The sequence below is a fragment of the Chroicocephalus ridibundus genome, chromosome 10, assembly GCF_963924245.1.
Source record: "Chroicocephalus ridibundus chromosome 10, bChrRid1.1, whole genome shotgun sequence".
Classification (NCBI taxonomy): Eukaryota; Metazoa; Chordata; class Aves; order Charadriiformes; family Laridae; genus Chroicocephalus; species Chroicocephalus ridibundus.
Window position 1 is genome coordinate 4468216 of NC_086293.1, and position 144179 is coordinate 4612394.

Consider the following 144179-nt stretch of genomic DNA (forward strand, 5'->3'; position numbering starts at 1 on the left):
CATGCAGCCTCATGCACAGACTAACCAGAGTAATTTCAGGTCTACAAAAATAAAATGCTGTCTTTGCTAACTTTGTCTTAAAGCCTATTTATTGCCTTTCCATAGGTCTTGAAGAACTAAGAGACACATACAGAATTGTCAGCAATATTTTTCCTTCACCCCTTTCCTGCGAGTAAATAATTTAAATCCTTTACCTCTGACTGTAAGTTTTATCAGCATGCCCTTGTCTGTTTTAACAGCGCATCACAGCCAGTGCTGCTCTTCATCTTCGCAGAGAAAGCTCATGTATAAAGTCAAGGGATGGCCAGTTTTCATTTTCAGTATAAAACAGTCATTTACTTAAAGAAAATCCAGGAAACCCAATTCAAATATGCCTCATGTGAAGTATGAGGTTATTGGACTAAGGTCACAAGAAGTATTGTCTTAAGGGCAGATTATTTTTTACATTAAGCAGCTGTAAATGTATTTGAGAAGAAAAATGGTTCTGTTGAAAATTATCTTTTTCTGTTTGTAACTCAGTGAATTCATAAATCTTGGCTGGGCTTTCAATTCACTAGAAAGCGCATATATACAGATATATATGTCTGTGTGTATATACACATATATATATATAAAAAATCTAATCCAGTCTTTACACGGAACTTGGCCAGCCAACACCTTTAGAAATAAAAAAAAAAACCCCACATATGCAAAATGCTAAATCCCAAATAACTCTTTAAAAATGCAAGTAATGTTGTCCCCTTAGATTGTCTCCCTAAGAATGAGGCTAGATTGCAATCATTTGCCATCTTCATTTATTCTCCATAAATAATAATGCAAAGTTATTCAACTTAAGAACAGGAGTCTTACCTTTGCAGAAGACATAACCTGGACATTTTTAATGTGGAAAAAAAAAAAGGCAAATTTTATTTCCATGTCAGTATGTCAATAAAAAGATAAGCAAGCTGGCTTACAGGGAAAGGTAGAGGGCGACATCCAATATTCATTAAACTGGACGGGCCAGTGATTCCGTAGGTTCAGGCACTAACATTTTTAAATACTGATAAAAATATTTTTATGTAAGCTGAATGCCAGAGACTTGATTTACTTCAAACGAGTACTTACAGTTTTGGTATGGCCCACTAGAGCACAGTAGTTACACAGAACATTTATTTATAGTTATTCCCACTAACAGTGTTATCACAAAAAAAGCTTTGGTTTATATTCATAGTGTAAAGATGAAAAGCATAGAGCAATGGAAAAACATGCTAAGCAAGACTTTGTTATTCTTACAAAATGTCTCTCTCTCGGTACTGGTGTTCGCAGTGTACGTCATCTTGTTCTCAGGAAGCTCATAAAGGGCCAGGAGCGAAGGCAGCTGCATGCACGTACGCCTCCTCAAGGTCAGTATGCTGCACGATAGCACGGTCCAACACTGATTAACAACGCTACTGAAACGCGGGGAAACTTAACTACGCTTAAGTTCCTACTTTCAGGTGACTAGTCAAAAAACATCCTCAAACTGAAAAAAGGTTGTCTCGTTATTTCACTTGCTTACAGATACACAAGCTAACACCAAAACATGTGGCAAGTTATATTGATTATTATAAAAACTAAAAACCCAACACTAATTTCAATCTAAAACTGCTTTGAAATCTGAAACTGAAGTGAACAGCCCTCCCCAAAAACCCTAACTAAACGATATCCCCCAAATTGTCAAGAATCACAATCCAAACAGTCACTGGCATTCAGTATGGATGTGTTCCGATTTCAAGTTTCTCTAGTTTTTCCTGATCCATACGGTGTGCTGAGCATTATCTTCTCTAGAAAATGTAAGGAAGCAAAGTAGTTTGAACTCAGGGAAACAAGAGTTTGGAGATGAAGCAAATTTATTGTTCCAAATGTTGAAATTAGGGAGTATTTTAAAATCAACAGCCACACACTTCATGAAAATCCAGCTAGTAACCCTTAAATAAGCGCCAAAGCTATCGTAACATGGAATATAGATCATACAGCCTTGTAGGAAAGCCATGGTTTAGAAAATCAAAGACGCCCTCTGCGTAAAGGACAGGCGGAGAGCAGCATCACTGAGGTACTAGTCCCATTTCTTTCAGGCAAATTTCTGCATAGATATCTAAGGTTAAGGAGTTCTGACATTTTTCTGACCAGCTTTTACGGTATCATAAGATAACATAATGAAAATACATTGTATTTGAACCAAAGAGCAGCATATTAGACATGCACTGGTAGAAAACATCCTGTGTGCAGTTTGGGATGTTAAAAGTACCGCGCACAACTTGGATGTTAATCTAAAAGCATACTAATTTAATTTGACTTCGTTTTTTGTGGAAAAAAGTCTGCATGGTCGTATTCATAAAAATGGAATTCTCAACATTCAGCTGTGGTGGGTATAACACGAACGTAGACAGTCTTCATGTTCAAGTTCTTCATGGAGATGTCCTTTGTGATCTCTGAACCAAGAAAACAAGAGAGAAACAGGACACAGTTAGTGCTCTTGCCCACAGGTAAAACCATGAGCACTTTCGTTACTCAGACAGCGCTGCTGGTGCTGTCAAAGTGGGACTAGGACAGAAACTGCTGCGCTCCACGTTCTCTCCCGTTAACGCAGGCTGCATTAAAGGAAGGGTCACCACCCGTCAGGATTGCCACTGCGGGAGTTGAAGATACTGTTCTAGGTTGCAAAGCAGGACTTTTTGAAAGCCTATGTCGGCCCACAGCTCCCAGCTTCACATCCACACATATCTCGTTCAGAAAGTTATTTTATAATGCAATGATATGAAGTCGATATTAAGAATACAACACAATGCACTGAAACCCAGAGTCCCTTGAATATGTCACCTAAGACTGGCCACCCTGGACATGTCAGAGCGCCCCCTCCTCTCGTCTCCCATCTCGGACAGAAGACAAAACGTGTGTGAAGCAGTATAAGAACATGCATACATTACATAGAGTTTTACACGTAAAGCAAGGATTGTAGTACCAGTAGCTGCTGAAAAACTAATGTTGCAATCTTGTCAAATATGCCTAAAGAATTTCATCCCATAAGACCCCTTAAGTCTTTTGATAGCTATATGCACGTGGTTTGGAACAGTAATAGGATAAAGTCTCACCAACAAACCTCTTTTAAGGATATAGCATGCTTCCGACAGGCTGATTCAGGGTTTATAATTCTTTATGAAACACACAGCACAGAGTAATCGCACTTTGTGGCTACAGAAAGTCACCTGCAAAATTGGCAGGAACTGGAAATCTCTTTCCCTATTCTTGCCATCTCACAGAGCATTTTTGCCCAGAAGTTCGATGCTTGCTAGCTCAACGCTTCCCAGCACCCGTCAGCTGTAGCAAACCACCCCAATAACAGAGCCGACTGTTTTGAATACTGGGAGGTACAGCTTTGGAACAAAGTAATCTGAATAACAAATATACCAGAGGTCTCTCTGCTAAGAAACTTCAAAGCGGTAACCACAAATACATCCACTGAAACCAAAGCAAAAGCATATCGGGGGTGACGGTGTTACTCTGCGCGCTAGAATCCCCATAGACAACACAAGCAAATAAAGGATAATTTTAAATTTTGGCACCAGTGTTAGCACAAATGACAGATTACTAACATTCCGAATGGCTGGGTGCTTTTTCAGTAGAAACAATTTTGTAGTGTACTGCACTGTATCACAGACCTGACGTCTGATATTCACGCTGCTCTAACTTGGGCTCGACTCCAGCCGAGAGCGCGCCCGGGGGCAAGGCTGAAGTGCACCCATGGAGAGAAGAGACAAGCAGTTTGGTTTTCAGTAACATGATGTCCAAGTGAAAACTGATTCTAGGAATGGCAGCAAGGAGTTTTGTTCCCATGTAACAGTATGCATGCTCCTGCCATTAAAGCCCCCGTCTTTCCTTGAAAAATATTTCATTTTTAGACTGAGCAGATATAGTCTTCATCGAAGTTTAAAAAGCCATCTATTAATTAAAGAATTAAGAAGCCCTTATGGATCATGATGGCACTGCTTTTAAGGAGTTCTCCAGTGTAGTGCTCGGCTGTAAGCAGCTGAATGCCCATCTAGCAGAGCTAAGAGAGTGGAGGTATAATCCAATTCAGCAATTAGGGCTTTAGTCCCTCATTAACCTTCCTTCCCCCCCCCCCCCCGAAAATGTTACATCAGTATGTAAAAAAGTTATTTTGGTCTGCAGAAGCAGGCAAACAAGTTATGAACTTGGTCTCAAAGTCTTTTTTTAATTATTTATTTTTTAAAATCCTGACATATTAGAAACTACATGAAGCTACTGTTTTCAACAGTACTTAAGACAATAGTTACTATTAGAAATTGGAAACTTGATTTATCAACAAAATGGAAGGACATCCTCCTTTCCGCGCCAGTTCCTCCAAAGGAAGGCTTTGAAGTCAGCACATTAAAACGTGTTGCCTTCGTCCCGAATGTGTCTCTGACTCAGCCACCTGTAACCTGTTCCAGTCACACGAAGACGCAATGCTCATCATTTGGGCATTTATTTATAGAACGTTTTCCCAATATTCCAAAGGGGAGTGAAACACACATTTGTTTCTGAAAAGCTGGCAAGCCTTTGTGCGATAGAGAGCAGATCCCAACTGCCTGGACCTGACATTTATAAAAATGATATTTTCAACACTAATAACTTATTTTCCTACAAGCGATTTTTTTTCCCTTTTCTTTTTATAAAAACAGGAATCAACCTTCCAATTCATGGGTTATTTTCAAACATTTCAAATGGTTAACAGCAAATAACTTAATTTTTAGAACAAATGATAAAAAAACCACTACTCAAGAAGAGACTAAACTTTTTGTTTTGAAGGTTGTCCTGGTTTGAGGTAAAACAGAACCAACTTTTTCTGTTCAGTAATTTTATTTCTTAGCTAGGCCTCTTCTAACTCTCTGAAATTAACAGCATGTTGTGTCTAAAACGGTTCGTTCAGAGCGATAAGACAGTTTGTGCCAAAGAATGGTATGCAGAAAGGCTCCTGCTTATACTTATTGCTATAACAACCAAGGTCAGCTAATTTCGTTGTTCGTTGCCCCATTGGAGGGTTGGAAGTGGAAAAACTGTATCTATTTCATTATTTTCCTTTTTATTTTATTACTAATATTTCATTAAAGTAGTTTAGTTTCTTCTAAACCTGTCAATCTCTTCATCTCTCCTCCTCTCCTCCGTGTACGAGAGGCTGGGGCGGAGCATCTGTCACCGGCCACTGGCCAATATGGCCAAAACCATGACAAAGGTAGAACCTTGAAATACGTTGGTAAAAAGAGTAGTAGGAGATTACAAAGTTGCAACAATACACATAAACATTAACTGAACTAATGTTTTCCAGAGGCATCAAGATATTTGTTTTATATCCTGCACTTATTTATCATATGAAGAAGATCTGAAGATAAAGTACGACCATTTCAGCGTTTATACCATTAAAAAATGTTATTAGAAGAGCTGCACGGTGAGAACTAAACCTGAGCTAGCAGAAGCACGGCTATACGGCATAACCATTTATTAGCTACGTTCATTTATAAACCTCCAGGACCAAGTTCTCTACATTCTGAGTCTAAAAAAGACCAACCCAGTTGTTTTAGCCTTTGAAGAGTCATCAAATCAGATCTTGCACATCATCATGAATTGTCACTTTATACACTTTATTTAAAGTTTAACTAGTTCTGGAGAATTCACACGACAAATATGTTATAGCAATTTCCCTTTTAGGTAAAGGCATTTTAAAAATCCGTACTGAAACGGAGACTTCAAGGCTATAAGTGTTCCTGTTTTATCAGTTACTTCCCCCTTTCAAAGCTCAAAAGTCTTCGCCAATAATTCCTTTAGTATCGTAACTAAGTCGTCTGCTGCTGTGAACGCCGCTTGCCCTGTAACAATGATAGAAACCGAGAAAGAAATAGGTACAACATCAGCTGCTCCTGAATGGCTGGATTCCTCGTCAGCAAGGTTTCGCACGGGAATACGTTTTTGTTTATGCCCACGAAGGGTGGTTGATATACTTGGTTCTTGCACCTTGTGCTGTTTCTAAACACTACGGTCTCCAGCTCTCTGTGTTCGTTAACACCACTCAGCACCTTATTTTTAGCATTAGCTCAAACTATCACTAGAAGGTCTTGTCAACATTTGAGATGCATTTTACTTACAGAAATGGCTCTGTGAATAAACAGAGTTCAGGTCACACAAAAAAAACCCCCAAACCACCACAAATCCACAACAAAAGACCCCCCACCCACTTGCTCTGGTCCTCATCTGTCCTACTTGAATCCCTTGAGCCCAGGTGGAGCGAAGTCACCCCGGTTTTAGGCGGCTCCACTCGAGCACTACACTCTCCTCCCGCGTGATCTGACAGGCACCCCCGAGGAAACTGATCCCAGCCTAGGACTAGACAACTCATTTAAACCAGACGTCGAACTTCTGCACAGGTAACCGAACCTGTGACAAGTCAAGGTGAAGTGTCATGTATCCCTCCCAAACCGCTTGTCAGTCTTGCCGCGGTGATAAACTGGAGACAGAACCCTTTCCATCGTTTCATTTGAAGAGCTGAATTTTCCTGAATACACAGAAATACCAGCGGGGTTTTTTTTTTTTTTTACCATGTAGTTTCCAATCCGTTCCTCCTGTCAAATGAAGCCCCAAATCTTTCTCAGGTCCAACTTTTTAGCACCACAGGTGGCTCCCTCTTTAGTCTTCTCTTTCTCATGAATCAGAGATTTCTGTTTCTAAGCTTCACCATCTCTCTGTGGTTTTGGAAGATTCTTTAACATTTCAGATCTGTGACTATGTGATAAAGCTTCCTACTTCCAGGTATTCTGAATGAACTGCAGCTGCCGTACCCAACCAAGTCTGACCTACTCACACAACTCTAAAATAGATCCAATACTCTTTTTCACCCACTCCCATTCTCCAAAAGGAAGGAAAAAAAAAAAAAATCTGCAACAATATGAATGTTACAGGAACAATTTGAACGGGTTCTTAAAATAGTCACGCTTAAGACTCACTTCTAGGAGGAGATTCACTCTCTGCTCAGTCCCAGCAGCACGCAATTACCATTTACATTGCTTGACTGACCTTTCTATTTCAAAAGCAGGAAAACTTTTACAGAACTCGTCTTGGCCATTTCATGAAAGGAATGCATTAGAGCTTTGAATTTCTAAAGGCATGTGTGTGCTTAAAGGATTTTATTAAATAAATATTGAATTAGTGGGCAAAATTAGAAACCAATGTGTAAATAGCGTGCATTTAGTGATTAACTTCAATCTCAGCCCACATTAGTTGCTCCTCAACAAAAACTTTCAAGTATCCTTGGACAAGCAAACCAAAAGTTTGTGCTTACCCTGAGTTTGCGCTTCATCCAGGAACAATTTTAGCCTCCTGCTTCTGAGCCCAAAGACTTTTGCTGTTTCATGTAGAAGACCTTGGTATGTTAATCCGTTCTGCCCAACGGGGTTTTCCATTAGAAGGGTTCCCACTGTTCCTTTCTGACATTCTGAACAAGACAAACAGGTGGATCACTACTGGTGAGGAATGATATTATTTCATTTATCGTAGTAAATTGAAATTTAGGATTTCTTCTTCCATTTCATCTCTATTTCTTCATAATGCTGAGTAATTACCAAAGCCAACCGACTTACAGATATTCACTAAGTTCATTAATTATGGAATCAGAAGTATAAGTGATCGTTAACAGCGTGACAAACAAAACTTTGCAGAATTCTTTACAAGGGTCAACAGGATAACCTAGAGCCTGGGAAACGTGAAATATTTCAACAGGACACACAAACCACTACGAACTACAAAAGCTCACAAAGCACCTTCTGATGATCTAATCCCCAGTTAAAAACACATTTTTGGCCCAAGCAGGTTCCCAGTAGCATCAGTAAGATTCCACATGGACAGTCCAGAAAGGACTTACACCGGGGCAGAGATTAAGGGCAATGACTAACAACAGAGCTGTGCCACCGTGAGGTTTCAGAGGAGAAGTTACAAGATTAGAGGCTGTGAAAGAGAATTACATGCACGCATCAGTCCTCCAGATCAGGTTAATAATACAATTCATTTGGCTTTTTAATAGCACTAAGAAACGTTTCACAGGCTGTTTACAATGTCTCAGTAAAGAGCTGGCTCCTCCTTCATTTCTGGTCAGTTTTAGACTCAGCCTTTTAAAATAAGCTGCACAGGTGAGCTGATGGTCAGAAATAGGAAAACAATGTCGAAGGGCTCATGTTTAAATGCCTTCCCTCATCTCAAACTGGCTCTCCTTTTGCTTTTATGAAAAGAGAGGGAAAAGCTAAATATAAACATTGTGTGTATTAGGAAGCAAATATTTGGAAAAAATAAACAAAATCTCCATCTACCACTGAAACCACGCGTGCTTATCTTCACCAGTAAGCGATGGCATCCAAAACTCATAGCACAAAAAGCTCAGGCTGTAAACGAGGAGAGATCAGTATCACACATACCTTGTGGCTTTGCGTTCATTAGCTGCAAGTTGATATACTGGCAGAGCAGCGCATCAGGAGAGGTGATCAGCGCAGGTGCTGACCCCGTTGTCACATGTAGAGTCTTTCCGCTGAGACTCAGCAAGTCAGTTTTGTTTATCAGTTCTGAAAAAGAAAATGAGACCAGTCAGGCCATTACAGGGAAGCGGAGGTGCAGTTCTCACTCGATTAGCTGACAATGAGGCTTTCTAACTACTGATCCCGCTGTGGACGCCTTTCCCTCTTCCCAGTTCCTTCCTCGAGAAAGAGCATTTCTCCATTCTGAAAAACAGAATTTGTACAGAAATATTTTGCTTTCTTAACACAAGAGTACTTCATCTGCTGTGGAAATTAGCTCCTATATACCCTTTCTTATGCACATAAATATAGGACTTGATTACTTATGCAATAAAAATAGTTAAATAACTTAAAACAAGCAAAAAAATCATTCACTTAAGCCAGCTATTTCTATCTCATTAAATTAAGACCGATGATCTTTGCCTCTAGCCCGACGCCCCTAGCTGAAGCAGCACTGGCTATGTGTCACTATGCAACATCAGGACATTTCCCTCATTAAACTCCAGATGACAATAAATGTAAAATCAGAAGCTGGCAAGCTGTCGAATAATGCCCTCTGCGTTAATATTTATGTTCAATGTCAACAAGAGGTGATGATTCAGCAGATGGCTCCGGCCACGCATATTTGCAAAACGGTGGAAGATCAGACCCAAAATAGGACCCATGTCTCAAAGGATGGTAGAAGTAATCCCAGCAGCCTGAAAGCACTCAGATGAGAAGCTAGCGAGGTTTCTGGAATACAACAGGAATACGCAGGGCAGCATTCTGCGCTGCCTCCATGAGCAGCTGCCTGTCTATCACAGAGGTAAAAAAAGCTGCTGAGAGCCACAACATTAAAGATACAGAGAAACAACATCACCCTCTGCTACAAAGCTGCTGCAGCTACAGAAGAACTCCAAAGACCAAATCCAGGAAGAATTAATAAATTTAATTTCTTTTAAGAATCGTGCCTTGCCTCTACGTCTGGAACAGGCACATCTGTCATCTCTCTCCAACAGGCTTTTGTTCCATGTCAGCCCTACTCGCGTGTCACGAAGCCTCAGCCTTACAAAGCTTGTTTGCCATCAGTTCATCTGAATGAATTTTGAAGAGGTAGAAGTGGCACTCCTTAGAATCATAGAATCGTAGAATCTTCATGGTTGGAAATGACCTTTGAGATCATCGAGTCCAACCATACACACACCAAAAAAGCCCCAAAAACCAAAAAACAACAAAACAACCACAAACAAACAACCTACAGTCTCTGCCACTAGAGCATGCCCTGAAGTGCCAAATCTAGACGTTTCTTAAATACCTCTAGGGACGGTGACTCAACCACCTCCCTGGGCAGGCTGTTCCAGTGCCTGGCCACTCTTTCAGTAAAGTAATTCTTCCTAATATCTAATCTAAGCCTCCCCTGCCACAACTTCAGACCACTTCCTCTGGTCCTGTCGTTATTCACCTGGGAGAAGAGGCCAACACCCACCTCTCTCCAACCTCCTTTCAGGTAACTGTAGACGGCAGTGAGGTCTCCCCTCAGCCTCCTCTTCTCCAAGCTAAACATGCCCAACTCCCTCAGCCTCTCCTTATATGCCCTGGTCTCCAGACCCCTCACCAGCCTGGTAGCTCTCCTCTGGACACGCTCCAGCACTTCAATGTCCCTCTTGTACAGAGGGGCCCAGACCTCAACACGGCCCTCGAGGTGAGGCCTCACCAGTGCCCAGTACAGAGGCACCATCACTTCCCTACTCCTGCTGGCCACTCTATTCCTGATACAAGCCAGAATGCTGTTGGCCTTCTTGGCCACCTGGGCACACTGCTGGCTCATGTTAAGCCGGCCGTCCACCAGCACCCCCAGGTCCTTTTCTGCCAGGCAGCTTTCCAGCCACTCTGCCCCAAGCCCGTAGCGCTGCTTGGGGTTGTTGTGACCGAAATGCAGGACCCGGCACTTGGCCTTATTAAACCTCATACAGTTGGCCTTGGCCCATCGATCTGGCCTGTCCAGGTGCCTCCTTAGAGCTTTCCTGCCCTCAAGCAGATTAACACTCCTTTTTTCCAGGGATGTTTATAAACTTAAAAATAATAATAATAATAAAAATATAAAAAACACCCAAGCAAAACAAACAAGCAAACAAAAACCCAAAAAAACCACCAAAACCCACCAAAAACCAAAATCTCCAAAATGGTAAAAAGTAATCACAGGCTACAAGCTCTCCAAATTCTGCCGCCACAGAACACCAAGGCGCGATGCGCTGTGGAAGGCTTATGAGGCCCTAAGGAGGGATGAAGACCTCAGGCTGCACCCAGGATTCTACAATGCTACTTTAAAGAAAAAGGCAAAACTTCATCACTGCTTCTAAAATTCAGTTTTCGAGGCTGAAGCGTTTACAATGATGGTGGCCGTCCGCCAGCTCCCCAAACACTTCTTTGGTATGTCTGAGGTGCTCCAGCACAGGAGGGGGCTTTGCTTTTGGTTCTACTTACAGGAAAGGAAGAAAATAACCACACTATTAACAAGAGGAATTAACAAGATTTTCATCATATGGAAAGGGAGTCGGCAGCAAGTTTTTCCTAGTGTGACCCTAAAGCAGCTTTGCTTCCATAGACACACAGCTGATGGGCAGGGACAGTGCTGGCGAGCAGGTGCTGCCCAGAGCTAGAAACGCAGGGCTCAAGGAACGTGGAGTCTGGCATTAGGCAGTTGCCGGGGTCTGTGCAGATCTGCGCAGGGCTACAGGCCATCACCCACAGAAACGGTGACCTGCGCATTTAACAAATCTAGCATTTTGCCTTACAGGACTGCTGGCATTTTCAGAAGGAAGAGCTCGTGCACAGTGCCGTCAATGGAGTCATTTCATATAACCCTCTAATAAGAGCAAGAGAAAGAAAAAAGTGGATCATTTTTTCATACATCACACTACACTTGAATACAAGCAGATATTACAAGTGCTCATCAATATTAAAATCACTTTTAAAGTCTGTTCTCCCTGCAGCTGAGATTTAAGTGGTAATGCTCTGCTAAGGTGCCTTACAGCCTCATGACCTTTTAAAAATTTAAGATTTATATATATATATATATATATCTTTTTGTACTCTTCTTCAGAAAACAGTGCTGAGAATAGAATTTTTAAGAAAATTGCCATCTGAAAATCATAACGATGAAATAAGACATGGGCTAAGAAGTTTGTAGGGTGAGTTTTGCCTCACCTTCCTTCTCCCCTACTTTAAGCCCTATATTATTTACACCTTCATTTATTCCCATAAAGATAAACAAACTGAATTTTTCTTAAATAGGTCTTGCCTCAAATACATTAGGCCGAGTGCAAGTCAAAAAGCACTCCCAATAGGAATTTTACAAAGTTTTGCGCTATATTGCTGAAAAAGAAAGTCACAGACAACTGGTTTTATTATCTGACTTGAGCCCAGCCTCTTTCCTTTCAATGATTTATATTTTTTTTTAATGAAAAAAAAAAGACATTCTATTCTCAGTTTCTGAAGGCTAGTACAACTCCCAGAGCCTGGCTCAGTGCTTTTGCAGTTACTGAAAATACATCGATACACTGTCAGGGAGGAAACATTTATCCCATTATTTCAATGTTGCACTGAGAAACAGGGACATGACGTATTTTAGCCTGCCTTAATACAGAACTGCCTGATTTTGTGCCATTACACAACCCTAAGTAAATCTTCATTACAATTAGAAAACAAGATAATAAATTACTGCAAGTAAAGCGGACAGCCCTAAAAACCACAGGAAGGAAAACAGGGAGCCAGAAATATGGTTTTACTGGGTCACAATGTTATTAACACACGTGGGAACGATGCAGCAACGATTCAGCTGGAGCGCGCGGCCTTTCCTTGGAGTACCTCTGGGTCAGAGTGGCTGATACCAAGCCCCCTGAAGAGACCCTGGAATCACCACCAGGCCTCACCTGACATTCCCCATGCGCACGTTGGGCAGATGAAGCAAAGGGATTGTGTCCAAACCAAACATCGGGAATGTCGGTTCTATTCTCTAACATCTTTAAGGGCTATTTTCTTTGTACACGTCTTCAACCCGGGCTCCTCAGGGAGCCGTATCTTCTCCTGATCAATACTTATTTGAGATTTCTGCCAAATTGCAACAAAAGTGAATTTGATAAACTAATCTTTTCAAGGGAATTTTCATGTTGTTAATAAATGGGCAGGGAAAAAAACCTGCTCTGCCCAGACCACTTACAAGGAGGGAAACGTGCCAGGATGGAAAGTCCCAAAGTGATGCCTACACAGCGAAAGCAACATGGAAAGGAAAGAAATAAAGCCTTTGTTACTACAGCAGAAAAGAATCCTTGAGGAAGAGGGAAGGTTAAACAAACCAAATAAGGAATCAAACTGCTTATAATCTTGGTGAGATGAGAGTTTCCCCAACTCTTCTCGGCCTTTTGCAGGTCATCTCTCAGTCTCTGTGCCGGTAACGAATTGCACTAGCGCATAGCCACCTCTGCAGCCACACACCACACTGCTCTGAAGTGTGCCAAGGAAAACTATTTCCTCCTTTAAAAACATAACTGAAACTTGAGGAAGATACTGAGGGCTCCAAAACTTCCTATAAATCACCTATAACTGAAAGCAAAGAATAATCCTTTTGTATGATAGAACTATTCGGTCCAGCTGAGCACAACTTGGAAAGAGCTTTTATCACAGTAAGGTAACGGATTACATCAGATGTGAAACCCCCCAAAACATTCTTCTAGAAACACTCACAGGAAAAGACAAGTAAGAAAACTAAAGCTAAAGACGGTAACAGCGACATTACAGACACCAGTAAAACTGTTCCCCCGCTGATGTTGAGGGCAGACACAGAACGGTGACCCTTGGCAGTCCTGCGGCTCCCAACACTAGTATTTCCATGAAAGTACTATTTCTGTGAAATAGAATACTGAAATATTTCAGTAATATTTCTATGGAAACACACGAGCAAAAGTTTCTGTACCATCCGATTACCACTTTTGCAGTATTTTGTCACTCCTTTTAGACTTCATATGAACAGTGTGGAAACAGAGTTTGAACTTCAGGATGTGCCCGTAAATCACACCGAGAACATACACAGAGTTTACTCTTACTGGTGAAACGTGTCTAAAGACATACCACGGCACAGCCACTGTTAAGGACTCTACTTTCTGTATTTCTTCACTAAATGTTCGGGTATTAGCGTAATCTTGTTCTCAGTGTGCTGATATTTAAGTTGTAAATTTTTGTGATGTATTGAAATATTATACATGATGTAATAATAAAACAGCATCTTAATCTCAGAGGAGAGAATGCCAGTTTGCTGCTAGGGTCTCAGAGTCACTAATTGCAACATCTTTCATAGCACTTTTCTTCTCTGCTTCAGCGATATTATCTTTGTAACAACCAAAACTGTGATATAGCCTGTAATTCTATATATAACTCATAGATGATATTTTACATTCTCATGCCTCCACAGAGGCAAAGTTCAAGCTGCAAAAATATTCCACAGATTTTTCTAAAAGGAAGAAATGCAGAGATCCTCAAGTTTCTCTAGAGTGAAAAAGCAACATTTTTTTCCTATAGAGACAGCAGTTTGCATTCAATTTAAGTTCTCACCCTGCCTACTGAGGCATTAGGGAAAAAAAAGCACACAAAAGCTGATGGCAGCTCGCCATCGATATACGGCATTGCCTGGACCCGATGGAAACACTTTCTGAAATAAATCAGATTTTGTCCTGATGAGAACTGCAATGGAAATAAGATCACAGGAGAGACAAGCATCATTTAGCAGCAGCTTTTGGAAACATTTTGATGTGACTATAAACACAGTCTCATAAGCTAAGTACTACAAAATAGAATCTTTCCTTACACATTTTCTTGTCAATTTTGTATATATATAGAAAAATTATACAGTAAGTAACTCCTAGCGGCTGCTAGAAAGACTTTCAATTTTCCTTGTCATACTCCATTTACCTGTTTTTCCACTAAAAACTGACAGTTTTGAATTTTTAAGACCAAAAATGCAGGAGACAGCATCGACAAGTCCAGCGAAGTTCAAGGTATTATCTCCTTTTGGATTCTCCAGCAGCAACACACCATCTAAAACCAACATTGAGAAATGAAAATGCAGTTTGGAAGCAACGTTTAAGTTCCAATGATTTTCTAATGATTTTTTCTAATTACTTCCAGTGGGTTTCTAAGCTAACTTAAAACTGGCAACATGGCATCCTCCAGAAATTTTTGTAGTAAGAAAGGGAGAGGGAAGAGAACAGGGAAACCAACCCAAGTGTACGTCAGGTTTTGAGTACGGAAGTTATATTTGGTTTTTTTAACAAAAGCAGTCAATTTTTTTTGTCACTGAATTATAATCGAGTATTGTATTGGTTACAAACTGCCCTCTGAGATGTTCACCAGCTTATACAGTTGCAGTCATTACTCTTCAGGAAGCAGCTTTGTAACCCAGTTAAACGAGGCACGCTTACTTTGACACAGCAACTGTAAACACACGTAGGGAAAAAAATTCCAGAGTGCATTTAATTTTCTTCCCTTTTAATCTATAACTCAACCTTCTAATACTTTTGACAGCATCACCGCACTCATCTTTTGATTATCCAGGACATAGTCATTATATTCTCTAGTTTTAAATATTCTTTTAAGCTCTATATTTAATATCTTAAGTTTTTCAAAACCAGTATCTCCTCCGCAGAAAGGCATGGCCTCCATTTACAGAACTACATCAAGAATTAAAAATTCTCAGGGCACAGACTCTGAGCGTGGGTGAATGTACACACACAAATACAGAGTTATATGGATAACTCTACCTATAGATATATATAATCATATACATATTCACATACAAACCCTTCTGCAGAATATAAATAATTCTCGTGCAGACCCAAGTATCCGAGGTCCACATCAGAAGCCATCATGGACAACACGTGGTTTTGCTTTTAATAAACTTATTTTCAAGAATTGTTTAAAGCTACTATTGGAAGGGAGTTTGCACCATCTTTCAAACAAATCTGTGGCTCCAACATTCCTCACACCATTTTCCAAGCAACGTTTTAACACCCCTGCTGACAGAGCAAAGCCGGTACATTCCTACCTTGCTCTGTGCCATTAACGCAAACTTTGAGGTTGACGTAGGCACAGGCTGGACCAACGCACGGACACAAACCGCCTCTGACGAGCGTGATTTCTAGCTCTGATCCCTTCAGCTGAAGAAAGAGGAATAGTATCATTATCTGAATATTGTTTTATCCAACAAACACAACAAAATATTTTCCTTAAATAAACAACATTAAGACTTGCCGTCTTATACTAAACATGACTTACAATAAAATAGCAACTTTTGCCACATCTTCCCTCAGAGACAGGACGCTCCAAATATTAATTTGTCTTTAATGTATGTTAAAGATATAGCAGTATTTGACACATAAGAAAAAACAGAGTGGAATAAACAGCCTGATTTTCACCACTGATGAGCAGTGATGACAATCTCCCCAAATTTAATCCAAAAGTGAATCCACTTAAGAGAGGAAGCCTCTTGCCGAGGTAACTCGGAGTGTCTGCAGCCGGGCCCTGCAGAACCTCCAGCTGCTCCAGGGGCAGCGCCTGCCTTGGGGAACATCTGCCCCGGAGCTATTAGAGAACCAACTAAAACTTCAAACACCCCAACAAGAAATGGAACAAGTACCTTTCAGCACCACCTGGAATTAATGACTCCTGCCTTTAGACCAATTTTCATGAGAATCACACTCTAAAAGATCCCTTAATTACAATTTGTAATTCAACAAATATCATAGAGAAATCACTTAGATGAACAACTGACACTAAGTGGCCGTTTCAGAGACGGTCTTTGTTAACAGTCACAGGCCAAAGGGTGACGGGCTCACACTTGGAAGTGCCACTCTTTGCTGAGCTTCTCCTACAAAGGAGGGAAAGACCCTTATGGAGCAGCAAATCTCATTTTGCGTTTACCCAATTCTACCTGCAATTGAAAATCCATTTTTCAAGTAGCTGCTTTTCCTTCCCAGTACTTTCTGGGGAACTAGTGATTTTTTTTTATTTTTATTTTTTGTTTTCTCTCAGACCGTGTCTTTGGGATGAGAGTGCCTAATTAGAGCCTTGTATCAAAAATTGATCCAGGGTAATTTCACAGAAATACCGACGCTGAATGTAAACAAGATACTCGTAGAAAAGACAGACTGTGTTTCATTTTTGTCACGGCCTTTACATGTATCAACGTCATGCAGACCTGTTATTCCTTCGAGTATCTTCCAGAAATCTGCTGCAATGGTCCTGTCACAGTTGACTTAAGTTATGAACCCACGTCTGCAATTACACGCTTCATTCTTTTAACTTGCACCTGCTTTTATATTTGAAAAAATCTCTATAATCATCTATATAATCATCACTGTAAAGCATTTTCCGTGTCAATGCTACTTATCAGCCCTCACCAACAGAAGATAGTTAATACATAATTCAATTTGAATTCACATCTACACAGTCTTTATGCCCGAAAAGGCTGGTAACAAAACACAATGCAGTGGTGGCTAATAAAGACAACTAACCACAGCCATGTCTGCTGCACCAAACCGCAATCTCAGTGCACACAGCTGCAGCTATCCTCAACCCTCCACAAAGGGCCAAACTTCAACACCAAAAGGATTTCTAAAGAAGGGCTTTTTAGTTTCAGCTATTTTTATTCACAGCTCTTAATGTGCCAAGCTCGTTGCAACAGAACACCGAGTACAGCGTCAGCCATCTGCCCCAAGCAATCCATCTCCCCACTCCCAGGAAGCCCAAGTTCCAAGGAAGATGTTAAGTTGCACTAAGATCTGACTTGTCTGTTTCTCTCCGCAACCTCTGTTTTGAAGCCTAAGTCTGTGACTAACAATCCGAGGCACAGCATGGCCGTGAGCACAGGAACATCCCGACGTGCAGAAGGCACCGCACACAGCAAAGACCACGGACCGACTCCACAGGGAGGTGCTTTGTAGTGACTGAGACTCCTTAAAGTAAAATAATAACAAACCGCGCTGCATTTACTTACACGGCTTTTCTTTGCCTCCATTTACCATACATAAACTGGATAGCTTTGGGACGCAGAGCTTGCAGTCTCCCTGCTAAGGGTTTAGTTTGAAGAAGCCTCCGCACCCAAGGCACGAGGCTGACGGGGAGGCGCTCTCAGCTCCGTGGCCATGACGAGATCCTTGCATTTCTGTAAACTTACCAGTGGCAATAGCCACATGCAACTGTCTGACCTAGACAGTCTTATTTCAGCTATCGTTTTTTAGGTTTTCCCAGTCTGAAATCCAACAGTTGTGCAAATGGAAATTTTTCGGGTTCACATACTGCCCCATCGTTTCAGAACCTGAACGCGTGTCTGTGACACCCGGACAACAGTTATCAATTACATCCACCTTCCGTAAGGGCAGGATTTCATCTTTACACAGAAGGCATTATTTAAAACTAATCCAACAGAATCACGTTTTAGCTTTCCACAATGGTTTTCTTGACTAGAATCTGCTAAGTTAAGATTTAGAAAACAGAAAAATAACAGTGTGGGGACCCACACTGGCACAGGCTTGGAAGCTTTCACGAAAAGTCCCAGTGACCAACATTAAAGCTCAAGTTCCAGGCAATTTCAGCCTCGGGCATCCAGACAAGTGTTTCCTAGCACTATATATTTTTTTCCCCTGCCGCTTTTACATTCTAATTCAGATTTGATGTTGACTTAACATCAAACCGTCCACCAGAAGTACCCCAAGCAGGTCAGTACCTGGAAGAAATAGCAAAATATTTTCCACCGATTTCTCAATCGCAATATTCTCTACTTTTACATAGTGTTTTTCTCTATGTTTGTCACTAGATGAAACCAGTAGTTTTGAAAAAGGCCAAACATAGCTTTGTTTCAAATCTGTACAACTTTAGAAGTTTAGTTAATAAGTGTAAGACATTTCCTTACACGTACTATTAGGAAGATGGATGAAATACGTGCTTTCCTTTCAGCTATTCTCAGACCCCCAAGCCATTCTGTAAATCAAATTTTAAGTCTGATATATCCTAAATTCGTATCTTTCTGGTCTAGCATGACATTTAGATTGAAGAATATTTCATCCCCAATCCTGCTAGGAATGCCTTCTGATTATAATAAGTTTGAGTAAAAACATGGCAAAAGTATTCTCAAAACAGTCAAAGAAAAAAAAAAAGGAACAGTTCAAACCTGCTGCTGAAAGAATAAATCAGTTTGTGAAACTGCATTGTTACAAGAGACTGAACTTCAGCAACACGGGGGAGAAAAGGCAAGTATGCTCAAACGGTAATAACTGAAGGTGGTCTTAAGCCAAAAGGCAAAATTTGGCCTTGAAGGAGAACACTTCTAATACAAAAGCAGATTAACTTAAAGAAATCAGAGTAATGGTATTTTTGCTGTCCAAACAATGCACTAATCCAAGTACAAAGAACTATCTGTACTAAGCTTACACAAACAACTACCTAAGGTATTTATTTTGGTACTGAAGTGGCTTCGTTTTCATAAATACTACACATACAGAGCCCAACTATTTTCTTTTTTAAACAAAAAGACCAATACGGAAATCTATAAATATGACACAAAATCCACTATATCCCCCAAATAAATATTTACATACATTTTTTCTGTAAATGAAGCAATTTGTTCAGTTAGAAGCAGGTAACAAAATGAGCTATGCAGTCAAGGCTTTTTCCTTCTTACTTGGGTTGTCTCCTGGATGAGAACTTCTTTTGAGGTAGGCACCGGGTAGGGCTTCAGGGCAGCCTTTATCGTTGCAAAAATGAAATCCGTATGTTCCTTAATGACAGTATCCAGGTAGTCACCTTCTGGGTGCGCTCTGTAGTACACTGTAATCTCATCCGTAGGAACCAGATTTCGCTGGAGGATACACCAAACACACTATTAATGACAGTAAGATGACTTTCACGTATGCAAACTGAAAGAAGGATACCCGTTAAAGAAAAAAAATCTTAGATATTTACCAGACATTTGTTAAAAGTTTCCACAAATGATCTAGAATAAAACAATTCTTTTGTCAGAAGGGCAAGAAAGAGGCTTGAAACATGGTGAGTTTTCCTCCAACAGATAATGGCCAAATAACGTACCTTACCCAAAATGTCTCCCTTCCAAACTCTTGTACCAACTCACTCCCTTAGCCAGCTGAAAGCCAACCAAATTATTAAAAAGCTTTTCTTGGTGCACGAGAATTTTACTAGCATTTATACATCCCGATAGCCTGAAATTAAACCCTCGGCTCTTTATTGAACAATGGCTCAATCAGCGACATTTTCTTAACACCCAACAGCCTCGGAGACGTGTTAGTATCGTTTTGGAAGGTGGTGACCAGACTTTCAAGTTTGCACACTAGTTCTGTCACATCTCCCATACTAACATACTCTTCAGGAAAAGAGCAATTTATGAGTGGTACGCTTATTAAGGCTGAATTAGAGCAAAATTCTGCTTCTGCAAGAAAATGGTTTCAAGGAAAAAACCAGCAGCACCAAGAAAACTTAATTTCTGAAATCTGCTACAAGTAACAACTGCCCTAACGCCAGGAATAGTTACTGTGGATCTGGAATCTGTGGTTTTATTATGTGTCTGCTTTTATAACGGGAGTGGGAACGAAAAGATGACAGAATAAATGCACATTAGCATCATGTTAATTATTAGGCAAGATTAAGTATTTTAATATTCATTTAAATAAGAATAAATTATGGCCTTTTGTCGTTACAGAAGTAAATTTAAGTCATCCAGTAACTTATGAGACAGTTTTCTTTTCATGGCCACATTCCTTCCTGGTTTTATTTTATACAGAAATAAATCTACATAGTTTTTTTAAAATATATATATTTTATAGATATAACTATTTTGCCACAAATTTGTCATTTTTCAGTCTTATACTGAAGGTTCATGCAGTCTTCCCCGTACAGGTATCTTTTCCCAAAAAACCCGTCCCATAAAAATATTCTCTACGTGTCGTTTAGAGCTCTTGCAAGTTTCCTTCAGGCGTAAGTCTGAAAAAACCCACAAATTCTCGCACATTGCCACCAAGTTAGTTGAGCAGGAAACCCCTAATAAATATATCATAGAATACCACGTTCCACGTTTGCAATGTGTATGTGCATGAGGGGACAGGGGACTGTTTTGTTTTGTGGGGTTTGTTTGTTGTTTTGTTTTTTAACTTGGAGGTTTTGAAACCTTCAGAATTCTTTGTACCAGGTTAAATATTACTTATTGTCCTGTCCAGATTAAAGGCTTTTTAGACTTGCCACCACCTCCACGGTGACCACGCTTTCTTGGCACAAAACAGAGATAGTGAGCGCAGCTCCTTCAGGGTTTGTATTGCAGAAAGAAGGACGTGACAGTGGTTTGAAGTGCTTTAACGTAAAGGTCAGACAACATCATTTGTATGTAGGATGAGAACAATTTGGAGTGGAATCATTAAAGTAGGTATACAAATGGGTGCCTGAAATGCCTCCTGCAATTTGCTAAGAGATGAGTTTCTGCACGCCATCCTGGGCTCGGCTGCCTCAGCTCTTGGCGGCCCAGTGGTCGCGAGAGGTAGCAGCGGGTCCCTCCGGGCAGGGGTGGCAGCCCCGAATGCTGCTGCTGCACTGGGACTGAGCCCCTGCCACCAGGCTGGAGACAGAAAACAAGAGGGGCTCCAAAAAATAAACACATTAGTTAATTCACTATGGATGATGTGTAGCAAGCTCATTGATCAACTCGAGCTACTTAGCAATGTGGGACTTCAAAATTAAAATAATGATTTGTAATCATTTATGTCCAACCAAAAAGCTATATATGAGGAGTAAATGGTACAGGGCTTCGTGTTTAATTAAAAAGGTCAGTTTCTGATGCGTATTGCCCAAATATTGCTTAAAAATAAACTAAAATGTCTTGTTACAAACCATTGCTTCCTAACCTTTTTGCGGAGTTTCTGGATGCGATTAATCACTTCCCGGGCAACTCCTTCATCCACCATGGACTGGTCTGGGGTAACATCCAGCAGAACTAAAACCTGAGGTAATGCAGACAAGAGAGCTGAATAGGTGACAAACTTGAAAAAACCTAGTATTAGCTCATTCAGAAGCTCAGGTACATTTTTAGAGAGCTCCTCTCTTACAAAATACCACATTGAAGAGAGTACTTGAACACCTGCAAAATTCAGAACACAGGCTCCCAGAATTTGTTGAACTATCTGAATAAAAAAAACCACCCCAGCTTTCACCTCACCATCTTCATACTACTCCTAGAGGAAGCCTTCCCTTAATCGAAAAAAGTAGAAATAACCCATAAAATACCTGAGCATCAGAATGTGCCTCAAACTGGGCAGAGCCTCCTGCAACCTGATCAAAGGTGTACATGAGACGAAGATCTTCCCCATGGAGCTCATGTCCTTCTACAACAATGGTGCCTGCAGAATTGGCAGATGAAGAGCATCTCTTACAATCAGAGTAAAAACAAAAATTTTTTTTTAATTCAAAAAGCTTTAAGCAAGTATCAGACTTCAAATACATGAAATGCAGTATACTCGCAATGCCGTTAAACAGCAGTTAGGCACTGGTAAGAAACACGGAACTATCCCACGTTTGGATTTTTCACACAAGCGCTTCTACAGGCAGCAGAACTCAAATGCAGACACTTCAGCAACTGTGTGTGTACCACACAGAATCAAACTTAAAAATAACCTGTATACTCAACTAAGTCAAAATTTACATTTAAGCAGTTAACTAAACAGATGCAGCTGGAAAATTGACAGCCGCTTGTAAATCTGGAATTGAAGCAGTGCTTTTAGAATAAAACTACTGCACATATATTCGGTTCAAATCTGATTCAGTCTTATTCTCTACTTCATTTTGGCCTTACGATAGCATTTACACAGGAGAACACTGTAAGATTAGTACACATGTCCACTGATAATCTACTGTCAGCAAAATAATAAAACCAACTTTTCTTCTACTCTCATTAACATAAAATTGAATAGGGATAATAGAAGGAAGTAGGCCTTAGGCTTCCCCAGGCCCACAGAAGGATACTTTTACATCTGTTCTTGCAAACACACAATTAATATACACAAATCAAGTGCAATTGCTTGAGTTTTTTCTGATGAGCCAAAGGGGTTTGAATCTTTTTTTTGGTTTAGTGGTTTGTATCACTACATACCTGTCTCCTGGAATTTCTCCAGCTGCTCGCTCTTCAGCTCTTTGATTGCAGCTGCGACAACCTTAAATGCCCCTTTCAAACGCTTCCCGAGCACCATGTGGTCTGGCTCTGCTCTCAGCCGGACTCCGTATTTATCTTTATTAGTAGATAGTGTCACCTGACGCACATTAAGTTCCTATATACATATACCAAGAGGAAAAAAAAAAGAAGCTGAAGAAGAGCCATCTCTGACAGCCATGGAGAGGGTACAAAATCCGAAGTTGTAATTCTCAAACCGCAATTTTTTTAGTATGCCTGTCTCCATGAACTAAGTCATTTGCCAACGCTGCGAAAGCAAATAAACCCAACTGATACTGAAACTCTCCTTCAGCAGAAGAGCCTTTCCTCCTTTTCAGCCTGTAGGTAGACATTTCTCTGTTATTAATAGACAGCAGCCAGTGCTCAACTCGAATCAGATCCCCAGTCAACAGCCTTTTTTTATTTTACCATCACAAGTGCCTGAAGAGATAAATCTATTACCTTTGTGTGCGATGGCATTAGAAAATGGCCTGGCAAAACTCATGAAGAAAAATTTTGCTGTAATAGTCCTTTCAGTATGCATTTAGCCAGAAAACTCTGACAATTTTATTTTTTATGTTGTACAAATGTTACTGCCTCATTTTGCCTCTTTCCTTATCTGTTTATTCTAGGTCCTTACCATACAGAAAACCCCCTTGCTCAGAAAACCACCCCTCTCTGCCCTGCAGCACAAGATCAGCGTGCTGGAGCAGCCAACAAAGCTTAGAAAACTTGCATGGACTTCAGGAGGCAGCCCAGACCAAGGATTTTGTTTTGCCACTACAGAAACTTGAGTGTTTTATAAGTCACGTGTGGAGGTTTTCCCCCCATATGTGAAGGGAAATATAGCGGTGTTGTGGAAAGTCCTACAGAAGAATGGATGAAGAGGACAGCGTTGCTACCACATGAGAAAAGACCAAGGCTAGAACTCTTTGGAGAGAAGAAAGCTGAAGGGGGATACAATTGAGGTTTAAAGAGTTATGGAAGAGGTGGCTAAGGAACGTAAAACCGTTATTCACCAAATCCCCAAACCATCCCTTATGTAAGGGAGCACGCAGTAGAAATACCAGGATATTGGTTTAAAAGAGATCCAAGGAGTTAACCCTTGGAACTTAATGCCACAAAAGAAGGTAAAGCAGGAGCGTGCCATCAAGTTCAGAAAGGAATTCAGCTCGTAACAGTAGGCACATGACAAGACGCTGAAGGAACAGGCAGGCACGTGTATCGTTAATACAACAGCTGCAGCCAGTGGGTACGGCAGGACTCCGCTGCAAGAGGTGTCCAGATGCTTGTGCTTTCTCTGAACGGACTCTAGCATTGCAGGAGGCAGCACGATGTGCTCGAGGAGCCGCAAGTCTAAATCACTAGGTCATTTCTTACGTTCTGAATTACAAACATTTTGCTCATCACATTAAAAACCACCATTAAAAAACCTCCACAAACCTCATTACACAGCCTGAGCATCATACAATGCCAGACTGGAAAATACACAGCAAACCTCTCTGCTCTACACTTAATTCTGTCCAATGAACAAATGCACTACACATGTTAATTAATAATAACAAGAAATAACGCCTTGGTACACCTCCTGTAAATAACAGTGTTGTATCCTGGTATTGTTTTGTATCTTCAAGAGAGTCTGTTTTTTCCTGGCTTTGTAAAGCTAAGTAAGAAACACACGCAAGGCAGGACTCGATACCTATATTTCCAGTTGCACCCAATCTCACTCTATTCTTGGTGTAACGTACCAGGGTCAGATATTGGAAAGTTTTAATTGCCAACATGTAACTCTTCTACAGGTACAAACCTGCACAGATCTGGCGCACATTTCACTGTAATTAAATTCAAGTATTGGCTGCCCCAGTACTTGAAGCGCTTTGGGTTTAAATCTCCGCTAGAAGGTTGTTAGAGTTCACATCAACACGACACCAAATCACCAAATGCATTTGGCAAGCAAGCTCCTGCGACTCATGTAGGAAGCAGAAATAAGTGGTAGCATCAGCAGGACAGGACTAGCAAGTAGCCAAACATTTCTACTGAGAAGTAATTCTTAAACACAACCTCTGAGCTACAGTCTAATTCCCTAGGAAGTGCTACTGACATCAGGAGCCAAGAATACAACTGAAACTAATTTTATTTAATACATCTTTTAGGAAACCTAATAAAATTTACCTATTTCAGAAATTCAGTTTTAATGGGATGATGTTGGAAATAAGCCCACAAGTGATAAATGACGACCTTGTGGGGAAAAAGAAATCGTAATCCAAAAAACAGCAAAATTGAAAGATGACTTTGGGCTTGATTAGATAAATTACATACAAGCCAACTCCATCGGGACAAGTTTTCTATGCTAATTAGATTAGGAAACCATTGTTCTGTATACATTATCAATTTAAAAAACCAGAACGACTCTTCAAAAAAAGCCAGTCTGTATCTTGGGTCTGTTTATATCTGCCTCCATATAGTGCTTTGACTTAAAATATTCCTTAATTTTATCTTCCCGCTAAATCAAAAGTAGCTCCTGACACATCCTTCAAGTCCCACGCACACAAAATGAGGAACCATTCCTTCCCATCGCCAGTTGAAAAAAACATCTATTCTGGCATTCCTATGGAAAAGGGCCTTTTGTTGGTGCCGTGTGCCCGACACGATCGGATTGACCCGTAACCCAACTGCGCCGAGTTCTCAGAACAGAGAAAGTGAGTATCCTAAAAAGGAAAATAGATATTGGTTATGTAGTACTGTAAGAAAGAAAATGCTGAAGGACCACCCACTGCCACAGCTGATGCGTCGGTTAATTCAGCCCATTCATGGGCTCCCTCCGCTACACCACTGTAACACCATTAATGTTATCAAATGCTGGTAGAGCTTGGATTTGATGGAGAAGTCCATTTTCCCTGTGTTATTATAGCCAAGGCAGGGGTTGAAGAGTAGACAAAGGGTGGATGCAAACAAGATTCTGGTTGTGCACAGAGTAAAATTTCCTCAGATAAAACCTTTCACGGGAAGTAGTTCGAAAGAAAAGCCCTGAACAAGGCTTGTAAAAGGCTTCAAATACTAATGAATAAATGCAACTGTGTTCAGCTGCTAAAAGCCTTCTGGATTTATTTCATTTTGTGAGCATGGCCATTTTCGCATGACAACTCTACACTCTGGACAGTTCTAATATTAAAATCCATTTATTTAAATCATTTGCTATGTTCTGATGATGAAAGAGTATGACTGCAGATCAAAGACTACAGCTACTTCCGAAAAAAAGATGAATGAAATTTTCAAACAACTGAAAAACATATTTTTCAAAATCCTTTGTCAGCAACTGCATGAAATTAAAAAGTGTAATTTTTCTTACAGATTACCTCTGGCACCTGCAAATTTACTAGAAATGCACTTCTGGCAATAACTAAAGGTTCTAAAGCTCTGAATACGTAGGAGGTTGATGAACAAAGCTGCAACTACAGTAATACTGCCCAGTCTGCCTGATTCATTGACCTCTGCAGCTCTGCACCATCCCAGTAAACAACTAGATTGATTGCCATGCAATACGATAAAATACACACTCAGCTTCAGCATCGGCTCGTTGAATTTTAAGATACATAATAAAAATAGGACAATAGACAGTATTCTGTATTTGTGCTTCCATAAAGCTATTTCAGTTTGTTGTAACTCGTCTCCCCACATGACATACCTTAACTTTGTTTGCAATAGCAAATGAATATAAATTAAAGCACACATTTGTACAATCCAATTATGTAATAATTTATCAAATTGATAGGTTTCTTTGTTATCTTTTACTAGCTGTAGAAGCTGACAGCAAACTTTGTCAGCTACCTTTTTGGAAGTAATTTGAGTAAGCAAACCTCAGCTCCCTTAAAACAGGATTCTGTAACATCCACAAATCCATTTTTCAGATCCAAAAATATGACAGACGCTAACCTAAATTTCACAAAATTCTGCTATTGAACAGATCCAGGCATTGAAATGATTAATAATAATAGCACTTCTGAAGTGAAGCATAACAACTGCCAAGTCTAAGAGAAACAATCAATAAGCTAACACGACAGAAAAGCCTTACAGTCCCGCTTGCAAATCAATTAAGATTTTTTTAATTAAAATTCCTTTAGGGCACAATTCTTAAGAACTTAAGTCCCACAGTCACTAACAGTGAGAAGCGTACAGCACTGATCTAGAAGCCTTGTGCACTGAGCCGTGACTCCCTCAGCAAGTGCTCTTCAGTTGCCCCCACCAGAATTTTTAGAAGCCTTCTTAAATGTATACTTAGGCTTGGGAAAGGTAGTGTTGCTGGAGTAATACATAATTAGAAGTCTAAGAGGTCCTCCGCTGCTTCAGTCAGCTTTTGCATTCTTTGACTGCCATGCTGCTCTCTCCAAGATGAGCGAGGAGAGCTGATCTACTTGGGGAGATGCAGAATTTTGTTCTCTTTGCCAAGGCAAAGCAGCTGATCCTGCCAATGACAACTTGAACTAAAAAAGTTCCAACACATTTTAAGCACGTGACAAGATCTTCTGCTACAGAACTCTCTGAAGATACTTTACTGAAAGGAAGAAAGAACCCTTCACCTACCAAGGACAGGCGTGTGATAAGGCCCATGCCATTTCTGGACAAGGGGAAAAAAAAAAAAATAATCCTTCGATACTCTATTGCCTGTGGTTATTATAATAGAAAAAGAACTTATACCTCACTTATCTTTGAAGACCCATTTCACGGGCTTGAGAGAATGCAAATTGTTACAAACACTTACGGAAGAAAAAAATCCATCATAACCTTATGCTTCATGTACTACCAGCATGCCTTAGTAGAGCCATTGGAAGGGACTCTGTCATGAACCAACATAAACTGATGTGGAGAGTGACAGATTCTGACAAATGAGAGATGACAGGAAGGTTAAAGGTCAATTATTAGTAGAAATAAATTTTATTTAATAATCCAGAGGCTATTAAACAGAAACACAAACTACAGACAGATTGCAGAACCCACCAGTCCTCTAATATCTCAGCTCTTAACAAGTACAGAGGTCCCAGGGCGACACAGCATGGGCAGAATTTCTGAAGACAGAAACGAGACAGTCAGTTCCTCTGCAGCATTGGACTCAAAGCTTTGGTGCTGTGGGTGGAGCTGAAGGAAAGGAACTACTCTGAACTGCGGAGAATCCCTACATTTCCCACCCGATTACCACACTTGGACACATAAAAGCCGTACGCTAATATGACAGTAGCAGGGATGTACGCTGCAGGTAGAACAGGGCAAAGAATTCAGTTGTAACAGTAATCTGTTTTTAGCATATATGCCACAAGCACTTAAAATACAGTTAAGAGGGCAGACTTCAGAGGACAATGAAAAGTGCACCCTATGGCTCACCTTTCCAGATGTGACACCATCGTGGGAGGGAAGGGAGTTTCATAAACTCTTCAGATAGATGTAAAACTACATTGATGGTAATTTTTTTTTTCTTCTGGTTTTTGCTCATTTAAAGAGAGACTGTTGCAAACAAGTAGATTTGAGAGGGCAAGACATGAGAAGGCTAAGCTCACAGTTCACAGGCATTCAGAAACTGTATTAAGACTTCTGAAATCTACGAAATCTCCTGCAATAGTTAAGGAAATTGATATTTTCGGGGGTTGTTAGTTTTTGTATTACGTGGTACTTAACTTCTCTAACAAGACCTTGCATTAAGGCATCCCTTCTTCAGAAATGTTTCTATCAGGAGGTCTTTCTTGAACGGGGAAGATCATCTGAACAACCACCTTGGTGTTTTTGTTTTGCAAGACTGCTGCTTCAGTTCTCAGCCCAGAGAAAAGCTGGTGTATGTTCTGCCCTGACACACACAAATACAGCGAGATTGCATAAGGGAAGGATTCAAGTGAAAATCCAGACAGCTTAATACGCAGAAATTATTGTCATGAAGTAATCCCCAATTTATATTCAAGTCTAATGCACGCATTCTGCCCAGCGTCAACACCAGCTCAGCTCCTGTAGAATTCTGCTTTCTTAGCAAAGAGCTGCTATTCACAATGCAATTCTTTCCTCCCCAAAACACATACAGTTACAAAGATGAAGTCATGGTTTGTCTCCCCAAGGAACCCAATGAATCACCTGGGTGAAAAGCGATCCTCTATCCCAACGAGAGTGCTGCAGCCAGAGGAAATTTAGACGGCTCCAGTCTCCCAACAGAGACAGTATTATTACCTCTAACCCCCTGGTCAGTGAAGCCGTTATAAAGCGCCGAGGCTGCTAACACTGAGAAATTACACATCACATAGCTCATGACATCAAATGCATGATCACGACAGATTTAACTAGTAAGAATCACTGGATTTAAGACGATTTGAAGGCCCCAACACCTAGAAAAATGTTCAAAGGCATACTGGCATAGAAGCTTTTTTTTTTTCCCTTTTCTTTTTGAATAAAACCACCATGGCTCATCGAAATTCATCACTGTGGCTGAAGCACTCTTCCTTCTCACTGTTCCCTCTTACTTTTTGATTTCGCTTGTACATCATAGATGCGAAAGCAGATGCATATAAACTCTATTTGTAATGAAATTCAGTTGAACATAAAGACTAAAATAAGCCCACTCTACAAACAGTCTTTTAAGCAATCAAAAAGTAACAGGCTTTGTGCCTTCGCTACAACTTCTGAAACGCAGTACTAAAGTTTAAAAGATTTATTTATAGTATAAACATAGAAATAAATGAAGTTTCTTTATAAACAAACTCCTTTTCCATTTCACTTCTTAAAATACTATGGATTTTTACATGACTGACTAAAAGCAGAAAGCGCAGCCAATTTCAGGAAGCTGAGCTCAAAAAACCAAGAAGGGTTACTTTTCTTTTCAATGACAGGGCTTTTATCCAAACAAAGATTGAGAAGTAGGGCAGGCTGTATTTCTCTAATGGACACACATTAAAAAAGTATTGCAGTGGCATATGGGAGCAGATGAGTGCAAGAAATTGTACGGACTAACATCTTATTCATTTGACATTTTATTTCCAAAACACCACCTTGACCAGTCCCCGGTTCTCCCTTACATGGAACTCCTTCTCTCCAGCAATCCTTCCACTTACTCTCAAACTGGTTTTAATGCTCTTTAACTGAAGGAGATCACAAATTTTACAGTCCATCTCTTTGACAACATGTAGTTGACTATTGCCTTACTTTAATTCAGAAAATGTTTTTTCCTTTCACTGATGAAGAAAAAGAACATTTCTAATAGCCTGTTAGTCTTATGCGCTCAGTTTGAGTGATTAAGTATTTCTCAATACTACAACTGATTAAGGATCATCACTCATTTACCTTCATTTCTGTACACAGAACCCATTGATATCCCCTTTCATTACAATTATCTTTTAAATTAATTTTGCCACATGAGATATTCATACCATCAACAGAGGAGGTTAGGGTTTTGTTTGTTTAGGTAACTGACACCCAGTTAAGCATCATGTTCATGATGTTCTTACCTCAAGTATGTACTTCTCTAAAGATCTGATGTTTTCCAGAGCCTCTGGATCCTGATGGATAACAACTACTTCTTTCAATGGATACTGGGGAGAAGGAAAAAAAAAAAAAAAACAACAGAAACTTTTGTCTTTCCAACTGAAACTAAAGAATTTCAGAAATTATTGTTTATCATTTGAAGTATTTTATTGTTGAACTGTTTGCTATTCCAAACTTAATTCTTCTCTCCCAAAGTTACAAAGCTACGGCACACTCCCAAGGCATTGAGAAAAGATGTTAAGAGTTCTAACCTTTACTGGAATGGTTTTTCTGTCTCTGATTACTCGTCCAAGCTCAATAACAGACTGCAAACAAGAAACGGCACTTTCAATTTTTTTGTCGATGAGATCCTCCCTAGATTAAAAAGGAAACATTATATTGCTTCATTTTCATTGTATCCATTTGAGCAGATTCAAAACATTTTACCCCCTTCTCTGAAATTTCCTACAAGAGACTCAATTTCTCCCCGTTTGTGGCAATTTGAAAAATGAACAAACAGGTTTTTCTTCTCTCTTTGTGCAGAAGATGAGGAAATAACTTGCTGAAAACAAAAAACAGAGCTATTTTAAAATCATCTTTTGCTAGCACCTCTCACAAGATGGAAATGATGGATTGAGACATACTACCTATTAATATCCAATAAAAAGTAAGATTTACATTAATAATATTGAAGAAGATGCAAAAAGATATTACAAATAGAATACTTACAACGACAATGAAATACCTATAATGCAACCAACTCACTGGATTTCAATTTATAATCTTTTCCAGGAATTCTAAATATTTTAGCTTGATGTTTTAGACAGTCTTGTCATCTTTCCCGGCTTCATCATTTTTCCTGGCTTCATCATTTTAACACCCTTCCATTTTGGAAGGCAGGGTTGGGGTGGGTTTTTTTGCATTTTTCTGGGGGGTTGGGTTGTTTGGGGTTGTTGGTTTTTTTTTTTTTTTTGGAGTAAGCTGACATTCACATCTTGTTTCAAAATGTACTAGCAGCCAACAGTTCCAAAACTGTGGTTTGCTCGATTTCTCAAGTAGCTGCATAAATTGAGCAGCTCCTTCAAAACCACACAAGTGTCGTATCAAGAGCAGAGGTACTGGTTCAAAAGAGAGTTGTGAGTAAAACAAACAAAGTTGGGGTGAAAATCATGCATCCAATAAGGACCATCCAGAAAAACAGAACGAGTAAAGCAAAACTTACAACTGAAATACCCCTATTTTCTGCATTAGGGCTTTGATTAAGGTGTTACTACTTCTATAGTATCCGTAAAAGAAACAACATTACTAGAAGGTTTAAATTTTTCAACTTGTAGTTAAAGTCTCACGGTCAGCTCCCTTGTCCTTGAGGGTTTTCAAACTGAGCTGCAATGCAAAAGGAGAGTTTGCTTCTCTTCCATTCAGTGACTAACAGCAGGGTGTAACGCAGACACCAACTTAATCCACTGCTCTAGCACCAAATCACTAACGAGCAACTCATTACTGTAATACTAGTGTCTCCCCCGACTGGATTAAAAAAAACCCAACAACTTCAGTTGTCAAGTTCGACCTGGGTTGAGTTGATGCTACGGATAACCCAGCACGTATCTCCAGTACAACCACCACGGCCCCAAACCTTTCAGACACACCGGTACTTCGCAAAAAGCCTCACCCATCAGCATCTAAAGAAAGGATCTGTCTGGAAAGCTCACTCTCATACGATGTATCCTCTTACAAGGAAGTGGCAGTCTCTGGACTATGGTCTAAATTCTTGCTCTGAAGCCAGAAGAGCTCACTCTGCTGTCTCCGTATGTGGTCCACACAAAACAATCATTCCAGTCCACATGGGGTCTGGCACCAGCCTTCACCAGGAAAGGCCCAGAGATGGGGGGATGCACACGTTCTGGCAAATGCAGGGCCGCAAGAGTTTCCTAATCCTTTTGGGCCCTTCATAGGTAGGCATTAGAGCTTCTAGTCAGTGTACATTTTGAAGAGAAAAAAGAATATTCCTTGCCCACCGTAAGAAGAAAACATCACGAGTTGGGAACATGCATTCCTCCGAATTGCTTCCTTCCTATCTACTACCCTTTAAGCAAGCACAATTCTACTGCCTAAAAGCAGAGGGAAAAGAAAATCCCCAGCTAACTCTGAGAGCGGCGTGTGAAGCGTACTGCTAGTGAAACCCTCTCCTGCTACAAAGAGGGTAACATTAACCAGAGCTTAAGCAAAAATTAAACATTTTTTGCTTATAGAACAGAACGCGTTAGCTATCATCCTAAAATTCTTCCTGCAGCAAAGGAATATTCACATTTTTAAAGCAGCTTGTTTTCTTGTTATGCAAAACAGTTTTAAAGCCAAGTTTAGGAGCGCTGTTCTGTGAAAAGCAGAAACGTCCCCAAAAAGCCACCCAACTCCCAACCAAACCAAAAGCCCATTTTGCCACATAAGAGCTGTCTCTTACCTCACTTGGGGAAGCATGAGGTAGTGAATGCTCTCAGTGTTCTTCTCCTGAACCGACGCCGGATCAATAAGTGTCTTCAGATTCTGGTACATCAGCTCAGTGATAAATGGAGTATATGGTGCCTGTAATGTTGTATTCAATCATTATCTTTTCTTTATTGTTTGTACATTACGAATCAGTAATGCTTATGAATTGCATAAGGACAGTTCAGCAAAAGCGATGCTCACACAGTGTGTTCGATGCAGAACTGTGATGTTATTCAAAATGCAGACTGAAATAAATGATGAAATTGCCACTACTTATTCAGCTCCTTCCTGATATTTACTTGTTACTTTTGGGCATCAGATAAGAAATCACAATGTCTCTTTACCAGTCAGGTGATATTTGCCTTCTTTACGGTACCATGGGACAGATAAGCAAAGAAAAGGGAGAGGTGGAAAATAAACTGTGCCGCACAAATCAGGAGCAATATGTTTTTTCTCCGCATGTGCTTCGTCTCTGTACCCTAGTTTCTATGGTCAACTTAAGACACAAAAATGCATGCTTTTAGATTAACTACATTAAAAACATCAAATAGTTATAGTGGGCCATAATTCCCTTACCATAAGTCTGCACATGGAGAACAAAACACTAAACAAGGTTTCCAAGGCCATAATGCAGTCTTCAGTCCCATTCTCACCCTGTTTGAAGAATTCACCAAGAAAAACACAACTTAAATTTTAGGGCCAGTAAGTGCACTTCAACAAACTTCAAGAATTTCCAATGTTAATGCAGTAAACTTCTTTTCCAAACTGTATTAATTTTGCTCAATCCCATCCAGCAAGTGAAACAGGCCAAGAGGCGATTCTGCCCCTCTGCTCTCTCTGGGGAGACCCCACCTGGAGAACTGTGTCCAGCTCTGGTGCCCCAACATCAGAAGAACATGGACCTGCTGGAGCGAGTCCAGAGGACACTACAAAGGTGCTCGGAGGGCTGGAGCACCTCTGCTCTGAAGACAGGCTGAGTTGGGGTTGTTCAGCCTGGAGAAGAGAAGGCTCCAGGGAGACCTTAGAGCCCCTTCCAATCCCTAAAGGGTCTCCAGGAAAGCTGGGGAGGGACTCTGGATCAGTGAGGGGAACCATAGGATGAAGGGGAATGGCTTCAAACTGAAGAGTGGAGATTTAGATGAGATCTGAGGAAGAAATTCTTTGCTGTGAGGGTGGTGAGCCCCTGGCCCAGGTTGCCCTGGGAGGTTGCAGATGCCCCATCCCTGAAGGTGTTCAGGCCAGGTTGGACGGGACTCCGAGCAACCTGGTCTAGTGGGAGGTGTCCCTGCCCAGGGCAGGGGGGTGGAAGGAGATGGTCTTTAAGGTCCCTTCCAACCTATCCCATACCATGAATTAATGGGCATTTTGTTTGATTGGTTTTCCTCATAAAACAAGGAGGAGGAAAAAAAATGTTAACTTCTCATTCCCACTATCAGGTACAAACTGATACAATTTAAAATGCAGCATAAAGATTTTGTGTAACACCACGAAGCTGCTATGCATTAAATTACCATAGACTACAAGGATTTTGTTTACAGTACAGGATTGGGGAAGAAGATACCTACCTTTAGTCTTCTGCGATTCATTCTAACGTACCAGTTGGTCAGAATATCAACAAACTTCACTAATCGAGGCACTACAGTGTACAGCCTGTAAGCTAGAAGGAAAAATGTTTACTGTAGTTAGTTAGTATTTGCCCTCTGCATCAAACTCCTCACTTAAAGAAGCACATTATCATTTGTAGCTCTGGTGTTAAACATAAAACTTCAGGGGAAGCACATATGTTAGTAAGATCAAAAAAGTGATTAGACGTACTATCATGTTAAAAACCATATTTTGAAATTGCACACATCATCAATTCTCCTGCTTCAAGACAAACACATCTACCACCAAATTGCTTCCCTAATCCTACACAATCACGCATTATGGAAGCCTTATGCTTTTATCTGACTCGTAAAGAGGATAGTGGATAAGAGACTATTAATCGCAAAGGATTTGGCAAATCCTAGATTTGCACATGCTGTAAATACAGCCAAGTCGCTAGAAGTTTAACAGAAATTATTGTAGAATACTACAATAAAATTCTGTTCATTACTGCCAACACTTTCTTTTTTGTTCACCAGGTTTAAAATGAGACACCTATTTCAATCAATTCCCCCCAAATTAATTGCATTTTTAAATTATTTTTCTAAGTAACACAGTAGGTTAAAAGAACGTAAAGTAACGGCAAGCCTGACGAGGTAAGAAGATAAACATAGCTGTATTTTCAAGTTCTGTGTAACTTAAAAGCATGGAGGACTGCCAACACGAAAAAGAAGGTCATCACAAGCATCACCATGCAACTGGGAAAACAAATTTCAGTTGTTCGCGAGAGAATTGGGGGGGGGGGGGGGGACGGGACGGTCCTTAAATAGGACTCAGTTTTCCAAGGAAAAACTTGCGTATCTCTAAAAGCAAAGAGCTTTTTGATCTCTATTCTGAATCCGTTTCATTAATCAAGCAGCTACTGAATAAAATGGATCTTTGCTTTAAAAGCTCCTTCACACTTTTCATTGCATTTTCTAAAATAGAAGTGTTTTCAAAGGCAGAATACTGGTATTTAAGCCTAAAAAGGAAATGCTCAAAAGATTCATGCCATGGTGGGGAAGACATTACTTATGTGGGAATTTGTATTTCTAAAAAATTCCCATCTCTCTTCTAGCTGTTTGTTATCTAGTTAGGAGACTGGTTAAAAACAAACAAAAATCCTCAAAAAAAGCCACCCTTCAGGGAAAGTATATCTTTAATAAGAAAGCTTGGAAACATGTATTTCTCCCCTCCGCAGCTGTAATCCCAGTTCATAAACCAAATGGTGAAATCTTGCTTTTTCATGACTCAAGAAAAAGGTTCAGCATGTGCGTGGAACCACATGCACGGACACACGCACTCTTCTTTCAATTCCAGTTATCAAGAGAAAAGTTGTTTTGTAAAATAATTACTTGTATCAAGCACTTTAGAAAAAAAAAGAATAATAAGGCTTACTGTATTTAAACACCGAATTTTAACCTCCTTTAAAACACATAGGATTATTTTCCCTACCACTTTTCATAATATCTTCCCAACTATCTTCCTACCTGCCCTATTTATTAAAGGGCCCAAATCCCAGAAGCTTCCATTATAAAAAATAAGGTTTACTGGAGAAACTATACTCCTATTCAATAGCTAATAATTCATTTGGATAAGCGAGTTATTATCAAAGTGGGGCTACAGCAGCTGCAGCTGAAGATGTTACTGGCACACATCTACCCAACTTGCAGCACTTCTGAAGAGAGCGTGTCTACACCTCCAGGTTTGGGCACCTATTAAACCAAGAGATGATACACATCAGCAAAAGTCCTCTTACAAATGCATACGTGTCTTGTTTCAACACATTTAACTTTTGCCAGTTTTCCTTAAATAACTGAAATGACACTTTCTGATGTGTTGTCTCCTTTTCTCCAACAGCGTATGTTCCAGGAAGCCAAAAGCTCTCCCCAAGCCAGGCTTAGCAGAGGGTTGTCACACCGTTCTGAAGGTTTGCCAGGCTCTCTAAAGCACCCCCAAGGTGGAGTGCGCACAGGTACGGTCCCCTTCCAACCCTCCGTCAAATCAAGTGAGGTCAACACTGAACTGGCAGGGGCTCCATTTGGGCTGAAACACTGCCGGCCCTTCAAGCTACTAGTAGAAACTGGGGCAGAATTAACATAAGTTTTACTTAATGAAAACATTTTTCTAGAGGCAGGCAATCAATGTAAAGTTTAGCGGCACTATAAAATACGCTTGATTAAATGGCAGGAGCTAAGCTCAATTGCAACATTTTTCTGGTTAGTGGTGTCTCCTTGCCATTTAGAGTCTCCAGCCCGCATGTTCTTACGCACAATCACACACACAGGTGCAGAACAGCACGCTACGGCGCGGACTGGGCCTTTTCTTTGACAGATAGTGCCCAAATATCACCTCTGCTTTAGACATGGCACAGACAACGTATTTTTTTTTTTATGCATCTTGCAGGTAGCAGAGTTGTATGGCATTAGTTGGTGAACGCAATCATTTATTTCTGCTCGCATCATGCCACACCTAAAAAACAGTTTTTGCATTTATTATTTTTTTTCATCATTAGTATTATTTTCAAAATCTTGGATTCTAAAATGAAGCTTGTGTACTGTATTTATGTCCTTCACCGAGCCTTTGAGGTTATCAGTCACCATTACAATCTTCCCTTGCCTCTTCCTGACATTTTTCCTACTTTAAGTCATGTGAAATAGGAAATCTTAAAAAAAAAAATAATCTCAAACTAGTTTTTTTTTTAAAAAGATTAGCACAAGAGTATCACGTCACAGTACACAAATTTACTGCATCTCATTAATATCTGTCTGACTGAATTCAGAGTTAATGTAGAAAAATAAATTGAAAAACGACATTTATTAATCACTTCCAAATAGGATGCGTCACTCATTCGACGAGCACATCATGTTATCTCTATCTAACACAAGACAATAGCATTTAATACCAACACTACAGTCTTTAAAGTCTTTACATTGTCATTTTCCAACAGGAATGTTATTCTCCTGCTTGGAAGGATCTTCTTGCTTTGTACAGATGTCAGCTGACACATCCCTTTTTATTACCTTTATCTTCCTCTTAGAAACCCAGAGCATTCAAGTTTCTAGCCCCATGCACATCTTCCTGCAAACACTATTTCTGCTTAAACCAGGCCCTAATCCAAGATCCCAGGTACACATTCACAAACGCATTTTCCACTGTCCCTCAAAGTATTTTCCTCTTCACACGCAGCACGTCAACTTGCATAGGCTCTGCATATTTCTGTTTGGCAACACGTGTAACAACACACACCACCACCAAATTTCAAGGACAAAACTTCTAGAAAGAAGCCACGTTTTCATCAACAACAGACAGCTTTTATGATATTCCTGGGTTTGGTAGCTTGAGGATTCTTTCTTCCTTTAATGAAATGCTCTCAAATGATCTCACCTGAATTTTGTTATTACCAAAATGACCTGCTTTGTCTGCTGTAGCAAGATAAACTCATCTTGCTGGTCTTGGTGAGAGTGAACACTATGCCAGTCTAAGAGGGGGGAATGCAAGAGACGACTGAAGCAGAGGAGGACTGTCCTGTGTCCTCACAAACTCCGATCTGGCATTTAACTGTTTCCTCATTACTTCCTCATTACCTATTATCCCACTAATACCTTCCTTCCCGAAGCCCAAGCACACCTGCAGGCGGCTTCTAAAAGTTCTTCCAAGGGCAACTTAACATCATGGGCACAGGGAAGGGTTGGTTGTTTATGAATAAAGGGTAACTACAATGGCAAAAGCCACCTTCTTTCCATTATCTGGGTTTCTAGTGCCCTCAAAGGCACCAAAACCTCTCCAAATCCCATCATGACTTTATCTGCAAATTTGTAAGCTTACTGGATCAGACCAACTGCAAGAGCTTCAGGGGGCTCTTGCAGCATCTTCTCTTTGTAATTAATATCGTCTTAATAGAACGCGAGCATTGAGAGGTATTGGATGATGAAAAAGACAACACGCAGGAAGAAAACCAATGCAATGCAATATCCTACCGTGATTCCATCCTGCTGCACACACTCCCAATATGATTGCAAAGAAATCCTCTCTATGGAACTATGCAAGGGAAAATTTATTCCCCTTGCTCATGTACCTCTCAAAATTATTTTATTTAGCTGACTTGAGTGCTGCTCATTTTATCCTTTTTTTTTTTTTACAGCCTCCCCAAATTCTATTTGGTTTCCTTTTCGCTGCTGTCTTTCAGTTGCTATTATAATATTATTAATTGCTCCAAGCACTGCAGAAGATACTGTTACAGCAGGAAGCTACACCACTGAGCTCATAGGATTAGCCGTGACAAAAAAAGCCTCATCACTTTTTGAAGTTTCATGAACAAGCATAGCAAAATCTGTATTAATGCCCATGAAAGCAGCACTCCCTGTATTTTGGTAGCTGATTAAAGATTTCCTTCCTTTTGTCTGAACTGTGAGTCTCATGTGGAATCTGGAATTCTGGATGAAATGGCTAGTTCTCTAACCAAAAATTGAACACCCGTACATACACCCGACCAAACGTGTGCCTACCTGCCATTTCAGCTTTGAAGAACTGAATGAGCGACTGGGTGAAAGAAAGAATCCATTTATCCATGATGTTACGGCTCTCCTTAACTGTGTTCTCATTGTAAAGGAATTCTCTTCCCTCATCCTATCATCAACATAAAAACACAGAACACATTCTTCAGGTCATAAGGGTACACATTCAGACCTCTCTGTTGAGCCACCTGTCAGCCACTAATATTTTGTCACCTTCACTGCGTTATACTGGTTTCCTAAGAGAACATGAAATTCCAGGAACAGCCAAGGAAAACCCGACTCCCGCTACTGCTGATTTCACCACACCATACCTTCAACTACAAAGGAGGCCAGTTATTTGGATCTGTTAAACCAGATAAAAAGTAGTACAGCACACAACGGTGTGCAGTCCTTCCTTCCCTCTTTGCAGCATAAGTCATCGCTTCCAGACACAGGGTACGACTCTTGAATTCACATAACTCTTTCATCTAGGAGGATCTGAAGCATTTACAAGAAATGTACTACAAAGATAAATTCTATTTGGGAAAGGGCGTATAAACAATATATTAATAACTTTTTTAAGAGCATGTGGTAATTTCAGCAGATTAAAACACGGAAGATCATAAAAACCTGAAAAAACAGGCGGAATTTTTAGGCATCCAACAGGCATATAGTGCATTTTTTTGTTGTTGCTTTCCAGAATACTGATGTTTGCACCCATCTGAGAAATTTCCTAACACTTTGCTGATTCTGTAGGGCACTGCAAGCAAGACCAGATGTAAGCACACTTGTCCGTGCCCACAGTCTGACCCTTTTCCGTGTGAATGTTCTTATGACTTGTTGAAAACAGGGTTTGTTTTGGGTTGTTTGTTTGCTGGGGGGTTTTTTGTTGTTGGGGTTGGTTTTTTTGGGTTTTTTGGTTTTTTTTTTTCCAGGTTTACAAACACTATTTAACATCTGGTGTTAAGAGTCTTCGGACTTTCCCTTCCCTCAGAGCCCAGATGAAAAAAAGTCTATTGGGATTATTCAACCGAATAATTATGCATCCACTTAGATAGTATAAAGGAGAAGATTCTTAGGAAAGAAATGCATCTGCACACCCAGAAGTGCCGCAATCCCAGTGTGAGGTCAGCAATCATTTAACCAACTACAGTTACTGTGGTAATTACAGTAACCATAAAATTATTATTAGACTTCATCCAGGACACTGGGAATATAGTTTCTCCCTTGCAGGAGGCAGAAAACAATGACAAGGTTGTTTAAGACTGTGCATGAAATCTAATTTAAACACTATCACCTCCAACAGCACATTCTTTTGCCTAATATGGCGCACAGGAATGGTTTCACTATCTATTTAGAAAGAAAAATTACATCTGCTGAATCACCAAAACTAACTGCTTAAGCACCTGGATTTTCCACTGGGGTCTTCCATTCCCAATTTGGCTGATCTTGCAAGATTTAATGGGATCACAGCAAAAAGCTGCAAAGCACACTTTAGGTAATTCAAAGGTCAAACAGGAAAAACTGAAGTATATTTTTGGGGCAATGTGTAAGTTTGTCTGATGAATGCTGTCTAGGGATACTAAGAAAAGATTTGTGAAATATTAGGATCTGAAGTTACCAGACTTTGTTCCCAAAAGGGGCTGTTAAAAGATAAAACCATTTATTGAAGCAGCTATTTACTGTACTGTTTATTGAAGTCAGCTGCCTTCATTGCTTCAAGTGGCAGCTCTCCACAGTGATGAGTCTGCTGCTGTAATTTCATGTGTAGTACAAGGTTTGAGCTATTTCGCTTGGTTCCCACTCTCCCATAAAAGTCTGCACTAACAAGTGGTAAACTTCTATCATTAATCTCAGTTGAAAGATTAAAATCGGTTTCAACAGAAACTATACAATATGCCCATAAAATCTGCAATTTAAATGAAAAATTACTCTAAGAAAGAAATTTTAATCCTGCTTTCATTCTGAAAGTGTAGAAACTCATGCCACTCACACAGCATTTTTTAGTAGACTTCACGTGTAATCTGCAGGTCGAAAGCATTATCACTTTTATGATGATTTACCTTGCTTTCCATTCCATTTCCTTATTTTTTTTTCTAAGTTGTATTTAAATTTAACTTTTAAAAAAATTAACTGCCACGTTATAGAAGGCAATCTTCTTGCTGTGGCTAATGTATTCAGTATCAAGTATTCCCAAGTTAAACATTTTTATGCAGATTCATAATTAAAGTTACAGTAAATGAGTTAGCTCAATAAATTGTCACAGCAGCCACTACTGAAAATAACTTTCTTTTCATTACTTATTTGCAGTTCTATTTGAGTTAAATCTGTGTGCTATTGAGCAATGTTCTCAACGCAGAGAAACTTGCAGTCCAGATGTCAGATCCTCTGACAGCATCCTTCCTGTGATGCAGCCGTGCCCGACTACATGACATGGGGCAACAGCAAAGAAAAAGCAGCAGCAGCACTGAAGGCACAATTGGTGACACCTACTGCCTCCAAACACTGATAAGACAATTACTAGAAACCCAACGAGGCTTCGGATGGGTATTTCAGAAGGATTCCCTCGAGCACATGTGGTACCTGGCTTTTAACTGGTGTTCCCAGCATGGTGACTAGCAGCAGATAATTGCTTAGTACGTATTAGCCCCACAAACTCAAACTCCCTACCTTGTTCTCTAATTTCAAGAATATGAATGCAATAGCATCACATTTATCTCAAATAAAAAGGAATCAACAGCACCCAAATCTGAGAAATTATACTTATGTCTTGACAGTCCCCTACCTTCCACTCCTACTTTCTAGACTATAATATAGATATTATACAATATCTATAGTATATAGATATCTATACAATAATTCTTGGTCAAGAAAAGAAAGATGCAGGGCGATTATAGCCTTATAATACAGGCTACAAACAGCAAATAACACAGAAATTAACAGCAAGTATATACAACCTGATGTAACTTTGAAGCCAGCCTTGCTTTGAACAAGGAGGTCAAGATCAGATGAGCTCCAGAGTCAGAATCCAGGCTTCCCTTCCAATCTAAATTCCTCTACGACGCTAATTCACTCTAACTGTGGAAAGAGCACAAAGCCCCTTCCACTTTGCTTCTCCGTGCTTGAGAGAACTGTACCTTATGTTGGAGGATCTGAACGTTCTGAACAAGAAAGCGATACGCATTGTACCAGGGCAGGAAGACATCCTTCAGTATATCCCTTACTCCTTCCTCCTTAAATCTCAGATTTTCTGCTCTTACCACAGGAGAATTGATCAGGTATAGCCTGCAAAATAAGAAAACAATACTCAAAAGCTTAAAACTGCATATAGTGGTGGAAATACAGTTTAACATATAGCAAACCCCAGAGAGTTGCATAGCGAGAAAGATACCCAAGGAAGCAGTTTCACACTGAGGAGGACAGTATTGTAAGCACGTAACATATGACAGTTTACTTCCTAGTGCTACAGGACTATTTTTACGATACTGCATATGCAATTTGAATTAAAATTCTCCTTTTTACCCTAGAAGTTAATTGAAGTGATAATACACGCTCAGATGCTATCCCAGTATAAAAGAAGCAGTGGATGCATGGAATTACATGGCTTCACTAAGGGCAAATTGGGCCTGACAAATTTGGTGGCCTTCTACAACAGCATCGATGGATAAGGGAAGGGCAACTGACACCATCTGCCTGGGCTCATGCAAAGAATGTGACACTGTCCCACATGACATCCTTGTCTCTGAATTGGAGACGTGGATTTGACGGATGGACCACTCAGTGGATATGGAATTGGCTGGATGGCCACACTCAGAGTTGCAATCAACAGATCAACGTCCAAGTGGAGACCAGTGATGAGTGGTGATCCTCAGGGGTCAGTACTGGGACCATTGCTGTTTAACATCTTTGTCGGCAACACGGACAGTGGGATTGAGTGCACCCTCAGCAAGTGTGCCGATGACACCAAGCTGTGCGGTGCGGTCGACACGCTGGAGGGAAGGGATGCCATCCAGAGGGACCCGGCCAGGCTGGAGAGGTGGGCCCGTGCGAACCTCATGAAGTTCAGCTGGGCCGAGTGCAAGGTCCTGCACCTGGGTCACGGCGATCCCAGGCACAGATCCAGGTTGGGTGGAGAATGGCTTGAGAGCAGCCCTGAGGAGAAGGACTTGGGGGTGGGTGTTGGTTGATGAGAAGCTCAACATGAGCCGGCAACGCGCATGTGCAGCCCAGAAAGCCAACTGCATCCTGGGCTGCATCAAAAGGATGGCCAGCAGGTCGAGGGAAGTGATTCTGAGACCTCACCGTGGAGTACTGTTTCTAGCTCTCGGGCCCCCAACATAAGAAGGACATGGACCTGTTGGAGCGAGTCCAGAGGAGGCCATAAAGGTGATCAGAGGATGGAGCACCTCTGCTCTGAAGACAGGCTGAGAGTTGGGAGAAGGCTCCGTGGAGACCTTATAGCAGCCTTCCAGTACCTAAAGGGGGCCTACAGTAAAGATGGGGAGGGACTCCGGATCAGGGAATACAGTGATAGGATGATGGGCAACAGTTTTAAACTGAAAGAGGGAAGATTTGGATCAGATACCAGGAAGAAATTCTTTGCAGGGTGAGACACTGGCCCAGGTGTCGCAGAGACGCTGTGGCTGCCCCATCCCTGGAGGTGTTCAAGGCCAGGTTGGACGGGGCTTTGAACAACCTGGTCTGGTGGGAGGTGTCCCTGCCCAGGGCAGGGGGTTGTGGTTACAGTTAGGATGATCTTTAAGGTCCCTTCCAGGCCAAACCATTCTATGACTCTATGAATTAGTGCTCATCTTTAGAACGGCACTTACTTTTCGGTAATATTTTGAATTCTTTAGTAATGACCGAGTATCTTCCTGATCAATCTGGTTAAGTTCTTCAGTTATAAAAAGTTTTGGGCCTATTGCAAACATAGGACTAAGGAGCAAGGCAAAGCAGGCAAATCAGAGTAAAACAGTAGAAACTAATGTTTTCAAGAAAAATAGCCCAAGAAGAGGACAAAGGGCATACCTCCTACCAATACAAATGTGCCTCAGTTCCAGAAACAGCTCTAAGAGAGCAAAGCAGAGGATTCGGGTGTCTCTGACCGCTTATATCAGAAGCGGCCCCTCATGGAATCACCTCAGCCAAGGGGGTTCATCCACACATGAAATCACCCTGTCCAGGGAGATCCACCTCCTGTCAGTCTCTCTGAGGCTCACAGTTCCTCATTTCAGAGAGACAGACATGTCCCCCAGCTACCTTCACTGGCTGCAAGTTCACAAAAAATCATTTTTGTGCTTTATCCCATCTTACTCCCTAAACAAATATTCTGCCTATGGAGACAAATTGGTATCTATCAAGTTAACTCAAAAAGAAACCAGGTCTTACTTAAGTATAAAAAAAAAAATTGAATACAAACTTGATTTAGATACACTTAGTTTAGTTTTCCAAACATGAAAAACAAACCAAACATATTTTATTTTAAAGATTGTGGCACTTCTCAATAGACATTTATTAACTCATTTTCTCAAATTTTATCAACTTTAAAAAAATCATGATTCTAAACTAATATATCTCTACAGGCACTTCCTTTAGGAGGCTTTAAAATCTTAATGGGGTTTGACACAGCACATTCAAGAAAACCAGACCATAAATTTTAAAAGAGAGGGCTTCTTGCATAAAAATGAATACATAACAACTGAGGTGCCAGAGTAAACAGGCAGTAATGCAGCACAGAAATCATGGGCATCTTAGGTATTGTATTAAGGAAAAAAAGAAAAAAGAAGTATTTTTAAACATGGTATCTGAATTCAAATTAGAAATTTACAGAACTACAGAACAATTAAGCATGATAATGAAGTAATAAGTCCTTAAATGGAACTAGAATTCATAAATAAATATTTAAACCAAACCTCCCATCACAATTATTTATGTGCTTATTACTCATTATTTATTTCAGTAGTCAAACACAGTTTTGCTCCGAATACGAGAGCTAGTCTGGCCCTAGGGTGCCCCAGGATACTCCAGGCCAGTTTGGGACTTAGTGAGAATAATGACCACTTCCAGTTGCCTCCACTGCTTTCCTCCTGAGGAGGCAGCCATGCAAACTAACCAGAACCATGAAGGATCCACTCAATTGCTCCTTCACACCCACCTCCGCAGCACTTGCTGCAGAATCTATCGTAAGTCTTATAAAATGGCTCTTAGGACGAGAAATTAAAGAAAATGGAGCGCTCTCAGGCTATAGTTTTGGTGCTTTTTTAACATAGCAGCCCCATACTGAGTTACAATATGTAAATCTTAGAAGAATACTAATTTCCTGAATTTGTCCAATGCAAAGACACTTACCCCTATTATATCGAAAGAGAAATAAGGCACACGATAAAGGAAGATTTCTATGCATTTAGTTACACCTAGTAATATTATCCACTGAGCAGAAAATCAAACCTTCTTCAAATCAAGCCAGTATTATCAAGTTTTCTAACAATGTATGAGAAACAATAAAGTAACCTCCTTTTCATCTCTCTAAAACAGCAGTCTGTGACATTACGTTTTTTCTCCTGTGTTTTAAGAACAGATTGAGAAGAGAACGTAACACATCACTTCTAACAGCAATACTTACCTCAGGATACATGAAAGCAAAGGGCTTGTATATCCTATGACCAGCAAAATCTCTTTCTGATATATTTCAACTTTGACAGCTATCCAATCCAAGTCTAAGTCTTAGGAATATTGAAATATCACTGGTTTTGACAATTGTTAGAGATTTCAAGTTTCATGTTACAGGAAGTCTGAAGTTGGGTTGTTAAATTTACTGGGCTGTCATTTCTTCTGTTTGCCCTTTCCATTCAATTCCATATTCATTTAAACAACTTACATCTATATTTTCTGCTGATCTATTTATCAAGCTACTGCTGAGAATACTTCAAAGCTGTAGTTTAAAATATATATGGGTGTACTGCAAAAGCTAAAGTAACTCTGCAGGGAAACAGTGCCAAAGAAAAAAAACCTCAGTTGTAGCTTTTTCTATAAACAGAACACATCAAGCACTTCAGTGAATAAGCAGAGACAACTGAATCGCAGAGCTCCTTCCTTAAACGAACCTAGTCTGCAATGCTTTTTACTCTCTATGTGGGTGTATGTATAAATAAATGGGACATTAAAGAATGAGTACACAGGCAGAAAAATGAATTAGCTTTTTAGAAATAAAAAAAACCATGAATAATGGAATTCTAACTTCTGGTGTTTGAGATTTTTTTGTTTTGTTTTATAAAAAAAGGCAGATTTTTTTTTTTCCAACGGACACATCACCTGCGATTTAAAAAAATCTCCAATATGAGTAACTCAACCCTTTTCACTCATACTGTTCCAGCTACCGATTCACTGATATTCTCCTAATACATCTCCATTATTTGTAAAGAACAACCTTGATCAAATTTAAGAAACCCATCCAACTCTCCACTGTAAACATATATTAAGAAACCCACCCAACTCTCCACTGTAAATATATACGAGAAGATAATTTACGAGGTCTCCTAAATGCTAAAGCTTGAAACAATAAGGAACTTCATATGTTATTTTTTTAAATTATCTAGAACAAGCAACAACCATTTTTCTCAAATAAACAAAACACTACGGTGCACTAAGCTTTCGTTCAGCCCAATCATTACCACGTATAGTTGTAACATACAATTCAATCTGTGTGATAGTTTAAGGTTTTCTTATATATAGCAAGAATTACAGGGCTCTTGAGAAATGCCTAAGTAGTGTACTCCTGCCGTTATTAAAATGTCTTTATTGCACCTTTACCTCAAGGTACCACTTCATGCATGTAGTTAGTGCATCTAGCCAAAGGACCAGGCAACTGCATAATTACATTTATATGTTAGTATAACTTTAATGAAACACTTGAACTGTGTTTAATCTCCATTTCACCAGGACAATTTATATATACACATTAGGCTGCTCCACTTCTGCTTTTCTGGTTTCACTGCTATTAGGTACATACTGTATACTTACATGAACAGAAGAGAAACGCTTTCTGTTTAGAAAATGCATAGCGCAAGCAGCAAACAAACATTTCCATGCATTATACAGTAATCCTTTCCTAAAATAACGATTTAACAGTAAACTAATAGTGTTGTTCTCAAAGATTTTATTCCAATTTTCACTGGGTCAACTCCGACCACTGCAATAGCAGCCAGTGCTGGCTGGAGCAGAAGCACTCCATACAAAGCGGACAGACGTTTTCCGACAAAAGGCCTCCAGTCAGCATGGCAGCTTCAGTCGTTACCAGCCTTTAGGGAGATGTAGAGGGAGGGAGATATAGAAAGTCCAGGCACTGGAATTATTGCCAGTTCTTTTGACTCATCCACCCTTTCAGCTATTTGGCTGCCACAGTGGTCTAGAAGTTTCTAAAATTAACTTTCTTCCTACTGCTAATTGTCAAAACCCCATAAGCAGCCCTCCTGGTACATGTCTGCTACGAACAGAAAGGTCACATATCAGACTGCACATCAATTAAAGAAATCCTACCTTAGTGCATCAGCTCCATAACTATTTACAATACTCATGGGATCAGGATAGTTCTTCTTCCTTTTGCTCATTTTTTGGCCATCACTAGAAAAAAAATCAGAATGCAGGCATAAATTCCCAGAATTGTTGTAATACACAGATAAAGAAAAAAGGCCCTTCAAATCCAGCTTAATTTTTCTGTCCTATTACGTTCTTGGTAGCATGGACATAATTGTGCATAAGGCCATCATTTCGGTACGACTGTTGAACCCACGAGAGCAACTCGGGGAAAAACCAAACAACCCACGAGGCTCCCAAGTTACAAATCTAGGCAGGAAATCTGTCTTTCCTACCAAAGCTGAGGGAAGATGCACTTGTTTTGCATCAATCCCTCCAGCCCACTTGCAAGGCTTTATTTGAAAATAAAGGGAAACAAATATAATTAACTTACTTAAAATCACACCTAAAACTACTCTGCATAACAGGTATCCTTTATTTCCTATTCTTTCCTATTCGGACTTGTTACTCATTTTCTCTCTCTCTCGGAAGGATTAGTCCTGCTGGAAAGAACTCAGTGCAGAGAGCTGGGATGCGTAAACCTCACGCTCACCGATACCTCCCTGACAAGTCTTAACAGCTCCAAAGTCCATTACAGATTTAATTTACAATTGACAGGGACTTATCGGAAATATTCTTTGACTAAAAACCTGTTCAGAAAGACATGACAGACATACCAACCTGGCAAGAACGAGGCCATTCACAATTACGTTCTTGAAAGGAGGCCTTCCAAAAAGAGCAGTGGAGAGCACCAGCAAAGTGTAGAACCTGAAACAAGAGACAATGCAAACGTGACTTTCTAAATACGCCAAGCAGAAGGCTGCACGTCCTTCATCACAAAAGAATTTTTTCATTATGTTCTTCTACTCCAGAAAAGTTAAAATTTAAGTATGTGGAACATTTACGTGGCAGAGACTCAGAAGAGGAGCTTAGCAAAAGCAGATCTTTTTCCTCTTTGTAGCATACTGTGCTGTTTGCTCAGTTGTAATCTACTAGTCCAAGAAGGCTGAAGAATTGTAATAGGAAGCACTAGAAAGGTCGTCAAGAAGAAAATTGTAGCATTTTCCCCTTTAATACAGAAAATACAAGGCAGGAGGGCATTCCTGGCCCCTCCGATGTGATATGTTTACAATACCTGTATAAACTATCTAGGACATTTAAGAAATCCGCATTGGAGCAAGCACAGGCACCTATTGGTCAATATGATCGTATCTGAGCAATTAAGTGGAGGTCCAAAATGACGTGATAATTTCATACTCAGGAGTCAGAACCTTCACCAAAGTAGGTATTTCTGACCTTCTGTAACTGCACTGCTGGTAATTACCTTTAAGAAAAATAACTGGAGGGGGGGCCACAGCTTTCCTGGTTAAAAATGAGTATCACGCTGGCAATTGCTTAGCAACCTTAAAACAGCAGCTGACTATATGAAATCTAATTGATTTAGAATAAGGCACAGGAGGTTATGCCTTAGAACTACGCATTTGCGTGAAGATTTAGTGGAGAAAGACTTCAGTGAAGAAAAAACCAAAAAGGTCCATCTGTATATTCCAAGTAGTTTTTATCAAAAAGCTGCCTATAATTGCAAAAATCATCATTCTTATACTTGAGCGTCCAAAGTTCTGGAAAGGCTGCTGTGTGCATCACTGCACTTATTACGTGGCTTACGTGACAACTCTGAGGCTTCTCTCCCAGACAGGCTTTTAACTCTACAAATCACCTCAATTCACACCGCACAATACAAACTCTCTTTATTAAATCGCACTGTAGTTTTAACCAGCCCTCCTCCACCTGCACAAAAACACATGCACCCAAAATCCCCACCTTCGTTTTTAACCTTCTTAAGAAAACCCCTAAACACAAACATCTGGGCACTTACTCCGATGATCGACACCTCAAGCCTACAAGGCTGACAGTTCATTACAAACGCAGCAGCACCGCGTCAGGATTTCTTATGACGGTACCTCATTGACAAACTCCCATCACTTTCCGCAAACTGGTCACAAATTCTCCTATTGGAGCAAGTGTATTTGCAATTAAAAAGAACAAAGCAGAACCAACTAGGAGAGATTTATTTCAATGCTGTTTGCATTAGGAAAATTGTACAGATGGACTGTGGGCACTGAAAAAAATACATCCAAGAACTTTTCACAAATTTTATGCTATTTGCATTGTCAAACCCGATGAGGCTCAGCAATGAGGTACCTCAGGTGCTCACAGTTACAAGACTGTCTTTGAGATCCTGTGATCCACCTGTTTACACACCATTCTGACAAAACTCTTTCATTCTTTGAAAACTTGTTCTCTCTCAGATTAGCCTTTTTTAAAAAATTCACCTCATTTTCTCTCAATATTGTAAAGGAGTGTCTCTCCGCACCAAATTTTTGAAATATCTTGTGCACAGACACATTTGTTTCTGACAACCTCCACGACTTATCTCTGCTGCTTCATCTTCCATTCACCAAATCTGAATCTGCTTCTAGTTATGTCCTTGAAGATATATAGCCGTCAGCCAGAACAATAGTAAAAACCCCTTAACATCACAGAGACAGACGTCCATTTCTTCCCTCCTCTTCCACTCCCCCCAAATGGGAGAAAGTGTTCCCTCCCTGTTTTCTCCTTTCTTGAACAATTGTGGGTAAATTCATAATCCTGTGGGTAAATTCATAATCATGCCAAAAGCCTTCAGCTGTGAATTCCCTGTACGCCACCACATTCTGACCATGACTATAAATCTCACTGCACCTCCCCATACACAATCAGAGATAGAGCCTTTCCTATCAATCCATCCAGACTGCCAGTCTTGCGACCCAATGACTGCAAGACTTTTTCCTCTGGCCTTAGCAAATGTAACTCAGCTCTTTCTCATATCCATGCAGAAAGTAATCAAAGCCATCACCCTCCTAGCTCATCACCTTGGTCACATTAATTTTCCCCTTGTCTCCCTTGACTTTCTCCCCTACTCTCTCGAGCCAAACAGAAGCCACCAGATCTCCACCTCCTGAGCTTTTCACCCCTACCAGTCCTCGCTTCACGTCAGCTGCAGTCTCTGACCTGACACAAAACCAACCTTCATTCTCGATCTTAACACTTTATACAGAATACTTCAATTAAAAAAAAAATAAAAAAAAAAAATCACATACTGTGCTCTTAACACTTCAGAACACATCAGCTTCTTGTTCACTTAGGCCTTATATAGTGCTATATATTGTTCACTTAGGCCTTATATAGCGCTATATACGTTCATATAGCACTTAGGTTCATATAGTGCTGTCATACTGGCAGAAAGATACACCTGTCTTTTCTTCAAAACATCCTCATTTTCCCCAAGACTTAGGAAAAAGTAACTAAAAGCCTAACAGTTTTAGAATGAGAACTCTTCTTAAGAACAGCCTGAGACGGCTTTACCATTTACCAAAAAAACCCCACGGTGGGAGAGGTATAAGCATCACGTATCAAGGCAAGTGTTTTGATATTCCACCCACAAGCAGATGAGACAGAGTTGAGTATGGAGAAGACTTACAGTTAACTCTGATGCTGACATTAAAAAGCAAAAAGCAATCTACTCCCGATTGTAATGTGAAAGGCTGCATTTGCCCATTGCCCCCAGCACACACAGGAGTGTGCGGGCTCCAGCCGATGCACAGCGGGTGTCTGTCTACAACCACAGGGCCACCGCTGGCGGCGGCCTCAGCTCGGACTTCTCTCGCTATTTTTCCGGGGCCAATCTTCAGTGCAATCAGCAATGTGATTCGGTTCAGCCTACTAAGGAAAGGGAAAGAAGCCGCTTTCAGCAGCAGCTTGCAGGTAGGTCAACATCAGTGAGCTGGAACCACAGGTTACATTTACTATTTAAAAAAAAGAAAATAACTTTATAAATTGGAAACATGATAGCTTAGCAGATCTGGATGTTGCACAGCACTCAAGTTTAAATTAATATCACACTATAAAAAGGACAACTTGTGTAAAAATTACAAATGCATTCTTTAACGGCACTAAAGAGCTTCATTGGAGGCATGTGAGATCAGACTTATCTTTTCATCTGTCATGTCTCCCACACACGCTTCAAAGCACAGCACTAAAAGAAACGCTGCAGTAAGTGTGTGTGATACATACTAATCCACTGTGATATCCTAATCTCAAACAGCTAAACCCTGAAACCTGAAATTGATCATTCCTCCTATATTTTTACTGGAATTGTAACGATGAGGAATAGATTTTGTATCCACATAAAAATCCCAAACCATTTTAATTCTTCTGAACTTTTACAACTCAGCAGGTCCCTTGCACAGCATAAGAATGATTACATTGTAGGGGTTTTTTTTTAATTTGTTTTCATTTTTTTGGCACCTAAATTACAATCAATGTCCTTTTATCTTTATAAAATGTAATAGGGAATATTATAAGGAATATAATAGTCAGCTTATGACTGTGCCTTTTGCATGCATTTTATATATCTTTATCATGTGTTCTTTTGTCTCTTTTCTTTAAAAAAAAGAAGAAAAAAACAAAACCCACACACAAAACCCCCACAATTTTCTAATTTTTTTCAGATAGAAGGAAAGACTTAAAAAAAAAAAAGAAGAGGGAAAACAAAGTTTTTAATTCTCCTTTCATGCACATAATGAACAATGTTGCAGAAAGACTAATACACGGACTCACTAGTATTATGACTTTTCAAGCTATTTTTCTCCATTCCTTCTTCATTCTAACCCTGCACTAGCCTCCCCCGGTCCCTAAAGCACACCTGCTGCAGAGTAAGAAGGTTTTCTCCCAAATAAACAAAACCTTTCACTTTTCTCCACAATGAAACAGGTATTATATGGTATGGTATATAACATTCCATTTTATAGTTAAAATTTCCTAAATTAGCGTTTGTCAAATTAAATGCTGCAACATAGAGTTCACTGTAGATACTGGATCCAACGCTGCCTGAAGAGCAGCAAACATGAACTAGCGACCTGCAAATGAGATCAGTACGTCCCTCTGCTGCTGGGTTTCATGCTACTCAACAAGTACTTAGTTGTACACTAACACCAAAAAGCACCGTGACCAATAAACTGTGATTTATAATTGTGGAGAGCACAAATTTAAAGATCAACACAAACAGATGGCCTAAGAAAGACTACTTGGGGGGTCAGAAAACACAAAAATTCATCCTAAAAATCTGTCGGTTTTCACAGCCAAACTCAGATTTCAAAAATAGAATAAACATTTTAAAATGCCAAAACTAAAACTATATATATGCATGCATTCATGTACGTATGAGAACATTACCCAGAGAAAATATGAGGTTAGAGAAAAATTTTCATCAGTGATTGAAAAGCACTTATCCAGAAAGGAATCAAATAAGCAGATGAAGTTTTCAGTTAGAAAATTTGATTTTTGTAAACAATAAGATCTTAACAACTTAGGGTTTGACTTAAATTTGAATTTATGAAGACAGGCTGAGAGCGCTGTCATACACTTATCTATACAACATTGAAGGATCATCACAGAAGGAACACTGTTAGAAGCAGGGCAATAACATCATAGAGTAAAGTAGCGGAAAATTACCATCCTCGGGTTTGGTCAATGCCTTCAGCAATGAAGTCAGCAGGGAAAGCATCTTCAAGTTCTTTCTTGTTTTCAAATGGATAATGGACTTGTGCGTAAGGCATGCTTCCACTCTCAAACCAGCAATCAAAAACTTCAGGGACCCGGCGCAGTAAGCCCTTGCCACAGCGTGAAGGGATCGTTAGGGGATCAATACTACAGGAAAGAAGATTGACAAATTCTAAGCAAAAACAAGAATTAGCACAAAAAGTTAACGTTATGCTTGCACATTAGGTGTGACAGGAGTTCTGGTTTTAATGATTCTCAAAAAGGCCAGCATTTTCTTTGACATTTTTTTCTAATTTAAAGTTATTTTAGAGTTTTTTTTGTATTAACAGTGTCCAAGACAGAAGAGAGGAAAATTTATACATGTTAATCCCAAGTCCTCTTACTACCTTTCTATTTTCCTTAAATCTGTTCCCCTGGTTTTGGGCAAAGAAAACTAGTATTTTTTATGTCTACTCGGCTCTTTTTAATAACTAGTTAACAGCCTCTGTGACCGACCTTTCTCGATGGAGATCAGTGACTTTCACTCCAGACAGCTCTTCCAGTTCTGCCATTGAACCAATACACACCACCTGTAAGAGACATGCAAGAAATTTAGTCAGTTGTTTGCAGGCAGTAGCCTAGGTTTGTAGGTCAGTCAGGATCTTCTAAAGTAGCTGAAAGAGCTGAAAAGCCAACAAAAATTTTGTACAAGGTCTCCTTCTTCAATCTAACAAAGCAGCGAATGATACAATTGATATCAGAATAATTCGAGTCTTCGAAGAACAAACATGTTGTCAGATATCAAAAAAGGTAGGGTTTTGTTGTTTGGGTTTTGTTTTTTTTTTTTTTTTCTTCAAACAACTGACAACAGAAAACACCTATGAAAATTCGAGGATCCTGACTTTTATACAGATAGGAATTTCAGATCCCAAGTTCCTCTTCTGAAGCTAAGGTAAGCAGCTAAATTGCTCATAACTGAGTATAAGTGTTGCATCCCAGGTACACTAAACTGTTCATATTAATGGCATCTTATTTAAAGTGAAAAAGAAGTGTCGCAGCCAACAAAGTGGTTGTTAAGAAAGGTACAGGCTTTTCTTGTTTTCATTGCATCAACGCACTACCTAAGAAAAAAGCAAAAAGTTTCAGTAACTGACTTGCATCGACATCACGAAATGTTGATGAAACAAATGATTGTGAAAAACTGTACGTGGGAGAGAAGGAAAAACAAAGCTTTCCTTGCTTTACGTTTTAATCAAGTTTAACCATCCCAAAGCCCTGTTGCCCTCCCTCATCTGGCAGGGCTCACAAGCCACAAGCTCCAGTACAGATGTGGATTTTGGAGATCCAGTCCCACATGCTATCAGGCCAATGTAGAACTGATATGGAAAAAATGTTTTTTGACAGATCTGACAGGGGAGGAGTTAAGTGTATCAACATAAAGAAGCTGTAAGTAGGCTAGACATTTTTCACTTTCTATAACTTTCTAACTTGCTTTTAGGATAGAGTAAGTCAGAGTACTGCTCATCTCCTACAGCTAGTCTGAAATGCGTGTGTATCTATACACACAGAAGCTGTGACTAACCAAAAGGTTTTCGTGCCTTTAATTCCAAAAAAACTGTAATGAATTACAAAGAAGACAGACACTCAGTATCATTTTCCTAGACTGATTCAACTGCTGATCTGCATTACTTATCTTCTCTTGTAAAGCACTTTTTAAATGTAATTTTTTTCATTACTTACCTATTTTTCTTATTTTTCTATAGGAAGTGAAGCATTACAATGATTACGATAGTCAAGTACAACAGTCCGCAGCTTGCACAGCAAACCACACCAGGTGACTGATCCCAGTTAAAAATAGGCTTTTATCAACAAACTATTTTTATCCCAGACCTGCTCTTCATTCACTGTGTGGCCCCATAAGCAACCACACAAGCTCAAGTGCGCACTGCTGGCAGAAGAAAAGGTTTTAATAGCAGCACAGGTAAAAAAATACCCTTGGATAAGCTGATCGCTTCATCTTCGCTAACCTTAGTACTTGAACATACCTTCATGCTATGATCTCGGTTAAGAGCTGCCCATCAGTTGTTGCTTTTTGAACCAAGCATTTCAATACTTCAGTAAAATTCTGAGCATTGGATGCACCTGCAGAACTGCACCCAGCAGGACATATTCTTAGAAGAAATAACCTTAAGCCCACACGAAAAATCCAACCACCACTGGAGGAACACAGATACCACCATACTGACTAAGACTGCCTCTGTTCAAGTCAGAAGGATGGAGCTACTCTGTCACAAAGGGAGCTCATTAGATACTTGAAGGCAAAAAAACCAATGCAGCAAGTAGATGCTAATCATATCCGATCCCTCGTTAGGCCGCACCCACTCATTTCTGCAAGGAACAAACTGCTTTATGCTCTCAAATCAAAGCTATTGCTTCGGATACATTTCTTCAAAGCAATGTCTACTTTAGTAGCCAGGCCCCCTTTCCTACCAGTCACTTGTTCCTCCTCCATTTTATTTTTCAGCCACATCAAGTACAAACCAGCTATGTTAACACTTAACAGCAGACGGCAAAGACTGAAATACACGGGGTGGGACTGGGGGCTGTTCAACCCTGTTTCAGCACCACTGAGCCATAATGTGAATGAAATCAGAGGTCGAGGTTAAATACTAACAAAATGAACATTAGCATTATATTCAGGATTATCCTTGTAAATAGGAAGAATAAAGCCATCCAGCAGCATTCTTGGACCTCAGTGTTCCTGTGGCATAGTTCTCCAGTCCCTATTAAGTAAAAACATTTGCTGGTACTGGTTTGTTATTTCAGCTCTGTTAAGTACCTATAACGGAAGAATGAGGAGTGTTCATAGAAAGAAAGAAGTCCATGCAGCATATCAGCAAAAGCATCTGGGATCTTTAGAAAGCATCTTCTGAATAGTAATCAGTAAAGAAATGGCTGCTAAGGTCAGCTAAAAGTGTCATCCTTCCTGCAGCCTGGAACGTAAAGGAGCTCCCTCCCCTTCAGGACAGCGCAGCCGGGGTCCTCTCCTCCCAAACCTCCGACACACGACGGGGGGCACCAAAGCCAGCGGAGGGTTCACAGCTTACGTGAGTGACAAGCAATGAAACCATCAGAGAGTTTCCGTAACATCATGGAACATTTAATACTATCATTTGTATGCAAGTCCTATAAAATTAACCTATAGTCCGCTTTATCAACTTGCGTGCTATATTAAAGAATTTTATTATCTAATCCAAATGAGATGTGCTCCTCCACTGAGGAAATCATTGAGATTTGAGAGCTTAAAATTAAAAATTGACTGCAAAAATGCAGTAATAAACACAAGCTTCAAAATTTAACTTCCATTATGTGTCTCTACCTGATAATTATGCTAAAATAGAAGCTAAAATAAAACTGTGGGAAACCAGATATTGATTTGTAATAAAATTCACTTTAATACCAATTAATTCACCTTATTGTATATTAAATAAGGAACTGTTATTACTTCTCCAGGATTTAATATGCACAGCATAATTGCATGCGACAAAGTGTTCTTTTGAGAACAGGCGATGAAGAGGAGGCTCTGCGATCTCCCATGGCACCAGGCTGCAGTAAAACTGAAGTCAATGGTATTTCTATATGAGAGCAGATGTCACTCGGGCCTTAAGTTCCATATCCGTTCCAATGGTATTTAGTTTTTAAGCTATATCCCACATGCATAAAAAGAGCATGAATATTAAGAAACCCTAACTTGAAATTTAGCATGGTCCAGAAGCCATACTTGACTATTGAAGCATGACATTCAGACTTTAGAGTAAACAGAAATGTATAACATCTACAGATAAAAATAATAGATCTGTTGGTATTTCTATCATTATTCAGAACACCAAGCCCTGAGGAATATATGCAGCTAATTTCAAAGGAAAGGTCAATCTTCCAAGCTAGACATCACATTGTTATTAAAAACAAAGAAATCAAACCTGAAAAAGCAAAAAAATCTGTACACACAGGAATACAGACATTGGGAGACTGGACAGAAAATGAAATATTATTAGAGGCAAGGAGTGGGAGTAATGTAACCTTTACACAATCTTTTTCAGCTGTAAAATGAAGTCTTGAAGTACTTTAGCACAAAACTGAAAGCCTTTTCTCTATCTAAAAAACCCTCTGTTATACCAAAAAAGGGAGTTAAAGTTTAGTTTTAAGACTGACAGTTCATATCTAAAAATTTTGAATAATTGTTAAAAATTAGTATGTGAGAGACAGAAGCACTTGGTTTGCCAGTAATTTACAAACATGCTCATAGTATAAATAGAATTCAACTACCAAGGCTTTCTTAGATACTTAAATTGTAACTGCAACAAGTAACTCCCTCCCTCCCCCAATATCTCCCTGCCTATCAGCAAGATTTCCAATGAAGAGGAAATAAAATATGCTTTATGGTGCACATCTAAGCAGTAGTTCAGTTCAAGAAAACAACATACTTTTCTGGCATATGTTTCCCTATCTGAGGTCTTCCATGTCTAGAACGAAAATTAAACCTTTTTCAAACCAGGGGTGATACAAACAAAGGCTTCAGCTGCTGCCATCAGTATTCACCTTCCATGGACACCCTGACATTGGTTAGCATTTCCTATTTCCAACGTGAAGAAGGACTTATCATACGTGTCTAATGGAACTAACCTACACAGGAAAATCTTCAGAAACAGTTTTAAAACTTGGCGTTTTGACACTTAGAAAACTGCAGTCATCAAAACTGTGTAAAGTATTCACTTGAGCAGTTTGCTTTCTGCTCCCAATGGCAGGACACCTTACAACTTCAAAAAACCTCATTTCTAGCATTCTCGTTATACACTTTCATCATTCCACTAGATTCACATTTTTACAGTCTGTTGTATTCACATATGTAGCACTACAAATATATATTTTCACTGTTGTCCTATGGTGGACTTGCTTTTATGCCTTCAGCGATTCATTTGGCTTGAAGTAACCAAGCATCAGAATTTTAAAAACAGACTGAAAGGATTGAGTAAAAAAAAAAATCTTTCTTGCCATTTTCTCACTGCATTTGTTATTTACATGAGATTTACCATCATTGCAAATTCTTCCAGGAAAGATAAGATTAATTCTCATATAAAAGACAAAAAAAAAATTGCTTGCAGTTTTCAAGCAAAAGCAAAGAAAACGTGTATGGGCACACAAATACATGCATGCATATGCGAATATCACCTGCTATAGATATACATATACTGTTAAGACATACTAATAGAACTTAAGACTGCAGCAGCCAAAGATATAACAGTCTATCAAAATAAGCAAACAACGTACACAGATAGGCTTTTCTGTCAACTGGAAACCTTTGTGTTCTTACTCACCTCTTCAAAATCCTCACTGACCCACAAAGGGATGGGCGTTCCCCAGTACCGGTTTCTAGAGATAGCCCAATCTCGTGCATCTTTAAGCCAGTTCCCAAAACGCTTCTCCCTCACAAAATCTGGAACCCTGGTCCGAAAATAAGAAAAGTATTCTTTTATCACTACATTCCACTTAAAAGAAATCTAGCAAGAACGGTTATGTTTTATTTCATCCACAAAACAAGTCAATTTCAGCACACTACATGAATTGCAGCACATTCATGTTACAGCACTGGCTATCGCAGGGCCTGTAGACTTGCTGCCAAAGACGTAACACCATTTCTTCTGCCTTTCTTTGATCTTCAAGTAAGCTACAGAAGTGAAAAATACCATGTTTATTTTACTCTAAAATAACTCAGTAAAAACGTGTACAACACACAACAGATTCATTAACAATGAAGTCCAAAAATCCTCAGGGTAGTCCAACATTGGAGGATTATGGCTAAGGCTGGGTAACAATACTACTGCTTTATTTTACATACAGAAAAAAAATACCAGTTACCGATTTTGGTGCTGAATGAAATTAGAAAGTTTCAAAAGCCTGGAGTAATAGCATCAAAAGGCACTTTGCATTATACACGTGCATCCAGGTGTCTGCACGTTACCTTTAGGCTTGGAGAATAAAAAAAACCCAGGTTGATATCCTAAAAAAAAAAAAAAAAAAAAGCCTTTTTATGCTATTTATTATCTCCACTTTTAATTCTCCAATTAAAAAGCAAAACCACCACCCCCGCCAAACACAGAAACATACCAGTGATTGCTAAAAAAACACCTCATTTTGAGCACTCATGGGCTCTGAGGAATGTTAAAGACAAATTTTCATCATGTGAAAGCGTCTTGGAGCTCGAAGGTTAACATCAGAATCTGATGCCTAGCGAGTTTCCTGGATAAGCTAAATGGCCTAATGGTTTGGTTAGGAACCTGTTGTTTTCTCTTGTGATGTAAACAAATAATTAACTATTTATACAAGGATTATATAGCAGATAAGGGGGAAAAAAAAATGGTGTTTGAAGTCAACAATATATCCCCTTCAAGCCTAAAGGTGCATTGAAGGCAACCAACCTCAAATGAAACTCATGGGAAGAATAACCTTAAGACAGCGTCATAGATGCACAGAAGCTGTGAATGAACAGTTAACAATAATACAAATAACTCCAGAATTGAGTTATCAAACAAACCATGACAAGCTTTTCTGGGTTTGTTTTTCCAGTGTACCTAGAAGGTCCCTCCCCGAAGCATAAGCTGGATTTAGAGATCCAGAGTTTCTAAAGAAAGGAACAGCTAAACTACAGAAAACATACGGCCTCTTCTACCATTACTTTTCAAAGCTCTTGGCCCCCTCTCAAACGTTTTTTGAAGAAGAATGATTTATTCACAGATCAGCCCCAAGAGTAACAAAAATGAAAGAATCCTTTAGAGGAAAAATTAAAAGAATGGATCCACATGACACACTAAGGTGGGATTTGGCCCAGCAGCAGGAGATCTATGAAATAAGGGTGAGCATCCCTCAAAGATCTACTGATGAAAATGAAAGCTACTGTCTTTTAAAAGTTTTACCCATGACAACGCCATGTGGAGATCTGAAGACTTCTTGATGCCAATGTTGTCTCAGGTGGATAAAAACTACCACTAAAAGACTCACTAAATATCAGCTTGCAGTTTTGCAGCTTCACTAGTCATAGATTTACTTGCGGCTGCAACGTTACCTTCTGTAACATTTCTCAAACAAAAATGTAATACGAAAAAATTTTTAAACAAACTCAGTGACTAATGCTTCGCATGACATCCATACCTCTGCTTTGAAATTTAGAAATGTACACAGGCTTTTGCAATTTGTTTGAGTGGGACTCATTACTACTAACTTGTTGTGGTGACCTTAAGAGACCCGCTCTCCAAACACAAGTGGAAACTGTACGAAGATCATTAGCATTTGCCTAACATTCCACTAATGTGGAAAACTTCTCTTCACATCAGTCCTAAACTAGTTTCCATTTTTCAGAAGTTGTTAGACACTGATTAGCTGAAATTATTAGTCCCATTTAACATAGCTAGAGGCTGAAACAATCCCCCAATGACATTAAAATGCTAAGAGTTTCAACTCTGCCTCCTCAAAACATGCATGAAAAATTAATTTCATCCCCAAAGTGGACATTAACCACAAAAATGTATGTGGTGTGATCTCTCTCTCGATCTCTCTTTGAGCTATGAAAACATATAATTTACCTCTTCTGGTAAAATTGCCTGACCCCGCTGCCAGTTTTTAGCGGAACATAAAACACAAACCACTTCATCTACCATCAACCACATTTGCAACAATGATTTGTGGCACTTCCGAGGTAACAATACAGAAATAACACCGCCACAGCCATCAAATAAAATAAAAAGAGCCTGTATCTTAAACACATTTTGAGCCCATCACTCAAAGAAAGTGTTACTTAAAACAATTGGTTCTCACCACCACATAGCTGCTGCCCAAACCGAACGGTGGATACAGGCTCCAACTGGGACCAAGCCAGAGGAGGCATCTGCAGCAGAGAACAGCCTTGCCAGTTACACACTTCTACAGGACTACAGCCTGTTCCTTTTATTTACTCTCACTGGATTCAGCTACAGATATCTCAGTCTGACACTTCTGACTTACCTACATAAGAAAAAATTAAATAATAATGAAAAAAAATATTCAAAGGCACCTTCTATTTAAGTATTTCGCTAGGCTGGGAAGACAGAACAGAGTATGCTCAGCACTGTTGTTACTAACACCCGATCATTATGTTACACCATCTCCAGGTTAGTGTTTCTATAGGGGTTTTTTCCATTTCTTAACACTCTTCTCAGGTATTTTCTTGGTATGCTTCTCTTGTTAAATTTTAATAAAGATAACATCCTGCCACAGGTATATATTATTAGTTAAGGAAGCATTTATAACTCTTCCATCTACACCAAGCAATGATTTCTTAAATTTGCAGAAAGATTGTTTGTTTTACTCAACTAAGGAGACTGAGGGCAGCCTGAGGAATGCCACCCTCCGGTGAATTCTGCTCCCTTTCTCCCATGCAGTAATTGAAGAAACTTGGCCTCACCCTGAGACCACGCCATACCGCGTTTCATCTATCAGCCCATGGTCTTCCCCACAATGCCCAGTTAGTTCTTCCATCTGTATTCCCAAGTACATTGCAAACAGCTTTGTGACTTTGGTAAGACCGCGATAAAACCATGAATCACTACTGACGCTGGTCTTCAGCTTTCAGGACATTTTGGGGTGTGTTAAGCACCGCCTACCTAAACCCCAAAGCTGAAATAGTTCCCTGAAAGTTAGTGGAGTTAATGGCTGCACAATTTGTCAAGGTGCAAACACTGACCCCTGTGCATCAAAACTGTCCTCACAGCATGGCTATTTAGAAGCTTTAAACAGAATGAAAAGACAAAAAGAAAAGCAAGGCCACCCACATTAATATGCCTAGTTTAGAACACAGATATATGAAAAAAAGCCTTTTCCCATATGCTAATATGCACGGTTTTCACATTTAACCAGGTATCAGTCGCAAACCCCCTTCAGCCAGAAAGCAGCTATTTCAGGTTTCTGCTGGTGGCTTCACTGAATTGACAGTGGGGTGCGACGGCCCCTCCACAGCGACCCACCGCCAACAGCACTGGACACGTGCCCATCTCAGAAAAGGTCAAGCTCCAGCATCACAGTTCCACAATTTTGCAACCGAAATCAAAGCAGTGACTCCTCTCCTAACGCAATCCTGCTGCAGATCCTAAAACTGTGCTGTTAGAAACAGGGTTGGTTTGTTTTTTTTTTTATTTCCCAACTGGTCTACAATTCGTCTGGGGTTTGACCTTCAAATTTCTCTGCAAAATGACACAGATAGGATTTCGTACTTCTTTCTCAAACATTTAGCAAGGTTAAGGAGACTGCTGTCTCAGCAGGTTGTGAAGTTCTTGATTCATGCCTGTAGAACAGTGTGGGATAATCGCTACTTCTACTTTCTTGGCACCCAGGAGAGTGCACTAAATAAACTTCAGGATGCAGACGTCTGAGCAATTGAAAAGTTCAGGGAAATGAACTCCACAACGCAACAGAATAAATACTGATCTGTCAAATCATAAGTTAGAAAGATTTTGAATGAAAGTACATCAGTTTCAACCTGTTTGAATACTAATTTCTATCTTACTCTCCCAACATCAAAGCTCCATCTTAACAAATTAGAGATTACAAAAATTATTAATCTGCTCCAAATTCGTATGCCCATTTTTGACTGTTTGTTCCTATTTTTGAAGCAGATTTGGGGTTTTGCTAAATTCATGCATTGCTAACTCCTCCACACAGTGAACTCCCACATCCTTTCTTGGTAGCTACTCATTTTCTTAGTGTCTAAAATAAAAACTCCATTTGACAAGCAAAAGAACCAACCCCACAAAGAGCAAAACAAAATCCAGTCCTTTAACAACATTTATTAGCTTATCACAACAGAAAACACTTCCCTTGCTTTCAGAGTCTATGTACTGCCCAGCACACAAGTCACACAAGCAAAGCGGGTATGGATTTGAAAACGGCAAACGAGGGACCATCTGCAATGCCAGAGCACGAATGGGTGTGCTAACGGGAAGCTGCCACGGCTGCTGATCCAGTGATTTCTCATCCCCAATTAATACCCGAGGAACAGCATCAGTTAAAATTAGTACATTTCCTTTCTGTCTCTTGTCTCCAGAAATGTGCAGGATGTAAAAAAAAAAAAAAAAAAAAATCTAAATTACTACATAATCCAGAAGGGAACATTAAAAGGATTAAGACATCTGTTCCTTTTCTGTACATCTATCTTTGAAGTATCTCTCATGCTCATGAGACAATGCAAACACTGAATTCAACTTATTGCATTTCCAAGCTCAGATGTGCTCTGCATGGCTCCGTGATTTGGCTCACCTTGTCCTAGTCACAGGGAACTCTGTCTCAAAGCAGCACTATCCCCCTCTTCTGTAAACACAAATACCACTGCTGAAATAAACTGCTGACAAATATTGCCACAGCACGTCTCCTCTGTTTTATCATCAATTTACCATTAAAAGCTGTTTAAGATGTTACATAAAGATATAATAATCCTTTCTCACTTTCCATCATCCCTCTCTTTAGCTAATTTTATTCACGACGTGCTTTGAAAAACCACAGCAACTTTATGTCTTGGATAAAATTTACTGCGTAATTACTAATGGAAGGAAGCTCTTAGCTTACGAATTATTTGAAATAGTCCCATAAGTATTAGACTATAAAGCTGATAAGCAAAACATTATCTTAAATAGTATGAATTAGGAATTCTAGTACCAGATTAGCGCCCAGCATTCGATATGTTTGGTGCTGAGAAGATGGTCCCAGAGCTATCCTTTCATTTGGTGAGCCAGTGACTCTTCAAGCAACACCTGACGTCAGGAATTACTCCTGTGTCTGGGAAGGAGATAGTTATTCTTCCAGAAGATACACGAGTTGTAACAGCAAAACCAAAGCTAATTAAGTAGTTATCCTATGTCAGTTAACTGACTATGTACAGATTTATTAATACTCATAGAAAACAGCTGGGTTTTTTTTGTTTTAGGTGTAGAATTTGCTTTTCTTTTTAAACATTAACCAACCCTTAGAAGACAAAGTCTTAAATTCCATTATGTTAATTTACTCTAATAACAAGCCTCCTTCAACATGCCCTCAAATTGATTTTTAATGGGTTTTAATTCAAGGAGATAAAATAAGCAACTATTCATGCCCTTTTGACACTTTAATTAGCGCCAATCTATATCACGGACCTAATTAAACATGGGGGGAGGCGGGTGGGCGGAAAGGTCATCTGTTTGCAAGGCACGCAGAATTTCCACTGCAGCAGTCTCTTTCTCCTCCACCTCGATTCATGGAAGCTTCTCCAAAGGGTGCACAGCCACACACCCCACCCCAGCTCGGCTTGCCTCCACCAGCGCAAGAGAATTTTCCGCTTAGGCGCAGCTTCGGTTTGCTGAGCGAACAGCGCGTTCAGTCATTTTGCTACAGCGATGTTTTCTCCTTCGCTCTTTCCTCCCAGTTCCCATAGCAACCCCCGCCGGGGCGTGAGTCCGCAATGCTGCCGCAGACTGCATCAGCCGCGGGCACCACACAGCCAACGGGAGCCCCCGCCGCCCCTTTCGCCATGCGCTCGTCATCAAAAATCCTGACAGATTTCATTCATATGACACAGGCGCCATGCTAATTGCCATTAAATTTTTTAATCTCACCAATGACGGCAAATAACCCCGCATCCTGGAACCAGTGAGAAATGAAGCTTTCACTTTGCTTCTTTCTGCATAGTTTCCTTCGGAATATTCTAATATTTATAATTACAAAGTAATTTTAAACAGCATTAACAGTGAGGATTCATTTCAATTAATATATATATAAAAATATGTTTGCAGTCCTATAAAGGTGGCAGACATTCAACAGACCGCACATGCAGATAGATTTACCAGCTGCCCAAGAAATTAGTACAATAATTGCTTAGTGAACTGACATTTGGAGTCTTTATTTAATAAAATATTACTTGAACCGAACAAGCAGCTTTCAATGACCATTCGCTGGGGCCGAAAAGATACCTGCTGTATTCATGACATAACTGGCAATCTCTGCTCAAGAGGCTTTGAGAGGAAACGGCAAAATTAGGACACAGCAGAACACAAGCCATCAAAATCAACTGGAACAAGCCTCAAAATTCACTTCTAATCCTCAACTATGTCTGATAACAGCCAGTAATAAGATCTCCTGACTTACGCTGCTCTAAATTAGACAAACACAAGGCTAACCCTGCAGCAATTTTTTTTCCACCTCCCACTGTAGGCAGTGACACTCGTCTGAATCTTTCCTCGGGAAACGTTGCCATCTAGTGACTACACGTTGCCATTCACCCCACAACGGCTACTAGAGAGAAGACCCAAGTCGTATTTACATTTCCCGAGTAAGGAAAGTGCGATCGATGATTCAAAAAGAAGAGTTACAATTGCATGGTCATATTAAAAATTTTAAATAAAAAAAAAAAAGGGGGGGGAATTCCCCCCAAGACACATTTAAAACTGTTCAGATATAATTTATTTATTAATGCTAACAGACTAAGAAAGAAAACATCCTATGAGACATCCTTAAAAAAAAAAAAAAAAGGAAACGGGAAAAAGGAAGAAAACAAGGGACTCGGTAACTGACGTTTTCCATTATGTTACAATTCTGCCACAACTTAAAATTCTGTTTCCCCTGCTGCAGACTCAGATTTCTCATCTGCACAAAAGTTACAAGTTTAGTAGAACAAACGTTAGCTTTCTCTTGCAGGTGGGCTCTACAGCCCATCTTCTGCACACGCTCCCAGCCTTAGGGTTTATGATACAAGACAGGCACAATTTGTGATGAAATCACACCCTTCCGGAGGTGGGAAACTGTTTGCTATTCAACAAAGGTGGCGGCTGGTCGAACATTAGAAAGGCCAAGATCAAAAGCTTCTCAAAAGATTAATGTGTTCGACTGACCTACGGGAAAGACACCTGGCCTCAGACCGCTCACACAGGAGCGTCAGGAAGCATGTGCAACATTCACACTTTGTAAATCAGGAAATTCACGTCTAGAGAAAGGCCTATTGGATGTATTCTATGTGGTATTTTCACTAAGAACTAACAGTTTAAGCGACGAAAGTCAAAAAAAGGATACCTTCAACTAAGGACCTATATATCAAGCTCTTTATCGACAATGCTTGAATTTTCCAGTGCCAAGAAGATGTAAGAACAAAAGGCTTGGCTTCTCTGAAGTCCCTTACTGTCTTCCATCACTGATGCTTGTTTTTCTGCAATACCAAGTCCGGGATGTCCTACCTAAACAATGTCAGAACTGCGCAACAGTCTCTAACACTAGAAACTTGTCAACAGTTACAGGTAAATCTTTCAGGAGTTACTGAAGTGGAACTTCAAGTGAGGGAGGCTTTTAAAACATTAAAAATAAAGTTCAAGGAGGATATTTAAATACAAACTACACAGTCTACAGAACCTTTTCTATTGACCTACAAGTATGAAAGTATTACACAGACTGAAAGAAGTGCCAGCTACAACAGGTGAGAAACATAAGTATAAATTGCACAAATTTATTCTTTAAAATAACTTACACATTTTTAATTTATACCGACTTTGACCTCTGTGATGACAGTAATTAGTCCTATATTACAGATCGGAATCTAAGGTGCATAACTTAGTTGCTCTTTCAACAAGTCATACTATGAGCTGATAGTTACAATAAACAATTAAGGCTGAAATCTGGAGCACCAACACCACGACCCAGCTTTGGTGCTGCACCAAACTCCGCATCGATGCGAGAGCAACCCAAGACCAGACAGCCCTGACCAGTTCAGCAGCCAAATTTACTCCTCCTTATCCCAGTACCACAGCAGTAGTTTGTCTGAATAGGAATACTTTTTTTTTTAATTGCTTTTTTTTTTTTTTTTTTTTTTACATAATCTCTTGTGACAGTTGTGTATTAAAGAGAACGTTCAGCAACAGGCCTTGGATTAAAGACTGAAACACAGTCTCTTAAATACTGTTCCAATTCTGCATTTTCAGCAACATCCAGCGCAAGTTACTTCCCACTCTGATGAGAATAAGGTTGGGAGAAAGAAGAAAGGGGTTTTTTTGTTTCTGATTTTACAAAACTGCTGGCACTTTACTCACGTAATCATTCTTGAAAGCTATAGTTAAGTTCATTTTAAAAAATGAAGACACGGTTGCTAGCTTTAAATTTTGAATAACTATAGCTTTATCAGTACTAATTCATTAAAAAACTAATTAGAAATGCAATCAGGTTGCAAAATTTGTCCAACTATGTTTAATCTCTTTCATCAAAAAGGGTATCTATAAAGAGTGCAGCTATTCTTAAGGGACAATATACCTATCAGTCATTTATAAGAATAAAAAAAGCAGTGCAGTCAAACTCATTTTGCAAAGGTTAATATAGTCTGAAAAGCATTTATCCCCAATTTTCTCATTTTCAGGACATGCTGAAGCCCCAGAGAGTCCAAAAATAAATTTTTAAAAAGCTAGGTATTATTCCTGTGACACTTGCAGAGATCAAGTCTCTTCAAAAGCAAAAAAAGTAGGTTTTGGGAAGGATGGACTTCCCAAAATTTAAATAAACGCTAGCATTCTCAACACCAGCTTAAGACGTTATATCCCAAACAAAACTGACATCAGTGGAGAACATAGGAAGAAAACCTGAAAAGTATGCTTTTTTTCTTTTAAAAAGCTCTATTTTAAAAAGCCATCTTTATCTAACAAAAGCTATTGAGTATTCAAACTAGTGATTATGAAATCACACACTGCAAATATCTATTATTTTATTAATCATTTAGTGATAACACAGCTCTACTTGAGGCCGTATTCTCTACAAAAATATTCTCAAAGTCTCTAAGGCCATACTCCTTCCAGAGGAATCTTGAGGAATCAGTTTTATGGTCAACTACAGAATCATGCTGACTCAAGAATTGCCTAAGGGACAGACGATTACTGTAATTCCAAGCATGTTGAATATTGACAATTCATACAATTGTCTGCTCTTCCCACCCAACCTTCGCAACACCAGCTCTCACCTTTGGTTCCATTTGTATCCCCACTACTCAAAACTTACAAAAAGCACCACTTAAAACCCAAATATGTAGGGTTCAAACTGTTTACTAATTCTTACTAACATTTCCTGGATGAGTGGAGGTTACTTAGCAGTTTCTTCTTGAAGCTTTGCTTATGGAAAAGCAAAACTAATCTCGATCATTCAAACACTTCCTTAATAGGATCATTATGTTTCTCTTATGTTCATGTGAAAATTAAGTATGCAGGTCTACTGTCAGTCATCAAAACAGTAAAAGCATCTTGAGAAAGCTAATTAAAGCTAAGAACAAACACTTTCACCCCCTCTTTGCTTATTTTTTCCCCCAAAGAAGGATCACAGTATGTTCTGTTACGGAAAACAGAAAGCAACACTTACTAATCTATAAAATCTTCTTACATATCCAGACTGGGCATGTGCTTATTAGCAAGCCAACACTGCAGCATTTTTGGACAGTCTGTATCATGGATCACTAACTTTTCCCACGTATTTTAATATTTACAGTGCTCGTACCACGTAAGCAGTTATGCAAAAGCTACTCATGGAGAATTTAATTGCTAACTACCATCCATGGAAAAAAAAAAAACCAAAAACTAAAACAAAACCCAAAACGCAGCATAGGCTGTAATTGTTCACTGAAACTCGAGTCACCTTCTTTAACACCATCTCAGTTGCTGAGCAGAGGCACACCAGACTGGAATCCCAACTCTCCTATACTCCTCGTATGGAAAGACTGAACGTCAACCAAAATGGCACCCAGTACAACCCAACGAGGTTGTAACCACCACGTTTTCCCCACCTGTTCTCAACTTTCCAGTCACAAGTTATTTATGAGAGGAGGAGAAACAAAAATAAAGGTTATGGAGGTGGAGAAGGTCAGGTCCTCTTGTTACTAACACACCATAAATCCATAATTGACTCTCAAAATGGCTATCAGCGCCAACAGTTCCCTCTTACTGCTAATTTAACAGTGCATTTAAGTTATCTAAAACTTATCTGTTGTTTTCTACACAAATTTCAAACAGATGTGTTTCATATTCCCTGTATACATATAAAGAAGTAATTTTTGGGAGGATTTAAACCTCTGAAACTGAGGTAACTTACAACTATTACACAAGCTTGGGGAGCTGGGCGGGGATTTCTGTGGGTGTTGTGGAGGGGTGGGGTGTTGGTTGGGGTTTTTGGTTTTGTTTGTTTGTTGCTTTTTTTTTTTCTTCAAATGCACCTATGACAAAGTATCAACCTTATCCATAATAACTAAATGAAAAGGAAAAAAATCTTATCTAAGAATTAGTTTAATTTGGAACAACAAACACCCAGAGTTTAGCTGCCTAAATTCTTCTCCTTAGTGGACCCTTTTGGGAGGCTTAACTGGGCACCCCCATACTTCCGCAGATTGATTTTCCCCTCGCAGTTTCTCTTCTGTTGAATTTCTTAGGATTGTATAATATGATTTAAGGATACTGTTAATGATCCTGTAACGTATTTCACTGTAAACTATTAGTATGTATTCAGCCTTACTTGCAGCATATATATATATCTATCTCATTGGGGTTTTACACAAGCAAAGAATGCCTTCTCAACACAAGAAAGGAGTAGCGCACAAACATGTTCAAGCACTGGGCTGATACGCAATTAAGCGGGTTATATCTGTTTGTACCAGGAAGACTATCCCATTGCTCTACCAGTTTGAGGCACATTTGTGAAACCTGAGAGAAAACACTATTTAAAACTGGTTACCAGCCCCATTCCAGTAATAGTGGCTTAGAAAGCCAGAATGGAAGTATGAAGCTAAGTTAGCACACCAACAGCAAAATAGAGCTTTGTAGAGTTCCAGCACACACCCAATCCCAAGCAAAGAATTAAAAAAAATAAACATATGCAGGAGACATTACCAGTAGCATTGGGCATTATTCTCCAGCAGCTTCTCCACCATGTGCTCCACTCTTACAAACCAGCTTGGCACAGCTTTGTATATCAATGGAGTATCTGACCTGTAGAGGGAAGGTGATGGGGAAGGGAACAAAACAAACAAAAACATTTTCAGTGCTCCGTTATTTATAAAATACACTTTAAGAATGTATTTTCGTACATGACACTCTCCTTTCCACAGACTGAATTCATTGTTGTTCCTGAAATATTATCACAGTTACAAAGGTTGGGTTTTGTTTTATTTTTTAAATTACACGAACTGTTACACTTATGTGAGCTTTTTAAAATCAAATCCTAAAAATAAAATCTTTAGAAAGCCTTCAAACCCAGCAAATCAAGTAATTTGTACTGCAAGAGAAATCATGTGAACATTCAAACAACACCTGAATTTGAAATTTATGTTCCTACATAGTACAGTAAGATGAACTTCAGGAAGTATTAAAATGACTCATATTTAAGTCTTCCACTTTAGCACATTCTGTATCTTATGTGTACATCAATCTGAAAAGCCAGAAAACATTATGCTATGTTTTCACTATCTGTATTTAAAAGAATAATAATAAACCATAGAGATGAAGTAACAGTATCCAGCGTTAACTAGAAGAATGTCCCATTCCAGGAAGAGAAGACAAGAAAGAGATACAGATAAACATGTAAAAGTAAGAAGTTATAAAGTCATCTTATACATTCCTTACTTTGACATTCAGTGAAACCCATATAGAGTGGGAGCAGATTCAGAACTTGTGATTGCTTAAAATTGGGAACCCATAGGGCAGAGTGTACAGACGGGTAAGTTCCCTAGGTTACCTAGTAAAATGAGTATCTCTAAGCATCTGGCTGCAATGCATCTCCTAACACAACTGCTTAAGGTCTTGAGAGACTGTTCAAGTAGCTGGCATCCTCCAAAAGGACTCAGTAATCAAATCGTGGATAAAAGTCACTATAGGAAAGCTCAGACATTTCTAATCCTTTACATCCTTCCCATTATTCCAACTTGAAAAGGGTGATTCCATCCTAGGGGAATCCCAGGGGATGGAATCTGCCTATGGGTACAGAGCAGCTTCAACAACACTGGGACAAGAAGCTCATTCTCCCTTAGTATCAATCCACCCCACAAAATGTTTCTTAAAAAAAAGTAATATTTTAAGTCACTTTGCCTCAGAACTTGGAAATATACCCGCTCAACAATAATTCACAAGCAAAGACCCTGAGAAACTACCATTATCTCCTACGTGCAGTCACTACTGTAAACAACCCATCTTAAAATTTTAATTCGTTTTATTTATATCCTATAGCAACGACTTGTTTGAAATTCACAAACTACTGGAAATTATGATGTAAATTAAAAGTGCTGCTGTGGAAGCACTCCCTAGAGGTACACTTGCCTGACCAACAAAAGAAAACCCACAGCAAACGTCGTTCCATCCTGAAAAACTGCACTTACACTGCATAAAGCCCAATAATAAAACCACATCCCTCCTCTTAACACTGTATTTCAGAACGTATTTCCTTTTAACTGTGAGTGATACAGTTCAATCTGTATCTTTTAAGAGTTAAAGTATCTGTACCCTGACAGGAAATGGTAAGAGCTGAAAGCAATAGAAATGTAGTAGTGTTTAGCTATTCAATGCAAACGTACTAAGGTAGGAAGTTTTGCTTCTCAAATTTAAGTCCTAACACCTAAAGAAGAGAACAGTTCAGTGAACTCCTCACACAGCCGCAGGATCACAGTGAAAAAAAGTATTCTGCAAGCTACAAGGTACTCCAGAAGTATTTTAGTTTCACTGAGCATCGTGATTTAGATGTGCTGAAGAATGATGGATTGCCATCGCATATAAGATCTTGAGCTACCGGAAACAAGAAGAATAGAACCTGATAATAAAAGTTCCTCACACGGTCTCAATATATTTCAAAAAGAATGATGGGACAATAAACTGGTACCCAACCTCTATGAGGAGTAAGCAGCTGACAGGTGGGGCTGATGGAAGACTAGCTTTAGTGCAAAAGCAGCTCCAGACACAAAGGATCTACGAAAAAGAAACAAGCAGATGAAGCTGTCATCATTTCCCAGGCTTTCAACCTACCACTGTAACTTTATGATACTTGATAACCATTCCAAAGCACCCACAGAGCGCTGTTTCCACCTTCACAAAGGTAGTAAGAAATGGGAGATGGCAGAGTTTCCCTGCATATTTTCTTTCTTCTAGCTGTACTGCCAAGCAGCACCTCAGCAGGAGACAAAAACAGAACAACATACTGAAAATCTGCCCAACCAGTAACATGTTACACATTTCTGCCCCTTGCAACTGGTGAGAGGGTCAAGGAAACCAGGTTCAATTCTTTGCTGTAGAATCAAATGAGAAATACCCGTTACTGGGTTGTGCTTTCCATCAATGCAAGACAAGGGAAAAACCACCCAGACAGACCTAAATCGAAGACTGATGCTTAAAAAATTCATCCCTAAACATTCCTCTCTGTCTCAACTGGACAACATTTTGTTCCGCTTACAAACACATCCTTTAGAATTGTATCAGAAACCAAAGCATCTGAGCTAAGTGCCTATTCCTTAGCAATGCCACAAAATTAGCATTCTCTGAAATACAATCTTTATACTTGGCAAGATGAAGATTGGAAAGACCGTTCTCTGTGGACACTACACACTCCAGATAGTTTTCTCATACCTGCTTTGGACTGCACAGCTGTTTAAAACAAGTTATTGTTATCTTATTCCCATTCCATTTTCTCGTAATTTAGGAAACAAATGACAGATGACCATACGCTATGAAAAATGCTTCTTGGGTTTGCTTTCACTGGCTTGAAAAAGACAAAGCTCTGTCTCTGTCAGTGGTAGAGCTTCCCAATATTGCTCCCTAACTGAATGGCAGGCAGTAGGTGTGATGGATACTTCAGCTGTCACGACAGCCACCTTTGCTATCTTTCAGAGTTGTTAAATTGCTATCTAGACCATATAGACTCGCAAGATCTCACATCTACACAGTGTGCTTTTGACCAATAAGCTCCATCTTCAGCAATTCCAATAAAGGAGAATTCTAACTGAAAACTATCTACTGTGTACTTCCCAAGTTGTTACTTTTTTTCCTCTCTCTCAGATTTTAAAGTTTAGTTGATAGAAAGTTACTACATATCACAATAACAAGAAAATGTAGAGAAGGACCTAATTGGATGATACATTAGAAAAGAGAAAATATCTCAACATACAGAGGATTCAACAATTGCCTGGTTTCAGGGAAAAGCATGAACAGTAGTACATTAAGTAGAAGAGTCTGATTTCAAAGTTTTCTTACATTAATCAAAATAACTTATAACTATGTTCAAAGTTTAAGAACTACTCTTCTACTTTTAGCATATTCCAATTATGGTTTGATTTCTGATGGCAGTGAAATGAGCTTTTCAAGTAGAACCCATTATTCTGTTCTTCCCACCAGATAATTTGCTGCTAGGTGCTGCCTGCAACTTATCATCAATCAACAAAAATGTCAACAGCGCGGCAGGATTAAGTATGTTCTATAGAATCAGCATTTCTACATTACTGGTGTGTCTCAGAAGGCCATGACCGTACATTTGAATTGCTACATCAGAAAAACACAAGCTTTGCTTGTTTTGGGGCTGCCATTTTTCAAGAACTGTCCCAAATCATCAAGGACATAACACTCGAAGAGCAATTGCCCTTCTTACTCTAGGTGGCTGTTAGAAACAAGCCAGTCATGCTATTCAAGCGCAAGTAAAGGTTATTCTTGCAATAGATCAAAGATAAATGCACACTGCTAAAACACTTCACCTAGCACCTAGACAGAGAGAAAAGCTTTTATCACAGTTATTTCAGTACAGATGCTGTAGGCATCAGATATGACTTAAAACGTTCAAGTCATTCCAGATACAAAATTAGAGATTTTATTTCTTTGAAGTGAGTCTTTACTTGTAATAAAACAGTTTAATAAAATATTCCTACTGAAAGATTACTGAAGTTTCCTTTTTTAAATTTGACATTGTTCAGCGACTCCCCCCCCACCCCCTCAATTTTGCAATAGCAACTGTATACACTTAAAACCAGAGAGGGCACTAATAAAAACATGCTTCCTTTCTACATTACATTTCTCTAGCTTGTATTTCTCATAGCTGAAACTTCTTATGTTAGTTTACTATTCCGAAGGCCCATGAGACTTGCACATGGACTTCTCCTTCAACCTCTGCAAAATTCCCAGTCTGAGTAGGAAGATTCTTTCCAGGCCCCCGTGCTGAACCACCTTCCTGACATCCCACTGCTAGTCTTGAATGTCTAGTTGACAAAGCCAAACATTTCTAAGAAGTCCCCACAGACATTATACACACATCAACTGCTGTTTCTGATCAAAGCCATAACCAGTGTTTGGGAATTCCATTCAGGAATGACTGAGCAGAAAAACATATTTATGCATTACACTTACCATCCGCTACAGTGGATAAATGCTAACTTTGATTTTAATCAACAATACAGATGTTTCCACATTATAAGGAACCAGGTTCTACAAGACTCCAGAGAAGTAATTTTACAAGGTTAAAAAGAAGTAACTGTGATAACAGCTGTAATATAGCCATTTTATCCAAAACATGGAAAGTCTGAACACATTTAAAGACATTCTGCGATACACTTATTTGGATACAATTCAAAAGGGTAACCAAAATGTCCCTTCTACTACTCAGTACTTAGCTGTTTAGAAAATAAGCTTTTTTTAGACTTATTGCAGCCATCTTCAAAAGGTAGTTAGCAGTACTATACGCAACACTGAAAAATGAGAATGTCAAACTACAAGAACACACCCGTAAAATCATAATAGAAAAAAATTTCAGCACTACACTTAAATTCATCAAATTTATGGCCAAAATTTGTAATTTATTTGATTACTAAACCAAAATTTGAGCTCTCCTAATATTCTTCATTCCTGTTACTTTTAGTCTTGTTGAAAAAATTAAGTAGGTCAAGAAAAGGGAAAAAATGAGACAAACCTTAAGAACTCAGTTCGAACCCTCTCTTAAAGCCATATGCACTTCTCTCCTTACCTCCAGCAGAAAGGATAGCTGTGCTTAAAACTACTGCTGTGAACCAGTCTGCCTTTCTCTTTCAGTAATTTAATGATGTTCTTATCTGCATCCTAGAAAGACAGAACAAAAAAAATTTTCCTTGGAATACAAATTTCACTATTTCAGTAAGCTACTACAGGATTTGTCTCCAACACCCAAATTAAGAAAACCCCTACAAATAATCCAGTATTTACACACACAAAAAATCCAACAAGCTTCTATGCAATTTATGCATTTACTGCAGAGGCACTATAAAACACTAAATTTGGAAAGCTAATTGCTCTCCAAATCCTGGTATACAGCATCAGTTTCTTTTTGTCCTTAACTCTGTTTCGACATACACACAACTATGTAAAAAATTCAAGTTTTCTGTAGCACTAATACAGGCCAGAACTCGTATTATTTAATATCTTAAATCTTTTCTTGAGTCTTCTGATTTTGTGGCAGGAAGCCACACAGTGCTTCTTACCTAAGATTTAAGCTTCACTACAACACATTCCTCTAACGTGACTACAGTTACAGAAATTGAAGCATCTTTTATAATACTTTACTAACTAAACAGGATTTATGTCCTAAGCTGGAAGTGAAAGTTGTACATTAATAATTGAAGACAATCTGCTGAACAAACAAGTGTCAACATGACATTAAGAAAAAAAATTACAAAGATTTATAATACAGAAATATTCATAAGCTAAGAATTCAGCATCGTAAGAATATTTGCCAAGAGCCTTAAGTTCAGACTCCTACCAGCAGAAAGATAAACATGTAGCCTCCAGTGTTCTCTTATTTGCCTTAATATATAGCAGCAAGCAATGATAGCTGCTTGAGTTTAAATGCAACACAAGATTTTCAAGTCTGTTTCAAGTAAATTGTATTTATAGAAACATGCTTTGCTATCAAACTGTACCAGCGGGAAACCGACTAAACCCAATTTGTTTTCTCAGCACATCCAATGAAAGGGGCACTCCTTTCTATGGCTTTGTGGCCGTAGCAATCTGGAGTTCCTGTGAACTCCTTTTACATGGATTCGCTTCCATCTATCGGCAAGTAAATTCACATTGCAACACATCCCACAAGTGGGGAAAAATGACTGGATTTCTCTCCTCTAAAAAGTCACATTATACTAACTGGCTGGTATAAACTTAATGACGACACCTGTGAATTCAAAAGTCATCCAGAGGTAAAGGAGGCCTCTGCACACTTGCTTAGAGACCGCACAAATAACACTTCCCTGAGAAACAAGGGAAATGTGAGACTTTCTGCAGTAGATGCAAACAGGAAATACTCCTCTCCCCCTTCACTACTAGAAACACAATATTACTTAGGTTTCAAATTCTTTATTTTTCAGATATTGTAATAAACAGTTGCAACATTATTGCAAATGTTAAAACACTTTTTTCCCCCCCCACCAGCTACCAAAGACACATTGAAGACAAAGCCACCTAAGCAAAGAAAGTACACTTCTACCATATATAAAACTTATCTTGAACACAATAATAATTTACTTTCTCCAAGACCACTAACCTTCACGTACTGTCCAGCAAAGTCAGTCACTTCTGCTGTGAAGCAGCCTGATGCATCAACAGGACAAACAGGCACAGAATCTTTCTGAATAATATCAAAATCCATGCAGACTCTGTAATCATCCTACAAGAGAGACAAGTGCCAAGTTATAGAAATATAAAATACTGGCTAAAATACCCATCCCTAGAAAAAAGAAATTAAATAGAAAATGTGACGACTGGACAAGAATAGCAAAATAGTCAGCCTTCACTAATCCCAAATATGCATAGGGAAAGATGTATTTTACAGGATGGCACTTTTATTCATCACAGAAATGATGATTTCTTCAGATTATAGGTATTTTCTCTCACCTAGTAGAGGGGATACGTGCATGAGCTTCTGTGCATATACATACATATTTTATGTGTGTACGTACACACATACATACATGTAGTCAAGAGCTTCAAGCTGCTGTTGTACAGCAAAGGAACTGACAACCGCTATGTCATGCCTTGTACCGGACAGACTTGTGTCTGTTTAGCACACAAGCCTGCATGGCATTTTTCAGAAGGCAGGTTGTTTTAATCTATCTAATTCTGGAACTCCACATAAGAAATCCCACTTTCTGAATGTCTTAATGATCCAAAGCCTTTAAATCTGTATTTCTCAATCTTTGTTGGCCTGTAGGAAACACTGCTGACCAAGAACCACACATGGACAATATCACAGTTTATTTTCCTGGCCAGCCTCCATTTAGATTTTTAATTTCCTGTAGCAGTAAGAAAAAAAAAATTAAGAAAAAGAGGGCCACTTCAGACATTCATGAACATAACTGAACAACAATGGTATCTTAGAAAAGACTAAAACAGAATTACTAGGGGAACAGAAAAGTTTGGATTTTCATTTCAAGAGTGAAGTCAAAGTAAGTCCATATCTTAACCAGTTGTCACTCCAGATTACCCACTTTCTTACCAGAGAACATTATTGGGGAGAACATTATTGGGGGTGGGAGGGAAGGGAGAAGGGGACAGCTGCAGTTCAGGCACCCGCAGCACATTCACAGATGAATCCTCAAAGAAAAAGGCCCCATCTAAGCCTACATCAGGTCAGGTTGCTTTTTTTGAGTCCTAGAGGTTCTTGTATTGCTGCCCTCACGAAACTGGGGAAACCACAGACTTCAGGAACAAAACCTGCAGTTTCATGTAGCGTGACACACAACCTGCAGTGAGCCTGCCCACCAACGCTGGCAGCAGTTGAACTGTTAGCCTCCCCTGTGCTTAGACCTCATCTACCTTCCGTAAAACGCAGCGCTATTTCATAGGAGTTGCATTCTAAAGCAATTTTTCAGCCTTGACCAAGGAGACCACACCAGAAGCAAGTGTGTAAATAAGCAAGCGCTCCATAACTAGCTGGATTTTCCTTTCTTAGCTATAACCAACACAGGTGAGCCAACTTTGGAGTGACAAAGCAGGGTTCCCATATCCTTTCTGTGGTCCTTACCCTGTACCTCAAACCCTACCCACTAGTCCCTGTAGCTACCAGCTCCCTCAAGCCAGATCTGGCAGATGTTGCTGGCTGATCCACAGCATATTTTACAATGATGAAACTCATTCATAGCAAGAGTGAAGTTGGCTACTTCACACACCACGGTATTACACATAGAAACAAAAAAACACTTCAGCTACAGCACTCGTTTACTCTAGACCATAGTCTCTTTCCACTCTCCAGCAGCTGTGGACAGCCATCACGATTACTCAGCCTCCACTTGGTCAATCAGCTTCTTCAGTCAATAGATTAAGCGAGATAAACTCATTCTCAGCTGACCTTTCATCAACTATTATTGCTGAGATACAGCAAGCAGACTGCCGTGTTTAAAATGTAGGCCAGATGACAGAACTAACGTCAGCCCTGATTTGGCAGTGAATTGTAAAAGGCTTTGAAGCAGCAGCCAGCAAAGACTACAAAGCTTGGCACGCTGACAGCCTAGCTAAAACATAATAACAAACCTTCCACTTCACAAGCCCCAGGTCAAGAGGTGGTTCAGTTCGATTTGCATCCCTGATGCAGCCATTGATATATAAAGGCCTTTGCTATTTTGGTTTTCTACAGTTAGTTCCTTTCTTTTGAAGAACTAGAACTTGAATGTAAAAGCTTTCCAGGCTGACCTGCCGTTTGATTTAATGAAGATTTGCTTCAGTAACCACAACCCAAGAATATATTCAGGCACATACAGAAATCCACAAATGTTAAGCTCCACTGGAAAGCTAAGACAAATTTCAATTCTTGCCAGGAGAGAAGTCATAGTGTTCACTTTTGTACCCCTGCCACAATTAGATCTCTCGGAAGATTACAAACTAAAGTTAAAAACCACACACAAAACGAATGAAGCAGCAGCTATTAAGCAGCTCATTGATGAGAACTCAAAGCTCTTCTATCTGAAATTAAAAAAAAAAACACATCGAAAAACATGAAGTCAAAAGGTTCACCTTCAGCACCTCGTAACAAAAATCAAGTATACTTTTGCAATTTACTGAAAAGAAAGTGCAACAGTAACTTATCTATGAAACTTCTGTGACTCAGTCTGAGCAGGCACTAGAAGTATAGGGCTTGTGTGCGAATTAAAATGTTACTAAAGCTTTTTAAGCTGACTGTAGATATGTGATGAAATGCCTGAGCAGCTGAATTTTAGTGTCATGTTAATCTGAAGGTACAATGAGTTGCCAGAGTTTTAATACAGGTCTGTCTTGTTCTATGAGCTTTAATTTTGATTTCTTTTGAACTAAAATAACAGCGTGCTCTGATATTGTGTGGCAGCTTATATTTGGCAAAAGCATCACACAAGACAATGAAACTACAAATCCTGGAAGTAAATGAAGGTGAATTTTTACTTTAAATTTTGTGGGAGAAGGATGTATTTCTAAGCTACCAGCAATACAGATTATGTATCAGTAAGTAGAATTAAAATAAAAAAAACCAAACAAGCTTATTTTCTATCCCTATTTATCAAAGGGACTGACTTACATTGAGGGGAAGGGATACAGACAAGATGTGACACTTTCCGTGAAGGACTGTGCTCTTTTTCTTCCCCTCTGACCCTCGCCTCCTGCTCCACTTACCCCGTTCCCCTTTCCTATTCATCTTCAACATGACAGTAAAGCAATTCGCAGGGAAGCCAATTAATTAGGAAGACAGTCCTGCCTAGAATCACTAGTTATCTCCCTTCTTTCACCTAAGCTTGTCTACTTAAAGGCAAACGTTTAATGCCAACACATGTAACGTTCACTATTCTACAGAGCCCACTGCACAATGATGAATTTCTGAACATAACCCAGGAGCCTTTGTGAGCCTTTCTGAACAAAAATAACTAGTGGGCTGTCAAAAGTGAACTACATGCATCCCGAAAGAAAAAGGTAGCAGCATTAAGTGCAACATATACTACGCATTTTCCTTCTAAAGGTCGCATATCCCATGCACTATAAAGTCAAGCTGCTCCTTAGCTAAAGAGTGCAAAGTTTTGTTTGTGATGTTAGTGTACTTTTTCCTCACATAAATAGTTTATGCATTATTTTTTTTCTTTGCAATGCATTTAACTGATACCCTCATGTTATTTTTAAAAAACAGTTATAATTGCTGGCTTCCCAGGAGAGAGAGAGAAAAGATTTTTTTTCTCCACTGTGTTTGCACACATCTCTGTGGGCTTGTAACAAAATCAAATATGAGAGGGCAGATAATCCTTGCTCTAACTGGCCAGCCAGGCTTTCCAACAAGCTGTTTCCAACAACTAAACTGTATTGTGCAAACACACAAGAAAAGAATACAGCAGCCAAGAAGTTTTTTCAGAGCTCCTTCTCTATTCTCTTCCTTTACTCCACCTCCTACAGCAAGAGCTCCTGCCCTAAAACCAAGCCTGCTCCCTCACCCCTCAGTCAACTCCTTGCAAGATTCAGCTATAGGGGAATATCTGAGGCGCAAACAGTGTGATAGGCTTCAGATGTCTTAAGACACTTTACCAATCACCATAAGTTTCTTTATTAACTAATAACATACAGCCCAGTCTGATTTTCTTTATTCACAGCCGTATTAAGCTGGGACATCTTTTCTTATCAATGTTCATCCTGACAAGGGAAACACCACAACGGATACACCCTTCAGAAAAATGCTGGGGGGGGGCGGGGGCGGACGGGACGGGACACAGAAGGGGACAGAAAAGGATGAGACATTTCACATGAATACAAAGAGGCCTATTACTAATGCCAACAGTTTCTGGAAATGATGACAGAGCGCATGGTCCAGGGATTGCTAATTGCTAGGCATTGGCAGCTCTATTGCAAGTTTTTTGACAGCATCTTTGGATAATGGCTGAAGACAGGACACTATACAAAAAGGACAATGAATCTAAACTAGTGCATTTAATTCATGCATCTAAAAACTGAAATGATGAAATCCATGAAAAAATTATCCCTCTTAACCTTCAGAAGAATAGACTGAGGGAAAGGACAATAAAGACGAAAAAAAGAACAGAGTGCAACAAAATCCTTTCACACCGAGGGATAAATTCTCAATACAAAACCAGTTAAAGCATTTTTTCATTCTCTAAAAGCCCAATGAGTAAGGAAATTGAAACGCTGAAGAGGGGCGGTGTGCTGAGCAGAACTGGTGTTACCGTCCAAAATTATCACTTAGCAAAGCCAGTTTTGACTATCAGTGCAACAGATCATTTCTTCTCCAAGCTGTAAATTTAGACTTTGAGAAATGCCAAGATCAACGACACCCAGAAGATACAGTTCACTTCACATACCACACAATAACCAAATCAAGGGACACCTAAAATCTGCAGTCTGGTACACAAAGAGCACCAGTGAACGACCGAACTCATTAGAATACGATGCTACACTGTATTCTCACATTTTTAAGTAGCAAATGAGAGGATTGTTTAATATCGTAGTCACCCTGAAAGGCAGTCCCCAGTAGCTGGAAAGCCAAGCAGCGTGTGTAGGAAGAAAACGAACATTAGACATGTAGTTCATACTCACTGCACCAAAATAGGGGGCCTGATGTACAACACCTGTGCCTTCCTCCTCCTTCACGTAACTGTCTACTACCACAGCAAAGGCACCTTTATCTTTGCACTGTAACACAAAAATATGTTTTTCATATATATATGTATACATATATATAGCAAAACAGAATTCTTAAGAACATGGAAGAGCCACCAGCCACCTGCAGGAGTAAAGAACTCCATCAAAAATAAGTGACACAGTAAAACGTGACATTCCTAACATTATTTAGTCATTTCCCATAGCTAAGGCACTGAGGCTATATACCCCATTTAAACAGTGTCAAATGTGATTAAATCTAAGACCTCTCCAGAAGGCCTCATAGTCAATTCTCTTCAAGCCACAGACGTTCGCACAGTTCTGTGCTTAACAAACTACAAATCAATACACTCCTGTGAGGATACAGTCAAGAAAGCTACAGGGATTCTACATACAGAAGTCTCCCTGCATTTCTGTATGCCCACTGTACCTTCTAATTTAAAAAGTTCGCTTTTATAGTAATGTATTTTCTTTATTTCCTCCAGAGTGTGAGAAGGTGCTAAGCATCAACTAAAAAAAAAACCAAAAAAAACCCCAAAAAACCAAACAACCAAACACTGAAAAAAAAAAAACCCACAAAAAAAACCAGAAAAAATTGCCAAGAAAGGAACTGACAAATTTCAGTGTGTTCAGTATGCAGATAATGAAAAATAAAGAGCTATTTTCTATTCCTTAATACAAAAGCAGTAAAAAAAATTACTGCAGTCACAGCTGAATGAAATATGTTACAAAATATTAGGTTTGGCTTGTTCTGAAGAGGGATATTTTGAGATAAGACATCCATTCTAAAAAAAACCAAACCGGTAGATGCCCATCTGCTCCTTAGAAGTACAGCAGGACTCAAAAAATTTATCCGTTCCAAACCTCTACATCTGCAGTCCCGTTTTTCAGATTCAACCACGACCTTTCTCTAGAAATAACAGGTCCTGCTCTCTACAGAGGTTTTCTCACCTTTGCCGATTTCAGCCCATGCTTCAGAACAGACATGCTTCACAAACGACCAAATCACTTACACAAGTTAACAGCTGCTTCTCCAGCAGTACTGTAATCCACTTCGAATCTTTGAAAAATGTATCCATTTTAAATCAGAATTACATTTTTAAAATGTAGAAATTCTCTACCCCCTCTCTTATTGCCATATATTCTATTATCATCTGCAGTGCTGTTAACTACATTAGACCTATGCAGTGCTTAAATGCTGCACAGGAGGACACCCATAAAAACAGATATATCCGTAGTTATTTTAGTAAAGACTTTTAACTCTTCAATGGAAAACACTACACGTCTGCAACTGTTATCCACAGCCAAAGTCATTCTCTTGTGAATAGAAAATTTGTGGACTTAACGGGCAGACAACAGAAGCTCGCCAGATGAAAAGATGAGAGAAACTGCCTATGTATTAATGTGAACTGGAAGTTTCTCTGCAATCTGAAGTCAAAGGACTGTTTATCACTGAGTTCTCACTCTGGGTGTATTTAAAACTTAAGGGAAAAAAAAAACCCACAAAAAAAGTCAACCTTCTGTTTTTCAACCTTTCACTAGGATTTTGAACTCCTTTAATACAACATGGGGTTTGTTATTAGGACACAAGACTTTTATAATATAAACGAGGAATACTGTGAATCGTTTTTACATTTGTCTTTGCATCCTGTATCGAACACCAAACTTGTTCATCTTACCTGAATAAAATATTCAAAAAGTGGTTTATATTTCTTGCCTTTAAGAGCAATGCCAGGAAACCTGAGGAGAAAGATTTGCACGAACACAAATTAACAACTTGAAATTTCCTTTTTCCCCACCCCCAACAGAATTTGACTTTTTAAGGTGAAGAAGAAAGTATTTTCTCCATAGCTTGCTTCCCACTTCTACACTACTTTGGCAATTTGGACTTTGGGTCAAAAACCGTAACACGTCTTAATGCACCTCTGCTAACAGTCAACAGGTACACTTGTATTTGATGGCCTTTCAATCAAGCAATCATTGTAAATGAATGAAGGTATTAAGCATTAATAACAGTATTTCTGGTAAAGCCCTATAGCTCAGCTCGTTCAGCAGAACTAAATAAGCACTGATCCAAACCACCTGAAAGTTATACGCATGGAAGATTGTGATACAGGGTACTGCAGCATTTAAAGCTCAGATGCCTCATTTCTTTTCCTGAAACTAAGCCTCCAAGCTCTCCACGGGCATCTCAGAGAAAGATCCAACACAGCCAGGACTGACTGTGGAACCAACTGAGCCAGACAAGAAATGCAAGACAGAGACAGAGCCTGTAAATCTGGCTGTCTTCAGGCTTCTGACGATAATCAACACAGATGGTGATTAGGTTGGGATTCACTGCTCAGAACTTTCCTCAAAATGAAATCTTCCATTTCAGTTAAAACACAACTTCTTCATTTAATAGACGGGATAGCTCTCTGAATGTGTCATGACTGTGGTCTTTCCCTATACTCTTCTCGATCCACATCTCCCAAAACAATGGTCAAACCATAAAACATTTGACTACTTCAAAGTGGGGAACTCTACAAAGCTGTTTCATTGTACAAGAAGGAACTCAAGCAGTATTTAATGCTAAGTTAAAGAGCATGACTCCTCAGCTCTGCATACATAATATCCACTAGGAAAATGGGAAATTTCTATTTTAAGCCACAGCTTCACGGATGGTTTATATATTTTATATTACAAAGAGCCTTAGGAATGTTTGAGGTGCTTAATCGTGATCAGATGAGAGAAAAGCATCCTAGTGCTCAGCCACACAGATGTGGGAATGCTCAGACACAGAACGTGAAGCACTAGAACTGGCTTAAAAAAAAAAGTTAAATTCTTATTTAACACAAGTGAAAGGTAATGCGTGTGGACCACATTCCTGATTTTCTCTTTTGAGATCTGAAATATTTTGTTTATCAAAGTCATGAACTTCAACCTGAAAATTTATATAGTGCTCCATTCTTATGACCTAAGTTATAGTAATAACAAACTCATTTAAAATCACTAGAGCAACCCTTCACTCTCAAGAGGTCAGAAATCTTTGTTGGATTCTCTAGAATCCAAAAAGAGACAACAGTGGAAAACAGTGTAAAGAAGCTTTAATATGCAAATAGACTGAAGTGTAACAGAAAGGGAAGAAAATCCTCATCAATAACTTCATATCTGCCACTGCTAAATAAAATAAGCCGCTGAAAGTGGGGTAATATAGCGAGACATTTGTGCAAAGCTGCAGCAAGTAAGTATTCTGATAAAGATGGTAGCCATCTCATCAGTGAAACAAAGAAGAAGTTTTCCCATTTGCTCTCACACAAAAACCTACCATCTGCACCTGGGAGGAAAAGGGAGAGAAAAGTCAGGTTTGGGGAGGGGAGGAGAAGGCTGAGAGTACTCAGAAGTTCAGATGACTTCAGATACAGAAAACGTTCAATAAGATCATTCCGCCTGCCACCTGGTATACAGCAAGTGTCACGATTTTCTCCCTTGAGGGCCTAACTGCCTGGGGATTCAAAAGTGAGCTAAAGAAAGAAAAGAGTTAATAGTAGAAATGGGAAAGTTCATTTTCATGAACTTATATACTTATAGATATAAATCTTTAGAAGATTCATTCAACTACCAGCTACCTCTTAATTGTCTCGCATTCCACATTTGAGAGAACTAATTTATTACATAACATAAAAATTGGAGCATGACCAAAAAAAGTCAGCTTAAGACCATAGCACTAATACAGAAAGAAGAAAAATATACCACTGCAATGAGAATAGAAGTTGCTAGCAGCCTTGTGCTGCTAGCCTTTGCACAGAGACGCAAAAAAAAAATCAAATCAAGTATTAGAGGGGAAAATAAGCAATGACAACTGAAACCTGTGTATGATTGTCCTCAAGAGCAGGTACTTCACAGTTTTGATAAAAACACCACACCAAAAAAGGCTGAAACGTTCAGTGTCTTCCTGGATACAGAATGACTGCAACCAGACTGAAATTAAATTTGTAGTATTCCATTAAAGGAAGAATTTGGAACTAACAGACAACAGATCAACAAGTATTAATACATCTACCTTGCTTATGTTTTTTTAAGTCTAAAGAACATGCATTAAAAATTATTTAAGAAAATAGAGTGGTTTTGGTAGAAGGCTGTTTTTAGACACTGAAGAAGTTGCAAGAGACTGGAAAGCAACACAGTACCTATATATCAAGAGAGAAATGGAGTACTGATGGACCTGAAAACCGGTCAGGTAAGCATAACAACCCGACTCAACCTTAAGTAACTGAATAGTTTTTAAGAAGTGACATGCTAAAGAACATACAATATGAGTTCATCAAGAACAAGTTACACCAAGCCAATTACTTCTTTTGAGGCAGGCTACCTAGCTTAGATAGCAAGCAGAGAGATTTAAGTCTTACTGGCAGTAAGACCTTTGACACTTTGCCATGTCATTCTGACAGACGCAAATGTTTTAACTGGGTGACTCTACATTTACACAGATGCACAATCGCTGTGAGAAAAAAAGTTACTGTTAATTCAATATCAGACTGAAAGAAAATTTCCAGTGGTATCCTGGCAGAGACTATCGTAACTCCAACACTACTCAATGGTTTTACTGATGACTCCGAAGGAGGAAAAAAAATCTGGAGATCAGAAGTTCTGTCAACCCTGAAGAATGAGAGCACTGAAAATCATCTTTATAAATTGAGTACCAGCTTAAATTGCTATAGAGTAAGTGATCGATGAAGAGAATTCAGTTAGGGGGTTGGGTGTATGAAATCAATGCAGAAATACAAACTAAGAATTACTCAACTGTCACAGTACGAGGCAGCAGAGTAGACAACGTCTTAAGCAAACATTCCAGCTCTATATTCCCCTAATTCAATGACTCCATGTAATTGCTTAGCTGAAAGAATCTGTATCCTCCTTTTTAAAAGTGTTTTTTATATGCAAAGCTTTTTTATATAAATGTTTTTTACGTGCAAAACTGATGCCAGTGAAGAAGGGTTGTTATTCTCAAAAAATTTTCTAGTCTGATTTTTTTTCTTTTATTGTGGTTTTGTGTTGTGTGGGGTTTCATTGTGTTGTTTTGTTTGCTTGTGTGTTGGGTTGGTTTGGTTTTTTTTTTACCCACTGCACAGGACTGAATAAAGTGAGCAAATAAATACTTGTTATATTTTATCTCTTTAACAGGTTGATGTCATGTACAAAAGATTTAAGAGAAGCCAAGCTACTTATTTTGTCTAAGAGAACCACAGAATTTAATACCTGCATCCCCTATCCAGTCTAACTTATTAAATAATTCATAGTTTTTCACTGAACTGAGATGAAGAAGCAGTCTTCAGAAAACATAACTGCCACTGACTACGTAACTTAGGTAGGCCATCCTAAGGAAGCAGTATTTACTTGCTAAAGACAATGGTTTTGCTTTTGCCCATTTGCCTTTAAATATTGACATAAAGTTTAGAAAGTGTTCAGCATTTGGACAATCTCCAGGGGTTTTTGAGACTTTTAAATTAAGTCTTCCTAAGGAAACACACAGGAAAAGGAAAAACTCAGGAACTGTTTTTTTTCCCCCCACCACAATACAATGATCCAGTGAAACTTTTCTTCTATTTGTAGCTTCATGTACAAGACCAATTTGTCCTAGTAAGTTTCAATCTTTTTTATAGATTTTTGCAAGATATACACACAAATTATCATCATGAAGGGAAACACATCTTTAGATAACTGCAAAATCCAACTTCTGGATACGTTTAACTCCTGATCTATAAAAATACTGGAAGTTAACGATAATAATTTATGTACTTGCCTGTCAAGTATCTCATATTCACTGTCAGATTTGTACAGTGCTATCAGCCTGGATTCCATCAAAATGTAAATCTTTCCTGTGGCATTATCTAGGATATAAAATAAAACAAAAAGTTACATAAATCTCAATTTAATACCCTCATTTGTACCATTACAAAACTTTTTGATTTATGCAGGATGGTATCATATCAGCTATCAAACTGCCCAGAATAATCCTGCTGATCGACCACTAGTTTCCAGCTAGTTCTTCCCGCTACAGCCACTCAAGGAACACTTTTCAAAAGTTAAGTTTATCAGCAACCACTGGATTAAACCCAAGTCCACTGATTTTCAGTGGGGTTTTTTGTCCCAAGAGACAGAAATACCCTACCTTGTCTATCATCATTGTGCCAAAGAAAAGCAATTGAAAAGTTTCAGTATATGTAACTGAAACAGAGGGAAACAATTGGAAGATGGAGGATTACTACATAAAATCAATATTATTAAGTTGACATCAGGGGTAATGATTGCATTTTATGCCGCCTTTCTCAGAATAACTACTCCAATCAATTTTATGCTTGGATTTCTTTTTAAAGGAAGTAAATACAAATAAAAAGTGAAATGTTACGAAGGAAACCCATTTTCTCCCCGCAAATAATCCCGATCTCTTAATTTCAATGACCAGTTTTATTAAGACTACCACCCTACCAACTTAAGTCAGGGTCATTATCCCACCAGCAGTCAGAAGACTAAAGACACCCAAACCTAACAACTCAGCATCGCAGGCAGGTGTAGGTGTTATTTCTGAAAGTATTCAATAACTTTTTGAGATGACCAAATTTATGTTAAGACTTTTGAAAACTGAAACATATTTAGTTCTCTCTTAAAACAAAGAAAACCAAAACACCTGGAGTTCACTGTAAAGGCCTCTGCAACTTTTCAAGTTTAACATCACTTTAGGCACGCATTAGATTCATGTGGTTATGTTGGAACTTGAACTTATATCTTTGGGATTTTTTTTTACTCCAGATTAAATGCCATCATTAATTTGACTACCTCTTCCCCTCCCCCCCCCCTTTTTTTTTTAAAGTACACTGAAAAGTCAGAAAAGGTGAGCAGTTTGGGAGAACCCGAAAATAGCAATGCAAGAAGTATTTTTATCCAAATTCTCGCTTACATTTTTATTTAAATAAAAGGGAGGTTATAGATCAAGATATAATTAAAGAGGACTGCATTTCAAGAATAAAACAAATTCCTTTCCCAAGTGAAAAGGGAGACACATCATAGCATCCTCCGCTACCAACTGAAAAAAACAATGGAACTGCAAACCCTGAAAAACTACTTGAAGCAGGAATGAGAAAAGCAACAGTCTATGTTGTTTAGGCACCCTACAAGGTCTGTTGCATACAATTCCTGAGCTGCTGGATGCTCTAATGAAAGAGATTACCTTATACTACAACTTGTTCAGTCAGGCACAACCAACTGGTCAAGAAGTAAGCTAAGGCACTTGGTCAAACGTACTTTTACATTGGAAACCACAGCATGTACCTTGCCTTACATTTGTGCTAAAAAAACCCCACACTTCAGTCAGGTTGAGACTAGCACAAGACATCTTGGGTCTGTTATCGGTTAAGGGTGTGTCTCTCAAATACAGTGTGACTTTAGGGAGACAGATAAAACATTTGGTCTTGTTCTGTATTTCAGCTATCGATATTTTTTAGGAAATAGTCCTTACAAAGCATGTAAAATAAAAAGAGCACCAGCAGTTGGAAACCACCAGCTACATGGGAAGTAAATCTTATCCTTCCAAATAACACTGATCCAACCCCAGCAGAGTACTACAAATTTAGCATAAATTTAGCACAAATTTAGCACAAATTTATCATAGAAAATACAAGTACATATTCACAGGCACTGAAGAAAGAAGTGTTCATTGTATGTCACCTTCAGTTAACACTTGCCTCTCAATTTCACATATTGCAATTCTGGATTAACGCAGAGGGCCAAATTACTAGGCAAGGTCCAAGGAGTAGTGGTCCAAGCAACAAGAGAAACACTTGCATCTTCATCCAGTGGGAAGCTCACAATCACTGACGGATCTTGAACATCCTTAAAAACAAGATAAAGTCAAAGGGGGGAAATGAGAGGAGGGAAAAAGGTGTACTGCAGGTATTAGTGAGAAAATACAAATCTAAGAAGTAGTAACTATTACTGCCATCCACCAAAACCTGTCTCGCAACTTGCCTAATTCGTCACTGTAGTGGCAGAAGGTGAAGTGGCAGCACAAGAAAGTCTGAAGAGAACACCAGTCGCAACATTTCTCCACATCAGTGTAAGCTGCCAACCCAACAAGGCCACAAGGTTAAAAATGAAGGTTAGCAGTGAGATTTTGGGAATTAGCTGCCAAAACACCAAAGAGAGCTGAGTGTCAGTTCCTTCAGGTACCTCTTATAATCCCATTTTAAAAGTCTATAATCAATCTCAACTGTCAAGAAAGTCAGCAGTTTCTCCAATACTGCTACAGAAAGCCTTTTCCCACCTTTTCCTCTAGAGTCAGGGAGTAGGAAGAATAGCCATTGCTTAAGAAGATGCAATCTCTTATTAAGAAGCTGTTGTTAACAAGAGAAAAATGTCCGGGGTACTAAGAAACAAGATTATGTCAATATTCAATAGTAAAAAAATATGAGGGAAGATGACCTTTGTCAGCTACTCTACATGAAACTTCGCCTCCAAATGAGTCGAAAGAATCCCCTGAAAACAAGTTTTTCTTTCAGACAAGCACAATCCTATTCAGTCACTTCACGTATTATGAAAACCAGATTGAAAAAACCCTAAATCTAATCTCGCAAATATGAAATTTTCACTATTAATTTTAAGTGCCAAATAAAAACGGGTGCCATGCATCTAAACCCTAAACACAGGAATAGGTCCTGTCCCCTCATCACGTCTAGCGCAAGGCACTCTGGTTTCCATCCAGCATCATGGAACAGTTAACGGCGTCATGGGACAGGCAGCTATTTATGTCTGAGCTAAGGGCTGCTCCAGAGGGAATGTTCTGTGAACATCTGGTGCAGTCAACAGTAAAACATAAATATTACATAACTCTGGAGCCGTGCTCAGTGCCAAGCAAAGATCGAGCCATCGCTACAGTTCTGTCTCTACCAATTGTTAAACAACACTGTAGGCTATTCACTTCGTTTTCTGAAGCACGAAGTTCACCAAGTAGATAAAAAACAACTGGCAAGCCATAAAAAAAAATAGCATCCAGGCTGCCAAGTAATGGCATTGTATAATGTTTTATCTGTTCACAAAATTATGCCTGCTTTCATCTGAAGCCAACACTTCTTCAGTTAAATGTAATACAAGCTGCTGACATAGTTTACTCAAGTGCACATTAGACAACTAACTCAGTTTCTAAACATGCTTCTTGTGTCCTGATTCTCACAGGATCGATAAATGGAAGCCAAAGCGTCTTTCCACAGTGAGAAAGATAACAGCTGCCTTACACCCAGAAATGACTGGTCTCACCAAGAACAAATTGTGTCAGCTTACAGACCCTTTGACATTTCAGTCTTCAAAATACCACCTCTAGCAGACAAAAAAAAAAATAAATATTTGTGCACAAAGCAGCAGAGCAGCACCCCCCACACACACACTCTATTGGTTCTAGGGTAAGAAATCACATCTAAATATTTCATTAAGACTTCAGAAGAGAAAAGAGTTTTGTGCACACACACACACAAAAAACCCCAAGAACAAAACAGTCTTTTTTCTAAAGAAAGCTCATTAATCTGAGCCTATATGAAGTGTCAGTTAGTAAGTATGAGCAAAGTAATTGTTGCAGTTGTCAGACAGCCACAGATACTGAGGTATCTTTGCAGGTCTCACTTTCTTAAATCACATAACCCTTATTCTTCCGTATGGTCAAATACCCCTCAGCAATACTAAAAACTCTAGTATCGGTGGACTGCATTGTACTACAAATCTATCTAAACGTTTGTTTTGAAAACACTACTTTTGGCCAACAAATTGGCCTTTTTTAAGCAAGATGTAAAAGAGACCAGGTGTACAATTTGTGCCAGCTCTCTGCTGTAACAACATAAGTGAAAGATTTACAATATAAGGATGTGGAGGCCTGGGTGGGGATTGGAAAGGATGGAAATGTCCACAAACTAACATGAAATTTGGAAAACTGGCACACAGGTTCTGCCTTCACATATGTGAACATACGTTTGTTGCAAATGAGAAGCTGCGCCTACTATATCTAGCCACACATTTTTAAAGGCACATCTTATAAAACATAGCACACCATACATTATATTAGGTAACACATTTCCTGGAATGCCTCAATCTAAACTAATGATTCTTAGAAGAGCTAAAATCCTACTGCCCTTCAATCAAACATGGTCTTTTGACAATTCTTACTAATTCCCTCACAGAAGATTTCAACTCTGTCAAGGACCTTCCTCTTTTCAGATCTGCACAGATAGGGACAGCTGCCACTATCCTCTAAGTACTTACCATAAAAACCCAACACAGGGCAATACTCATCATGAGAGCCCACAGAATGAGAGTAATTTACCAGAATAAAACAAAGTATGTACTTTATATGCCTGTGAGTATTAAGAACAAGGAAAGAAGAAGAACAGGGAAGAAGGCTGAGATCAAATGATCCAAACAAATATGGCATACTGTATTTTTCTAAGAGCGTAGTAATATGCTTACCTACCATCAAGCAAAAAATACTGAAGCTTTCCAAATCCAAATTGAAGACAATAGAGAAATCCGATTGCAACCTATAATGTAGACATATACTGACTTACCTTGTAATTCTGATGGGATTCAAAGTTTGAGAGTGGAGTGTTGCATGCAGTTGAAAAAGGCATGACCTTAACACCTCTATACACCAGTCCTTTGTCATACAGTTGCTTGAAAACCCACCTGGAAGTAAACAAGGAACATGGAAAAAGCACTTTGTGTTTCAAATTCAGTAAATCAACTGCAAAATGGGATTCTGCTCTAGCAGGATTGCTGTTCTGAATTACACCTTTTTTAAACAATCAATTATCAACTACAGACAATATTTGCAAGTCAAAAGGAAAGAGGTAAATTGATTGCAACTATATTTCTGACTGATTTTTAGCTTTGGCTGATTCTACTGGCTTGACTTTCCATGCACTGACTGCACAGCACATTGTATTTGGATGAAACACAAATTTGTATTGCTGATTAATCTTTATCAAACTTCTTGAATACAAAGACCACCTGAAATCTGAACTATCAACAAGGCTGAAATCAGTCATAATTTAGAAAGACGACGTGTAGTGACATGGCTGCTCGCTTGTCACATGATCTTAAGCACCTACTACTGCAACCAGTGCTATAGAAGAGAGACCGGTACAAGTTAGATACCTGTAACCACCCCAAGTAAATCCTGACAACCTGAGGAGCATTTTTCACAAGAGGGCACAGCTAACCATGCAAAGTAATGAACTCAGTTTTATGGTCCCACAATTTACATTAATGTTCTCCTTTATTAGCTCATCTCACTCTGGACTCAGTTCCTGTCCAAGATGACAGTCTCACATCAAGCTTTAACTCTGCTTATGAAATCTTCAATTACAGCCTGTAGCATATTTGGATCCTTACATCTTCTTGAAATAATCAAGAGAGCACTTAATATTACAATATAAGAAATTGAGTCAACGCTCAACGAAAGCTGGGAGAGAAATATACTTCACGTAGCAACTCATCAAGTGTCCACATGATGGACAAACCCCCACATTTCTCTGTATCTGAATACTGCAGGGTTTGCTACAGGATCATCAACATTTATCAGCTTCTCAGGTCTCACTGACTTGCACACTTAGTGGGATAGTCTGCACGTTGGCTACCTGCAGGAGATGGCAAGCCTTAAGTAATCATGCCAAATTCAACTCAAGAATCAGTTTCTGCAGCGTCCGGCCATTTCAAATTCCACATCCAAGTTGTTAAACACTGCTGACTTTAAAAACTTCTTTACTCAAACTATGTTTTCTAACGATCCTGATCACTTTTCTGGGTCCCTTTCCAGATAAATAGCTCATTGCTAAGCAACCAACCCCATCCTGGCAAGCAGCACTTTTTTCAGCAGGCTGTCATTTTGTGCTTGAGAATCTGGACCCGTATTTAAGTCAGTGTCTTGCCTTCTATCTTTGAAATCCTAATCTTCAAGGCAAAAATGCAAGCAGATTATTGCAGTGATTTCCATCTGCAGCCTGAAACAAGAACATCAAAAGATATGCACTGGCTTGTCCTGAAGTCATACGGTAACTTAATCAGAATAATTATTATCCCTGCAGATCAGACAGTTGGAGAAAATACAGGCTGTCATATAGAGAAGACACGCAGTTCACTCAGATTCATCCATGGGCCTCTATTAAAAGTCCAGCATTTCCTATGAGTAGTCACTAACACGATAAAAATCAAATAATCTGACCTCTAAGATGGACAAAGGCTTACAGACCCTCAGCAGCATCAATTTCTGCCACAGAGGAGCCAAACCCAGATGTCCTTCAGAGCTGTGCGCTCCAACAAAGGTATACCTTACCTTACATACATAATTCAAAAGTAACTTCGTTAAAGTAATAAATGTCACTCACAGGCAAGCTGTGGCTGCCTGACCCCTAACCCAAATTCAAAACATAACAGTGAGTGCATCTGTTTTACAACAGAAACTGTATCAACTTGCATAAATGTGAATCAGTCTTTTATAAAAATGATTCGTGAATATAGTTTCATCAACTTTCAGCATATAAATTTGAGCTGGCTAATTGCAGAAGTTTTCATGCAAGTTAAAAAATTTCAAATGTATGCTTACCAGCTCAGAGCATAATTAATGCAGACTGTGACAAGTGACAGCAGTTATACTGAAGGTGTTCTACGTGCCTTTCAAAAACAGTTAACTAAAATATCTATAGAAAAAAAAGCTCCACTTTATCTCTACTCTCTAAAGAACACTGCCTACTAACAGCATAGAAGAAAACTCCTCAGAGAAACACTGCATATTTAATTCAGCTGTAAATATAACTGTAAACCTCAGGAAAGGTGAACGCTAGATGGAGCTGCCAAGTTAAAAATCCAAGCCAGCATCTCCCTCTTGTGGCAGTTCTGCCCTGTTGCAAACCAAGCGCTCCCCAGCTGTTCGGCTACTGAGCGAAAAGGTGGGTTTTCAAACGGCAGCATCCTTCAGACAGTTCCTAACGACCACTCGTTTGTAGTTTATCATAACCACTTCCCTCAGACAACCATTCCAACGTGGTAAGTAGAACTGTGATTGAGTCAAGACGGCTGCTTGATGCAACAGCTCCTGTTATCACTACAAAAAGCCGATTTGTTATCTTGAAAAACACCTAACTGGTTTCCTTCACAAGAAAGCTTCTTAGAACAGCACTTGTGAGGCCATCAGAAATGCACTGGAGATGACTCCCAAAGAGCTTCCTGCCAGCAGCGCTGCCCACCTGAAACAAAGCAACTGCTGAAGATGAACCTAGTGACAGCAAGAGTCACACGCAGGGGGTATCATCACGTTTTACTTAAAAATGCAATACATGGTATTTTAGACAACGACCTATCAGTGTTTTAACCCTTATGTTAGCAAAGCGTTGACAATTTGCTCTGGGTTTGTAAGCCAAAATTGAAATTGCAGCCCTTTCTGGAAGAAATGAGCTAATAAAAAACCCCACAGACCTCCTTTCTTCTGACAATCAGAAAAAATTTATTCACAGAAGTTAGAAACTAAACACTGTTCCCCTAAATTCTGTTATGTTTTTCCTCAAATGTAAGTAAATTTAGTTGCGTGCTCTTGACTGTGGGAGCAGCACTTACCTGCTCCTTTTCTGAAGAAAAATGAGGTTAGGGAAAAGATGGATTCAAAATGCGTATTTCAGCCACTTGTTAACACAGAATCCGGTCCCTAAAGATGCAAGGTAGCTTTAACTTCTAAAAAGCATGACAAACTGAAAACAGTTTGTTGTTCTTAAAGTGTCACGAAGGGATGATACAACTGGTTCAAGCCCAGTCAGTAACCAAGACTGTGAGCCACTCTCTCCATCGGCATAATTTCCAAGAAATTAGAACTTTGCTACAATATTCGTTGATCCAGGTCACATATACACCATGCAAACACCACATGGCTATAACAAAACTACAAAGGAAGGTTTTGCTTCCAAAAGATACTGAATCAGTATCTCAAATACTCAAAATAAATACTCAAATACTCAAAACACCCTTGGCATTCCACACAAAATCCAACATCCCAGTATCCTCTGGCAGATGCCAAAGCAAGCTGCCCTCTTCAAACACGTACATTCGCTTCCCATCAAAGAGAAGGATCTTAGAGCTTCTCAAGTTCCTAATGCCATTCCTTTAGGGTATCAAATGATTTCAAGTGGTTCTGTTTGCAATGACTCAGTATCTAAGGACTTTCTCTCCTCGCTCTCCAGAAAATGAAAGTATTCATTACTAACATTGAGAAATTATTTTCCAAATCATATAAAGTGCTTTTCCCCCTTTTTTTTCTTTTTAAAGAAAAAACACCAGGAATTGTAAACTCAGTAACTGGCAAAGGCTAAAAATAAGGTGGGCAAAACATTACAACAGCAGGATCTGGAAGCGTATGATTTCAACGTATCCATGGCAGTATAGATAAACGAACAAAATTACTGCCCTGTGACCTAGCAGCAGTTCATGTCAAGATAAAATGACAATTTAACAGCCCCCGTAGACTTCGGAAAAAAAAAATAAATCCCAAACATGACACTGTGTAAGAAGCCCTGTCATCTAACAGTTCAGCAAGCAGACTGCATCCAAACAGCACATGAGGCAGCTGAGATTCTGAGGAAAAGGTTCTCCTGTGAATCACAAGCAACACTTGAAAGACAAGATAAAATCAAAAGAAAGCAACGATCAAACACAGATGCATGGAGATGAAAAACAGAAAAGTACTCAAACAACACTGGATGTGAAACCAGAAAGCATAAATGTAAGAGGAACAGTAAGTCCAATAGCAAACACAGACAGTCTGTCTTTAGAATAGCATCTTCGCAAGTCACCTTCTCAAGGAAGACAGGAAAAGCATGTGTTCTGGGGCCTAGGAATCCTAAGTGCAGAAGCTGTCAAGTCTTATGTTCAACTACCAGTGCAAGCTTTAAAATCCCAGCATATAGAGATCATTCTGCTTCAGGTGTACCCTCCAAGCTGTAGTTTTTGGATCAGAGTTGAATGATTCCGGATCAAGCCAGAAGTGCAAGATACCTCTATAGAAGAAAATGTAAATATTTAAAACTGATGCTAGACTTACCCCAAAGATCACCCAACTACGTAGGAGTTTAGTGTATTTCTCCTTCAAAATACAGGTAAAGAGATAACACAACAAGAACTGGAACGGTAAGAAGATAACAACAAGAGGACTGGAGCACTAAATGCACAAAAGAAATACAAGTATAAGAAAAAACCTACAGATACCTAGTAGAAAGATGGACAAAACAGATTTCTTATGAACAGTATTTCTCTAGAGAATCCTTGAAGCGTCATGGAATACACAAAATGCAATAGTGATTCCTACTGGGACCCAGAGGTCTGCTGTTCTGAAATCATTCCGGTTTAGTGCTGGATAAACTCCACATGCAGAAAAAAAAATGAAGTCAGAAAATAACTTTTACTGCTTACACAGAAAACAAACAAACAAAAAAATCCAACATAACAATGCAGTTGCTTTGATCTTTACTGCAAACCTGTCCTCCTCTCAATGGGGAGTCCCCATTCACCTGCTCACTGAGAAGGCCTAAGGCAGCTGGACACAGTATGAAAAAAACTTCATGCCAAAACAAAAGCAAAGCTACACACAGGTACTCAAGGAAATGTTCCAGTCTCAGGAACTACCTACAATCTCCTCAGCTGCAGCTTAGAAGTAGTGTGGTGGCACCCTGAGCCTGATGCTACTACAGAACATCGAAGGGCAGGGCTGCGAGGCCAAAGGCCACTCCTGGTGAGGAAGGACAGAGAGGTTCCCTCTTAATGACAACCCTCAAAGGAAAACTGAAGCTGCAGCAACTGACATGGGTTCAGCTGACGGAAGGCAGAAACAGACAAAGTGTCCCATCACCAAAGGGAGCTCCATACTGCGTTGTCACAATAAACCAGAGTTTTCAGTGTACAGCCATGACCTCACACATGTAGAGTACCAATTTTCTACGGTAACTAGGAATGTTTTTCTTTCTCCCCCCAGCCACTATCTAGTGTTATCACAGAAGGACTCAAGAGTATCTTCTTAAGGTACAGAAGTAGCTAAGAAGTATTCAGACCACCTGTGGTTTCACACCATACATATGAGTCTTCCAAAACATACACGAAGCTTTCAACTGTTTTTAAAATTGAATTATGCTGGGACTGCAATTGCTAAATTTAGCCACGAGATGGTGATAGAAAGCTGTTTGATTAACCCTGGTGACGTTGACATCAAAAACCTCTAGTCATGAGACCCAGGAGCGTGCCACAGCTCTGACCACAGAGCTATTCCCCTCCTCTCCTCAGCACTTCACAGGCTGTTTCCCCAGTAGCCAGGCAGAGCTGTTCTGGAGGTGTGAACTCGCAGCCGGGCTGAGAACTATGTAATAAGTCAGTAGTAAAGACAATAATTTACTAGTTGACTTTTTTTAAGCTCACATACTTCTTTCAGACCAACTGTAGATTGGTAAAAAGTTTAAGATGACGTCAAACCGCTCTCACTTTCACTGCATCCATCTCATGAGCTGTACAAAAAAAACAACTGTATTTTGCACATTTGTCCCACGCTAGCTCAAAATCATCATTCTTATTGTATTGTGAAGGACACTTTTTCACTGAGATTCAAGCTGTCTGCAAACTGGATTTACAAGTTTTACAGAATTAGAACTTAAAAGTTCTAGTTGAGTTATTTAAGACATGAAGAGTTGTCTACACCTTCATACAAGAAACCACTGCAGTGCCACTGCTCAATGACATTCAATGTTCCCTGAAAAATTCTACCAGGATGCCACAATTTTATCATTGCATGAAGTTTTGCCGTAAGTCAAAATTTAGCAGGCTGAAAATTCATTCTATTCTGTCGGCCACCACACAGCACAGCACCAAAATGCTTACAAAGCAGCCATTTCCAACAAACCCATTATAAAATATGAAAAAGAATGCTCTCTAGCATCCTGAGCTTGTACAGTATCTCTACAAAACAAGATAATATTAACAAGATATATATATTTGGGATCTGAGTCCTAAACTATTTCAAGTCTAATTAATTCGGATAAAAATCAGCCATCACTAGAAACAGCATTTATCGTAAGCATTATGCTAGCTTACTGAACTCGACATAAACATCATGGATGAAACATCACATTTCAAAGAAAGTGAGAAATTCCAGTTGAGACCACTCCAGAACTGCAAGCCTCAGGAAAAGCTAGAGACAACAAAAAATAACCTAAACAGATAGGTTCAGTCGATTAAAAGACTAATGACAAAATCCTTACCACAAAATCCATGGTTGCCATGCTCACTACTATTATTATTGTCATCATCAATGGTTTTTTTCTGGGCTTAAGAGCAGCATTCTACTCCCACATGCAGAACAAAACAAAACCCCAAAGAAAGGCAAAAAGAAAGATAAAAACACTGGACAAGCCAATATGGTCACCAGGTTACAGTCAATGCAGAAATTAATCTGCAGTTTCTCTTTTGTACTTAACTCGACATTAAAGTTTTAGAATTTTTTTTACTTTAAAAAAGAACTTGCATTAAAAAAATCAAATCAATTGTAAGAAAAGCACACTAAAATCTACTGTTCAAATGAATGCTCTTAATGGACACAAAATGTAACTTCAGTTACACAGATTTTCAGTTTGAGGATTGCCTAGGTAACAATCTGATTTTTTTAGAAAATTGTACACTACCCTGTCAAAAGCAGTACTGTAGCTACAGTTAGTGCTCTCTTTAAGCATTATCTCTCTTAGCCTTGAAACAGGCATCCCGCATTCCTTTTCCATTCCCCTGCTCCATTCACTCTATGCAAAAGCTGGTGGTTCCACCTCCTGCTCTACTGCGAAAGCAAGCTGGCAACTGCACTGCAACATGCCCCTCCAAGCCTTAGAAGACTTTCCAGAAAACCTAGGGTTTTTTTAAAAACAGACTTTTAAAAATGTATTTCATTACATGATTACACAGAAAATTAATAGCACCAGGAAGCAAACAAGCACAAAATTGTCTGCCTACACCTTCCTGAAATCTCATACCACAGAGATTTCAGATCCAACGTTTGTATTTTAGAGTCTGTACGCAAAGCAAGCATTACAGGAGGTAACCTCTGTAAGGCAGGTGAAAGACCAGAAATCCTTTATAATAACTATACGTAACTAACTATACAATTAAGGGTTATTAGTGAAACTAATTTAGAGAACACCAATAATACTTTAATACGCATATAATTTGCTTTTCAATGGCTTTTTGTAAGCACATACTCTGCTAAACCTCTCCCTGCAATTCACCTTGTAATTCTATCACCTGAAGGACTCAATGTTGCCATTTTTTCCACTGTGTTCGGTCCATTTGATTGTCCTTAACATATTAGGTCATCTTGTCTTTTGGAATTCCAACAGTCACCCTGAATACATTGCCAAAATACCCGAACTTTACTTAGCTCTGCACCAGGAGTCCAAGACAGTTGTCAAACTATGCTGCCAAGAAAAAGATAACAGCAGACTCCCAGCCTCTAAGTTCAGGCTTGAAGAAGAGATTTAGAGCTAAACAGAGTTTGGGTAGTTTGCCTGTTTGCAGTTGACAGTGTGAAGAACATCAAGAATGTAGAGATATAATGTAATTCCCTAAGCCAAGCAAGGAACATAGAAGATCTTCATAACTGCTTTTAAGTTGATTCGGAGCAGCAAGATTTCAGGGCCCCATAAAAGCAGTACTGCTGTACCTTGTTTTGAAAAACGCTACTACCCTGAAGAAGAAAAAAGTAGGTCAATTAATCCCTTCACTTCCAACATCAAGAAATTTCATATCACCTGAATTACTTTGCCCATCGTTTATCTGAATTTGGCAAATTTCAGAACAGTTCTAGTGATGTGTGGACCAATACACGTTTATAATAATTGAAGCCTTCTTAACATTTCAAATTCATGAAGCATATATGCAACATATATAAGTTAACTTACCACACAGACTCCATGAACTCAGGATAAAGAGTTTTATAGTCATTTTCAAAATCAATCCAGCGTCCTAATCTGGTAACACTGAACTGTTAAGAGACAAACACACAGATTGAAAGACAACTTAACATTAAATATCATGATACATTGCCAATATTTATTCTGTAAAACAGCTTGATTTTTCAGTGTTGTGTTTGTCCTGTATCAGTGAAACACATCTGCGAAATATTTTAGCCTGACAATAGTTCAAAACAGTGTTATTTAAACAGTCAAAACCAAGCAAAGAATGAAACCATGAACATAACTGCCCAGAACCAAGGTCACACAACAGGCAAACATATTCAATGCTACTAATCTGAAGCGGTGGATCATTACGATCATTCACCAAGTAGAAATGGTGGCTCACTCAAGGTTCAGTCAAGGTTCAAATGCCTGAAAATTGCCTTTTTTTTTTTTTATTTACAGTGGTCTTGTTTCTATTTTTAAAACTACTTATTGCAGAGACAGTCAAAACCTAGAACATATAGTCTATCAGCTTTCAGTTATACGAAAACATGATGTAATTCGAAGACAAAGAAATGCTGAAAGAAACTGATACGTCCCAAGAAGTTATCAGAACTATTTCAGGGCCAACGGCCTTCTTTGACTTCCTAAAGCTATGACAGGACGGCCAAAGGCCACAAGACTGACAGGTGTTAGTCCCTGTCTCAGGACAGATTATGGTCACGCCCACTGGCACAGAATATGAGAACTAATAAGTCAGCTATGGGATTCACTTGGACCAGTGGTGCTCTCCTGCTAACTTCACAGCTATCAGATCCCTTCACTCTGCAAATAACCAAGCCCAGAGACAGCTGTCTGACACTGTCACACACAGACAATACTGAATGTCAAACTACTGAAGTGAAAACAAAGCAAATGCATTCTCTCACCTCTGTATTTTCACATAACACCTGAGCTCCCGAAATATATCAGTTTTGCTTCTGACCTTTAAGCCACTCTGACATCCCGCTATTAAGATCCAAAGCCCGGGACTGATTAATACAAGGATCCATAAAGTTTGGTCTCAGCACTGAAAGATCTTATGCATCCAAGGAATCTATTATATTTTTTCATAAGGTTCAAACATTTGCTAGCCACTCCAGTCAGAAAATAAACACTATCTCCAAAAAAATGTTGGCAATTTCTCTCCTAACACTATACCAAAATATTTGAATTTATTACCAACCAATCACAAACAAGACATTGAAATAAATTTCATTACTTTTATCAATAATCTGAAACATATGTCTGTGTGTGGAAATACACATATACATACATGCAAAAGTTTATGAACAAAACACAAAATCCAAAAAAATAAGTATTCGGACTAATCAGCACTACAAAAATACCAGTTGCTGAAGACACAGCAAGTTAAAAGGAACAACTATGGAAAACAAAACAGCAACCAGAATGAATCTTTTTACTGTTATTTCTAAAAGCAACAAAGAATCATTGATGATGATGTTGAAATACAAAACTTCAGAGTATAGATGAATGACTGTATATTTGAAAAAAACAAACTGGCTTTTCATCCAGCCACTCAGTTTCAGGCCACAGCTATTCTAACGAAGGCAGCTGTAGTTTCTTCGGATACTGGCCGTAACTTCACAACACTCCCAAGGGCAAGAGGCAAGCAAGTGACACTCAAATAAGAAACTGCTATTTCAATCAAAAGGAACGTAACAGGACTAGAGAACCTACAGAGAAGTGTGATGAGGTAGAACAGCTTCTGCACGAGGAAAACCTAAAGAATTAGGACTATTTTGCCTAGAAAAAGAATAGGCAACTGATGGTGAAGACCAGTTTGCTGGAAACCATGACATTACAGAAGAACTACAGTTCTTCAAACTATGTATAGGAAGACCTTGGCACACACTGTTTAGAGGCCATCACTATACCTAGATTCAAAACATAGTTAGATAAATCAATGAGGGGAAAAAAAAAAATCAGTTAGGGATTATAAACTAGGGAAAAAAACCTAAGAAATCTTTTGGCCTAGGAAGGCCTTGTGCCACAAAGGCTGAAAAAATATGGCCTGTTCTCCAGTTCTTCCTTCAGCACTTGCTATTGCATGCTGTCACTGCAACATAGTGGCACAGGCAGGAAAGCACCTCAGCCACTCCTCAGCTCCAGAAAACCATAGAAAAAGAGTCATCACTTCACAGACGTATCAGACCAACAGCAAATCTAAAGTACAGGGCTAAATGTACTTTATTCTGGCCATACTTCTAAGGACAAACACAAGAAGCATCAGGTTCTATGCACAGGATGAATATTATGCAGAGTCAGAAAAACACCTGTGCACCTCTTAAGAAAATATCTAACTCATCTCCTTGGAACACTCTCCAAACCTCAAGGGTCTGCACAGACCAGCGTCCTCTTTATCACTATATTCATAGGATGCAAAGTTTAGACCAATATTCTCCTGGAAGACTGAGGGTTTACCCACACCTATTCATACACAAAATCAGAAGCTTCTGCTGTTCCAGAAATACAAGCTATAGTCCTACGCTCTGTCAATGAAAAGACTGAAAAGTGGGGGGACAGAAAAGCAGGGAGGTTAATATGCATTTCCTTTATTGCTTCCATTTGAAAACCAAAGTCAGATCTTACTTTTAGTTTTCTACACTAGAAAAGACACAAAGAAAGAGGTAACTTGTTCAATGTATCTATTATTTGTTCAAATCTAGTTACAACTCTCTGAGCTCCAGGTTACTTTAAAGTAACCTTCTCTTGACATCACAGCAGTCTCCCTGTTCTGAACCACAAAGTTTTTCTTTTGTTCCCCTTTCAGGATCACCAGCGAGAAACACAATATAGCTAAAGACATAAGATTTACGCACGTAACTGAATAGACAGAAGGATGATATTCCCCCCAGCTGAAAGACTTCTGCACACGTATTATTAGAAACATACAGCAGAATATGCACCGAGTCTTTACTTACCTCCCATTCCTTCGAGTATCTCATCACAATTCCTCTGCACTGGTTGTTGTATTCTTCAATCCCCATCTTCGCCACATCCTCTGGCCCTTTAATGCCTAAGGTCTTGTCAATCTCATATTCCTGGGAGAATGAAAACATCCAGACAAAAAACACACGCTGCCATCAAAGCCTTTCAGGATTTCTCTGGACAGTTTATTTATATTCTATGCATTCTAGTGAGGCTAAAGGGTCTCCTTTATCCTTTTGATATGTCGTGAGTATTGTACCTGAACTAAATAAATATTTCAAAAGTTAAAGGTGGTGTGATTGTTTCTTTAATATCTCTAGAAAAAGAAAAAAAAAATTCTCAAATACATACTGAATAAATACATGTTTATAGTAATGAAAAGAGGGCCTGGGGAAGGGCAGGTGACCAGTAGGAAGCACCCAAAATCACTACACACGCAAAAGCCAGAGCACCACACTGGAAAAAAAACCCTCAAAACTTCCATTTCTCTTTTAGCAACAAAGCCAGGCGTAAGAGCAATAGAAACACAACTGATAGGAGGTAACACCACAGGGAACGGGAATCAATAGAAATATCCGTAGGCAGATTTATTACACATACCACAGGTAAGCCATGGCAATCCCAGCCAAATCTTCTGTCAACATGAAAACCACTCTGATGAGCAAATCTGGTTACTATGTCTTTAATGGTTCCTGCAAGGATATGGCCATAGTGTGGAAGCCCAGTAGCAAATGGAGGGCCATCATAGAAGTTAAACCTACAACACAAGACAACATTCTTAATTAAATCAAAAACCAAGCATCAAATCTTCGAACAGGTTAAGTATATCTGTACGCTTATGCTTTTTATGTCTTACTAGGACATCATCAACTTCTTCCTCTTCCATCATCAGTCAGCACAGGTATCATGCGGGACTAAAGGGAACATTTCAACTCATTCAGTTCCAACTGAAAACCAGCTCTACCAAGATTACTACTGAAAATACCAGCATTTTGCTCCACAGCTGACAGAGGAAAGAGTTGTCCTTGCTTATCTGCAGACGACTTTTATAAACCTACCAAGCAGGAAATGACAGGTTTATTACTACTGTTTGTACACTGTTGATTCTTCACCAAAGTGAAATATAAATGGTAACTGACATGACAGCAACATTGGCCAAGACTGCTATCTGCAAAGACAGCAGCTGCTCCTAACAGGACTGAGGCCAAAAAAAAAAAAGGTAATTGCAGCTAAGCCAGCCTTGTCACACACAGTTGCTATAGCTTTTATGGCATATTCTTACCTAGGTCTATTCTTTGATTGCTTTAGGCATTCCTGGAAGCAATTGAGATTTTTCCAGAGCTCCAATATCCGCTCTTCCTCATTTGGAAAAGTTACGTTTTCTGGAACTTGTTGAACCATTCTTTCCCAGCAATGACCAAGAAGAGAAAAGGAAATGCACATTGAGCAGAAGTGAGAAAAAAAAATTACTTCACAAATACAATGTATTGTCTTAGAAATCCATACCACGTCTCAGTTCTTCAAAGCGCTTGATTCAGTGTAGATGTGGAAGCAAACACTATATTCTAAAAAAAGACTAATAAATTTGACATACTAACACCCAAGTTTTACAACAGGAAAAGGATTCTCCATTCACTCAACTAGGGTTGTTCATTTTTTATTATGCTTTTATTTTTGTTTCCTACAGAAAACAGTCAAAGGACAAGTTATTTTTTGGTTACAAGTTTGGGGCTTTGGGGTTTTTTTTTTTTTGGTTTCAGATGTTTTTTAAGAAAAGTTTCCAAGTTCAAACTTAACTTTCAGCATCAGTTTGTGAACTAGTGACACTTTAAGTGCAGGAACTAAAAATAGTGAAGAGGCTCCTTTTCACTGTACATCTTTTTCCTACCATTTAAAGGTTTAAACCAGCATTTTTCCATCTAGCTAGGCCACTGTTCTCAGATGCTCTTAAAAGCAGCTAGGCTTCAGATGGCATAGTTGAAACACATTGCAATGAAAAATGAACATGGGGGAAGAATTTGAACAAAATAGATGAGCAAAAAGCTCAAACATCTCAGCTGTGCATCTTGAAAAGCTTTAACTTCCAGAGTACTGGCAAAACTACTAGTCTCTTTCTAGTCTCTTTTTTTTTTTTTCTTCTCTTTTCAGTTTTGCAAGCATGTCAGAATAAGCTACAAGGGGTTACTTCTTGCTGGCCATTTCCTGAAGGTCTTTTTTTATTTGGTGGGGTTTGGCCACCAGAGCCTAAAGCCATTCTTCAATTCTGGGTAAGTCAAAGAAAATCACTGCAAGCAAAATTATATAGGAGGTTTCTTCACAACACAGGAAAGAGAATTCTTGGCATCACTAGAAACACACAATAGAGCTGCCTGGTGTTCCAGACCTGCTACAAGACTCAAAGGGGTCAAATTTCAACAAAATCCTACAGCAAGGACTAAGCAAAAGCTCTGTGGAATAATGATATTTAAGTGAGCAGTTCCATAACATAAAAAAAAAAAAAAATGGTTACGAAGGTTATAATAGATGACTGCAGAGAAGAAACAGGCTCTCCCACCTCTAACTTCAGTGCTGCTGCTCCTTAGCACTGGTGTACCAGAACGAGGTAAACGCTACACGTTAGCCTCGAGTTTCACTTAGAGTTGTAGAATTACAAGCAATGGCACAAGGACTGAGTCTTCTGATTTACTCAGGTTTGTCAAACAGCAACCATAAGCAGCAACAAATACACGAAGACAATACTTCAAGTTACAGTTCACATGCTGCTTGGCAGCGCTAAAGTTCCAAAACATTTACTTAAATGAAACCCAGAACACCATAGCAATGCTTGAACCCATACGAAAATGTGCCCCAAAATGAAGCCTACAGACAAATCCCACCATTCATGCGTTTCGTATTAATGACAGATCATTCTCCCCACTAATAAATCAAAATTATCAAATAAGACAAAAAATTCATTGCGAAACCCACAACCTGACACACAGGCGACACAGCAGCTGGAGGGCAAATCACGAGCTGACAAGAACACACAGACACGGCCTGGATGTATTCTCAAAAAGGTAATAACCAGTGTTAGCACAAGCAGTTACACTACATGCAACTTGTATGTGAATTTTCATCATCTTATCTCAAAACACTCAACAAAGCACTAACTAGGCCATGCCATTTCTCAGTAATTTGATCACAGCCCCAAGATCACAGTGTCAGAGACAATGAAGATGATAAAAGAATTCAGCCTCAAAGCTTATTTCCTACATTTGCTAAGAGGACTAACGATCTTCACATTTTATTTAGATCAAGCTCAGCTGGCAATTGGCCCAGCTGTCAAGTCCCTAAAATGTAATAAATTAAATATAGGTTTAAGGTTTAGTCTGTAACTGCGACCGGGCTATGGAAGCTGCTCAGGAATCACAGACTCCATGCATAAATCACAGTATCACTTTTGGCCCATTTCAACCAACTGAAGCACTGTATGCACAAGCCAGTGTCCAGTAACCACAGGGCACGAAGTCATACACACTCTTACCAATATTACAAGAGAAGTTTATTATATCAGAATTAGGAAAAAAAAAATTACTGATGAGAATTAACACGCAACAGTCACTAGAGGTCTGTTTTTTCAAGTTACAAAACAGGAATTTAAATAGATTGACTTAAAAGACAAAACATATTTAAAATCTACCCATGGCTCAACCTCAGCTGAGCAAAAAAGCAAAGAATTCTGTGCACAGGAAAAGCATAATCAGTTTACAGAGAGATATACGAGTAATTTCGTATACAAACAGCAAAAAAAGTTCATTGCTATAAGCAACCTAGGTATTTTAAATCAGAAAAAAATAAAAAAGGACAACTACTTTGAACACAGACTGAGTGAAAACACCACAAATGACATTAAAGAAATTACTATACAAGTGCATCTAATAAAACAACACTTTTGGACAACACTCCAAATTTACATACAGAGTAGTAAACACAAGGGGGTTTTGCTTTCTTGTTTCTCTATTCATTTTCTGCTGACAAAAAGTGCTAAAGTTTAAGACAATGTACCACTGGGGAACCTTTTTTTTTTAAAGTATACTCACTTTTTCTAAAAGATAATAACATTCAATAGGAAAGGTGTCAAAGTTTGCAGATTGTACTACAGCAGTCTCAAACTTATGCTGGGCTTCTTATCTAGAAGAAAAAAACAACAACAACAAACAAGCATTAAAACCATAAAACCAAGTTAGAATGTGGTTTTTTTCAATATTAAGATTTTTGTTAAAAAAAAAATCAATACTTAATTTTTCAACAAAAATTCAATAAAAATGCCACTATGAAGGAAGTGAACCAATATTTCTGAAATTCATTGGACTTAACATATATCACATACAGGTAGATGATTAAAACAAAGCTAATTTCAAGGTATTACTAATTTGTTGACTGAGAAACTGAAAAGATAAAGAACCACTATGAACTAAAAGCGCACAATAGGTCTTCTAATTTCAAGGGGTTTACGATCAGTCTTTTACCCTTATTCCAGTCACCTTCTCCCACAAACTATTCTATGAGACACCTATTCACAAACTTCCCTCCAGAGACAGGAAGAGCCTCCTTTATCCATCTACAGATGCTTTCCCCAAACTTAAACAACGTGCTGTTTTACATACAAACAGAACTAGGCTGCCCATTTATGCCTTTTTCTGCCTTTGAGGCAAGGCAACTTCTGGGGTAACAATATTCTAAGCTGTTCATCTGAGCATCAAAAGTATCCGTTCCTAGAATGGATGGAAACTAAGTTTAAAGTAAAAGGAAGGATGGATGGGAACAGTAAGACAGAGAACAAACATCGCTTCTGAAAATGCCTTCCGTAGGGAATAAGACTGTAACACTAATCAAAGACACAAAAAGAGGTGAGAAGAAAAAAGAATCATGCATACCTACTCTAAACTAGCACTTTATGTGAACCACCAAATAGTTGGAAATGCAAGAATAAACTTATTAAAAAAAGAAAAAGAAAAAAGATTTGAGCAACAAGTTTTCTTCTCCAAAAGGACAAAGCTGCCACCATCATGGCCAGTCTCCCTAATGCTGCAACTTGTAAGTGTAACTACTCCAGGAAAGAATTAAAAACACAGTTTTCTTCACAGAAGTTTTGGGTTTGATGGTAACATAGATTTATATTTACACCTTATTTATAGGAGACTGATAACAGCCTGATTATTCCACTGCTTTATTTGATAGGTCATGAAACTCAGGACTTTTCTTACTGAAAAATATGTCCTTAAGCGAGCAGATCAGAAAACTAAACTGGGAAACTAGGAAGTGACAGTTTCTAATTTCTAAACAGGTAAATGAAGTCTACTCAAGTCAAGCCTGATACTTGAGGAAGGGTGAGGGAAAGTGTATCAAGATTAATTCATCTCAACATATCACTCAAGATGAAACATTACCCGAGATGGACTACAGCCCATCTGTCCCCCAGCAAGGAATGTTTCTTTTTATACAAATATATTTCATGCGATGTAAGAACTCAGTTTTACCCTCCATCTTACGATGTCTTAAGCAATTTTTTCTGTTGTCTTCATACTACCTTGATTAAAAGCGTAAAATTTGTCATTGTGAAAAAAAAAATCTAGGCTATTTTGAAATAACTTTGAACTCTGCATTTAAAAAAGAACAAATCAGAAAACTACTGTCAGTTGAGTTAGCAAACACTGCTGCTATGTGCCGACTGCATTCTGCTATTACCTGACAGTCGCTTCCTAAGCGTGTCACCAACAAACTGAAAAAAAATGGTTTCTTCAGCTTCCAGAAGGCTCCTGGGGGGTAGGGAAGCCAACATTTGCTGAAGACAGAAATATCAAATCCATCGCAGCTACAGTGTGTCTTCCTCAAAAATTTCCCCCTCCATTAAAAGGATGCTGAAGTGGAATGCTTAAGACATATTACACGTTGCAAGGCATCTTAGATTCTTTGTTCAACCAGTTAATGAAATTAAGCCTTGATGGATATTAAGCTCTGCAACAAGGAAACTGGTTAACTTTTAATAAGTACCCATTTGAACTAATTACTAAATTCCAGAAAAGGCAAATAATCTGTATAGCACCCAGGGAAGTCTAAGAGTAAAATACCTTTTACGTAAAGATAATGCTATAGATACAGCAAACGTTAGCTCCAGCGCCTGAAAAGGTGCTAACAACACCAGAACCCATCAGTGGAGCAGCCAGCCCGGCCGCTTCCCCGTTAAGGCGCTCCAGAGCTACGGGCGGTGACAGGAGAGCCACCAGCCGAGCCACCAGCCGGGCCACCACCGGCGAGCAGAGGGGGGAGGGCGGCCAGCGGGACCGGCACCCGGCCTAGGAGCCGCCGGTTTTCCCTCACACCGAAAAGGCGCCGCCCGGCCCCGCCGCCCGCACGAAGCGGCCCCGAAAACCCCACAAGGCCCTCGGGGCCGCCCCCGCAACCTCATCCGGCAGGAGGATGCGGAGGACTCGGGTGAGCAGCCCCGAGGGCCGGCCCGAGCCCCGCCGCCGCTCACCTCAGCGCCGCCCGTCCCGCAATGATGCAACCGCGCCCGGGAAAGCATGACAGGAAGCGGCGGCGGGCGCGGCCGGCGGCGGCGGCCACTCAGCGCACGGCACACTCAAGGGCACAACAAGGCGGCTTCCCATTGGGCAGGGGGCGCGCCGGGAAAGGCCCGGCGAGCCGCCCCGCCGCCGGGCCAGCCCCGTGTCGCTCGGGGCCGGGGAGCGGCGAGGGAGGAGGGGCTCCCGCCGATGTCCCCTCGCCCATGGAATGCCAAGAGCCGAGCAAAGGCGAGGGTGGGTTGCGCAGGCGTCAGTCCTCTGCTGCGAGTGAGCCCCGGGCCCAGCTCGGCCGGGCCTCTCCCGGCAGCGGGGCCGCAAAGGAAACCTAAGAGTTTGAGAAAATATTACGGAATCACAGAATGGCCGGGGCTGGAAGAGACCTTAAAGATCATCCACTGCCACCCCCTGCCCTGGGCAGGGACACCTGCCACCAGCCCAGGTCGCTCCAAGCCTCGTCCAACCTGGCCTTGAACCCCTCCAGGGATGGGGCAGCCACAGCTTCTCTGGGCAACCTGGGCCAGGGGCTCACCGCCCTCACAGCAAAGAATTTCTTCCTCAGATCTCATCTAAATCTCCCTTCTTGCAGTTTGAAGCCATTGCTCCTCGTCCTATCGCTACATGCCCTTGTAAAAAGTCCCTCCCCAGTTTTCCTTCAGATACTGGAAGGGGCTCAGATCTCCCCGGAGTCTTCTCTTCTCCAGGCTCCTCTTACTGGCTGGCAGCTGTAGCACTGTGAAATTACAAAACTTTTCCTTCCACTGACAGAAAGCGCTGAAAACAGCTGTGGAAAGGCTCCTGGCAGTGAAAGATGGGAGTGGTGGAGACAGACCGGGGCTCATTGCAGACTGCACATCTGCTCACCTGGACCCCTGAACAAATGCCGTTCAATCAATGATGGTCTGAACAGTCCAACTGCCTGTATGTAACAGTTTTCCGCTACTCTTTAAAACTCATATACAAACGCAGGTAACTGATAAAATCTAGCTTTTGATCTTCAGGACTAGGTACAAGATAAACTCACTGGTCCGTGCAGGGCAGTGTCTCAGCCAGTGGATGAGGGGCACATCCAGACGCGAAGCATGTCACGTTCAACACAGTTCCCACCTGCACAAAGAAGCAGAAGACTATTTTCTACACAGAATTTTGCACCTCAATCTAGGCTAGCAAAGAAAGGGAAACTCAATCTGCATCCAGCTCAGAGGAACTATGCAGAAAAGGTGAACCGAGGGCAGGGAGAGACCAGGCGCACGTGCTTGCCAGGAGAGCATCTCCAGTACAAACATGAGGCAGAGATTCCTGCCTGTATGGATCTGGGACGTTCTGCATCCAGGAGGGAAGTCTGAAGTGGCAGAAATCCGTTTAACCCATACTGCTTTCTAATGCATCTAAAAGCTACGAAAAGGCCTGCAACAACTCAGAACTAAAAGGGGGAGAGCTTCGATTCTACCACCTGCTGCAGCGTTCCTTCTACTGAGCATTTTGTTTTGTCACATTTTGGAGTTTGGGTGGGTTTTTTCAAGAAAATCTATTAAGTGTGACTCAAGATTGAAGACAGGTAGGTGAGAGAGCAATAAAATGCAGGAAAAGAATAACTAATTCAGAGATTTTACTCATCTTACCATTATGGACCTTTTCTATACCCAGAAAGCTTTCTTCACTGTGCAGACAGACAGACATTACTTTCACGAAGCCTTGGATTTAATTTAACAGTGGCTTCTGTTAATTTAGTTTGAACATTTTTCCCCAAGCAGTGTAAGCGTACTTGAACAAAAAATCCCCAACAGGTGGAGACCACTTCATGAGCTATTTCTTTATAAACATACATTTTATCAAATGTGAAAGCGCTGCAGCCTCCCCCTGCCTTCAGATTACAGAGGTTGCATTTTTTAGACAACTTGTGCTTGCTCCAGTGCCAACTCTTTCAATTTTAAACCTCAGTTTGTAAAACATACAGGTGATAAGGCCAGATGACTTTAAAATGGAATACCGTATTCTTTCCCAATGAAATTTAAAAAAAACACTGCTTAAAAATATGTACTCTTAAGCAACCAAAACAGATAAATGTTGACAATTTGTTATTGACAATGTCGACTGTGCAGTTACCACACATCCAGATTTTGACCTTGCTCCTCTCCTGTATATTTTGTACTTCTTTGCCCTTCGCTAGTGAATAATAATAAACTGTTATCTACATGGAAGTCTACTGTCCTTATTTATGCACAGCCTTTAATTGAAACCATTTGGGCCACAACACTGACCTCGTGTTTCATAATCAAATGGACCGTAAAGAAGTGGCGAAGAGGAAAGTCAGCGTCAGATTTAGTAGTGCAGTAGTTATACATGGAGCCAAAAAAACACAAAACAGATTTGAAGACCAGGGGAAATTCGTAGCACAGGGATCAAGGACCATCACAAGTAACTGGGACAGTCCACAAACTATAAGAATAAAATGTCTCTGCTCTAATTTTTCACAAAATACTGTCTAAAAAGTACCGAAAGGTGAAAGGGAAGAAACAAAACTCCAGAGAGCCCTAATAGGGGACTCCCCTCCTCCTCCCCCTCCCCTCCCCTCTAGCTAATGGCCGGCTCGGACCTCCTCACACCCCGGCTCCCCTCCCCGCCACAGGCCGCGCCCGGGCCCGGCCAAGCCTCCGCGCCCCGATGGCGGCGGCTCCGCGGGCCGGGTACCAGACCTCGCCGCGTCCCCTTCCCCACTCCCAAGGCCTGAGGCGGCCCGCCGGGCCCCTCCTCGCCGCCACGGCGCGGGAGGCCGCCCCTGGCCGCGCGTTGACGGGGGGAAGCCGCGGACACCCCTCCCTCAGGCACGGGCACCATTTTGTGGGCGACGAAGGGGCAGATCACTGGGGCTTCGCCGGGGGTGGCGCCGGCCCCTGTCAGGAGTTACGGGGAAAGCTAGCACAGAGCGCGGCGGCTCTCCAGCGCTCGGTCACGGACCTCAGACCGCTGCCGGCGGTGCCAGGCGCTCGGGATGCGCTCCACAGCCCCACTGAGCGCCGGCTCTGCCCGCAGCCATTACCCCCGCCCACCTCCGGCGCCGCTCCGTACCTCACGGGCGGCTTAAGCAGTTTACGTAGTGCCACTGCAACGGAGAGGAGAGGAAGCGGGCTTGCGCGAGGAACTGTGCGTAAAAGGTGGTCGTGAATATCAGACGAACAAAATAACGCTGCCGAAGCCCTGAGCCAAACCAAAACACCCCGGAGAGGGGGAAAGATCCCGGGAGACAAGACGGCGCGGCTCGTCGTGTTGCAGAGCCCCCGCGCTCACCGGCCACGGAGGGCGAGGTTTGTGGAGGACAGGCTTGCTCAGGAGTGGACGTGCTTCCCCTTCCCACTTCTCCCTACCCCCCCCCGGCGCGGCGTTAGTTGGACTGCGCCGGGGGTTATAAGTAGGGGGTGTGTGGGTGCGCGCCGTCAGTCGGCGTGGGGCGGCGAGTGGTGTGCTTGGTCTGTTGGTGCCTTCAGCGCACCGTCCCCTCGCTCCTTCCTCTCCCTGGCGGAGCGCTGACAGCCCGGTAGCGGCCGGACGGGGGGGCAGGCGAGATCGTCTCTCCGAAGCGGCGGCGGCGGCTTGGAGCCGGTCAAACTGCCCCCCAGCCCGCAGCCCTTGAGCCAGGCTATGCGCGGTAAAGGGGCTCAGCTCAAGAAAAAAACGGAGCGGATCGTGAAAAGGTAGAGGTGCCCGGGGAGGCCGCAGGGCTCTCGGGAACCGGCCGCTCAGCCCAAGCCGAGGAGAAGGCACAGCGGCAGAGGCGGCGGACTTTGCTCGGCGGGGGTGTCCCGGCAGCTCTCCCGGCGGCGGGGAGCATGTGAGAGCGGCGGCCCGCGATGCTGCGACGCGCCGAGCTGAGGTCGTGCGGAGCAGGGCGCCGGCCCTGGCAGCCATCCCGCGGCCAAGGGTCACCGGGAGGCGGCTTCCCTCAGCCGCTGAAGGGCGGCGAGCCCCGGCGGGGCGGCAGCCGATCGCGGTGGCCACCCGGGCGGCGAGGGAGGCAACCTGGGCTCTCACGGCGGCTGCTGGGCAGCCGCACGCACAGCCACTACCAGCACTCGCAGCAGCAGCAGCACTGCCGAGCCTTCCGTCGCTGCCACCGGCCCGCCCGGCCGCGGGTGCTGCTCTCCCTGCGGCCCGTCAACCTGCTGGGGCGGCGGGCGCCGGGCATGCGGGCTCCCCGCAACACCAACCAGTTCCTGATGGGGGAGAAGTACCAGCTGATGCACCTGCGCTCGGACTCGGTGGGCACGGAGGAGAGCGGCGGGTCGGACTGCGAGATGGACCCGCTGGACATGGACTCCTACCTGGGGGTGCTGGAGAACGCCCGCGGGGCGCTGATGGAGGCGGCGGGGGGGGCAGCCCCCTCGCCCGTGGCGGCCCCAGCCCCCCCGCAGGAGGAGAGCCAGCAGTACTTCCCCTCCGAGGACGATGTGATCGAGAGCGAGCTCTTCATGGAGAGGGACTTCAACGAGTTCTGCAGCAGGATGGCCTGAGGCCCCGAGGATAGGCGCCGGCACGGACGCGCCTCTCCGGCTTTTCTCTGGCCGGTTTTCGGGGGGGGGTGGGGGGGGTGGCGCGAGGTCGTCTGGCCGCGAAACCTTTCTGTCTGGGGGCGGTGGGAGAGGTGTATTTATGCCTCAGCCACCCCCTTGCGTTTTTGGCAGGAGGGGTTGGCTGATTTTACGAATGTGTGTCTCAAGGCGGGGGGGGGGGGGAACCACCACCCCCCCCCCAGCACCTCCCCTGTAAATAAAGTGAACTTTTCTGAAGGCGAGCTCGGAGCAGGCAGCGCTTTCTTTCTTTGGGTGGGGGCGACCGGGGTCGCTGGTGAGAGCGGGAGGGAGAGCGAGTGGTGGTGAGGGGGGGGAGGCCGGTCACGGGGATGGCTTCTCCCGGCCTGTTTACATCCAAAATCAGAGCGGAAAAGTTTCAGGCGTTCCTGGCTCTCGCCCCTACTTCTAGTTTCCTACGGAAAAGGCGTTTAATTATCGCTGCGAGGGGAGGGCGGCCCAGGAGGAAAGCCAAGGAGGGGAAAAGGGCCCTTTACACACACACCACCACCCCCCCCCCGGGAGGGGGGCGGTGGCTGCCAGCGTTTGTAGGGGGTGGGAAGAGGTTGGAGAGAAACGGCAACGTGAAACCAACCAACCCCAAATGGTCCGAGGGCCCGGGCGGGGGGGGGCAATGGCTGTCACCCCCCTCAGGCGGGGCGAGAGGGGTGGAAGCTCAGCGGGGAGGGCAAACACCCAGCCGTCGGTGCTGCAGCCCCCTGCCGTCCCCCTCCCCGTAAGGAATGCCATCAGAGCCGGGTGGCACTTGGGACATCAGCTGCTGATTGCGCACACGCACCCCCGTGCCGCTCCTCTACTGGAGCGGGAGCGCTTTCATGGCTGCCTCGTGTTTATGGCAGCAGGGCTTTATTCCTGTTTTACCAACTACAGCAGAGAGAGAAATGTCTAGAAAGAGATTTAAAGGGCCTGTGCGCACTGAAAAATGCGGATGCCTGTGCCAGCAGAACCAAGCTCTCCAGAGAGGGCTGGGATTAACTTCTCTGGTTTATACCCACTGTGGAGGGAGCAGGTAACATAAACGTGAAACTTCCCACGGCCCTCAAGACTAGAGCTACGAGGCATCAAGTCAAGCTTGTAAGAGATTGGATTGAAACAGTTAAAAGTTACTTTAGACAACAGGTAGTGCATTCCTGGAACTCGCTGCCACAGGAGAAGATAGGGGCAAATTCTATCAACAGGTCTGAAACAGGGTTAGACAGATTAGCGGTGACACGTCCACAAGGAGAGAGCACCGATAGTCTATGCTGGGGGAGTGAGAATAGAGAGGGGACTGTGGACATGGCCAGTGACTGGTGGTGTCCCCACACAGCCCCGCTGGAGACAGAACCTGTGCCGGGTGAGCCACAGGTCTCATCCAGGGCCTGTTTTACCCCCTTAACCCCAATTACCACACAGCTATAGGACCCTTGGAGCTGTACGGTCATCTTTGAATCATTTTTCAGCATATCTCCTTCGCCTTTCAGCTCCCTAAGACCTGTCACATACCTTGTGCTTTACCACCATGTAGAGACATGGTGCAGGGAGGTTGTAGAGCTGGGAAAGTTGCTCCCCTCCTCTAGCACACACCCACGGAATCAAAGTACATCTGTGCTGATGGATCAGAAGAACAGATGTAAGGTGTGATGCTCATCTGCAGATAATGCCCTTTGCAATTACAGACACAGAGACAGGAGTTAATCATTATCCTTAGAAAGGAAACCATGTTTTAAGGCAAAAATATTTGCGATTTCAAGTACCTCAGTTGCAATCCTATGACATACAATGTCCAGACACTGTTTTCTTCACCTTTCCTAAGAAACAAAGCTGCTGAAGGGGTTAAGACTAACATCATGTTTATTTTATTTTGAAATAGCTGTATGGTCCGTACCTATAAACTTCAGGCAATACAGTCAATTTGTTAGATGCAAAACATAGCTCTTACTGGCAACAGCAGGTTTGTATTAGAACCATGCCTGTACTGGGAATTTTACTCCATGGGAAGCCATTCTAGAAGACAGGTACAGGGATAAACTGCTCATACAGGTAAGAGAAACCTAAGTTTGCACCCAGAAAAACTGCACAGATTTGGTGTTCAGCAAGCTTGTATTTTATTAATGAATCTAGATCTGTAGTAACAGGTTAAATTAATGTTTTGAATGCATGCTATATTTTTTTTCCTTGACTTGCTATTCAAACAAGTATAACAAAAACTCACTTATGAACACTTACTTGAAACTTGGCCTTTGTTCTGTAGTACTGCTGGTAAATTTGCATCATAATGTGTATCTGCTTGAGCACAAAGTAAAGCAGGACTGTAAATTAATAGAACAGCATAGGGAAATAATTACAGGTCACATATTGCCTGACAGAATTATGGAGAGACTTTGCATTTGGGAAGTGAGCCCTGTGTTCTCACCACCAGACAGGGTGATTTTCCATGAAGGATCCATCCGTGTTGAAGCCCTGCATGTTCACTATGGCAGCTGGTCTTCCCCCTCCTCCCAGAGCGTCCTTTCTCCATTGACTTCTTGCAGCACCCACCACCAATTCAGACTGCAGGGGCCCATCCTGGACAAGAGCATCAGACACCACTTGTGTCTGTTCATCAGTCATGGAGGAAGTAGGGAAAGAAAGACGACACAAATGGGATTCCCCCCTTTCTCCTTTGAGTCAGTACAGAGCCAAAACATAGATGTGTTTGGCCACATACCAAGCAAAGACGATACCAACACTTTTGGTGAGGAACCCTCACCTATTGCCTCCCACCACCATGCTGTCATATTCACTTTCTCACTCCACGCTTACAGACTTACCCGTGCCACATCAGCAAGCCCCAGTTCTCTTGGAGGCCACACCTTGGTGTGTTACTCGTATTACTTGGGTCTGGCTTGATCATAATATTTTTTTTTTCCTGTTTCCTTCCTTTATCACTTGAATTATGAATTTAAGTGTTTGGAAAGTACCTGCCTTGTAATGGATGCAACCACAAATAATACCTTAATACTACGTTTGAAAGCACTTTACAAAGCTGAAATTCAAAACATAACAAAGTTAGTCAACATCAAAGCTGGGAAAAGAAACTGAAAGCTCTTACTTCAGAAGATCCCTGATCAAGCCACCAGCCAACGAACTCGCTCATCTTCTCAAACTTTCCAATGGCAAGTTTTACACATGGATTTCTTGTGCCCCTGTCTCAAATCTCTGATTCTCCAGTTTATACATGCAGGTGTTGAAGCAGATCATAAGACTACAGGAATAGTTCTCAAACTGATCAAGGATATCTTTGGACCCAATCTATTTCATATTTTGAATCCTTAGTGCCTACGTTCTGCTTTGTTAAGTTATTGGTTTGATTGTCATTATAATCTCCCAGACTGTATTACAATCAGACGCTGAACACTAGCATTTGTAGGAGGAGAGGGGGATGAGGAGTATTACCACTCAGGAAACGTATACCTGTGCTATGAGTCACAATGCAACCGTTGATAACACATTAAATATAGGCTTTTGAAAACAGCAACATTTTAAGAAATATTTCCACCTTATTTTCATTTTTAAGTATCTTCACCAGAACAGGGTTTTTCTTTTATAGCCACGTTTCTCATACAGGTAAGCTTTAGAAGTTTAAAACAAATTTTATTAACAGAACCTTATGTATCAAGTCATTAGATCACTGACTTTTTGTTAGGAGTACAGTTGGAAATCACTTATAAAATACGGACGAACTACTTGGAAGTCCAAGGCAAATGGGAGAAAAGATTAAGTAAGGCCTAAGCTACAGAGAGGTTACAATGACACAACACAAAGGGTTCTGTTGTAACTTGTGTAATTTATTTTTATGGCCAGTCTGTGCACAGGATGACTTAGGACTTGGTAAACTTACCTGGAGAAAAAGGGCTTGGTAATACTCTGAGCAGAATCTCCCTTTTATTATCCATTCTTAAAACCTCAGCACATTCTGTTGAGCAGTTTGTATGGCTGCATAACTGTTTGAAATCCCAGCAAGGCAGAAACGCTACTTTTTGTTGAGGAACAGGTGATGCTGCACAATACTGGAAGGCTTTCAATCACATTCACTAGGAAAAAAAAAAAAAAAAAAACAACAAACAACCCTGTGATTGGAAGAAAACTGTCACTCAGTCACCCCTCATTTCTAACAATGCATTTGCAACGGATCTGAGGATGCTCAATTTAAATGCAGGGTGATAAAAAAAAAAATAACTATCTGCTGTAATATGAGTGACCATTTTGCTGTCACATTTCAATTACACTCCAATATCTCTGGTTAATTTTTCTTAGCTCTTGTATTCTTTTAAAGACAATACTTGATGGCTAATAAAATGCACATTTGGCCTATTTTATTTTTGCTGGATCAGGAGGATCCTTTTTCACCAGGCAGAAAACTCACCCACAGACTTGTCCTGGAAACAGACACGCAGTTTTGTAAAGCCTGCAGTAGTTTCACATCTCCCAACGGGTGATGTTTCAGAAGGAGAGGAGGCACTTTTCCTTCAACAGCCGATACAGAATCTTGGTCATTTATTGAGCTACTTCTGTGACTTTCTGGTCTTTGAGTTGTTTTCACATACATACCAAAAGAAATATATTTAGAGGTATTAATTTACAAGCAAAATGGTTACATGTACGGTGCTACTTTGACAGATCTACCAATTCCTACCACCTTTATGTTCAAATCAGCTCCTTTCTCTTTCCTTCGTACTTCCCCTCTCACTTTCCACATCCATATAGTTACTCTAGTGTGTGTGAGGCGATTACACTGTTCTACCTTCCTATACAGCCTCTGAAAATACTTGTTTCTTACTCAGGCTCAATATCTACAGTAAAAATGAAATACAAAGGTTTTGCATAAGAAACGTAAGCAGATTCTCAAGAAGAAAAATAGAAAAGAAAGAATCTCAACTGCAAAGCTCACCTGAGACTCGCCAGTCGTCCCGTCCTGAAGAAAGTTGCTTCCCAGCACGTCAAAAACCATGAGAAAAGGATTATACTGAATAATGTTCTCAACTCAGTTCGGAACATCAGGATTAAGATATTAAGATACACTTTCAGAAAAATAAGGAGAGAAGTCCAGAACCTGAACACAAATTCTAATAGAATTCTTTTGTGAAAAAACTGATGAAGTATTGCACTATAAGCACATTCCTAGCTCTTGAAGGAAGTGGAGATATGGCAGTGCCCTTCCTGTCACACACTGCAGACTTTGGTAACTTGGTACATATAGTCATACATTGTTTTAGGGAATGGAGAGTTTCGTGGCTTTAGGCAATTAAATACAAAGCACAAGTCCTGGGGAATCCTCCTTGACAGTTTCTCCTACAGTGGAGCCTATGGTTTCAAGGGACTGTGCCTAATTCAGGCAGTTCTTTCCAAGCCTGCACACAGGTTTTCCATCCTGAGAAGCACACGGAGCTAGAGTGAAAAGGCCTGTGGAAATTAAAAGTAAAGTAAAGAACTGGTATAAGTAACATTTATTTGAGATGGTGGGACCGAAGCTACCTTCATCCTGTATTTCTTCAAACTGGGATGCAGCTTCCCGTCACTTATGGCTGCATTGCTTCTACATCTTGTCCAGCTATGACACGCTGTGAAACAAGAAAAGTAAAATATCATGCAAAGAGAAGCTTCCACCCGAAGTGCAACAAATACTTTTGCATTTCATATTATTTTTAATGTTACTGATCTTTTTACCATGAAATTTTATAGTGAAAAAGATAAAATGCAATTCAGAACAAGGCAATTAGTTCAGAATAAAAGTTTTATTTATGTTATTCTTCTGTTTCTACTGCTGCTCCTAATGTTTCTTCAGGAAAAGAAACCCAAAGCCTAGCAGCAACAGATTTATACTGAAATAAATAAATACACTGTCTGGCAGTATTACTCCCAGTCAGTTAAATGTCTTTTCCAGAAGATGAATACTTTATTTAATAGCAAGAATTTAACAAAAAGTTGATTCAAAATAATTAAAACTCCAAGCTCCAGAACAGTTCTTTTAAACATAAGCCAGCAACTTCTGTCAAAGAAAAAAAAGCCTCCTCCTGGCATGCCTGAGCATATCAGTCGGGTTAAGAAGTTTCAAACAGGAAAGTTCTGCAGAAGCACTGTCCCACCTGTATCCCGATGCACTCCACTTGAGAGCCCAGTCCAGCTGGAAATCTAGTCAACAATCTTCCCTTCAATAGGAGTAGGAGGCCCAAAAATATCATGGTAATTTTACTATTTTAAGGGTTCTTGCAAGAGTCAAGTCAGTGGTAAAGAATGTAATAGTCACCTATCCTTAACTGACTCAGCACAGCAGTGCTACCTGCTGCCAAGTTAAGGGCACAAAGTAGAGTTTTTCCTCTTTGTTACTATCACAGAGACCTGCCTGGGCCAGCAGTTCCTAATTATCTTGCTCAACCCCTTTTCTCTCCGCAAACAAACCCTGTCATTCAGTTCCTATCCCTAATTAGTCCAAAAAGCAGCAACGACGCTGACAAAGCTTTGCTGCTTACAAACCCGGACCGACTTCCATGCCCTCTCTGAATACCTCTTGTGCCATTTCTAGACTAGGATGGCCCACTTCCCCTTTCAGGAAACATGGGAGAGAAAATTCTTTCCCTACCGCATTTAGACAGTTTGTTTCCGCAGGATTCTCAGTATAAACTTGGACAGAAGAGGGTCACTTCTACAAACAAATGACTGGAGTCCATCACTGAAGCCCATTTACCAGACAAGTGAAAGGTGCTGCTGCATGCCTGCCAGGCACCATGGCGTTATCCTCCACCTACCCACAGTGCCCACATTCTTCATCATAGAATCTGCCAGCAGAACCATGAAGATGGTTATGACTTCGCTACGTGACCACCTACTTCGAGCCTGACTGTGTTTACTGTGGTTCAAATGTCCAGCAGTCTTTCTGCAGGGCAAAACTAATAAAATCATATTCAAGATCTACTTCAAGGTTGCATTCTTTCTTATTTTCCAAATCAGGACATAACATACAAAATTGATACCAGTTCAATCAAGTCAGGCCAAAAGCTGGACTAGCATACTGTCCTCACCATTGACGGATAAAGCCATAAGAAAGTGGAAGGGCAAAGCCCAAATTACAAATATACAACACTTTCCCAAAATGCTCTTCCAAACTGTAACTATTTTTGCCCCAGGGAACCTTCAGTCAGATGTGGCTCTCTGCATTCAGAGAGCCTTTCTTCATTCCCTCAACACGAGTAGATTGTGAACACCCTTTGGAAATAAGCTTCACAAGTCCGCCATATATCGCATCAAGTACATGTCCTGGCTCTGTCAGTCTACGCGATGTCTCCGAAGTTCTCACACTAGAAGAGGTGCTGAACAGCTAGTCTTTATCTAATCTCACCAATGGTTTTGTAACTTCTCTCACATCCCAAGTTGTCTCTTTCCATAGCTGAGGACTTCTAGCCTAATCACCTCTTTCTCCCACTGACCGACCCTGTGATCCGCACAGAATTATTGCGAGGGCTGCATCTCCTCCTGCAGGCTTTCTAATCAGTTTCTCTATAGGAGCCACTGATACTATCTAAAAATTTATTATCTAGAAATTTATTCCCTGCATTTTGTTGTGTAAGATTACATATGACTTGTACTTGAAAATGTCTTGTACCTAGAAAGGTCATCTTACACAACTGAGATTATTTCATTGTAACCAGAAGTTATTTGGTTTGTAAATTAATTTTACAATAGATCAATTGCGATGAATTCAGTGTCTCCTTTTTTTAACATAACAGCTGCCAACAAGATGTCTTTAAAGAAAATGCAACTAGATGTCATTTTTAAATAGAGAAAACTTAGGTTGAGTATCAGGAAGGAAGGAATATTTCAAATGTTGCAGTGTTCGCCAAGTAAAGAGCTTCCTGTCGTTAACTGAATGTAGGTGTCAAGTTAGATTTACCAATTTTTCTGTAACAACATAAAACTAAATTCAGCCATTTGTAAACAGACAACAAATACTTGTTTCCAAATGTGAAAAAAAGCAGAAAAAAATAAGATCACAATTACTCTCTGCTACTCCTTATTAACAGACACTATAGACAGAAACACTGTTTTATGATGATTTGACAAGCCTTGGAGGGGCGGGGGGGGACAGGAGGAAGAGGGAGAGTGAAATTTTCCTGTTGTGTTACAGTCGTGTCACTACAATCTCTTTTTGTGGAAGAAATGCAGTGTGTATTATAGTTCCAGCTAAAATTCATCACTTTTAACGGCAAGACTATTGAAGCTTGTTTTCCAGTAGGCCTATGCCTAGTTGTTGGCTGAATTATTTTCAACGTTTTTATCACAATTCTGCATCATGAGTTCATCCCTTACTGATGATGACTGATGACTGACAGACTGATGACTGCCTGAAAGCTGACAATAGTAGCGAAACTGCAATGGAGAGCTGAATCTGGGGCTTTCTTTTGTGGATTCTTTGATCCCCAGGTTGAGTTCGTATTGCATTCTTTCACACAGTGTCAGTCTCTCTGTATTTTTCCCTCTTCAGAAGGTAAACAATTGGTGTGTCCTACCTTTAAGATCTCGACATGTCTCTTGGCTCTAGGAATTATTATAAGGGACAGATAACAGGGCATGTGCAGCAACACAATACTTAAGAGACAAAGCTAGAAAAGAAAAATAATCAATAATATATATTTCAGAACATTTGAGCAAATGTTGTTATTCTGTAGCTTGTGTTAAAGTACTTGCAGTGCTAAGCTTTACAAGCACACACAAAAAGCTGCTATCCTTACCAAAAACCGTATGTTAATACAATGTTAATATTCATACCATTTTGTAAATCAATTATGAAAGAATTTAGCTTATTTACTCTTTTCAGAAAAGTAGGCTGGTATGCATCTATGACTGATATTAAAACATATCCAAATAGTTTTAATATTTCAACTGAAGGTATTACCATCTGATTAAGCATAAAATTAAGTAGAGCGTGATAATGATTATTGTGGTGATTATAAAGGGCATTGTGACAATTATAAACATTGCGTCTGAGGTCCTACCTAAGTTTATGTGGCTCCCACAAATGTCTTCCAACGGGGGAAAGAGCCCCAAACACACACATCCCAACAAGCTGCTTATTCTTAACCATTGACATTAACATTGACCACTACCAGTTACTAACTTTCAGAGGTAGGAAATGTCTCGCTTTCCTCTCTGTATAATATATGCTATACACATTGCATCAGGGTGAGTTATCCAGCTGCTAACCTGCTTGTTACCTGGTTTATATCATAGTTTAGTCCTGATCCATCTATTCCAGCACTCAGTACCAGAGAAGCTGCACACGCACAAGTAAAGACAAACTTCAGTAGGTCTCACAAATACCAAGGAAACACTGGATTAAGAGATCCTTGTATTCTGATTGCTCCTTAGTTCAGTTTTTCTGCATCCCTATTTAACTAACCCATGTTACGAGAAAAAGCATTATCTTGATCAGGGAGTGTAATGATAGGATGAAAGGTAACAGTTTTAAACTGAAAGAAAGTGGATTTAGATTAGATATTAGGAAGAAATTCTTTGCTGTGAGGGTGGTGAGCCCCTGGCCCAGGTTGCCCAGAGAAGCTGTGGCTGCCCCATCCCTGGAGGGGTTCAAGGCCAGGTCGGACGGGGCTTGGAGCAACCTGGGCTGGTGGGAGGTGTCCCTGCCCAGGGCAGGGGGTGGTACTGGATGGTCTTCAAGGCCCCTTCCAACCCAAAACATTCTATGATTCTATATTTAACTACTTTCAGTGGCCCAGTAAGCCTGCTGAGCCAACATTATGCTCCTCTGAAAAACTTCTTTAAACCAAAATCCTTGCATGAATCAGTTTCTTCGTTTATGACAAAGCTCTACTAGATTTGCAAATTTGTATTCATATTATTTTATGGTGGCCAATCTAGTATGTAGTAGCACTAGTTAGGATTACAGAAGACATCTCTGCAAATCAATTTTTGGGATAGAGATCATTAATCTTTAATCCTATTTATCTTTAAACTACTGCTCTGCTTTGCCTTCATAAATAGAGCGTCCAAACCCAAGATAAGCTAAAGACTTCACACATCAAAGTATACCTTGGCAAAACATACCTTAAAAGCGTAACAGTTTGCATTATCTGGGAGAGAATGGAACAAGAACTGTTGCAAGCACTTCTCCAGGTTTTCTCCAGCAATTCTCTAGGTCTGCATGATGCCCATTGCTGAATGCACAGAAATGTCTTTAGAAAACTGATGGCAACACTTGCCTGGTGCAGGTTTTGTTCATCTGTAAATGCCAGCCACATGGCGGTGACTGCAAGTATTATAACTCAATTTCAGGTTAGAAGCGATTCTTACTATTCTTACTTAGTGAAACAACACATCTATAACACAAATAAAAGACTAACACAGCCTCTAATTCTAGAAAACAGCTTGCATGGGATTTGCACATGATTCTGAGAGGTGACCGGCTTTTTAGGCACTGTCTCAGTGCTCCCTAACCTGTGGAATGTTATCTTGAAGAGTTCTCAGAGGCACTAAGGTGAGATGAGAAGTCCTGGGCAGCAGCGAGGCACGAGGACGGGCAAGCAGTTTGCTTCCCCATGACGAGACAGCCTCCAGCCTGTACTGCTGGGGAAGAGGGGATAAAAGTATCAACAGTACTTTAACTTACATTGAAATACAACTTCAACTAGTTAAACACAAGCAAGATACAATTAAGTTATCATATAAAAAAAACCCAGAACAACTGGCTTTTAACCAAACTAGGAGGAGGTCTGGCTTTCAATGATTTTTGAATTAGAAGTTAATACAAGGTACAGTGTCAGCGCCCTGCCCTAGGAGATCCCCTCCCAGCACCCTCTCTTTTCATGCCCAGGGTGGAAGCGCTGAGCCACAGCGAGCCCACAGTCCTCCAGCTACTCCAGGCAGAGTTTCATTTTTAAGTCACCACATTTTAAATTACTAATATGACTTATGTAAGTGGTGAACGCATTGTCTATGCAGTAAAAGGTGGCCAGGGGAGCCAGTGTGCAGCACAGCAGCCCTGAGATTGCTAAAACCACGTTCCTGAGATTTCGTTTTGCAAGACATGCAGGGATGTACGCTTTTTGAGGCATCCCTTCCGTACAAAAGCTCCCCAAGAAGCAGGGCTCAGCATCTAATGGCTGAGGACACAAGCCCAGTGACGTTCAGTTACGGCAGTAGGGCCGAGCCTGATGATGTTCGGTTATGGCAGTAGGGCTGTGAGCCTTGACAGGGGGAACAGCAGCACCGGGGGGTGGAAACGGCTGCTCTTGCTGGTACAGCTGAGTTAAAATCATAACAGCAGGGAGTCATGCCAAGATGCACTGCTTTACATAGAAAGCATAAGAAGAGCTAAGCAATATACACCAGTTAGCTTCCTGACTCACTGCCTCTGTCCTTGCGTGAATGCAACTAGATTTATCAGTGTTTAGTAGGGTTTGGCTTTTTCATAAAAAATTCCTATTACTGCTGAGCAGCTTGCCCTTTGAACAACTTCCTTCACAATCTCCTCCTGAAGTACCCACATGCTTTTCACTTTCCCATCTTCACTTCTTCTCCCCTTTTGATTTTTCCAGCCATTGGCCTTTCCACTGGGTTATTTGTTTATGTTTTTTGTTGTTCCCCCCCGGCCCCCCCCTTTTTTTTTTTCCCCTTCTGTGATTTTTTGAGAAATTGATAGCCAATGCACGAGAGTTTTACAGTCAAAATGGTTTAACAAATTGGACGTGATTTTTCTTCTCTGATTTAGTGGTGAAAAAGGCAAAGCAGGATAGCTAGAGGGAGGATGCTCATCAGCTGAGATACAACAGAGAAGAGTTATACTTAATTCAGATCTATGCTTCACCCGAGCTGTTTAACCTTCCCGAAACATTGGGAGGTGCTCTCTAACACTAACTTTCTATTGCTTGCTTAATTCTGAATCAGACTCCCATTGTGTCCTAGATTATTTTTATTTCCCCATTATTCAAAATCCATCATTCCTGTCCTTGCACTAGCCTGGATTCAACTTTGAAAAAATACTTCTGTATATCAGGAGAAAAAAAAAAAAAAAGAGCTCCTGGAAAAAGCTAATAAAATTTAGATTGAGCTAATGTTTGAATCCTTCAGGAAGTGTTTTCTTTCTGGTAAGAAAAAAAAAAAGCACACAAAGAAGGTGGTTCTTCTGCTTGCTTCTCTGGATGGGCTTAAGGTTTATTTTCTTTCTCCCAGATTTCTAGGATTACAATAGCCCTGAAGGATTCAGCAGTACAGCTCTGTCCAGCTCTGTCTCGCTTCCTGTGTGAGTGAGAGGCAAATTCCACATTCAGTATATGCTCGCTGGGAAGAGATCCTTCATGCTGGTAAATCTCACCAGTTTTCGAAGTACCAGCCTCAGTCATGCTTGCAGAGCGCAGCGCATCATGTGTTTTGCTCAACAACGCTACAGAGAGAAGCAACCCTTCTCTAACTGCAGAGTGCTTGCACAGCACCTGGCATTTCTGGTCCAGATTGGAGCCGTCAGACATCCGCCACCGTTGCTGTGTCCCTAGTGCAGGTGTTCGGTGCTCCCCAGACAGATGGGGTGGAATTGCAGCACGCGTTGAAGTGCTGCTCTGGGAAAGCATCGAAAGAAAGATTTTGACACAATGATTAGCTAATAAATGGCATCAAATTCAGTGTATCATAAGAGATCAGAATCCCACATTTTCAGGTATTGTGGCCCGGACAGTGAAGCACGGAGCACTGCCCCTCATCCAGACCACGTTCAAAGACCCATAGTCAATCAACTATTTCCATCTCTTCTCTGCACCCTCTATTCATACATACTGTCCGCAGTAGAAATCACGAAAATCTCACTTGGATGTCTGTCTTTCTTCACTAAGGAAGAGATACGTGTGTCTGAACGTGGCCCCATGAATCTAGAATTAGTGAATATTTTATCGTTGCATTTTTAGAAAATGCACATAAATAAGGGGCCTGCTTAACTGATATTTATCCACAGCTGCTACCATAATAGGAAACCAAGTTAATTAAAAACATCATCAACTACAGCTAATAGGGGAACTGGACCAGATAAACACAAAATGCGCACAACTGTTATTGTAAGCTTTCACTATGACAAAGAGAAGCACTAGTTTTCCAGAGCTGTCTGCCCAGAACATTTTGATGTGGATTAATTTACCCATCCCTAAAAATAAAACAAAGTTACTACATCATGCACTACTCAGCTGTTAACACATTTTGATCAAAACACAAACCAAAATCCTGTTAACAATTCAAATCAGGATGGCACTGTAACTCACCAGTAGAGGAAGGCAGGCCATTATTCCAATTTTGTTAGAAACTGGAGTTACATGAGACAATTTATGTTACTAGCATTGCTTGCGACAGCATTTGTGACTCAAACAGCTCCCTTAACCTCTCCATGCCTCAGATGGGAGGCACAGAGGAGCTTATTTCAGAGGAAGCGATACTTACCTCTTTCCTAAGCTGGAATCTCTGAATGGTTATCTGCAAAAGGCTTTGGTTTTACTGATAGGTTTTGATAAAAGATATTCTCACAGTATATTTTTTTAGTCATATATACAGTTCCAAGGCACCTATGAAACAAGCTTGAATGCTGTAGAGAGAAATGCATACAGTAATTTGTAACAGAGCTTAAAAAAATATTATCAGATGCCAAAACAAGGGGAAAAAACAGGGAAAACTCAGCTTCTCTGTTTTAACACCCACCTTCAGCTTCCCCCGGAGAACTGCATCTAAGATATTTTCCCTCACTGACCACGTGACAGACCTTGCTACTACAGACAGGGAACCAGAGAGACTACTTCCTAGAACAGCCACTATAAATATGACACCATATTAATTAATCTTCCTTTTATTCCACTCTTTGAGTAATATTACAATGGAAAGTCTAGATGAGGTGCCCATTAACTTTTCCATTCTTTGAAACAGTAAATTGCCAAAGTCAAGCAAAAGCATTTGAAGTACACTTAATTTGTCTTATTTTTTACTTGGTCATCTGCTCAGTGTAAGAGACAAACTGTTTCTGATACATGAAGCAACAATTCTATAACAAGTACTAACCTGAAATTTTCTCTTTTGTACCTATTTGATGACAGAGTGGCTCATTCAATCAAGGAAGGCTTTTAAGCAGATAGCGGAGCTGCAGCCACGACTCAGTGACAATAACAAGACCAGACAGCTTAAAACCTTGATATTGTTTCTGCTTCATACCCAAGCTGACACCCCACTGAGATTCTTCCACATTTGCCTCCCTTTATGGCACTGCAAAAGGCACATCTCATCACAAATAACAACATTAATGAAACTTCTGTTGGGATTGCAATAAATTTTTCTATTGGGACCATTTGGACACTACTATTTGCCTAATTATTCCTCTCCTAATTAATTCTACTGGCAGTTGCAGATCTTCAGTTACATAAATACTCTCCTGTGTTTGCTCAATTAAGTGGAAAGATTCCTGTAACCCAATATGTTAACATTAGGATAAGAACAGCTGCATAATCTCCATCAATACAGAAAACACTGGAGCTCTCTAAAGGAAAAGCATATCAAAGCTCCTTAGACCTCTGCTCCCCCCCCACCCCCCACCCCCAATATAAGTAGTGCTTTATAATTTTCAAAAGTACATTAGAATTCTTTTTTCCAATCTTTCAGAGCTGGTAAAAGGTATCAGATCACCAGTGAGTACAAAATAGTATCTCTTTGGATAGCGACCTGACAAGGAGCTTTAATGTAACTTTACAACACTGAAGGATACCACTAAAGTCTTGAAAGGTTTAGAGAGGAAAAGAGTTCAGTGCTTTGCGACATTATTCAGCACTTACACATATAGCTAGGAATGACAATAAAAGTAACTGTGTCTAAGCGTACGGATTCTGTCTTCACGGCTTCCATTCCAGCAGGGAGACAGATAACGCACGTACCTAACTCTTTAGAGGAGCTTGTGGCACCACCAGTGTCAACCAGGCCTTGTGAAGTCTGGCCAAAATTCACTTTTTAGGAGATCCACAGAAAAATGAATTTCCCCCCAGCAGGAAGAAGAACTTTATTCTGCAAAAGGAAAAACTCTCCACAGCTGACCACATGACACACTTCAAGTAGGAGTTAACTGATAATTCAAGCTTCTGTACTGACAGATTATTCACCGTCCCAAGCACTCCTGCCTAGACAGCCCATTTCACCTCATCTATTAGGTTCAACGCATGCTTCAGACATGCACTTTTTTTAAAGAATTCTGAACAATGTAGATGAACGTCTTCAGTAACACCATGTCACTTTCCAATGTGTACAACGCAAGCTTGTTTGGTTTGGCTCATGACCAGTAATTTACATGAAAATTTGCCTTTCAAGGCCAGAATTATATGCCAGCAGGTAAATACTTTAGCACTTCAGACAGAACTAGCTTTTATGAAACTACAATCTGAACTAAAACTAGTGGCTCCTTTAAATTCCGTCCTGAGTTACCCAGAGTGTCTCGGAATGCCTGGTTAGGACTGTCGTTCAGTTATATCATGGAATTGACAAGTCTAAATAGTCATATGAGGAAAGATTGCCATTATGGGAAAATAAACATAGAGCAAGTGTTTTAACAACTCCATTGCATTTTGACAGTTCTCATGACTACTGTACATTTAAAACAAACACCTTATGACACACATACAGACTGCCCACAATGTCTCTCTTAACTCTCCCTTATCACAGACTTATTTAAGTTTCCAGTTGGAAGCCATCGGCTTTCAAAGAGCTGGTGAAATATTTTAATAAGGTCCTGCCTTAGAGATCCAATTTTAATACTCAAAAGGAATAACAGTTGATAGCTACCAGCCTCCAAGGCTACATGACACACACTACCTTAAGAACACAAACAGGATTATTTAATGTTACAAAACAGAACTAGACTTTTCCTTCTCTGGGACTGTAAAATTATTTCAATATGGATTAGCTCTAGGGTTTCCAAATGTTATAAACATTATCAATTCCTTTCAATGCAAAAGCTTCCAACTGTGTTTGTTAAGACTGCAATTAAGAAAAAATCATGCCAATTAAGCAAAGAAACTCACAAAATAAAGGTGATACTAAGTTCCTTCTGAAGGACACATCGCAGTTAATACAAGACTCCTGTTTAGTTGCCTAGCGATGAAGTGCAATCTATTACTTGGCACTCCTGCTTATTTGGAGTTGTACATGCAGAACTCTTCCGCAGTAGGTGAGGCATGGATTTTACATTTACATTTTGCATCATCACAACATAAGTCACATATCTTAAACCCCAACTATGGATGCAGCAGATTATACACACAACCAAAAAAAGAATGCTTTGAGTTTTTATCTCAACAGTTATGAAGCAGGAGAAAATCTTGATAGGACAACCTTCCATAAAGATCAGGTTCCTTACAACTAGATAGCTTCCTCTGTCAGTGAAAATAAGTGGTTCAGGGTGTCCTTGTGTCATGGTTTGGGCCAGACTGGCCACTGTGACCCCCTCAAACCAGGACACCTTGTCCTGTCTTCACAACAAAGATGTAGTCTTGATTCCTAAAGCGAGGTGTAGACACTTCATTCCCCCAAACCTAATCTAATCCTTGGTATTCAGGACACCAAAAGGGCTTCTTTGCAGAGCTCTTTTCCACACCGAGTAACTTCTACAACCACACTTTTTCTTTTAGTTCCTCATATATATGTATTCAGAATACAGCACGTTTGATTGAAGCCGGCTTGATGTTTTGTTTCAAACACAATGCAGAGAACAGGCCTATTGCCCTGCTACAAGCCAGCTTCAGCCTCTCTCCCAGAACACGTACACCTTCTTCAACCTCTCCCCTTCGCACAGCTCAGCACACAGTCCTCCAAACACATTTCAGCAGGAACAGCAAAACTCAAACTCGGCTATAACTTAAAATAGATGGCTTCTTGCAAATACCTGTATACTGTATTAAAAGAGGCAATTTTTTTTTTTTTTGCTTTCCTAAACCATCTTGTCTGTATCCCGCAGGCTATGCTTTCCTCTGACCACCTTTAGAGATGGTCATCTAACTGCCTTTTTTACCATCCTGGTCTATCTCCCTGAGATGGTCTGACTGTGTTAGTTTTCTTTCTAGTGCATGCTGGGTTTCAGATTTGGTATGAAAGGAATGGAAATAATATTTGTTTTAGTTGTTGCCAATATATGGATTGGCCATGCAGTCAGTGAACAGATAAGTACCTGAATTTGCTTCATTCATTTCTGAGGCAGATGAGGCAAGAATCTTCCGTTGTGCCGTAAAACCTCAAACTGGAAACTGCAATTCAGGTATGGTTCTCCTTCCTTGAAGGAAAAACACCTGATGATGACCAGGAAAGAGACCAGCATCTCGTGGTGAGCTAAAGTCAGTATAAAACATTCAGATACAGATCATCTTCCTGAATTATACCCACTGTCCCAGTTGCCAAAAGGAAAGTTTGCAAGTTCCCAAAGTTGCAGTTCTTCACAAAACCCAAAATATGTCCTGTCCTACCCCCTCACCTCCAATGAACAGACCGTAATCAACGGGTAAAGCAAGCATTGGTAAGAATGTAGTTAGACTGGTATAAGACACGCTTTAGCTAGGTATAAAAGCCTGGTAATAAATTTATCATAAAACAAGATGTAAGAATAGCCCTTGTCCTAAAAAGAGTAAAGCAAGTGGATGTATATCTTGTACAAAATTAAGCTGAACTAGAAGATGACATCAACCTGAATGTGGCATCTGCGCCTCTGCCAGGGTGTTACCACCTCCACTGCAGAGTCAGCAGGCTACTTCATGCAAACGCTATCTTATCATTTTGGCAAAAAAATCAGGCATGTTAGCCCAGGTCACCAATTTAAATTATTAAGCTTCTCTAGCTCATTTTGCCTGAAACAGGTTACAGGACGCTCACATCATCCTTCTGGATGCCTTGCAAAAGGCAGCAGTTACCAGCCGTGAGAGGATTAGAAGAAGCTGCAAGTCCAGGGGAAAAGAATTACAGCTTTATGTATCAAATGCACATTGCCACAGCAACCGCTGACTCAATCATCCCAGTTTTCAGGGTTAAAGTTTAATTTAATTAAAAAAAAAAATCATAAAGTGTTAATTTGAGCCTGTTACAAAAGGTAATTAATCTGCCTGTTTCAAAAAACTGATAGACCATAAATGAAATAAAGAACTATAGCAGATTAAAGTGTTAGGTCTGCGCATTTCTGTTGCTATTTTGGGTCTATACATTTACTCATTTCTGTGGGTAAGAAATTAAGGCAAATTCTACCTGAGCTGTTCAAAAACCTCTACACTCAAAAAAAGTTGAATTTTAACTAAAGATAGTGATAATAATACAAAAGTAACAGTGAATTGCCTAAACAAACCAGTCACCCAAATAAACCTAAACCCAATAAAGTTTACAAGTATCTATTCTCCCTCATTTTTCAAGATTTGTTCTATTATGCAGCAGGAATGAATGTGCTTCATGTAGTTTAAAGACATGTGATCCCCCTTCCCTTTCACCGTATAAACAGGATAATTTACAAGAGCCGGTTCAAATTCAAGATTACAGTTATTTACCAAGAATTAACCCGGGCTGTGGGTTACCCGAGCTGCAGAGAGACTGACTTGGTGGCTCAGCCCCAGAGAGCTCACGCAGCTCCATTGCTTCGCTGGCTCACTGCGGGCCCGAATCCCAGGATAACGCCACGGGGACATCCCAGATGCTCCAAGCAGGAGCCAACTCAAGTGTCACTCCATGGTCATCTTAAAACTGGAAGCATACCACAGGTGCTACAAACTGCCTCGGAGCAGAGGGCAATTAGCAAGAGGTCAAGCTCAGTGCTGGCTTTGCAGTCAGTGATCTGTGCCCACATCGCACTGCTCGGCATTCCGCACGCCGGGAATGAGGAGCCCACCCAGGCTGTTGGGCCCATTGCTATGGATTGCAACCCACAGGACAGGTAGTATCCATATTCTTCTAGCATCTGGAGTTCCAGCCTCACGTATATCCCTGGCAACGGCAAGTCGACTGCGTATCAATTGTGAATCAGTCTGCGTTCTCTCCAAACAAGAGCATGAATTTAGTAGCATTAAAGTTTGCAAGATGCAGCACTTTGATCAATTTCTAATTACATAAACTAAGTTACTCTTCTGAATAAAGAACACTGATTTAGCAGACCAGAGCAGTTCCTAAATTTTTTAAGTGTGTGTATCTGTAGTTTCTTGCCATTTTCTCTCCAGCTAAAGGACAGAATTCACTGGTTTCTATTTTGTCCGACTATTTGTTAACTTAAAGCATTTTCTCTTACAAGCTTAACATGTAAAACAAATGTCTTATCATATACATCAGTAATTATCATTATAAAAAAAAAATACTGTTTTACACACACATTTAACTTCTAAATCCTGCAATGTCATAGAACTTATTGGCAACCCAAATGTTGCCAAAGTGTACATGCAAAGAAATATAAGTGATGAGGCAAGAATAAAGCAAACTGTAAAGATCAGAATCCATGCTAGGACAATCAGATGAAGGCAGGTAATCAAAACAAATTCCTTGGAACACTTAACCTACCCATTTCTTAGCAGTAAGTTTCCTAATACAAACTATTCGATGTAGATTTCTAAATATTTGGAAGAAAGATACAAGACGTACCACAATGATGATGATGTGACAAAGCAAACTGAAAGTTCTTGGAGTGTGACTGAAGAACACAGCCACGCTGTACACAGATGTGTGTCTTTAAAGCCATTCTGTATCAAAGCCCTGGTTCTCCCAGCAGCAGCACCCTCTGCAGCTCCACAAGAAGCTGCCTCTGAGTAAGCAGGAGCATGTAGCTTCAGGTCCCAGCCCTTCATGGGACACCAGGAGGCAAATCTACTCATGTACAGCAGCAGGGAAGGAAGCCAGGAAGATGCTGGAGGAACACAGATAACTTTACACAACTCTTTCTACTTCTATATTACCCCAGGTGTATCATACAACAAACACAAGCAAAACCACTTGCAAGTATCTGGAAGCTTTCTCTTAAGTACTAAAAACTGCAAACCTACCTTCTTTCTCTCCTTTCACACTTCCATCTTATCCCTCTCCCAGCCACAGGCTCCTCCTATATCTCTTGAGCTGACTGTGACACCTGACTTCAATATGACCCAAATCAGCTGTCACAGACCAAGAGTCACCCAAAAAGACATTTGCAGCTGGGTGAGGAGATGGGGCCTGGGTTGTTGCCCCCGCAGTCAGATGAGGTCTGGGCCTGGCACAAGTGATATGAAAGGAACACGTGCTCCTTTTAGCATTGGCAAGTTCATTTCTACTGTTTGTACGCAGGTAAAAGAATAAGTAAGAAAGTGCGGTGCAGAAGATGATATGACTAAAGATTTCCCTAATAACTTAATTCAGCTGAAATGGGACATCACTAGCAACTTGTAGATGTACAATTTTGGTATCCTACCTTTTATCAGCAGCATAAAAGTCAATATTTCAACAAATACTGTATTTTACTGTCTGAAATATGGCTTTAGATACAATTTCAGGGCAATGGCTGTTTGCTGTGTTCAGAGAGGCACAACTAGAACAACACGAACAACACAGCATCCTTGAAAGCATCTGGAATAAGTGGCAAATGAACATTGCAGCTGAAGGCTTTATAGGACATTTTAAAGCTTTCGCATACCTCAGAAGAGAACTTGGGACTCTGAAACGTACTGTGACAGTGTTTGTCTACATCTGTGTAGAGAGGATTACCCTTGCTAAATATTTCCAATGAGTTCTGAATGTCAATGCCTCTTAAATGTCAGCAGCCATCAGCTTTGGCTGATCAAAATTTAGTTCATTTATTTGTGAAATAAACAGCTGGAACAACCCTTCTTGTTCCAGATTGTTCCTTTAATAAGAAGGCTGACAACCTGCTCATACAAAAAAAAAAAAAATGCTTATTTTCAGTAGTTGCTTATTTTGTTGTCAGTCACTGAGACTACGATCAATGGCTTGTCACCCTGACCTACGATGGTAGGATTATCTGTAAATCGACTCAGGGTCCTGTTCTTACAATAAGCTCATACCAAACCAAACTTAAATGGGGAGGTCTGTAGAAAATAGTTACAGTACCTATGATAAATGAATGAAATGGCAAACTTCACACTGTCTTTAGAGGCCAAGGCTCTGTTCTCTGCTTGTACAAGAACATTTTCACTTTCACAGGACCTATGATTGCAGAGGGTGGATCAGATAATCCTAATAATTATTTTCTAGAACTAAACAATATGAAATGTTAATAATATAAACAGGTTTTGTGGTGGTTTTTTTTTTTTTTGGTTTAGGTTTGGTTGTTTGGTTTTTTTTGCTTAACAGTAGAGATTAGAAACAAGCAAAAAAAAAAAAAAAGAAGGAAGGATAAGAACAAAGAGAAACCGAGAAGGGCAGCTAAGCACTGAAGTCCACTGACCGCCCGCAGGAGACAGACGCCTCATTTTTATTTGTATCCTTAAAAATTACTCCTGCTGCAAGGCTACAGCATTAATCTACCCTATTTACAGCCACTAGAAGCCAGAGACTAATACGATTGCAGTACTGCAAGACCTGGCAGGTAAAGGCACTGCTTTATTAGTGGCATTCCCACACTTGAATCCTCCATAAAAGCAGAAAATCACCAATGGCAACTAACTTTGAAGAAACACAGAGCACATTCAAATGACCATCCAAAGTGCCCAAAGGAGACAGACCCTCACACTTGTCCTCAGTACAGACCTGAAACACCTTTGTGTCCAACATCCACATTTGACAGTTCTTCCCTTGAATGTTGTTTGGTTAAAAATCAGAAGCTTAAAATAACAGTGCCCGGTGCGCTTACTGAACCTAAAAATAGCCTTCTAACAATTGTTTAATTTATTTTCCATTGTCATGCACTAAGGCTTTTATCTCAGGTCAGACGAAAAGAATTCCAGACTTATGCCTGTGTTAGATACAGAGAGATTTTGAAATGATGTAAGGACAGTAACAATTGTATGTTGGAAGGTTATTTATGAAGAGCAGGAAGTTCAGGGGACGGGAGGAGGGAGAGAGAAGTCAAATTGCTTTCCAAGAACAAAAAGGAAAACTTTTCAAAAAACAGTACACTGTCATTTTGTCTTGGCTTCTCTCCCAAGACCAAAGGCAAAGATATCATATTGTGCCTCTATCACTACAGAATTATTTTTATATGTCTAAAATTAAACCGTTATTATTCTCTGAAATAATAAAATTACAAAATCTAAACTAAAAAAATTTCCAAAGTATCTGTCCATTCAACTGCAAGATACATAAAATGCTGCCTGACAGCATCAGTTCAGTTGTTCTCCCAGGTTACAAAGTTTACAAACACGAATGGCACACTTGAAAGATTCCTTTAAGATATTTACTACAGTTGAGAAGTTTAGCAGGACGTGAGCAAACACAGTGATCATCATTTCAGGAATCAGAAAAAGAAACCAACACCTTAAAAACTCTGTTACACTTCCAGTTAATTACCTACTAGCACAAGAAAATAAGATAGACCTTTAAAACAGCCTGTCAAACCAACACTGGGGTTTTCAGGAATGAGTCATTTTACCTACTATATTGGATTTTTTGTGTGTGTGTTTAAAATGCTGACACGTTTGTTATGTACCAACAGGTTGAGCAACCTCAACAGTTCAGTTCTCTTTTCACTACCTACCATTACCGTCACACTATCATGACTGTCTTTTGTCAAAGATAAATGAATCTATTCCATTTGACAACACGTTTTTCCCACTGCCTCCAACAGATGTAACCTGATAACAAAAAATTAAAAAAAAGAAGTTAATTGCCAAGTCAACCCCACAAATTTTTATTCTTCTAGAAATAAAAACAGTGACTGCACCACATCTTATGCTTTGCTATCTCTCCTCTTCTTGACAGTACAAAACATATATCGTGCATACTTGGAATCTGGTATATTTGCAGTTAAACTGTAGAATATGGCAGCATCCGAGCATCCACAATTATCTGCATTGAGATAAATGGATCATAATTTACCGGCCAGTTTGCTTATGCAAAGTAGGTATTACAAATCAGACACATGATAACAGAGGAGTGTGTGCAGAAGGTATCTAGGAGATAAAAATCGATGTGAATCTAAACCAGAAAACATATGCTTTTAACCTAGAAAAAATCAGACCCCACAGCTGCGTTCAAGAAACTACAACATGTCAAATTCAGCTTTACTGAGGCTCAGAAAATCCTTCTTGGAAGGGCTGTAGCTACTTTTTTTTTTTCCAATTTAAGATTTTTCTAAAGATGGGCTAGAAAAGAACTAAGGCTGCACGTGTACATCTTTGACTAGTGTTTCACAGAGAAAATAACTTCATCTGAGGAGCTTGTGAGGAAGATATTCAAATCAAGGGCTCTTCTGCCACCTATGCTCTTTCCCCGCACCGTGACTGCAGCTTGTTACTCGTATTAATGGCACGGATGACAGCCAACCTAAGAAAAGGAATTTAAAAAAGCTGTAATGTTTTATATCCCATTACTCTAAGTGTCACATGCAAAACTAAGCTTGTATAAATAGCCCTCTACTACATGCAGGGGAACTAAAATAAGATCTTGCATATTGCATGTCTAGTATGAGTGATCACATTTGTGAAAACTGCTGTAAAAAACAGGTACAGCATCATGAGTGGCAAAAATTCCTTCAAGGGGAGAACCCAGCAGGGAGAAGATTGCAGAAACTTATACTAGGTTTTCAGGTACTATGCGACATGTGGGTGTCCAAACCAAGGGAATAGCTCATACAAGCAAGCATAAAAGGAATCCCACATAAAACGCAGAAGATCTTATATGTGACAAAGACAAGGACAGAGGTCATTTGGCTCCAGGCATGTGGGTGCCTAAACTAGAGGGCTTTATTTCTTGAATAAAAGGCTTTAACAGCCAGATAACATCTAGAGCTGTATAGTTGTTTGTCTTGTCTGCTTATGTTTCTGGAATGGTAAAAAAAAAAAAAAAAAAGGCTTATTAGGCACGTCTTTAGCTGCCGCTAGGTACTGATTAGCTCAGCACTCCTTTAGCTGTATTTTGATGTGTTTTGTGAAGCTGGTGATTGTGAGAGTGAAGGGGCTGGGTGGTGAATAGAACCTGACTCCGAATGTGCTTCACTGCAGGTCTCAGCTGCGCTGCAGGAGAGAGCAGCGCACAGGGACCACCTCTGCTCCACCAACTGCTAGTTAGCCGGCTCCATCACCAGGAAACCAGACACCACAAAGCTAAAAGTACATGCAAAGAGCTTGCATCGGAAAGAAAGGGCTATTTTGAGCAATGTTCTCTTTCTTTTTCCTTAGGAGGTAGGCTAAAGTGCTCAAAAGCAAGTGCTTCAAGACTTGCCTATACTTCGAAACACCCAAGCACGTAAACACGCAGTCTAATTTGCTAAAGAACTCAGCGTTCAGCAGTTTGCAGTGGAAGGTAAGTGTTCACGACGTACCCTCAGAAATAAAACTAAATTAGGCCTTTTATGGTTTTTGAGGTTTGGTTTAGGTTTTTTTTGGGGAGGCAGGTTTTTTTTTAAGATGTATAGGGAAATTCTGGTGGCAAACACTTTACATTATTAGACCACACTAATTGTCTTATCACTGAATACAATGAAACGTTAATTTTATTTGGAATAAGGAAACTTATTGGTGATTCAAGATGTGGCATTCTCTCTAAAGAACCAGGTCTTGAAATCATGATTACAGAGAGATCTCCAGCTTTCAGGTGAAGCAAGAATACTAAAATTTTCTATCTTTCAATTGCAAGGAAAAAAAACCACAACAAAAAACCCTGAAAACAACTCAAACCTGAAACCCAGAAAATCTCGTTTGAACTTTAAAAGTCTCCAAGCCCCTGGAATTAAGGTCTGATTAGTAGTTTCCTGCTACTTAGGTTTGTCACTATTGAAGGGAAGGCTAAGTTCTCTTCATGGAAGGAAAAATAATTCTTAATTAGAATAATTAAACTGTGGGTTAATGAACCTTCTACAAGATACACTTATGGAACTATACAAAGACATAAAATATTGACAGAAAACAGGCGAGGTTACATGATCTTCTAATTTTTGGCTGACAACAAAATGGTATACAGCAATAACACATATCGTATCTCAGGCTGACACTGAAAAACAGCTAAGACATTTTTAGATGGCTAACAAACCCCCACTTACCCCATTGCTGCAGCTTGTCAGAATTCATCTTAGCTCTGCAGTGGTGGAATTCACATCCTTTAATTGCAGTAAACAACTGAACAGGGAAAATTCATTACAGTGATTCAAACACACATTAGAGGCAGAAATTAAATAATTAAAAATTAAACAGGTTCTGCTGAACTATAAAGTATGGAAGAGAAAGAAAGAGGCTAACAGGAACAACTGAGTTAAAAGCTTGATCTGCCACAGCTTCTATCAAAACTGCCGTACAGTGGTTTAATTTACCAGTCTCCGCTCTTTTGCTATTGTCTTATGCCACTAAGAGATTCCCGAGGTGTATTCCCATGATGCCTGTAAGACCACTTCAGTCAATGTCAGTTTTCCAACACATCTGAGACACTGTTGTTATCAGGCTAGAATTATTTCATACTGACAGCCCAGAGTAGGATATAAGGAATATATCCTAACCTTCCTCATTTTCTCTGTTAGAAAGAATCAGCACAGGTTCCCATGCCACTCACTTTCTTCTGTAACCACCATCTAGGCCTCCAGCAGCTTGCAAAGCCTGGTAGATCATTAGCAAGGGACAGGAATAGTCAAGACAAGCAGGTCTAAACCATATGACATTTTGCTGTGGGGGTACTGTGGAGTTGTCTAGCATCTCCTCACAAGAGCTGAATGTAGAAACTAGATAGGGAGAGCACTAACTCTGCACATCTCATGGACTAGGGGCTATCTACAAAATGACACCTCAATTTTCAGAATTTTGTTTTGGTTATTTGCAGAATAGTTATTTGCTTTCAATAATGAAGGCAGCAGAGTCAATGTCATGTTTCCCCCCCTCCCTCAATTACACTAAAGTTTTGAGTTTCTTGACAGAAGTTCTTCTCTTGCCCAGAACAAATAGGTAGAAAGATTGACTAATTGGTCAATGATCTTTTCTGAGTATTCAACTACCTACTGCACTTCCTAAAAAGCAAATGTCTCATCTTCAGTCATGTATATGTCTTAGGAGTACATATTGAAGTCAATGAAATATACACCAGTTAGAAGAGCAGACCCAAGAACCTACTACATCTACCAAAAACTATAATTACATGCTTCTGAAATCTGACAGCATTCCAGATTGATGCTAGGCTGAAAAGCTAGTTTTGCAGGCTAGTTTCACTGTATGCTACTGAAAACGTACCACAGCAAATTTCATAACGCCCTCATGTACAGTTGTCACTACGTGGCACCCAAAAGTGGTAACTATTTCATACCAATGTCACTTTTAATTAATAGACTGCTGACTGGTTTATAGCGCCTACATCTGTATCAGTTTCCTTTCTTGCCATGTTCTGTGGCCTCGTACACTGCGCAGCACGCACATATTACATGTGGTTACATTTCCCGCCTCGACGACTTCTTTTAAAATGGGCTGTATTGAGCCTTTCCGCAGGAGGAGAATACAGAACACTTGAATGACAAGTGTCATTCAACGACTGCTCAGCACGTAGCCCATTTCCTAACTTGTCGCATGAGAACTGCAACAACATAGACAGAAATGTGGCCTTACAAAAGCCATGTGCATTGAGGTGAAAAACACCCCACAAATATTCCACTCGTGAAAACGAAAGATAAGTTCAACATTTGCACACTTGCTTTTACAACTTCAAAAGAGCAAAGGACTAACTTTTAACTGATGATGGTCCGCATTCTTAAGTAAAAGAAGTTACCGAAGGACAAATTTAATACTGACCATTCAAACAAAGTAAAGGTTTCACCTTCCTTCAGATAAGCACTGGAAACACCATGTGTAATCCTGCAGTGAGCTTATTCTTTGGAAAGAAATAAATAAAAATAAATAAATAAATTCACAAATGTGCCACATTCTGCTGTGTGATCAGAGATCAATGTCCTCAACTACCTCCAAGCCTGGCAACTGAGCAATAGGGTATCAGTTTGTGTCTTTGGGTAAGACAGCATTTTAAAAACAAATGCAAACATTACTACAGGATATGAAATACCATAAAGCTGAATTCGGGGACTTGTCAGAAACAGCAGGTCAAGTTGCTCGGCAGCACAAAGGGCCTCTGTGTTTAAGAACCCGTCTTTTAAAGAGATACCCATTTTATCTTCCCTGCAACTCAGCTCCTGTTACTGTCGGTTGGACTTTGTTGCCAAAGCAAAGGCACTGCTTGCTACCAGATTGTCAAACAATTTTGATTAACTGCAGTGGAGATGGAAGGAGGGGTGAACATTTACCAATTTGCCTAGCAAATGAGAATTTCATTTATTTAGGTAAAAGAATGCTTTTCCTCTGTTCCAAAACACAGAGTAGCAGACAGAGGATTCAGAGATCCCTTTATTCCGTATGTCTATTATCCAGTGCCTCCAGCTATATTAAATACCCAGAGGGTGGGATCAGAGTTCAGCTCCTCAGCACTGGCTTTTTTAACTCGCATTAATTCTTAAACATTCCCCTTTCCTTACAGGGCAAGCAACTCCACAGCACCATCAGCATTACCTGTCCAACCCTCTCCATCCCAGTGCAGGAGGCTCACCGATACCAGCCTTAACCACTCGAGATTCAGCAGACCACAAGCTGGCCGAGGTTATGCTGTGCTGTAGGCAGTAGCTTTCCAGTACTCGCTTTACTGTAGCCTCGTTCATCAAAATGGATGTTGGAAAGCTGTGGTAAGTGCTAACTAAAATTTTTTCACTGTCTCCTAATTCCTCGTGAAAACTGCATGCAGAGAAATTCAGACATTTTACGTAGCTGCACCATGCAGCTGCCGCTGCAGAGCAGTTTACAGAAAGGCAGAGGGAAACAAAATACAGAACCTTTTCCTGGCAGATACAGGTCACAACTAAGCAATTAAACAAAAAAGGCTTGGTTTAACGGAGTTCTGTTGCCCAAACCCGAGTGAAAGCTTCAGGACACTGCCTTACACCTGCAGTGGAGGAGGGGGACGAGGAAAGAGCATATTAAAAATCAAAGCAGAGGAAGTGCCGCAAACGCTTCCCCATTGTCCATCAGCTCTGTGAGAGCTGGTGCTACAGGGACTCTGCCCGCTCCCACTGCAGAGAGCCATCCCCACGCCCTGGCATCACAGACTGAGAGAACGTACAACAGCCTGACAACGCACAACTCCCTGAAACTGAGCCGCCTATTGGCAGAAAAATCTTCGCCTCTAGGCATTCCATGTGAAGCCATGCAAACTTCTGTTATAGTAGTTCTCGTTTCCAAAGCAACAGAACATGGTTCAGATTCCTGCTGGTCTATTGTCCGATAAAAATCTTTTAAAACTGCCTGATCATTGTAAGCGGGAGAGCAGAGAGACCAAGGTGAGGCAATTTCAAAAGGTACTAAACTGAAAGGAGAAAGTAAATGAAACCCCCTCATAAAAGAAAACAAGCCATAGGTTTACAATTAAAACACCCCTAAAGGTTTTGTCGGTTTTTTTTAATTTAAAAAAAATAGAAAATTTTCCCCTTTTTGTGTGACCTATGTATTAAAACCAGCGCTGACAAGACTGTTTCTGAGTGTCTAAAAATCTCACTTGTCCCAGCATTAACTTTATTGGAAATCAAGGGCATGCCCTAGCCCAGGGTAAAGTGATGCAAAAATACATGCTGCTTAAGACATGAAATGGAAAAGCTAATATACTACCTCTTCAGCTCCTATTCTAATGCAAAACGATGTTGAATTTGAAACAAAACCCAGAAACTTAATAAAATGAACAACTTCAGTGTTCTAAGACCTGATATGCTTGAGCAAGCCCTGAGCAGGCCGTGGGATTCAGTAGTACGTTCTAATAATAAAAAAGTAACATTACAGTGAGTGATCCCAAGTAATGGGCCAAACTACTGAGAAAATCCTCCAAGTATAATTAAAAAAGAGCAAGTTAATAAGGATGTCTGATTAATTCGGGTCCATCAATAGTATAATTGTTATAGCTTTAGGTGTCATCTTCAAAACCATCACTAATGTGAAAGACCTTGTATGCAGATTTCAGCAGTGGGACTTAAATCTCCAACACTAAAACCTCATTCATTTGTGGTGAATGGAAAAATTCCTCTCCAATTACAAAAACTTGTCCCGGCAGTCAGCTACACATGGGGGCGGTAAGATCCGCACTTTTGGGGTTTTGCAACAATATGTGTTAGAGCCATAAAATAGTTGCACGTACAAAGTAGTAGTGTTTGTCA

General features: G+C 40.3%; 1 protein-coding gene and 1 non-coding gene across 4 annotated transcripts; both read right to left on the reverse strand.

Annotated features, from left to right (window-relative positions):
• Positions 1–833: 833 nt before the first annotated feature.
• IARS1 (isoleucyl-tRNA synthetase 1) lies at positions 834–113440 on the reverse strand. Of its 3 annotated transcripts, none has more exons than XM_063347595.1 (36): positions 113313–113440; positions 111268–111350; positions 107760–107850; positions 104963–105082; positions 104281–104437; positions 103674–103793; positions 100693–100775; positions 92293–92410; positions 89431–89578; positions 87492–87579; positions 83389–83449; positions 81647–81742; positions 76635–76757; positions 75090–75181; positions 69995–70093; positions 58421–58547; positions 53562–53635; positions 53019–53213; positions 48147–48233; positions 47430–47513; positions 42032–42179; positions 38907–39027; positions 34341–34432; positions 33352–33429; positions 32750–32871; positions 30564–30666; positions 30276–30359; positions 22744–22918; positions 21882–21994; positions 21503–21598; positions 19279–19455; positions 15646–15757; positions 14514–14639; positions 8475–8618; positions 7349–7501; positions 834–2450 (listed from the first exon to the last, which is right to left on the reverse strand). In XM_063347595.1, the coding sequence occupies exons 4-36, from the start codon at positions 105079–105081 to the stop codon at positions 2368–2370; spliced, it is 3798 nt and encodes a 1265-aa protein (XP_063203665.1). In that variant the 5' UTR covers position 105082; positions 107760–107850; positions 111268–111350; positions 113313–113440; the 3' UTR covers positions 834–2367. The 3 variants fall into 3 exon arrangements, with proteins under 3 accessions (XP_063203665.1, XP_063203664.1, XP_063203663.1); XM_063347594.1 differs by lacking the exon at positions 113313–113440 and adding an exon at positions 113202–113294; XM_063347593.1 differs by lacking the exons at positions 111268–111350; positions 113313–113440 and adding an exon at positions 110198–110249.
• Positions 107047–107181, reverse strand: LOC134521743 (small nucleolar RNA SNORA84). The gene has a single exon (XR_010072863.1). It is a non-coding gene; the product is annotated as a small nucleolar RNA SNORA84 (small nucleolar RNA).
• Positions 113441–144179: the final 30739 nt, after the last annotated feature.

Excerpts from the sequence above, each read along its gene's own strand:
- IARS1 (XM_063347595.1), bottom strand. The coding sequence starts at position 105,081 with ATGGTTCAACAAGTTCCAGAAAACGTAACTTTTCCAAATGAGGAAGAG. Across the intron at positions 70,094-75,089 it reads AGCTATCCTTTCTGCTGGAG|GTCAGATACTCCATTGATAT; the intron begins GTAAGGAGAGAA and ends TTCCCTCTACAG. Across the intron at positions 34,433-38,906 it reads CTTCAAAGCTGAAATGGCAG|CTTACAGGCTGTACACTGTA; the intron begins GTAGGCACACGT and ends TTTTCCTTCTAG.